Source organism: Canis aureus, chromosome 3 (genome assembly GCF_053574225.1).
Source record: "Canis aureus isolate CA01 chromosome 3, VMU_Caureus_v.1.0, whole genome shotgun sequence".
Taxonomy (NCBI): domain Eukaryota; kingdom Metazoa; phylum Chordata; class Mammalia; order Carnivora; family Canidae; genus Canis; species Canis aureus.
The window spans coordinates 79230371-79371366 of record NC_135613.1 but is presented as its reverse complement, the minus strand read 5'-3'; the positions used below and the strand labels follow the sequence as shown (position 1 = coordinate 79371366).

General features: G+C 37.9%; 6 protein-coding genes and 2 long non-coding RNA genes across 9 annotated transcripts; 6 read left to right on the top strand and 2 right to left on the bottom strand.

The window, feature by feature from the left end:
• Positions 1-11331: 11331 nt before the first annotated feature.
• On the top strand, positions 11332-14189 carry LOC144305954 (olfactory receptor 8B12-like). The gene is made up of 2 exons (XM_077885130.1): positions 11332-11725; positions 12038-14189. The coding sequence occupies exon 2, from the start codon at positions 12054-12056 to the stop codon at positions 12987-12989; it is 936 nt and encodes a 311-aa protein (XP_077741256.1). The 5' UTR covers positions 11332-11725; positions 12038-12053; the 3' UTR covers positions 12990-14189.
• Positions 14190-38862: 24673 nt separating this feature from the next.
• On the top strand, positions 38863-49170 carry LOC144305945 (olfactory receptor 8B12-like). The gene is made up of 2 exons (XM_077885117.1): positions 38863-39033; positions 46497-49170. Exon 2 carries the CDS (start codon positions 46513-46515, stop codon positions 47446-47448), a length of 936 nt encoding a protein of 311 aa, XP_077741243.1. The 5' UTR covers positions 38863-39033; positions 46497-46512; the 3' UTR covers positions 47449-49170.
• A 20196-nt stretch (positions 49171-69366) lies between these two features.
• LOC144305935 (uncharacterized) lies at positions 69367-74691 on the bottom strand. The gene is made up of 3 exons (XR_013372963.1): positions 74640-74691; positions 70641-70777; positions 69367-70042 (listed from the first exon to the last, which is right to left on the bottom strand). It is a non-coding gene; the product is annotated as an uncharacterized LOC144305935 (long non-coding RNA).
• LOC144305940 (uncharacterized) lies at positions 69825-124682 on the top strand. The gene is made up of 3 exons (XR_013372971.1): positions 69825-70000; positions 117004-118067; positions 124489-124682. It is a non-coding gene; the product is annotated as an uncharacterized LOC144305940 (long non-coding RNA).
• On the top strand, positions 74936-75883 carry LOC144305933 (olfactory receptor 8B8). Its single transcript, XM_077885095.1, has one exon. The coding sequence runs from the start codon at positions 74936-74938 to the stop codon at positions 75881-75883; it is 948 nt and encodes a 315-aa protein (XP_077741221.1).
• On the top strand, positions 89329-92179 carry OR8B4 (olfactory receptor family 8 subfamily B member 4). 2 transcript variants are annotated; one of them, XM_077885075.1, is made up of 2 exons: positions 89329-89348; positions 91261-92179. In XM_077885075.1, the coding sequence occupies exons 1-2, from the start codon at positions 89329-89331 to the stop codon at positions 92177-92179; spliced, it is 939 nt and encodes a 312-aa protein (XP_077741201.1). The 2 variants fall into 2 exon arrangements, with proteins under 2 accessions (XP_077741201.1, XP_077741206.1); XM_077885080.1 differs by lacking the exon at positions 89329-89348 and having other exon boundaries at positions 91250-92179.
• On the bottom strand, positions 115873-116818 carry LOC144305917 (olfactory receptor 8C8-like). The gene has a single exon (XM_077885065.1). It carries the CDS (start codon positions 116813-116815, stop codon positions 115883-115885), a length of 933 nt encoding a protein of 310 aa, XP_077741191.1. The 5' UTR covers positions 116816-116818; the 3' UTR covers positions 115873-115882.
• An 11946-nt stretch (positions 124683-136628) lies between the features above and the next one.
• Positions 136629-137913, top strand: LOC144304710 (olfactory receptor 8B3). Its single transcript, XM_077883260.1, has one exon. It carries the CDS (start codon positions 136629-136631, stop codon positions 137652-137654), a length of 1026 nt encoding a protein of 341 aa, XP_077739386.1. The 3' UTR covers positions 137655-137913.
• The last annotated feature ends 3083 nt before the right edge of the window (positions 137914-140996 follow it).

Genomic DNA, 140996 nt, shown 5'->3' with positions numbered 1-140996 from the left:
ATCATGGACAATAAAACAAACCACCATCGCTCAAAAAAGTTGAAATTATATAGAGTACGTACCCTTACCATAACAAATAGAAACTATGAATGATTTATGGAAAGATATCTGAAAAATCTTCAAATCCTCAAAAATTAACACCCTACTTCTAAATAACACACAGGCCAAAGAAGAAGTCACACATTAAGTCACATTTGAACTTAGTGAATATGAAGGTACATTAATAAAAACTTTTGGAATGCTGCTAAAGCAATGCTAATAGAGAAAGCTGACATTAAATGATTACTTTAGAACAGAAGGAAATTCTAAAATTAGTAATCTATGCTTCCACCTTAATAAACAAACAAACAAACAAACAAACAAAAAGAATAAGAATGAAGAAAATAATATAGATAAGCATGGAATTCAATGAGATGGGAAACATAAATAGTAGAAAGAAATCAATGAAACTCAAGCTGGTCTTTGACAATATTAATAAAGTGACAAATATCTAGCCATAAATATATAAGAGAGAGAGACGGAATCGCACAGCATAAAAAGGAGCAGAAATGAGATGAAGATACTATTATTGGATATCTTAGTGAAAATACTAGAACCCAGGATAGAGGGGGACCTGACACAGGAGAGCAGCAAAGAGACTGTAGGTTGACAGTCATGCCTCAGATTGTAGAGTGAGTCCAGAATGGAGGAGTGAGTCAGAGGATGGAGGCCTTCAGGAGAGAAATGAAGTTAGTAGCTCATCCCAAAAATTTGGATATTTGGAAAATAATATTAAGAAGTATTTGACAGATATTACAGAGCATCTGAAAATATAAAGGAGAGAGACTTAGTATTGGCCAATTGTTACAATTCCAGGAAAAATTACAAATGGTACAAATAAGGAAATAATCAAAAGTACAATATTTGGTTCTGCAGGGATGGTTCATTCTGCATTATCAGAGATCTAATACTGTTGACATTAAGTATGGAGAATAAAAAATTGTATTATAACCATTTTGGAAGAATAAGGAAAGGAACTGGGTTGGGGAGTGTTAGATAATCAGCATCTAAGTAGACATTATGCATTCAACAAATATTTATCAGTAACTGTTATGAGTTAGGTGTTATTATAGACTATGAGTACTGTCTAAAAAATAGTGAAATCCTCAAAGAGCATTGTAAACATATAATGGAGAAACACAGAGGTGGATGCCAGAGGAAACAGATAAAAGATTAGAAAGCTGCTCCTCTGGGCAGCAGAGCTGGGCTCAGGGGTGCTTGAAGCAATAACTGTTAGTTTTAATAGCATTTAAGTCTTAAACCATATGCATGCATTATTTTTAAAGATAAAAATTGACTAAATTATTCTGTTCTCTTATATATTGTTTTACTGGTGGCCTTAATACAGGTCATATTTTATGTAAAGAAGCATGATTGTGTTAAAACAGTATATTTGACAGTGTGGTAGTTAAAAGTGTAGACTCAAGAAGTCAGATAGGGCTGGGTTAAATTCCAACTCTGACTTTGGCCATGTGATCTTAAGCAAGTTATGTAACCGTTGTACTTCGAAGCATTCTTGTCTGTGGACTGGGACTAATAATAATATGCACCTCATAGTGCCAGTACCTGGCCAATAATAAGTGATATATCTCTTATTATTCATTAAAGCATCAGAGTAGTATCAAACCATAACCCTATTGCCTTCAGAGATGAGGTACACAAACAACAGATATGCTCTCTAGGCATGACCCAAGATATATGAGGCATGACCCAAAATATATAGGGTATGATATTTATGGATATCTTATCTCTGAGGTGTGTTTCTCAGCTGAAAAAATTTATAACGTTGCTAATTTAACTTCCTCCTCAAATAGTTACCGACATTTTTGTTATCCTTTATTGTGTACACATTTGTTTCAGAGATTAGTCTCATACTCCCAAAGTCCCTAGGAGAGGAGGGAATGTACTTAGAACAGGAATTAGTATCCTCAGTTTAGTAATAGAGAACTGAAGTGCTGAGATTTTAAGGTTTCCTTAAAGGTCAATAGAGCGTACTAGTTGTGACTTGAAATTAAAAACTAATTCTACTGTCCCTAAATCTTGCTTTTCCCTCTCCTCTGGATGGTAGCCTTGTAAGTCTGCACACCTACGGCTCTACGCAATAGTGTGGCTGCATAATATTGAGGTTTACTCTATTCCTTTGTGCGAGGAGAACATAGGAAAAGAAAAGAGATTATATTATCTATTCTCCAGGACAGGGATTGGCAAACTCAGCCCAATCCAGCCCACTGCCTGAATTTGGGATAAAATTTCACTGGAACAAAGCCACATCCATTCCTTTATGCATTCCTGTTAGAATGGCGGAGCAGTGTAGTGGCAACAGAGATCCTATGGACTGTGCAACCTAAAATATATACTATCTGGTCCTTTCTGGAAATGTGTGCCAATCCCTGCTCTAGGAAACTGATGCTCAAGATGTTACACAATTTATCTGAGGTTATACAGCTAGTAAAAAAAAGAATAACTCGCCTAGAATCCAGGATTTGGGACCATCAGTCTGCTGTCCTCCGCCATACCTTGGTCTCTTCTGGTGGCATCTCCCTTTACCTTTATATTTAAGTAAATTTAATTTAATACATTAAGGCCAAGGAGGGATATTATTGCCATATTACCAGAATCTCTTTTCAAATTACAAAATATATTTGCATTGTAGGAAAGTCAACATACAGGCAGGCAAGAATAAAATAATCATATTCTAACTACCAAGAATCTAAAATTGTAATGTCTATTTTACCAGACCTTTTTTTATGTATATATGCATTTACATATATAGGTATAAATATACATGCTTTTTTTTCAACTCAAAGTGAGCATACTATACATTTTTTAAAGATCTAATTTACTTTATTAAATAAATCATGAATCAAGCAGCATCCCATCTAGCAAGTAGAGTGTATGTTGTGATTATAAGCTGCTTTCTTATATAACATTAAAAGACTCTGGCTCGCTTGATCAGCAACAGCAATAATATTGTCCTGCTTGTTGTGATACTGGAGACAACAAGGACGTCTGCATTATCATAAAGTTTATACCTTAAATTACTGGCAGTGAGATATTTAATTCTTAGTCATTAATAACAGAAGAATTTTGAGCTGTGTTTTAATTCTTTAAAAAGGAGATAAATTTCATCTAGATAGGGATAACGGATTTAAAAGCTATCTTACTTATCCCCTTCCATCAAATCTGAGTCTCCTAAAATGATAAGAAACAGGAAATCCGTTTTAAATATATCAATACCAGGAATCAAAATTGGTTGTAAAACAGAATACTGTTACTAAACAGTGTTCTTGCCTCTTGATGTGAGCACCTTTCCTATTATATAGAAAATTGTGGGCAACAGAAATCTAAGTTTTATTCCTGTTATCTTCTAGCTAACTTATACAGGATCCACAAATTTCTTGATGCTAAAAATTTTACCAGTAAATTTATTAGGTCACCAGAAGCTCAGACTTGCTGCTGCTGACAGCACTCAGAATTACACAGACAACCATATTTCCTTTTCAAGTGGGGAAAAACACTTTGAGAAGGGGAATAAGTGATTGGAAATAGTATATATAAAATGTTTGCATTAGAAATGCAAATTTATGGAAGATATTTTGTTCTCATCCTACATAATTGCTTTAAAACTGTAATTGGATACCTGGTTTGAGGAAAACTAGAACACTGTTATCTGGAAATCATAGGTGGTACTTTGTTTTCAGCAACTAAGAAATATCAGAAAACAGAAAGTCACCGGAATTACATTTATTTCCAGTCAAAGGGGTCAACACAGTCATAAAAATGGGTCACTGAGATGAGGAGTGTTGGGTATGTTTAAATATAGGCAGAACCTCTCCTGGGATAGAACTAGTGGAGAGACTTGGTCCTCATTGGACACAATTAGTCTTTGGGTTTACACTTTGTACCATGAGTGACATCTCCCTCGTGTGTTAATTTTTCTTTTGTTGAAAGAGTTTCCCTGTAGCCTGGGAAGGTTGGTGCCTACTGCCAGCACCGGAACATTTTTAGCTTCATCAGCATCATTATTGTTACTGTGACCACATCATTCATTACCAGCAATATTATTGTCACCTTCACCAACATCATCGCTTTTGTCATCTCTCACCACCAACTTAGTCAGCAATCATCATTAGTTTTTTTGTGTGCAATGAACTATATTTACAATTTTATCATAAAGACTCGACTTTACATCTTTCTGTATCAAACATTTCTCCAAAACCAAATTCACTGAATTTTCTGAAAAAGAAACCTGTTTAATTTTAGTTAACTGCTTTTTAAAAAAAAATTGAAACAGAATAAGCTTCATTTAAAAAATAATTAGCCTTGTTTATATTGATTATATTTTATTTTAACAGATTTATTGACATATGATTGACAATTGTATATATTTATGTTGTATAATATTTTTAGGTTACTCATATGAGTTGATGTATGTTTATATTGTGAAATGATCACCACAATCAAGCTGATTCAAATATCCACCACCTCACGTAGTTGCTATGTTTTTTTTAGTGGGGAGAACAGTTAAGATCTACTTTCTCAGCAGATTTCAAGTGTCTAGATAACTATAGTCACCATGCCATACATTAGATCCCCAGAACTTATTCATCTTATAATTGACTCTTTGATGAATATCTCCCTGTTTCCCTCACTCCTCAGCCCCTAGCAACTACTAATCTTAGATCTACAAGTAAATAAATATTAAATGCTACTGATGCCTGTTTAATATTTCAATTATCTAGAGCTTGTTGTCTAGTAGATTCCTTAGGAAACACTCATGGCAACACGATTCCCTTAGTTTTTAGCAGTTAATAGCAGTGTATCCATAGCGTTTAAATTTGAAGTCAGATTGGATATATATATATATATATATCTGATCACATTACATTTTTTTTGAGTATCTGAAATCTATTCTCCATTAATGTGAAAACAGATGATGACAGTATGATATTTTTTCCCTTATGAGTTAATTTGGTCTTCTTGTCTGTGTGCCCAAAAGCCCCAAAGTATCATTTATTAAGATAGAGAATATAGGAAGAAAAGGTTTTTGAGAAAAGGTAGTAATATATTTTTTTAATGTGTTGAATTTTATTTTTTTTATTTTTATTTTTTAATGTGTTGAATTTTAGGTGTTTGTTGGGTGTTCAGATGTGAATAGAAATACAAATTTGGAAGTCATCAGCAGAGAGTAATTTCAGGCATGGGTGTGGACAAGGTCTTTTGGAAAGCATAAATAGAAAGGCAAGAGAAGAAGACTGAGGATGTAACTCTGCAGAATAGCAGTATTTCTCTCTTGAAGGAAACTGAGAAGTGGCCAGAAGTTGAAGCAAAATTAAGAAGGTGATGTGTTTCAAAAGGGAAGTGTGCCCCTTTTGCCCCCAGTTCCTGGCACAGAACTTCTGAAACCCTTGTAATTTCCTCAGTGATAGGAGTGTCCTTTGTTCTAATGAGGTGGCTCTGGTGAGCTCCCGAGTAGCTTCTGAATGGGGGCTGGTCATCAGAAAGACTAAGCCATGACTAGAAGCTTAGAATTTTCAGCTCTGTCCCCCACTCTCTTGAGAAGAGAAAAGGGCTGAAAATGGAGCCAATAATCAAAGATGCTGACATGATCAAACCTCCATAAAACCCCCAAAGTACAGAGTTTAGAGAGTTTCTGAGCTGGTGAACACAAGGCAGTGTAAGAGTGGCATGCTTGAGAAGGGCATGGAAGCTCTGGGGCCCCTCCCACACACCTTGCCCTGCATTTCTTCCATCTGAATGCTCATCTGTATCCTTTGATAAACTGGTAAATACAATTCCCCAAGTTCTGTGAGCCACTCTGGCAAATTAAGGAAACCCAAGGCGAGGGTCTTTGGATCCTTTGATCTATAGTCAGTTGCTCAGAAGCACAGGTGGTAACCTGGGCTTGGGACTGGCATCTGAAGTAATTGTGTGTGTGTGTGTGTGTGTGTGTGTGTGTGTGTGTGAGTGTGAGTGTTGGGGGTCTGAGGTAATCTTGTGGGACTGAGTCTCTAACCTATAGGACTGGACGTTATCCAGATGGATAGTGTCAGAACTGAGTTAAATTGTAGGATGCCCAGCTGGTGTCATGGAGACTTGCTTGCTGTTGTGGGGAAACTCCCCACACATTTAGTGATCTGAAGGGTCAGAAGTGAATTCTGTGTGAGTAGTAAAGGACATTCACAGGAAAAAAACATACAGTAGGGAAGAACTGGTTTTTTCCCTGTATGGGAAGAAAAAAACCTCTGAGTTTGTCCATTACGGAAAGGAAAATGAATATTTCAAGAAGTTAGCTGTCACTATTAGGTAAAATAGTACTGAAAAGTATTCATTAAATTTAATAGCATTTGGTTTCATCTATTCCTTTTATAGAGGAGAAATTTCCAGGCAAAGGCAATTTAGTGCCTTGTCCAAGAGCATATGACCAGAGCCAGATCTTTAGACTTCCAAGCCTATAGTTCTTCCAGGACACCACCCTGCCTCTTGAATTAAGCTAGCTAACAAAATGAAGCTCCTGAGAGAAAGCTTTGTAAAATATTGGAGCATATCACTGAGCAAGTATATGGCTTTCCTTTCCAGATAAGTCTTTAGAAATTGAAGCTTCTTTAATGCTGCAACTAAAATTATAGAGGAGTCCATGCATTTTACTCTTTACATTGCTTGATTTCTTTGTACATGTAAGACATTTAACTTAATAGATATTAGTAAATTAAGAAGTTGCTATTAGCTTAGAACAACCTCTCTGTTTCTATCCATCAAATTACTTTTCTCCTTTCCATAAAATCACAGTTGAAGGTTATTTTGAGTTTGTCCTGATTAATTCTGCCTATATTATACTTTCTAGCACATCGATTTCTTTTGTATCCTTTACACTTCTTGTAAATGATAGGTTTTACAGTATTTGTATATTAATTAATACAACTTTACTAATTAGCACAAGGTTTCCTGAATTTAAGCCCCTTAAGGAAAAAATATCTTGGTTCTGGAGAATTTTAAGTTGCTTCATAACTCTCTATGTAGTCTTTGCAGTAACTTTTTTTTTTTTTAGATTTTATTTATTTATTCATGAGAGACACAGAGAGAGGCAGAGACACAGGCAGAGGGAGAAGCAGGTTCCTTGCAAGGAGCCCAATGCAGGACTTGATCCCTGGATCCCGGGATCACAACCGGAGCCAAAGGCAGATGCTCAACCGCTGAGCCACCCAGGTGCCCCTGTCTTTGCAGTAACTTCTGCCACTTAGTAGATTTTCCTTTGCCAGCACCTAACAGAAAAGGGGGAAGTTTCTTCTACAAAATGCCTTGACTTTGACAGGCAAAAATCTTCTGGCATTTCTGTGTTGACAGCATTATCAACATATTAAAGGCTTCACACTTAAGTTTTAGTAAACCTAATTTTGTGTGGTTTATACCACATTTTTTGATAGAGATAAAAATGTCTGCTTATCAGAAACCTCTGGTAAATTATTTCAGACAGTAAAAAACTATCCCTGAAATTATGGGTTTGCCTTATGGATTTTCCTTACACTATACTGACATGCAAGCCCATTACATTCAACAGGTTTTTGAAGAGCATGTATAATGTATTCATCACTCTGCTAGGTAGCGGATATGTTAGTGTATCCAAAAGCTTTAGGATTAAGGATTCTCCTTGAAGAAGCTTTTAATCTACTTGGGGTTTCTGGAATATAATCTTGAAATAATGAATAGCTGTATTAGACAACCAAAGTGAGAATAACATGGAAAAATAGTGAATAGGCTTTCATAAGAATGCCTTAGCTCAATTGTTTTTCAGTTCTCTTTTCCCTTTCACCTTTGGTAACACTATTTATCCCTTACTCTTAAAATTTTTCTCACCTTGATCTCTGTGACATTTTATAAATTCAACTAATGTTTACTAAATGAATATTCATAGCAATATAACATATTCAGTCCTCACAAATGTCTGCAAGTTTGGTATTATTATCCTGTGTATGTATGTATTCATTCATTCATTCATCATTTATTTATTTAAGCCTGTGTTTTAGATTGGGACACTAAGTATTAATTAGGTTAAATTATTTACTTAGGTTCACCTAGGAAATAAGGAATATAGTTAGGGTTTAATTCTAGGTTTGTTGAAAAAAAAATTCTAGGTTTGTTTTTTCCAGTTCTTGCTTTTTTTTTTTTTTAAGGTTTATTCATTTATTTGAGAGAGATAGTGTGAGAGAGAGAGTGGGATAGAGGGGCAGAGGGAGAGAATCTTCCAGCAGACTCCTCCATGAGCGTGGAGCCCAACTTGTGGCTCAGTCTCATGACTCTGAAATCCCGACTTGAGCAGAAACCGAGAGTCAGAAGCTCAACTGACTGAGCCACCCAGCCCCCTAGTTCTTGCTCTTAATTGCTACACTTGCCTTTTTTTTTTCACATTTCTATTGGTTAATTTCTTTCTCCCCTTATCTATTGGCATTTCTTAAAGGTTCAAACCTTACCCCTAACTATTCAGTCTTTAAACCTCACTCCTGGAAGTCAGCCCATGCTCCTTTAAACTTTTTAAGTTAATTTTCCTGTCTTTGGTTTCTTTCTATTCCGGCCCATTCTGAAACTACTTTCATCCAAGGATATAGCTATAAATTTTATTTATTTAATCAATCTTTAGAAATAATATACATAAAATAAATCATTTAAATAAATTGCTTTTTGAGTCTTTATGACAGAAAGTACATCATTTACTCTTTAAAGTAACACTTTGAGTTGTAGTTCTTTTTCCTCATTTTAAGATTAAAAATTAGAAACCTACAGAAAAGTCAAATTTCCAAAGATCACACAGCAACTAAGACACAGAACTAGGATTTATGCTGAGGTCCACCAGATTTTGAAGCTTATGCTGTGAATACTTCTCATTCAAAAGGATATGTTTCAAAGTGAAAGGGAAAGCTATTAATAAGTTTTGGAGGGACTATCCTAGGAAAACTAGCCTTAGAATAACTATGAATTCTACTCTCTTCTTCTTCACCATTGGTTACACTCAGATAAATAATGGAGAGGTTGAGAGAACATCTACTTTTGGAGAAAGGAACACGTGTTTATGTACTTGATGAGCTCAGAGATGACTACAGGCCAGTCTCTTGAAATATCCAGGAAAAAAAATCCTGTTGGGTACAGAGGAAAGGAACTTCATAGAGAATGGAGAAAGAAAGACATAAATTTGAGAGCCATTTATATGGAGGGATTGTGGAAGCCGTGAAACAAATGAGCTCATCATGAATTTAAGGAAATAGAAACAGTGTGGAAGGTTGAGAACTGACTCCTGGGGAATGTGCGATATGAAGGAACAGGGATAGGAGAAAGAGCCTATATGGGTGATGCCGCTATTAGATTGTAAGCTTCTTTCTGGCAAGGAACCATGTTTTTTGTTTTTTTGTGTGTGTGTTATTTTTGGTTTGTTTATTCATTTTTTTTTGTTTTTTTGTATCCTTGAACCTTACATGTTACATTGCCAAATACATTCATTAAAATCATTTGGGGGTAATTGGGTGATGGGCATTAAGGAAGGCACTTGATGTAATGGGCACTAGGTGTTATGTGCAACTGATGAATCACTAATTTCTACCCCTGAAACTAATAATACACTATAGGTTAACTAAACTGAATTTAAATAAAGAACTAGGGGGGACCTGGGTTGAGCATCTACCTTTGGCTCAGGTCATAATCCGGGGGTTCTGGGATTGAGTCTTGCATCAGGCTCCTGGCAGGGAGGCTGCTTCTCCCTCTGCCTGTGTCTCTGCCTCTGTCTCTCACGAATAAATAAATAAAAATTTGAAAAAATAAATAATTAAAATAAAATCCTGGAACATTGAAAAATATAAATTTAACAGTAACTATGGTGCAGAAACATATTACTGAAAGATGAATTTAATACTATCTACTTTCTCGGGGGCTAATCAAAGCTATTTCACATGAAGGCCAGGGCCAGTCAGATGTCAAGTCTTCTCTCTAGCTAGTTTTGTGTTTCTTATTGAAGCTGGAAATCCTATGATATGTAGGGATTTATTTGGGACTGTACTTGTGTAACTTTGATGGACTACTAGAAATCTGAGAGTCAATGCACATGCATGAGACATATATACTAAGGCGTTTTACTGTACGTAAAATCTTCAGATGCTCTGTGATGCTGTATTTATAATGTATAGTTTAAGTTAGAAACAAAAATAAGAAGAAATCCATTTTAGAGATTCCAGCTTGGGAAAGGCAACAGTACTGCACAAGTGGAAAAGACGAAACAGCTTTTTTGTTCTCTGCTGTATTGGAGCAAATCATCAGGTAACATGACTTTAGAGAAGCTCTGTTTAAGATACATTTGGAAATGAGGTTGCCATGGCAACTGTCTCTGAAGTAACAAAATCCCCCTAGAGCTTTCAGAGAACCCTCAACTTCTCTGTACTTGGTTCTCAAGGAGAGCTTAATTTCATTCATTTTAATGAATTGTTTTCCTCCGTTTGTAACATTTGTTCAGTGGGATTGAGAACAAGGATTGGGATTATTGGAGTTATTCTGGGACATGTGAATTCTAAGTGTAAATCAAAAGATGAGGCATTGTCATTGCTGAGTCTTAGCTGGGGCTGAACGAGTCCTTATGAATATGTGTGCACATGCAAACACACACAGATGTGTGTCCAGTGGTTTTAGTAGAACTTTTCTGGAGGAAAATGGACTTCTCTGCCTTTGTGTTTTGACATCATAACTTCTGTAAGAGGACTTTTGTCATTAACCAGGACAAAAACCTATTTAACCCACTGGCACACTGGAGCTCAAATTTCCCCAAATCAGGATTTCTTTTTTTGGTACAAAATCTGTCTCCCTTAATATTAAGGGCCCCTGGTAAGAGGCCCTTGAGTGCAAGTAGCCACGCAAAACTTTATTAGTCTCTATATGAATGAGATCACTTCTTGAAAACTATTTTGACAATGTGTGCAGCAGTGGTAGTAGCCAGGAGTGGTGTCTGGAGGCAAAATCAAAGGTTGTTAGTAATATACATTAAATGCCTTGTGTTTGCAAGCTCAACAAGCTTCCTGTCTAATATATAAGGCTGTTGTGAGGAATAAACAAGGTACTACTTTTTTGTGCATGGCTTTGGATTCTTCATATGAGGGTACTGGATCAATACAGTGTTTGATACACAGTAAGGGCTCAATGACAAGGCAGGAATTACTATTTTTCCCATGGTACTTTGCTATAATCAATAGCTTAAAAAGATGTAATCACTATGAAAAATGTAACCACAGGTCATTAAAAGCGACATCAAACATTCTCAAATGCATAAACAAACATTTCTTCTTCCTTAGGGAAGAGAGTCTCTGGAGCAGTGATCCTGAGGGAGTCCCTACAACTACGTCACGGAGATCTCTAATCCCAGAATAAAACTCTTTCGTCTCCTGTTATCCATGGGCATTAGGAAAGGATGCTGTCTCATGCCTGGAATTTGGACAAGAGACTTGGGACAAAGCCGCACTCAGAGATCAAGTTCTTGAGCTCAGCAAAACAATTAGAGGTTTTGATCCTCCAAGCAGAGGATCTGAGAGTAGAAGTAGCAGCAGAGGGTCTGAGCTCTGAGTTGTCACTTTCTGTTCACTGGGGCCATCTGAGTGTCCATGAAAGAGTTAGATGAGAGCCAATGGAGAAGAGCACTGTGACTGCAAGCAGAAGCAGGGTTAGTGTCTGTCTGACCTGGTCTGTCCTGTAGCAGAGGGGGTAAAAGCTCAAGCCCAGGAGCAAGATCACCCAAGTTCACCTTCTATTGTCACTCAGCAGCATCGGGACTTGTGCAAGTCCCTCAGGTTCAGTGTCCTCCTCTGTGACCTGGGGATAATCATAATGCCACATGGCACTTAGGACAGTGTCCATCCCATAGTTAGTACTCCGTGAACCTTCCCATCTGTGTCTTCTCCACGTCCGCCCCCCTGCACTTGCATGGCGTGTAGCCTCTTTCTGTCTCAGTGACTTGTTTCTTTCTCCCTTACAGACCCTCCTAGAGGACAATGGCTGCAGATAACGCCTCCTCTGTGACAGAGTTTATCCTGGCAGGCTTAACAGATGAGCCGGAACTCCAGATGCCCCTCTTCTTCCTGTTCCTAGGTTTTTATGTGGTCACCGTGGTGGGGAACCTGGGCCTCATAACCCTGATTGGGCTGAATTCTCACCTTCATATTCCCATGTACTTCTTCCTCCTCAACTTGTCCTTCATAGATTTTAGTTTCTCTACTGCCATCATCCCCAAAATGCTAATGAGTTTTGTCTCCAAGAAAAACATCGTTTCCTATGTGGGGTGTATGACTCAGCTCTTTTTCTTTTGTTTTTTTGTCTTTTCTGAATCCTATATCTTGTCAGCAATGGCATATGACCGCTATGTCGCCATCTGTAAACCACTGCTGTACATGGTCACCATGTCTCCTCAGGTGTGTTTACTCCTTTTGTTGGGTGTTTATGGGATGGGGGTGTTTGGGGCTGTGGCCCATACAGGAAATATATTATTTCTGACCTTTTGTGCTGACAACCTTGTCAATCACTATATGTGTGATATCATTCCCCTCCTTGAGCTCTCCTGCAACAGCTCTTACATAAATTTGCTGGTGGTCTTCATTGTTGTGACCATTGGCATTGGGGTGCCTATTGCTGCCATTTTCATCTCTTATGGTTTCATTATTTCCAACATTTTCCATATTAGCTCCACTGAAGGAAGGTCCAAAGCCTTTAGTACCTGCAGCTCTCACATAATTGCTGTTTCTCTCTTCTTTGGATCAGGAGCTTTTATGTACCTCAAACCACCTTCTATTTTACCCCTTGACCAGGGGAAAATGTCTTCCTTGTTCTACACCATTCTTGTGCCAATGTTCAACCCATTAATCTATAGTCTAAGGAATAAGGATGTCAAATTTGCCCTGAGGAAAACCTTGGGCAGAATAACCTTCTCTTGAAAAAAATATTAGACATTGAGATAAGAGATCCAAGGATTTTTGTATGTGTTTTTATAATTATTACTTATTGTTATTATTACTTTTCAATGAGGAATCTAAGCTCCAGTGTTTTCTTTTTATGCTATATGGCAGAGGAAATTTTAACTTTCTTAAATGGATTTGTTCTCCCTTACTCAAATCCTCCAATTCTTCCTTCTTTATTTTATGAAAAATAATTGCTACAATTACAGAATATTCAACATTGAATGGGGGCTTAGGGATCATTTGATCTAGTGCCCTTATTTTTTTTTAAAGATTTTATTTATTTATTCATGAGAGACACAGAGAGATACAGAGACATAGGCAGAGGGAGAAGCAGGTTCCCTGCCAGGAGCCCGATGTGGGACTCCATCTAAGGACCCCAGGATCACAACTTGAGCCAAAGGCAGATGCTCAAACATTGAGCCATCCAGGTGCCGTGATTTAGTGCTTTTATATCATACATCACACTTTGCAGAGTCAGAAGCATTTGTATGTTGCCCAAGGACATAAAACTACCCGGTGCCAGAGCTTAGACTGAAATCCTAGCTTGAATCCCAATCCAGTTTGTTTTCCCCTATGCCATGTTTTCTTGCCTCATCTCTTTCTTGAAACATTTCATTTCACATGTTGGTTGACCTAGCACATTTAAATTATGAATATATTCACAGTAATTTCATGCTACTTTTCACAGGTTAATTTTAATATATCACATTTTGCAAGAGAGTAGGAGGTGAAAAATTTTGTTGAGTTGGTCTTGGCAAAATGACAAGATCAGTGTTTGATGAATTTTGTAGTATGTAAGTGAAAATTATGTTAGATTTCAGAGAGGCAAGTTTAATGTCCACTGACTTGGTGGGTGGAGCCCTATGGACATAGGTGAATTCGAACTTCCAGAGGAGGGAAACTTAATTTTATGGGGTGTGGTAGAGGTGTCATATATTTTTTCAAGACTAACACAGAAAGAATTTGGAGTCTTATTTCAAGAGTTACCTTGCATATGGTCTATAATAATTGGGAGCTGCACTATCCAATATGGCAGTCACTAGCTGTGTATGGCATTGAGCATTGAGACTGAGAGTATGCAATATAATTGTAAAATACTATGTCTTTGAAGGATTAATAGGAAAAATAATGTAAAATATCTCATTGATAATTTTTCACATTGACTACACGTAGAAATGACATTTCGGATATATTACATTAAATAAAATGTATTATTAAAATAATTTATCTGTTTTGTTTTTTTAATGTGTCTACTAGAAGGTTGAGAATTACATATGTGGCTTGCATTATATTTTTATTAAATGACACTGGTGTGGAGGATGTAACAGAGCAACAAGTAGTTGCTTATTAGGAGAGGAAAAGTGCTACTGAATTTTCAGGCATTGCAGATAGCAATAATGGGGGACATGGGGAAGGGATGGTGATCTCAGGATAAGTTCATAAATTATTATGTAATGGGAAATATAACATTATATAAAAATCATTTTGGATATATACTTAGATGTGGATTTGCTGGATAGTAGAGTATGCATATGTGTAGCTTTTATAAATACTGTCAAAGTGTTTTCAAAAATATTTGAGTCAGTTTGCACAGCTATCAACAACGTTCAAGAGTTCCATTTGCTCCACATCCTTGTTGACACTTAGTAGTTAGTTGTATTTTATACATTCTGGTGTATGTAAGCAAAATGTCTTTTGTTTTCATTTTTATTTTACTGATGTTGAGCATCCTTTAATGAATGTTTGGATATCTTCTTCCGTGAAGTAATTATTCAAGTCTTTGACCACTTGAAAAAATAGGGTTGTTAGCTGATTTCCTATTGATTTGAAGGAATTAAAAATTCTTTTTTTTGGAAGGAATTAAAAATTCTACATGTTAAGTACATATATGTGTAAGTGTACATATACGTATATATTATGTATATGTATGTGTAGTATATATCAGTAGCATATACATATATAATGCATACACACATCTTTATCTTAAGCTCTCTCCATATATATATCTTCTCCCAAACTATGTCTTGCTTATTATTAATGATAATCTCTTGATATCAGATTTTCTTAATTTTGATGAAGTTTGATTCATCAGTTTTGCCTTTTATGGTTAGTGCTATGTCCTGTTAAAGAGCTCTTTTACTGTTCTTCTTGAGGTCAGAAGAAGAAAAATGTGAAAGGGTATGAGTGAGAAAGAAAACATAACAAAACCATGGCAGCTTGGGCTCTGTCAACATTTTGGGTCTCCTGATCTTCTGGATGCACCTCTTCCTCCATTTGGTTGATGCTTTGTAGGGACAGAGCACTTGAAGCCTGAAGATGCCAGGATTATAAGTATTTTCAATTCAACAGATATATATATATATTTTCATGTTTTATTTTTTTGTATATTTTTTATTGGAGTTTGATTTGCCAACATATAGCATAACACACAGTGCTCATCCCGTCAAGTGCCCCCCTCAGTGCCCGTCACCCAGTCACCCCATCCCCCCACCCACCTCTCCTTCCACTACCCCTTGTTTGTTTCCCAGAGTTAGAAGTCTCTCATGTTTTGTCACCCTCTCTGATTTTTCCCACTCACTTTCTCTCCTTTCCCTTATGATCCCTTTAACTATTTTTCATATTCCCCATATGAGTGAAACTATATAATGATTGTCCTTCTCCAATTGACTTACTTCACTCAGCATAATACCCTCCAGTTCTATCCACGTCGAAGCAAATGGTGGGTATTCGTCGTTTCTAATGGCTGAGGAATATTCCATTGTATACATAGACCACATCTTTTTTATCCATTCATCTTTTGATGGACACCGAGGCTCCTTCTCCAGTTTGGCTATTGTGGACATTGCTGCTGTGAACATTGGGGTGCAGGTGTCTTGGCTTTTCACTGCATCTGTATCTTTGGGGTAAATCCCCAGCAGTGCAATTGCTGGGTCATAGGGCAGCTCTATTTTTAACTCTTTGAGGAACCTCCACACAGTTTTCCAGAGTGGCTGCACCAGTTCACATTCCCACCAACAGTGCAAGAGGGTTCCCCTTTCTCCACATCCTCTCCAACATTTCTTGTTTCTTGTGTTGTTAATTTTCCCCATTCTCACTGGTATGAGGTGGGATCTCATTGTGGTCTTGATTTGTATTTCCCTGATGGCAAGTGATGCGGAACATTTTCTCATGTGCTTGTTGGCCATGTCTATGTCTTCTTTGGTAAAATTTCTGTTCATGTCTTCTGCCCATTTCATGATTGGATTGTTTGTTTCTTTGCTGTGGAGTTTAATAAGTTCTTTATAGATCTTGGATACTAGCCCTTTATCTGATGTGTCATTTGCAAATATCTTCTCCCATTCTGTAGGTTGTCTTTTAGTTTTGTTGACTGTTTCTTTTGCTGTGCAGAAGCTTTTTATCTTGATTAAGTCCCAAAGTTCATTTTTGCTTTTGTTTCCCTTCCCTTCATAGATGTATCTTGCAAGAAGTTGCTGTGGCCAAGTTCAAAATGGGTGTTGCCTATGTTCTTCTCCAGGATTTGATGGATTCTTGTCTCACATTTAGATCTTTCATCCATTTTGAGTTTATCTTTGTGTATGGTGTAAAAGAATGGTCTAGTTTCATTCTTATGCATGTATTTTCATGTTTTAAAAAGTTTAAGAAGATATAATTGGCATATAATTAGTTACAATGCTTAAAGTGTTAATTTTGATAAAGTTTGACACGTATATATTCATGAAGCCACTACCACAATCTTGTCCCTCCTTCCTGTCTTCTTCCATTCCCTTACTGCTTTTGAGGCAGCCACTAATTTGCTTTTTGACACTCTTGTTTTCATTCTCAAGATTTTTATATAAATGCAATGGTACAGTATGTACTCATTTTTTGTCTAGTATCTATTACTCAGTATAAGTGTTTTGAGATTCTTTTTTTGTATATTTTTCAATTGGAGTTCGATTTGCCAACATATAGCATGACACCCAGTGCTCATCCTGTCAAGTGCCCCCCCGTGCCCGTCACCCAGTCACCCCATCCCCCCACCCACCTCCCCTTCCACTACCCCTTGTTTGTTTCCCAGAGTTAGGAGTCTCTCATGTTCTATCACCCTCTCTGATTTTTCCCACTCATTTTCTCTCCTTTCCCTTTCACTATTTTTCATATTTCCCATATGGGTGAAACCATATGATGATTGTCCTTCTCCAATTGACTTACTTCACTCAGCCTAATACCCTTCTACAAACCCTTCTACAGTTTGGCTATTGTGGACATTGCTGCTATAAACATCAGGGTGCAGGTGTCTTGGCTTTTCGCTGCATCAGTATCTTTGGGGTAAATCCCCAGCAGTGCAATTGCTGGGTCATAGGGTAGCTCTATTTTTAACTCTTTGAGGAACCTCCACACAGTTTTGAGGTTCTTCCATATTGTTACATTTATGATAATTAATTACTATTTATTGTTGAGTAGTATTCTGTCATATGGATATATTACCATATGTTTGTCCATTCACCTGTTGATGGGCCTTTGATTGTCAGTTTAGGGCTACTGCAAGAAAATATATTATATACATGCATGTAGAAGTCATTGTATGGACATATCCTTTCATTTCTCTTGGGTAATACATAGAAGTGGAATGGTGAAGTCACATGATAGATGTATGTTCAACTTTTTAAGAAATTTTTCCAAAGTGGTTGAACCATTTTACACTCTCACCAGTAATATTTGAGATTTTCAGTTCTCCACATCCTCACTAACACTTGGCATGGCCCATTTTTTAACTGAAGACATTTAAATAGATGTATAGTGGTATCTCATTCTGGTTTTAATCTGCATTTCCCTAATAACTAATGATGCTGAGTATCTTTTCATGTGATCATTTGTCATCCATATATCTTTTTTTGTGAAATATTTATCCAACTTATTTGCCTATTTTCAAGTAGGTCAGCCACATGTGGAAGAATGAAACTGGACCACTTTCTTACACCATACACAAAAATAAATTCAAAATGGATGAAAGATCTAAATGTGAGATAGGAATCCATCAAAATCCTAGAGAAGAACACAGGCAGCAACTTCTTTGACTGTGGCTGCAGCAACCTCTTGCTAGACACATCTCCAGAGGCAAGGGAAGCAAAAGCATAAATGAACCATTGGGACTTCATCAGGATATAAAGCTTTTGCACAGCAAAGAAAACAATCAACAAAACTAAAAGGCAACCTACAGAATGAGAGAAGATATTTGCAAATAACATATCAGTTAAGGGACTAGTATCCAAGATATAAAGAACTTACCAAACCCAGCACCCAAAAAACCAGTCAAGAAATGGGAAGAAGACATGAACAGAGATTTCTCCAAAGAAGACATACAAATGGCCAACAGGCACATGAAAAAATGCTCAACATCACTTGGCATTAGGGAAATAGAAATCAAAACCACAATGAGATATCACCTCACACTGGTCAGAATGGCTAAAATTAACAAGTCAGGAAACAACAGATGTTGGTAAGGATGTGGAGAAAGGGGAACCCTCTTGCATGGTTGATGAGAATGCAAGCTGGTGCAGCCACTCAGGAAAACAGTATGGAGGTTCCTTAAAAAGTTAAAAATAGAACTACCCTATGACCTGGCAGTTGCCCTACTAGGTATTTTTTCAAAAGATACAAACATAGTGATTCAAAGGAGCACATACACCCCAATGGTTTTGGCAGCTATGCCCACAATAGCCATATGTCAAGAGCCCAGATGTCCATCAACAGCTGAATGGATAAAGAAGATGTGGTATCTGTATAGAATGGAATATTACTCAGCCATCAGAAAGGATGAATACTTTCCATTTACATCAACATGGGTGGAACTAGAGGGTATTATATTGAGTGAAATAAGTCAGAGAATGACAAATAATATTTCACTCACTTGTGGAGTTTAAGAAACAAAACAGATGAACAAAGGGGAAGGAAAGAAAAACAAAGTAAGATAAAAACAGAGAGAGAGGCAACATAAGAGATCCTTAATCTTAGGAAACAAACTGAGGGTTGCTGGAGGGGAAGTGGGTGAGGGAATGGGGTATTTGGGTGATGTGCATTAAGGAGGGCATTTCATGTAATGAGTATTGGGCGTTATATGCAACTGATGAATCACTAAATTCCACCCCTGAAACAAGTAATGAACTGTATTTTAACTAAATTGAATTTAAATTAAAATTTTTTTTAAAAAATAGGTTATTTCTTATTCATGAGATCTCAAGGGTCTTTATATATTCTGAATTCACATCCTGTACTGAATATGAGCTTCTCAAATAGTTCATAGCTTATCTTTTCATTGTATTAACAGAAGATCTTAATTTTCAGAAGTCCAGCTCATCACTTTTTTTCTTTTATGAACTATAGCTTTGTTGTTGTATCCAAGAACTTGTTTAAAAAAAGATCACAAGGATTTTCTCTTATATTTTGGAAGTTTTATAGGTTTTTACATTTGGGTGTATAATCCATATTGAATTTATTTTGTATACAGTTGAGGTATGGATCAAAGTGGCTATTTGGTGTGTGTGTGTGTTGGCACATAGATGTCCAGTGATTGTTTTTTTTAACCTTGGTTAAAAATCAATTGTTTCTGTTCTTTATATTCTCTTCCTTTTGTTTACTTGTCTATTTTGATGCCAACACTACAGAGTTTTGATTACTGTAACTTTTTAAAAAAGATTATTTATTTATTCATGAGAGACACACAGAGGCAGAGATATAGGCAAAGGGAGAAGCAGGCTCCCTGTGGGGAATCCTATGTGGGACTCGATCCCAAGACCCTGGGATCACACCCTGAGCCAAAGGTAGGCACTCAACCACTGAGTCACCCAGGTGTCCCAGGTTCTTTGAGTTTCTATATGAATTTTAAGATTATTTTATAAATTCCTACAAAGTAATCTGCTGAGATTTTGATTGGGTTTATATTGAATATGTGAATCTTTTTGGGAGAATTAACATTTATTTTCCCCGCAGCAATAAATGGGAGTGCTTAGTTTATTTTGTCTCTCCTACAGAATATATTCTCAAAAATCTCAATTTTTCCAACCTAGAAACAGTTTTAAAGTATAATAATGATGAGCATTTCTGTAATAATGGTAAACACTAGTGATATTTTTGGCTGCTGGTATTATATCGCACCTTTTCCTCAATTTTATGCTGCATTTTGATCTTCTCAATTTTAAGAGGATTACACATTAGGCATATTAGCTTTTCATTTGAGGTATAAGTCGCACACATTTTTTCTCATTTTGTGATTTGGCTTTTGACTTTCCTTATGATATAAAATTTAAAAATTAATTTCTATTGTTTCTGGTATTTTAGTCTTAGAAATGTTGTCTGTTCTCTAAGGTTATAAAGAAATTCAGTGTTTTTTTTCAAAATGTTTGTATGATTTCATTTTTTTACACTTGGATGTCTGATCTTTTTACAAATTGTACCAGTATATGGTGTGAGGAATGGGTCCAAATTTATCTTTTTCCATATGGCTATCCAGTTGTTCTATCACCATTTATAAAAAAAAGTCCATCTTTTCCCTGCTGATTTGAGTTGCTGCCTTTATTACACACTAAGTTTCATAGCCACTTGAGCTATTTCTGTGTTTTCTGTTCTGTTCTATTTGTCTGCCAGTCTATTCATAAGCCAATACCACACTGCTTTAATTATAGGAGCTTCATAATGTTTTCATATCTTGAAGATAACTTCCCACATATTGTTATTCTTTTTTTAGGGTTTTCCTGGCTATTCATTTTTAACCATAATGTTTATAACTAATCTACCTAGCTTCCAAAAAAAAAAAAAAAAAAAAAAACAACCAAAAATAAATCTCACGGCATGTCTGGTGATTACATTTTAAACTTCTTATAAGCAAACTTAGGGAGAATTGACATCTTTGAATCTTGAGACTTCCATCATGAAGTATGGCATATCTTCTTAGTTTAGTATCTTTTGGGAGTGTTTCATAATTTGCCTCTTCTCCTTTTTGCATATTTCTTATTAGATTTATGGTTGGGAATTTTATCATATTTTATTTTTGCTACTGTAATGAGGGTTCTATCTTTCATATATCGTCTTATTATTATTCGCATATATGAATTCTACTGAATTCTATGTTAATTTTACATTTTGTAATATAATTCTTATTTTTTAGAGGCATTTTCTCATGGATTCTTTCAGGTTTTGAAAAATGCAATGAAATCTCTATAAATAAAGATAATTTTACCTGTTTTCTTCTGATTATTATGCCTCTTATCCTTTTCCCATTTATAACTGCATTTTCTAATACCTTTAATACAATGTTAAGTAATAGTGAAGACTGTAGGCATTTCAACTTTACTTCTATTCTAATTAGTAATGCCTCTAGAATTTTCTAATTAAATTGCTGGTGTTTTACACATTTACTTTACATATTTAATCATCTTGAAGAAGCATTCATCATGAGACACATTTAGGGGCTCTCAGAAGAGCATGCAACTCTTGATCTCAAGGTTGTTGAGTTCAAACTCCACATTGGGTATAAAGCTTACTTTATAAAAAGAAAGTATCAATCATTCCTTGATTCAAATAAGTATTTTAAGATATTTTATTTATTTATTTTAGGGAGAGAAAGAGAGAATGAGCAGAAGGAGGAGCAGGGGGGAGGAAGAATGAGGGGAAAAGGATCTTTTTTTTTATAAATTTATTTTTTATTGGTGTTCAATTTGCCAGCATATAGAATAACACCCAGTGCTCATCCCATCAAGTGCCCCCCTCAGTCCCTGTCACCCAGTTACCTCATCCCCCCGCCCACCTCCCTTTCTACCACCCCTAGTTCGTTTCCCAGAGTTAGGAGTCTCTCATGTTCTGTCTCCCTTTCTGATATTAGGGGAAAAGAATCTTAAGCAGACTCCATGCTGAGTGTGGAGCCTGATGCAGGGCTGGATCTCAGACTCTAAGATCATGACCCGAGCCAAACTAAGAGTCTGAGGCTCAACTGACAAGCCATCCAAACACCCATATTCAAATAAGTATTTTAAAAAGCATGAATGGATATTGAATTTTGTCATCCTTTTTTCATCTTTGGGATTTCATTTCCTCAAAATTTCATCTTAGATCTTTAATCTCTCTACCTCTACAAACTATTCTACTTCTTTTTATTTTAGTTTTTTTTTTTTTTTTTTTTTTTTTAAGTAAGCTCCATGCCTAGCGTGGCCCAATGTGGGGCTTGAACTCATAATCCTGAGATCAAGACCTGAGCTGAGGTCAAGAGTATGACACTTAGGGGCATCTGGGTGGCTCAGTGGTTGAGCGTCTGCTTTTGGCTCAGGTCATAATCCTGGGGGCCTGGAATTGAGTCCCGCATCAGGCTCCCCACAGGGAGGAGGAAGGAGGAGGAAGGAGCGGGAGCCTGCTCCTCCCTCTGCCTATGTCTCTGCCTCTCTCTGTGTCTCTCATGAATAAATAAATAAAATCTTAAAAAAAAAAAAAAGTCTGACACTTAATGGATTGAGCCACTCAGGCATCCCCAGACTCCTGCTTCTAAGCATAGCCAAGTCTGCTTAAAATTTATTTAAAAATTTCCTTTGATCTTCCTGTTCTCTTCCCTCTTTTCTGTCCACAATTAGGAAGAGTAACCAGTGCTTTTTCTCAACATTCACAGTCTCAATGCTAATTTTTGGTATGTTGTATATGTAATTTCTTGCCCATGTCTCTTTCTCTCTTTTTAAAAAAATATTTTATTTTTTTATTCATGAGAGACAGAGAGAGGTAGAGACATCTGTAGGGAGCCAGATGCCAGACTCAATCTCAGAGCCCAGGGATTTATTTGAAAATAAATAAATTTTCTGAGCTGAAGGCAAAGGCTCAACCACTGAGCCACCTAGGCATCCCTCATGTGTCTCTTTGTACCCCAGTGTCAGAGTGTTCTGTTCAGATACATTTGTATTGCAAAATCTGACTTTTCCATGTCAATGAGGACTTGATGTATGATTTTCAGGGCATCCTTGAACCTAGGTTCAGCTGCTGTTTATGTGCCTTGATTATTGTCCTGAAATTTAAGCATGAGACTACCAGGAAGAAGGAGTCACTCTGTCTGACTTGAATTTGAAAGTGTTATGTCCACTCCAATTTTTCAATGGGTAGAAAGTTTTAGTTATGCAAGATGAATAACTTAGAGATCTATTTAGAGATCTATTGTACAACATAGCATCTCTAGTTAACTATACTGTATTGTACATTTACAGACTTGTAATGAGGATAGATCTCATGTTAAGAGACCTTACCACACACACATATACACACACATACACGTGCACACACACACACTGAACAACTAACAGACAGAAACAAGGAGCATAACATAATAAACCCTACTGTATTCCATGCCATTTTTATGAGAAAATATACAACATTTTTTAAGAAAGTAAATTGTAGAAAAAATTGCACCATCATTTAATTAACACCATGTTTTAGAGGAAACTTTTTACAGCAACGGGTATAATTGAGTTTCTATATTCTTTTTCAAATGCACAAATTATGGAATAATTATTGAATAAAAGTATGAATCATTCATATAGTGAACTTCTGCCTTAGCCAAAATAATAGAGAACATGTACTCTGATTCTTGGCCTCCAAAAGTGAAGTATCTTTAGAAAAATGTCACCATGGTTATGTGTTATTCTTCCCTGCTGTTTCTGCATGGCACATTACTGCTTCCATAAAACCAACAGTAATACAGAATTTACTTCTTTTTCTTCATGTACAGGTTTAAAGCCCTTTTTGGGAAGCTCTCATTTTATTTGATAACACAGAGTCTTTGGGAGCTGCAGATTTCCAGATGATTTTACTGCAAAAGGTAACGTGATGAGGGCTTTGGCATTCTGAGCGTGTTAGGACCTTAACTAGTTGCCAAGTCCATAGACTGTGTTTCATAAATGTAGAAAGAGATAGGAAGAGATAGGTATTCCTACAGCACTCATCTTCCCTGTGTTAAGACTAGTCATTCTGCTGTTAAATAGCAGTAAAAATTCTCATTTCTGAATCATGGAGTCTGTGTGGCTTAGAAAGAGGTTCTTCTCTCCTACCTTCAGAGATAACTTCTCTGAAAAGCACAGTTGTGAGAAATGTCTCAACAGTGACTACTTTTTTGTTTTGCAAATGGACAAGAGCTCCATCCTACATTCTTCCTATTCTTAGAGTGTGGTCATTGTAATGGGACTGAATTCTCTCCTCAACATCCTCATGAGCTTGTCTTTTTAGACCTCTCCTACTCCTTTGTCATTTCACTTAAAATTATAACTAACTTTATTTATTTACTTATTCTAAAGACTTTATTTACTAATTAATGAGAGACACACAGAGAGAGGCAGAGACACAGGCAGAGGGAGAAGCAGGCTCCTTGCAGGGAGTCCGATGAGGGGCTTGGTCTCCAGACCTGAGATCTGGGATCATGCCCTGAGCAAAGGCAGATGCTCAACCGCTGAGCCACCTGGGTGCCCCATAATGAACTTTATACTAGAGAACATCACCACTATTTTGAAATGCAAGATTCCACTCTTCTCTTTTGCTTTTTCTGTTGTTTAGTGACTGCTACTCTGTTGTTAGTTACTATTTTAATACTTGTGGCCTGGGGTCACTATGGGATTTCTGTCCCTCTCATCAGCCCTCTGCTGGTACTTGGTTTGTATTGAGATAGATATTGGTGGTGTCATAGTGCATCCAATGGTAGTAGTTAGTCTTTCTGTGACCACACCATCAAATTGCATGTGCTACGGACCTCATCAAACTCTTTTATCATCATCTGTTTTATAATCTTTTTTTTTTACATTTTTATTTATTTGTGATAGTCACAGAGAGAGAGAGAGAGAGGCAGAGACACAGGCAGAGGGAGAAGCAGGCTCCATGCACTGGGAGCCCGACGTGGGATTCGATCCCGGGTCTCCAGGATCGCGCCCTGGGCCAAAGGCAGGCGCCAAACCGCTGCGCCATCCAGGGATCCCATCATCATCTGTTTTATAAGTTGGTAGAATTTATAGTCATAAGCATTACGATTGGCCATCTTCATCTCTTACATACTTATCCTTTCTATCATCCTCCATTTCCTGTCTCCTGAGGCAGATACAAAAGCTATTTCTTTTTTCTTGGATCAAGGTAATGCTTGTACCTCAGTCTACTTCCTGGGACCAGAAGCTGTAGCAATGATTCTCAAATTTAAGCATGCATCTGAATCACTTGGAGGTTGTTGTTGAAATGCAGATTCCAGGCCCCACCACAGAATTTCTGATTCAGGAGGTCTTGGGTAGGACTCAAGAAATTTCTTTCCTAACATGTTCTCAGGTGATGCTGCTACTGTTGCTCTAGGAACCAACCATTGAGAACCACTGGTCTACTATCTTCTACGTAGCCATGCTGAACTATCTACTCAGTTCCTGGTTTTCTGACATGAAAACTCTGAGACTTTTGAGTTAGAGACATACTGATTTGTCTGATATGTGGATCTTATTTTCAATTTTTTTCATAATATACTTTGAATTCTAAACATGTTCCTTCTAAAAAGTAATGATTTAAAATTTTTCCTCAAATGTTTTTCTTTCTCCCTTTTTCCTTTTTGTGCAGTCTTCTCCCATACTCTCCATTTGGTTTTCTTCTCCATCTTGGGTTGGGTTTCTCATAAGACCCTGAGATGAAGTTGCATGTAGAAGTGATTTGTTAAAAAACATTACCAGCTAAACCCAGTTAAGAATGCAGAAGTGAGACGGAGGAAGACTGAGAAACTGTGCGACATCAAGCAAACTCTGATAATGAGCAACCCTGCCTCAAGCCCACAAGGAGTATTTGAAGACACTGTGTGATATGTCTCAGAATCGATCTGAGCAGGGCCAGGCATCTGGAGTTTTTGTAGCCTGACACATATCAGTCATGGGCTCAGGGGTACTCCAAGGATGCAACTGGGCTCTCCTGTGCAAGGGAATCAGGCTCTGTCATACTGAGTGTTGCTCTCAGGCAAATAAAAGCAGGTGCTAGCTGTTGGGAGTTTGTGATGGCATACTTGAAGCTGGCATGCATCAAAATGAGAACAGGATCTGAGAGGAGGTGGGTGAAACACTAACAAGTATTTGGTACACCTCCCAACTGGCAGAAGTATTTCTATGTTATTGGTGTGACATTAAGGAGGGAAAAGTTGCATCTGAATTGGCCATTTGTCATTTCTCTCCTGAGCTTTCTTCCTTTGGGAAATATTTTCTGCTCTTGATACATGATTATGAACAAAATCCATAACAGAGTATATCTGTCTTTATCTTTATACTCTCCGTTAGGGAAATTTTGGTTTTGTTCATTGTGAATAAATTATTCCCTCTCATAATGGAAGGGAAGAAGTCTGTTTTGCTGTTAGTGGCATCCTAACTTCTTCTGACCATTTTCTTCCCAGATATTTAGAGCTGGAGCCACCAATTCCGTCCCACTTATCCCAGTATTATTCTTTTTTTTAATTTTTTATTTATTTATGATAGTCTTACAGAGAGAGAGAGAGAGAGAGAGAGGCAGAGACACAGACAGAGGGAGAAGCAAGCTCCATGCACCAGGAGCCCGACGTGGGATTCGATCCCGGGTCTCCAGGATCGCTCCCTGGGCCAAAGGCAGGCGCCAAACCGCTGCGCCACCCAGGGATCCCTTCCCAGTATTATTCTGACACAAAACTGGCAGTTCTTCAACAATCCTCAACCTCCTGGAGGGTACTGGCAACTCTTTGGGGCTCCCAACTGACACCAAATGAAGAGGGTATTGGGAGCTTCTTGCTCTCCTGTCGTGTGTCCCTGAAGATGCTTTGGAAGCAGAGATTCCAACATTCTATTATTTCTGACCACTTAGGCCTCAACTGTAGGGCTGCATAGCTGCCTCTGCTGGATATTTTCATTGTACTCTTTGTGTGTCCATTCTCTATGCTTGTCCATTCTGCTCTCTCCCTAGGGGTCTGATTGATATAGACTGCGCTAGCTGACTTTCTTGCTCTCTCTTATTAGCAAGCAGTGTGGAAAAGAAGAGTGAGGACTTGGTATTTATTCCTCTGGCCTCCTTTCTGTGGGAGTGCTGTGGGATGTATCCATTCGCCAAGAGTCACGGCGAAGTCTAGTGGCCCTTCCTACACAGCCCACTCTCTTTGTCACCAATTCAGGCCTAGAAATGGTAGTAGGGCCTCATTTATAGTCCTGGAATACTGCATAGTCTTTTCTGATTTTCCTAAATCCTATGCATATTTTGGAAATAGTTCCTGTTGTCTCTACCTAACCAAATTGAGTTTGTTCTTCCCTTGACGTCTTATGCACCCAGAGGGTTTAGCTGGTGGGCTATAGGACCAGTTTCTAAAACCTCACCTGGTCATCTCTGATCCACTCCACCCACCCACAGAACAGAATCACAAATGAAAGCCAAAGCAGTTACACATCTCTCTGTCCCTCCTTCACACAAGTAATGGCAAGTTGAGTGTCCTGTCTCTTCTCTGAACTCAGGAATGTTATTGCACATAGGAAGTGCTGATGAATTGTTCTGTAGCAGTGTCTACCCTTTCTCTTCTTGAAGTTACATAGCTCCCATTTTGTTTATTTGCTGAAAGTTTGCATAGAATAAACTGGGTCCAGGGAAACAGCTGGGCTGAAGGGTAACCAGTATTTGAGAAGTTGTAGTCTTCACATTTTGCAGTTGCTTTTTTTGAGATGATTTGAAAAATAAATATTTCAACAGTGAAACAGTTCTGAGCTATATTTATGGAACTTGGGAAGCAAGAATTTAACATATAACTATGCGCATATGTAAGATATGTAATTATATGTTTATTCACAAGAGAAAACCTGGTTTGAGCAATTGATTCCTCCCTTCTGTAAATGGCCAGTTTTCTTCGGCCAAAAAAGAGGTATCTCTAAAATGAGTACCTAGCTTTCCTTGCCCTAGAAGAGTAAAGAATGGGAAGAACCCTTTTTCTTTTATCCATATTCCTGCTCTTCTCTTCCATAGGAAGAGGAGTGGACTTATTACAGCTGAACCGAGGAGACTGAACTGGAATCACTGGTTAGTCCCTGTAGGTCTCCTTTTTTTTTTTTTTTTTAATTATTTACTTATTTTATTTATTTATTTATTTATTTATTTATTTATTGGAGTTCAGTTTGCCAGCATAACACCCAGTGCTCATCCCGTCAAGTGCCCCCCTCAGTGCCCATCACCCAGTCACCCCAACCCCTTGCTCATCTCTCCTTCCACTACCCCTTGTTCATTTCCCAGAGTTAGGAGTCTCTCATGTGCTGTCACTCTCACTGATATTTTCACTCATTTTCTCTCCTTTCCCCTTTATTCCCTTTCACTATTTTTTATATTCCCCAAATGAATGAGACCATATAATGTTTGTCCTTCTCCTACTGACTTACTTCACTCAGCATAATATCCTCCAGTTCCATCCATGTCAAAGCAAATGGTGGGTATTTGTCATTTCTAATGGCTGAGTAATATTCCATTGTATACATAGACCACATCTTCTTTACCCATTCATCTTTTGATGGGCACCGATGCTCCTTCCACAGTGTGACTATTGTGGATATTGCTGCTTTAAACATAGGGGTGCAGGTGTCCCAGTTTTTCACTGCATCTGTATCTTTGGGGTAAATCCCCAGCAGTGCAATTGCTGGGTCATAAGGTAACTCTATTTTTAACTCTTTGAGGAACCTCCACACAGTTTTCCAGAGTGGCTGCACCAGCTCACATTCCCACCAACAGTGCAAGAGAGTTCCCCTTTCTCCACATCCTCTCCAACAGTTGTTGTTTCCTGCCGTGTTAATTTTCCCCATTCTCACTGGTGTGAGGTGGTATCTCATTGTGGTTTTGATTTGTATTTCCCTGATGGCAAGTGATGCAGAGTATTTTCTCATGTGCTTGTTGGCCATGTCTATGTCTTCTTTGGTAAAATTTCTGTTCATGTCTTCTGCCCATTTCATGATTGGCTTGTTTGTTTCTTTGCTGTTGAGTTTAAGAAGTTCTTTATAGAGTTTGGATACTAGTCCTTTATCTGATATGTCATTTGCAAATATCTTCTCCCATTCTGTAGGTTGTCTTTTAGGCCTCCTTTTTATAGGACTGGCCTGTCCTCTCGAGCAGTACTTGTCTCCTCTTCCATGTGTTTCATCCCCCTTAGTAGGGAAGGCTTGAGAGGTATATTTTCTCTGTGCCTGGGTTCATCAGACCTTTTGGGGAAGGAAGTGAGGAAAGGAGAGAATTCCATTGTGACTGTGGAGTTAAGTTTTATCTTCCAGTTAGCTATCAGTATTAAAGCTGATCTTTTGATCTTTTGTGAGGTTGCTGTGTTTCACATCTCAATTAATTCTCTACTGAAAGAGCACAGAGTAAGATGCGAGATTATCATCCTTAACAATGCAACAATCTCCTTTCCATACACTCAGTGATGTAGTCCATATCATCACTTGTGTTTGCCCAAATATGCAGGACTTTACTGGACTTCTAGGTTTTTGTTTTTCTGAATTGGTCTTCCTACAATGCCCTCCTCCACTCTATGCTATTAACCTACTTATTATTCATGACTCATTGCAATATATTTCTAGTATGTCATAAAGCTGATAACACATTTTCCTAGTAACAATGCAATAGTTACTAGGAAACTAGGAAATATTTTCCTAGTAACAATACAATAGTAATATATAATGGAGCATGACTTCCAAATGGAAATTCAAAGTAAAATAAATTAAAGATATGGCTATTAATCTGTTATAAAAGCAAAAAGGAACCATATACTAAAAATATAATTACTATACATCAAAAACTAATTCTCTAATTTTATAAAATGGGCAATGAACTACTTTCTGAACTGATTAACTAAGGAAACTTAACAGGTGGTTAAGTGCAATAATGGAAAAATGGATATCTTTGAATGGACTAAAAATGAACCTCATAATATTAACCGTTTAAAACATAAGTGTATGTTAGATGTGTATTAACTAACAATAATGTCATTAGCTTTAGAACTATAAAAATAATTTGGAGATGCACTGACAGCCTTTATTATTCTATAAATTTGCCTAGAAAATCTGAAGTAATAATATAATCAACAGACATCTCTGTAGTATGTAAGCCATTATATATTTCTTCTATTTTCATTAGAACAGCATAACCTAGTATATTCTTTTAAGAAATAACTACTGTCATAAGATGAAATGGGGAAATAGTTGTATATTAATACAAAGAAATAATACACACAAAACCCCCAAAGTATTACTCCACAAAACAACATAAATGAATCCATTTCCTGACATAATGATGAGCAAAATAAACCAGAAAACAAAACATGCAAGGTTTAAGAACAGGCAAGAGCTCCTGTTCTTCAAGAAAGAAGTCAGAATATGGTAACTTCTTGGGTATAGAGTGTTGTTGACTGGAGAACAGCATGAGGGAAATTTCTAGGATGTCAGAAATGTTCTGTATCTTTTTCTGAGTAGTGATTACAGATTGTGTTGAACTGAAGGTTTCTGCACTTTATGTATGTTATACATAGTATAAGATAAAGAAAAGCATGTGTGTTAGAAACAGACTCTTAATTATAAAGAACAAACTGATGGTTACCAGAATGGAAGTAGGCGGGGGGATGGGTAAAATAGGTGATTGAGGTTAAGGAGCGCACTTGTGATGAGCATTGGGTGTTGTATGGAAGTATTGACACTACATTGTATATCTGAACTAATATGACACTGTATGTTAACTAACTGGAATTTGAATAAAAGCGGATTTTTAGGGCAGCCCGGGTGGCTCAGCAGTTTAACGCTGCCTTCAGCCCAGGGTGTGATCCTGGAGACCCGGGATTGAGTCCCACATCAGGCTTCCTGCATGGAGCCTGCTTCTCCCTCTGTGTCTCTGCCTCTCTCTCTCTCTCTCTCTCTGTGTCTCTCATGAATAAATAAATAAAATCTTTAAAAAAAACCCCCAAACCCCGGATTTTTAAAAAAGTAATTCTGGGTATAATGGACTTTGACCTTACTAGATGACACCCCTGAATAATAATAATAATAAAAAATAATAATAATAATATCTAGATACAATTAAGGAAAAGCAAAACAACTACCTGAAGCTGTTGTAAAGTGAAGAGAAGCTGACCTGGTAGGGAATAAACACTCAGTTGGAGGAGGGAAGATAGGGAACAATACCCTGATACAGTTTGGGGAATTATGGAAACAAATGAATCAGAGGAGTCCTCAAAGTAGATTCCCCTGACCCTAAAACATGCATGTACAGAATAGACTCAAAGCTCAGACAAAGCCAAAATACGTGAAATGGTATTAGAGATACTGCCCAAGAAGCAGAGTATGTATTTCAAGTCCAGACAAAAAAATACCTGATAAAAGAAGGGAAATAAAATGCATCAGGGGAAAAAATAACTGAAAAATAACAGAATCTAGAATCTCCACTTAACATTCATAATGTCCAGGATACAAACCAAAATTACCTGACATAGAATTAAGAAAACTGAAAACTTTCTCAAGTAAAAATCAATTGTATCAGATCCACAAGATGAACAAGATATTGTAGCTAACAGATAAGAATTTTAAAGCAGTTCCTATCTCTGTCCTCAATAAGGTAAAACAGATTACGTTTTCAATAAATGATAATCTTAGATGAGGAATGATAAATCTCAACTTATAAAGTGAAACACTGAATACTAACACTATGTAGAACATATAAGTTCTACAATGGAAAAATACAATTTCCCAATGACAAAATGGATGTACTTGACAACTAAATGGACATCACAGAAGACAAAGTAAACTTGAAGACTGACCAAGAGAAATTACTGAAGGTAAAACACAGAGAAAAATGCTGAGTAATATGAACAAAGTCTCAGAGGCTTATTAGAATTTACCAAATGGTAAAACATGTTTGTTTGTAATATTTAAAAGAGAAAAAAGAAATAATGAGACACAAAAAATATCTGAAGAAATAATCCTTTAAATTTCCCTAATTTGATAAAAGACAGACATTTTTAGGTCTAAGATGCTAAGTGAATACCAAACAGAAGTAATATAAAGAAGCTCATATAAAGGCAAATCATAGTAAAACTATTTAAGTCAAAGATGAAGAATCATAAAAATCAGCAAAAGGAAACCAAAGTATTGCATATAGAGTACATTGGCTAATTTCTCATCAGAAAGCCCAAAGAGAGTATAGCAACAACTTTAAAGTGCTAAGAACAACAACAACAAACACACTGTCAACCCAGAATTCTATATTTAGCAAAAACACTCAAGAATGAAAGTGAAATAAGGACATTTTTAGATAAGAGGAAAATAGAAAAGCTGCAATGTAAGAAATGATGAAAGAAATTCTTCAAGCTGAAGGAAAATATCAGTTGAAAACTTGGATCCTTAAACAAAAAGAAGAAAAGAATAAAAATAAGAACACCCCAAATGGAAAATATCTGAAAAATAACTGGTTATATACCCAAAAGAACTGAAAATAGGATCTTAAACAGTCACACTCCTGCGTTCACTTCAGTGTTATTCACAATAATCAAGAGGTAGAAGTATGGAAGTGTCCATCAACAGTATATCCATCAGTTGAATGGATAAAGAACATGGGCTATAGCCATTAAGCAGAACATTATTCAGCCTTAAAAAAGAAGAAAATGCTGTCACATGGATGAACGCTGAGGATATTAGGCAAAGTGAAATAAGCCAGTCACAAAAGACAAATGTTGCATGATTCCACTTACATGAGGTATTCAAAGTAGCTAAACTCTTAGAAACATAATGTAGAAGAGTGGTTGCCAGAGGGTCTGGGGGAAAAGGGAAAGGGGAGTTATTTTCCTTTTTTTGGGGGGGGGAGTTATTTTCCAAAGGATATAGAGTTTTGCAGTATGAAGAAAGTTCTAGAGATCTATTGCACAAAAATGTGCACAGTTAACACTATACTGTACACTTAATGGTTAAGATAGCAAATTTTATATGTTTTTTGACCACAATAAAAAAGATTATTTTTATTTATATGACTTTTTCTCGACTTTAGAAATCACATACTGTTTAAATAAAACTATAACATTTCATTGTGGGATTTATAATATATGTAGATGCACTTTGTATGTTTATCAAATTGTAAAAATATATATTTTAAATAAAATTTTATACATTATATATTTGTATATAAATATATAGTTATGTAATATACACTTACAACATTATATATTAAAATGATGCACATTATATATAAAATCAAGTGTTTTGTGTAAAACCAAATTGTAGGGGATCCCTGGGTGGCTCAACAGTTTAGCACCTGCCTTTGGCCCAGGGCATGATCCTGGAGTCTCCGATCGATTCCTTCATCGGGCTCCCGGCATGGAGCCTGCTTCTCCCTCTCCTGTGTCTCTGCCTCTGTCTCTCTTTATGTCTATCATGAACAAATAAAAATCTTTAAAAAGAATAAATAAAACCAAATTGTAAAAAATATTCAAATAAAATTCAGGGAAAGAGAAACAGGTGCAAAAAACACAGGAGGAAGCAGAAAACAAATTAAAATGAGGGGACCAGACTCAAACATATCAATAATTACATTAAACTTTAATTAAACTTTCCAATTAATAAGAAGTGATTGCTTTTTGTATTGTAAACAAATAAATAAAACAATAAGACCTAGCTATATGCTATCGACAAGTGACACATTTTTTTAAAGATTTTTTTTTAGGGGTCCCTGGGTGGCGCAGTGGTTTGGCGCCTGCCTTTGGCCCAGGGCGTGATCCTGGAGACCCAGGATCGAATCCCACGTCAGGCTTCCTGCATGGAGCCTGCTTCTCCCTCTGCCTGTGTCTCTGCCTCTCTCTCTCTCTCTCTGTCTTTCATGAATAAATAAATAAAATCTTTAAAAAGATTGAGAGAGAGAGGCAGAGACACAGGCAGAGGGAGAAGCAGGCTCCATGTAGGGACCCCGATGTGGGACTCGATCCAGGGTCTCCAGGATCAGGCCTTGGGCTAAAGGCAGGTGCTAAACCACTGAGCCACTGGGGCTGCCCAACAAGGGACACTTTTTATAAAGACACAGAAAGGCAAAAGTAAATGAATGAAAAAACAAATGCCATAAAGAGGAAGCAGAAAATGCTGGATTAGTTATATTAATTTTAGATAAAATAGATTTTTAAAAGATAATGACAAAAGGAACAGTGCATTAGGGAATCATGGTATATATATCATGATTCCCTAATGCTATATATATATACATATATATATGTATATATATAATGCAATATATATATATATATATCTCCCCAAAACAGAATTTCAAAATCTATGAAACAAAATTTGACAGAATTAAAGGGAAAAAATATATATAATTCTACTATCATAATTAGCATCTCTCACAGAAATTGACAGAAAAACTAAACATAAATGATTTTATCCACAATCTGCCGAGTACTTACCAACCATGCATAACTGACAATTTGTACACCCAACAATGGCAGAAGACATCATTTTTTAAAAATTCATTTATTATGTTTGCAATAATAGTCTACACAGCATTAAACAAATTTCAGTAGATTTTTTAAAGTTGAAAATCATGCTGCCAATCTACTCCATGGTATTGCTGTGTCTACATCCATTTTGTTTGACCAAACAGCCTGTAGACACCTTAAATTGACACTATCCCCTCATGCAAGTATATGCCTTAAACAGAGGTCTACAGAGTCACCAAGCAAATGTAAGTTCCTGTTATGACTTTCCCAACAGCCCTTGTGAGGAATCAGCTGCCCAGCCTCCCCAGGGCCTTCTCCTAATGTGCCTTAAAATAAGACCCCCTATGGAGCTTTCCAAAATCCCATTCTTTTAGTTTAAACTGAGCAATCTGGCTTGTCTGGGATCCCCAAAGCAATGTACCACGGATCCTAATAAAGGTATGCATGGGTCATAATGCTCTGTCTGTAATCTGCCTTGACCTTCCCATGTGGCCCTGCAAGGATCTGTGAGTAATAAACTTTATTTCAACTTCTCCTGTGATCTGTTATTGAACCTCATAATCTGGCATTCTGTGTTCCACTTAACAAAAGTTAATTTAACAAAGTCAACAATACAGAATATGTTCTTTGACCACAATGGAATTAGATTAGAAATTCGCAGCATAAGATAATAAAGAAACTCCTTAAACCACAATGAGATATCACTTCACATGAATCACAATGGCTAAAATTAACAGGTCAGAAAACAACAAATGTTTGGTGCAGATGCTGAGAAAGGGGAACTTGCTCCCACTGTTGGTGGGCATGCAAGGTGGTACAGCCAGCCACTGTGGAAAACAATGTGGAAGTTCCTCAAGAAGTTAAAATAGAGGCAGCCATGGTGGCTTAGTGGTTTAGCGCCGCCTTCAGCCTAGGATGTGATCCTGGAGACCCAGGATTGAGTCTCACGTCAGGCTCCCTGCGTGGAGCCTGCTTCTCCCTCTGCTTTTGTCCCCCTCTCTCTCTCTCTCTGTGTCTCTCATGACTATAAATAAATAAAAATTTAAAAAAGTTAAAATAGAACTACCCTGTGACCCAGCAATTGTACTACTAGGTATTGCCCCAAAGATACAAACATAATGATCTGAAGGGGCACATGCACCCCAATGTTTATAGCAGCAATGTCCACAATAGCCAAACTATGTAAAGAGCTGAGACATCCATCGACAGATGAATGATAAAGAAGATGTGATACATATATACATATATAATGGAATATTATTCAGCCACCAGAAAGGAGGAATACTTACCATTTACATTAATGTGGATGTAACTGGAGGGTTCCATTCTCCTTATACTGAGGTTCCATCCTTATAGTGAGTGAAATAAGCCAGAGACAATTATCATATAGTTTCACTTATATGTGGAATATAAGAAATATTTCAGAGGATCATAGGGGATGGGAGGGGAAACTGAATGGGAAGTCATCAGAGAGGGAGACAAACCACGAGAGTCTCTTTACTTTAGGAAACAAACAGAGGGTTGCTGGAGGGGAGGTAGGTAGGGATATGGTGTAATTGAGTGATGGGCATCAATGAGGGCATGTGATATGATGAACACTGGGTGTTGTATGCAACTGATGAATTATTGAGCTTTACATTTGAAACTAATGATGTGCTATATGTTGGATAATTTAAACAAAAAACAAAAAAATTTAAAAAGGAAACCTCTTAAATTTTAGAAATCAAACAATGTATTTCTACATAATAATTAGATATAAAAGGATACATCATGAGCACAGTTGGGAAATTTTTAGAGTTGAATCATGAAAATACATATATCAAAATTTAGAAGCAGTTAAGTAGTGAATAGAGGGAACTCTATAGCTTAAATGTCAACATAAGAAAAGAAAATAGTAAGTAAATCTAAATTTCTGCTACCTTGAAAAATTAAAAAAAGGAGTCCAAATTAAACCTAAAAGTGGAAAGAAGGAAATGAAAAAGATAAGAACAGAAGTCAATGAAACAGAAACCAGAAAACCAGTGGAGAAAAATAAATATAACCAAAAGCTGTCCTTTGAAGTGATCAATAATAAAATTGGTAAATATCTAGCCATACTAATCAAGAAAAATCATAGAAAAAAAGAAAAATAATAGTGAAGACACACGTTACCGAATAGGGAATGAAAGTGGAGATATCAATGAGATTCTACACACACTAAAGAATCATAAACATAAAGGGTTATCATATTGTGCCATTAAATTAGACAAAGTAGAGGAAGAAATTTGTCTTGAGAAAGACAAAATTACCAAGACTGACCAAATGAAGAAACAGAAAATATGAGTAGCTTAGTAACTATTAAAGAAATTGAATTTTAATAGAAATTTTTCCCACAATGAAACTTGAAGCCAAGCTTGTTCATAAGTTAATTTTATCAAACACTTAAATAGAAATAATTCTCCAATTGTACACAAGGGCTTTCAGAGGAGAGAGGAGGGACTACTTCCCAAATCTCTTAGGAGGCCTTTATTACCTAACCTGACAAAGATATCACAAGGAAACACAGATCAGTATTCCTTGTAAACAAAGATTTAAAAACCCTTAATAAAATAAAACATTAACAATTTGAATCCAACATGTGTAAAAGCATAATATATCATGATAAAGTTTATTCTTGGATTGTATATTTGATTTTACATCTTGACAGCAAAAATGTAATTCATCATATTAATAGGAAAAAGGAGAAAAACCATATAACATTTTTAAAAGGCAGCGAAAAAGCATTCAAAAAATTCAATACCCTTTCATGATATAAAATTTCAGCAATGGGCCATTCTCACTGGATTCAGGCATCTCTGAAAAATATATGGCTGACATCATATTTAGTATGAAAGACTCAATTTCTTCTAAGTTCAGAAATAAGATAAACATATCTAAACTCTTCATTTCTTTTTTGCATTGTACTAAGTTCTAACTTGTACAATAAGGCAAGAAACAAATAATTAATGAACATATCAGAAATGAAATAAATCTATTCTTATCTGTGGGTGACATAATCATGTATGTATAAAACATTAAAGAATTGACAAAACAAACAAACAAACAAACAAAAAAAAAGAATTGACAAAAAAGCAATAGAACTAGTGAATGAGTTTCATAAAGTCTCAAGATTTAAGATCCATATACAAAAATCAACTATATTTCTATAAATTAGTAATAAATAATTAGAAAATGAAATTGTAAAAATTCCAATTATTAGTATTAAAAATACTAAGGAATACATTTAACAAAAGACCTCCACAAATAAAACATTGCAAAGGAAAAATAAAGAAGAATGAATGGATAGTTATACAATGTACATGGACTAGAAAACTCAATGATGGCAATCCTCACCAAATTAATCTGCAGGTTTGATGCAATCTCAATTAAAATCCTAACAGCCTTTTTTTAAAAGAAAGAAATTGATAAGTTTATTTCAAAATTTATATGAAAAGATCTAGTATAATGAAAAAGATTTTGAAGAAGAAGAACAAAGTTGGATTGAAACTACTTGACTTTAGGACTTATTATACAGTTATAATAATTAAGTAGTAGACATAAAGATCAATGGAAAAGGATAGAATCTAAAATGGACCCATATATATATAGTCGTTTGATTTTGACAAAGGTATAAGGGTAATTCAATGAAGAGACACTGTTTTCAACAAACAGATGGTGCTGGCATAACTAGACATCAATATGGGGGAAAAAATGAACCTCAGCCTTTATATTATCATTTGCATAAATGAACTTAAAACGGATCATTGTCTTAAATGTAAAAGCTAAAGCTTTTAAATTTTTAGAAGAAAATATAGGAGAAATTCTTTCTCATAGCAAGTTAGGCAAAAATTTCCTGAATGTAAAAAAAAAAAAAAAGAGTAAGAAAAACATTATAAAATGGAGTTCATTAAGATCATTATGGTCACCCTTACCTGACCTCTTAAGAAGCTAGAGTCCCTTCTTGTGAAACTGATCATTTCAAGAGGAAAGAATGAGACCTAAAGAATAGAAGTTACTTAACAATACAGCCCACATCAACCACTAGAGTGAAATCCCCTTTGCGGATCTGTCTGGTCAAAGTACACTCATATTCTATCAGTTTAGGACACTTCTAGTTTCAAGAAGAGGGTCAAGGATCACTGGGCAGTAAAATAACATTGCAACATTAAAACAGATTTATATGAGTTAGAGAAAGTCATGATGCAATTGCTGTACCACATGATTCTGTTTTTTGTGGGTCCTTCTAATTAATATATATACTAAGAAAAAGCTTGTTTCTATATTTTTTATTGAAAACTTATGGAAATGATAATAGTTTAAGCTGATCTTTCTCACATTTTTGGGGTCCTTTCCTGGTTGGTCTCCAAAGTACAGCTCCAGACAACAGCTTTTCAAAATGCGGACTACAATTCAGAAGTGGACCATGGCAGCAACTCACTGGCATGGAAACTCTTTGGTAAATGTCATGGACATCAACAACAGTGGGAAATACAAAGTTTTGGACTTGACCATCAGATCCCGGGAATGTACTGGACACAATCTCTTGAGGTAGGACCCCTGTGGAAGCAGTGGGGAACCTGTGAGCATGTGCTCTGCAGTTGTGTGTGCAAGTGATAATGATATTGTTGTGTGGGCATGCATAGCTGTCCCAATGGAGTCCCAGGATAAGCAGAGTGAGGACACAATGGATTCAGACAGCTGGCTCTGAGCCGGGAGTGTTTGCAGTTCCAGCCTTTGGAGTATCTGTGCTAGGAGCAAGAGATGATTTTGTAAATAACATGCCAGGGTACTGGCAATTACAGGGATGCTTGCCTTTGACTGTGGATGTGACTCAAATGGTGATCATGTCAAGCTGCTTTCCCTAAGTAGGTGGAACCCTGTGGCTTTACACTGTCCTTATATTAATGAGGAGTGTGTGTAGAGGCGGGAGGGACTAAGGAGGGAGAGAGAGAGGCTTTCATTTAATCAGTATTGAATTCAGTTTCAGTTTATTTAAATGTATCGAATATCTTCATTTTGTTGTTTGGGCGGGATTGGAGGCTCAAGACTTGACTAGGATTGTTACAGCACAGTCTTTATCTCCATGATAGATCCAATTCTCATTCCTGATTTATTCCTCTAAAATTCTCTGCATTTGTTGTTAAATTTTGCTCTCCACCACGTCTTTTTCTGAAATGCTTCAATTACATTACAATTACTTTTGAAACTCCCAGAATCCTCTAGAAAAGTTGGAAAGTGCATGAAATGGTAAAGCAGTGGAAAGATCATAAACTTTGAAATCAGAAGGTAAAAGACTTCCATCAGTGCACTGATATGCTAATTTCCTACTATGTGCAGGTCATATATATATATATATATATATATATATATATATTCCAATTTTATTTTCTGAAGTGTGTGAAAATGATACAAGGTTTGTGAGGATTAATGAAGACATAATGTGTGTGAAGGGGTTTTGTAAACTATAGAATGCAGTATAAATGACAGTTCTTGCTTTAAGTGTAGGCCTAGTCAGTTTGAAGAATGGAGAAGGAGCCACTAGAAGAATATGAAGTAGATATAAAAGACTTCATAGTTCATAATTACATTGACATGGAATTGTAGAATAGGCAAAAATATAGTGATAGCAGATGAAATGATTGTCTGGGCCTAGAAAATGGGGTGAGGAGTTTGTCTTCAAAGAGGCAGGAGAGAGCTTTTTTGGAGTGATAGAAACATTATATATCTTCATTGTGTTATTGTTTACACAACTGTATATATTTACTAAAATTCATTGAACTTTAGGCTTAAAATGGGTGAACTTTATTATGTAGACCAATAATAAAATATTAAAATAGGTGTGGCAGATATTAAAGTTGATGAATTGTCTCAAAGTTTGAAAAATGCTAAAGGAAAAAAGAGGAGGATAACTCCAATATCTGAATAATAATAATTCTAGAAAGAAATAACAAAAAAAATTGTGTGGGAAGACAATTATCAATAAAGAGTATGAGAAAAATTTCCAGAACTAGAAGATTTGTATTGCTAGATCAAAGGAACACTCTGAAAGAAAATAAACATACCATGAATATTATTGTGGATTTGAGAACATTGTGGATGAAGGTCGTAAGAGTTTTGAGAGAGAGAGAAAGAAAGAAAGAGAGAGAGACGTGGCGGCAGGATGGGGTGGGATAGGGAGGTGGACAAGATAGAGATAGAGAGAGAATCACATAATATATAAAAGAACAGAAATGAGAATGCTACTGGACTTGTCACAGACACTGATGCTGGGATCTAGGAAAGAGGGGATCTAACACAAGAGAGCAGCATAGGGAATTCCAGGCTGATGGCCATACACTGGGTCTAAAAGGCAATCATTCCAGTACATATAGAGGGTGCAAACCTCCAGGGAAAAAAGGAAATTGACAGATAGTCCCATATGTTTGAACATTTGGAAATTAATATTGATGGGTATTTGATAGATACTATGCAGCATGTGAAAATATGAAGGAGAGATACATGGCATTGGGACGTTATCAATTCCAGGAAAAATTTCAGATAGTACAAATAGGAAACATAATTAAAATATAGTATTTGGCTGATTATTTATATAGTGATGGTTATTTGCATAGTTCTCATAATGTGGACATTAAGTATTGAGAATGAAAAATTATAATGTAACTGAATGGACATGAGCACGAACTGGGGTGGGAGAGTGTTAGAGAAGAATCCACATATATTTTAAGTGAAAATAATAAATTCCACAAATATTTATTGATAACTATTATAAAGCTAGGCCCCATTATTTACTGATCCATGAATAAATGTCTAAAATAGAGGATCCCTTCACTATGAAAGGGTTTGAATCTTTGTCAATTATATTCTTTGCATCTGGGACTTGCTGTCCATATCCACTTACAGTTACAATGGCGCAAAAACACCAGAGAGCATCCAAATGGAATATCTGGGTTCTACACATGGTCCTTTATGCCCCCATGAGTGAAGGCAGCCCTACTTCTCTTGCTGATTAGGATCAATTATTTTTGCCAGGATGGTGAATCCACTTGTCTGCTGGTTGCAGGCATGAGGAGTCCTCAGTGCCCTGGAGGCAGCCATAACTTAGAGTTTTTTGGGGACCCTTGTGTCCTCTGGCATTTTGTCATCTAGACTAAAATCTAACTCCTGATGCTCCCCATTCTTTAGTTATTCCTGCCTTCTTACTCATGGTTCCATAGAAACCAAAATTTTAGTCAAATTTGATTTGTGGTTCTTTCTTTCCTTCTCTCTCAAACCACAGAGATATTAAATCCCGATCTTATCTCTTGACACTATTTTTACTTTAAAAAGTTTAACTGATGTTCCTGTTTTTATTCTCTCCCTGTTTTAGATAATCCTGAATAGTAGGGCAGTCTAAAATATCTTTTTCATGCCAGGGTGTAGATTTGAATGATGATGATGATAGCAACAACATAATAATTATTATGCCTTTTATGTTTCAGTAATGGAAATGGCACCATTTATGATTATTATCCCCATTTTAAAATAAATAATTTGAAGCTTAGGAGAGGCTAAACTAAGTTTCCAAGGCTACACAGCTAGTAGGTAGCTAGGAATTGTAGAGGTTGGTTTGATTCTGTATAGAATATCTCATTTAACTAGAATATATTTCATAGTGAAAGAATCTGCTTCTACTAAATTTTCTGGGAAAACATATGTAAATTAGGACCAATCCAAATGAACTAGGACTTATGATACCCCATTAATATCACCCTCTACTTCCTCTCCAATAAAGGAATGGGAAGGCTAGGCAGATGTCTGTTTTGGGGCCAAAAAAGATGTGCTAAATTTTATATTTGTTGAGTTCAGGGTGACAACAGGATGGCATTTTAATAAAGAATTTGTATACATAAGACAGGGAATTCACAGCAATGTGAAAACTAAATGTGAGAGCTAACCATACCGACGACGTTGTTGAAGTCATGAATGAGCTCACCAAACATTTAAGAAAGAAGAGGTCCAGAGACTTGAGAAGTGAACCCTAGAAAATTTGAAACATGAGGGCAATAAGGTGATAGAATAGGAGATGCCTCTACTAAACTATAAATTTCTTTACAGCAAGAACCATTTCTTTTGAATCCCTGTACATAGTATTTAATATGCCAAACACACAGAGTAAGAACTAATTCAACATTAAGTATAATATAGATCATATGACTTCTTTTTTAGGGGGAGGGAGGAGCATAAGGAGAAGGAGAAAGAGAATCTTAAGCAGGCTCCATGCCCAATGCAGAGCGCAATGCGGAACTTGATCACACAAACCCTGAGATCATGACCCAAGTCAAAAAAGAGTCAGATGCTTAACTGACAGAGCTACCCAGGTGCCCCTATATCATAGGACTTCTGAGAGATGAATTTAATTTTATGAGCATCTTGAGAGCCTAACTGAAGACACATTAAATGAAGACATTTCAGCTACCATCTTTTCTCTCTGGGCAGGCTCTCTAACTTTTTTGGTTGGAATTGTGGCTTATTCTTGTAGTTCTCTTGTGTGGAGTGAAGGGTACTGACCTCACACTACTCTGGTGCTGCCTGAAGGTTTACCAGACATATGAGGGCTAATGCATGTGCATGAGGTATATATACAAAGACACTGTATTATACATATTTTCCACATTAGTATGTTATAATCCATGTCTCACATATATTTTAGTGATAGCAATAAATAGAACAAGAAATCCATTATACAGAGATTCAAATTTTGGGAAGATAGTTCTGCAACAAAAGTAACTTAATCAAGAATATTTATTTCTGGGGTGCCTGGGTGACCCAGTTAAGCAACTGACTGATTTCAGTTCAGGTCATTATCCCTCGGTCCTGGGATCCAGCCCCTGTTGGGCTCCCTGCTGAGCAGGGAGCCTGCTTCTCCCTTTCCTGCTCCCCCTGCTTGTGCTCTCTCTGTCAAATAAATAAAATCTTAAAAAAAAGAATATTTATTTCTATGTTTCTTTCTGCTTGTATTAGAACAAGTCACTAGTAGAAATGACTTTGTAGCAGCCCCAGTTCACTTGAAATAAAATCTAGATGCATTTGAAATGAAATTCCCATGGAAACCACCTTTGAGGTGACAAAAATCTCAGAAGTTTTCCCGGTGTTGCATCATGCATTCAAGAACCCTCTAAGATTTCTAGAGGAAAGTGAACATTTAATTAACCCCTAAGGTCTTCATTGCCTTTAGGTCTAAGGAGAGTTTAACTGTAGTGCTTATTTTAATTTTTTGATAATAGATTGCTTTTTCTGTTTCTTGAATGTGTAGTGGGATTGAGAAAAGGGATTGGGATTCATTAGAGTTGCTCTAGGCCACGGAAATTTCTCACGTAAACACACAGCTGAGGGACCATTATTATTGAGTCTTAGCTGAGGGGAAGCAAGTCCTCACTGATGCGTGTTCTCACATAAACACACAGAGGGTGTGTATAGTGGTTTTAGTTGGCTCTGCCTGAGGAAGATGGACTTCTCTGCCTTTGTGTTTTGATTTCTTAACTTCTCCGAGAGGACTTCATCCCTTAACTATGAGCAAAAACGGAACTCATCTGCTAACACTTGAATTTATCCAAAAGAGACATTTTTGGATGGAAAATTTGCTATACTTATATATAAAGCCCCTGGAAAAATTGCTGCACAAAGTTTTATTAGTCTTTATATCAGTCTTAGTTAATAATTTATATTGCATGACTTGTGATTGTCTAAAACCTCAGCAAGATCTCTTGGCCCTCTATCTTGTTACTACCATCAGAATTTCCTCCCTCAGATCAAGTAATCTGGGTTAACATATTGCATTTACAGTGCAGTATAAAAATGTGATGCTGTAGAAAGGTGCTGGATTGAGTCATGAATGTCCAGTGTTTTATTAGAGTAACTAATCGTACCAAGCAAACACTTTTTAGGTCTCTTTCAAAGTCAAAGTTATCACTTGAATGTCAGATTATTCTATTTTAAAACTGAATTCTGTAAACTTTGCCTTTGCTATCCCTATTCCTTGTATTCCTTTTCTTCATATAACTTTTCAAGTTACATATTTTACCTTTTTCTCTTTCTTCTTTCTTTCTTTCTTTCTTTCTTTCTTTCTTTCTTTCTTTCTTTCTTCTTTCTTTCTTTCTTTCTTTCTTTCTTCTTTCTTTCTTTTCTTTCTTCTTTCTTTTTTTCTTTCTTTCTTTCTTTCTTCTTTCTTTCTTTCTTTCTTTCTTTCTTTCTTTCTTTCTTTCATGTATTTTGTCTTTTCTCACTTGATTAAAAGCCCCACGAGGGCAGGAACCACTTTGTGTTTTTTCACCAAGACTTAGAAAAGTTTTAGGAATGGGATAGATATTCAATTGATAGGCGATAAAAGAAGGCCATCCTTGTTCAAAGTCTTTCATCAACTCCCCATAATCTGACATATTGATTGAAGACTCTGTTCTCTGCCTTTAGGTATTGATAGAAGTTGTTCTTAGTTATCTGACAAATAATTTGTTTTTAATAGTCAAGCTTAAAATGAAGGGTTAAGTAGTGGAGAAAATTCAGAGAAAGTTTATTTTTAAGCGTGGAGAAGGATCAAATAATTCTTGGGAGGATCCCTGGGTGGCTCAGTGGTTTGGCACCTGCCTTCGGCCCAGGGAGTCCCAGGATCGAATCCCACGTCGGGCTCCTTGAGTGGAGCCTGCTTCTCCCTCTCCTGTGTCTCTGCCTGTGTGTCTCTCATGAAAAAATAAGTAAAAATCTTAAAAAAATAATTCTTGGTATATATTGGATGTGACTGAGAAATAATGAATATCCTTCTCTAAAGTCTGATTCCCTTAATTTTACCTTTCTTGGTTTTAGCACTTCCTACATTCCCTTAAAGTTATATAAGTACTTGTTTTTATCTATAAAGACTCTCATGAGATCCTAGTAAGTAAAAATGGCTGCTTCAGAGATTTCATTGTCACTTAGAAGAAGGTAGCGTGCTTAGTGATTAAAACTAAGAAGTTAAAATTGGACGGAGTAGAGTTTGACTCAAGATTCTGGAACCTACTAGCATGTGTGCTCCTTACTTTAAAGGAGAGATTGATAGATCTAATCTATAGGGCTGTTGTGAGAAATAAAAAGGTATTAATTTTTTGTGCATTGCTTTAGAAACTTGGTTTTAGTACAAGGATGCTGGATCTATACTGTGTTTGGTACATAGTAAGCACTCAATACAAGGAGCAAGTACTATTTTTCCCATGAGGCTTTGTTTTGAATTGTGCTTACAAAGATGTAACCAGAATGAAAGGTTAGGTCATTGAAAGCCACATCAAGCATTATCAAATGCATAAACAAACATTTCTTCTTCCTTAGGGAAGTGAGTCTCTGGAGCAGTGATCCTGAGGGAGTCCCTACAACTACGTCACGGAGATCTCTAATCCCAGAATAAAACTCTTTCATCTCCTGTTATCCATGGGCATTAGGAAAGGATGCTGTCTCATGCCTGGAATTTGGACAAGAGACTTGGGACAAAGCCACACTCAGAGATCAAGTTCTTGAGCTCAGCAAAACAATTAGAGGTTTTGATCCTCCAAGCAGAGGATCTGAGAGTAGAAGTAGCAGCAGAGGGTCTGAGCTCTGAGTTGTCACTTTCTGTTCACTGGGGCCATCTGAGTGTCCATGAAAGAGTTAGATGAGAGCCAATGGAGAAGAGCTCTGTGACTGCAAGCAGAAGCAGGGTTAGTGTCTGTCTGACCTGGTCTGTCCTATAGCAGAGGGGGTAAAAGCTCAAGCCCAGGAGCAAGATCACCCAAGTTCACCTTCTATTGTCACTCAGCAGCATCGGGACTTGTGCAAGTCCCTCAGGTTCAGTGTCTTCCTCTGTGAACTGGGGATAATCATAATGCCACATGGCACTTAGGACAGTGTCCATCCCATAGTTAGTACTCAGTGAACCTTCCCATCTGTGTCTTCTCCACGTCCGCCCCCCTGCACTTGCATGGCGTGTAGCCTCTTTCTGTCTCAGTGATTTGTTTCTTTTTCCTTTACAGACCCTCCTAGAGGACAATGGCTGCAGATAACGCCTCCTCTGTGACAGAGTTTATCCTGGCAGGCTTAACAGATGAGCCGGAACTCCAGATGCCCCTCTTCTTCCTGTTCCTAGGTTTTTATGTGGTCACCGTGGTGGGGAACCTGGGCCTCATAACCCTGATTGGGCTGAATTCTCACCTTCATATTCCCATGTACTTCTTCCTCCTCAACTTGTCTTTCATTGATTTTAGTTATTCCACTACTCTCACTCCTAAAATGTTAATGGGTTTTGTCTCAAAGAGAAACATCATTTCCTATGCGGGGTGTGTGACTCAGTTTTTTTTCTTCTGTTTCTTTGTCTTTTCTGAATCCTATATCTTGTCAGCGATGGCATATGACCGCTATGTCGCCATCTGTAAACCACTGCTGTACACGGTCACCATGTCTCCTCAGGTGTGTTTACTCCTCATGTTGGGTGTTTATGGGATGGGGGTGTTTGGGGCTGTGACCCATATGGGAAACATCATGTTTATAACCTTTTGTGCTGACAACCTTGTCAATCACTATATGTGTGATATCATTCCCCTCCTTGAGCTCTCCTGCAACAGCTCTTACATAAATTTGCTGGTGGTCTTCATTGTTGTGACCATTGGCATTGGGGTGCCTATTGTGACCATTTTCATCTCTTATGGTTTCATTCTTTCTAGTATTCTCCACATTAGTTCAACTGAGGGCAGATCCAAAGCCTTCAGTACCTGCAGTTCCCATATAATTGTGGTATCTCTTTTCTTTGGATCAGGAGCTTTTATGTATCTCAAACCACCTTCTATTTTACCCCTTGACCAGGGGAAAGTGTCTTCCATATTCTATACTGCTGTGGTACCCATGTTCAACCCGCTGATTTATAGTCTGAGGAATAAGGATGTCAAAATTGCCCTGAAGAAAACATTAGGCAGAAAACTCTTCTCTTGAAATGATTGTGAAAGGAGATCCAAAGCTGTATTTATCAGAGTATTTCTTTTCTTTTTTTTTTTTTTCAGTGAAGGAAACAAACACCAGTATTTTTTCTTATATACCTAGAGGAAAAATTTTAACTTGTTCTTAAGCATAAGTGTTCCCTCTGCTCTTTATTCTACCCTAAATATTCTAATCATTTTTGTTTTATGAAAATAGTTTCACAGTCATAGAGAGTTAGTCTTGAATAGGCCTAAGATATACTTTAACCTAGTCCTTCATGTTATGCATTACACACTGGAGACTCAGAAATACTTTGTAGGTTGTCCATGGGCACATATTTACCTCGTGCCAGAGCTGGGGCTCAAATCTAGGCCCTTGAAAACACTTTGCTCTTATTTCCTTTAGCCATGCTATTGTGATGTACCTTATTTCCTGACAGATTTCATTTGAAAGCTTTTATTTTTATTTTTGCATTTAAAGAAATCTTATTTATTTATAGTGATATGCAACTTTTTAAGAGTTAATCTTTGGAATGCTATTTTTGCAACAATGATAGTGGTGAAAAATGTGGTAATTTGATCTTGCAAAATGCTAAGGTTTAAGGTTTTTTGGTGGAGACTGAATTTCCCTATAGAATCAAGTGTGGTATCTGTTGAAGTGGTATGCAGTGCTGTAAGGATGCAGGCTTAGTTATTAGATCTTCTAATGGAGAGATATACAGATTTAAGGGAGTTAAAAATGTTGGATAAAAGCTTCACTCATTATTTACAGATTAAAAAGGTAGAATTTGGAGGCTTACTTCAAGTGTCTGAATGATATAACTGAGTAATAGTTTTGGATAGATGTGAGTCGTTAGAGCAGCATCAACCAACTAGTCATCAAGAAGGTAGTTGCCATTGTATTTTAAGACATTGCAAATAGTTGTGATATTTTAATGGTAGGGTGCAGGGTAAGGCAAAGAGATGTTGGAGTCAGGACAGGTCATATATTCACAGTATTAGTTAAATGGAAGCACAGCTTATGTAAAGAATCAGAACAATTTTGGGGCCTGAATACATTATTAGTGGTAACAGCTCTTTTAGAAGCAATGGAACGTGAACTGTTTGCAAGATACCTTGACTTATTAACTTTTCTAAGGATAGTTCTCTTCTATTAGAAAAAAATAAAGTTAGGATAAATGTTTAGTTTTATCCTTTATGATGGTTCTGTTCAATGAGGATGTAATAAAAGAAATGCAAGTGTAGAGACGACTGTGCTTTAGATAATATTATAGAGGGAAATATCATTGAGTTACTTATGAGTTGAGGGTTTCAAAAGGTTGATGGAAAAGCAGTACAATGCTGGTAATTAAAAAAAAACCTCACCTCCCTTTAAGTTGAAGTATAAGTTATGTACAGCAAAGTACACAAATCTGAGGTGTCAATGAATTTTTTCACATATGTAAGGCTATGTAACCATCACCTAGACCAAGAAATAGATTTGCATCATTTCAGAATATTACTCCTTGACCCTTCCAGGAAATATTACTCCCAATTCTCTTTCTGGAAATAGCTACTATTTTTAGTTTTATCAGATTCATTTTGTTCATTCTTGAACTTCATGTAAATATTACATTTACTTTTTTTATGTCTGGCTTCTTTCTCTCAATACAAAGTGTAGTGTGAGTTTCGCTAGTAACATTATATGTATAAATATTTGTTCTTGGTTATTGCTGTTTAATATTCCACTGTATAAATATAGAACAATTTATATATCAACTATTGCCTTAATGGATATTTGGCTTGTTTTCAGTTTCTGAATATTATTGTTAATAAAGATACTCTGAACATTTTTGAGCGTATAGTTTCTTTGAAATATATTTATTTATGTTGGGTCTATATCTAGATGTGGATATATGGGTTATAGAATAGATATACTTCTAGGCTTCTCAAATACTATCAGACAATCTTCCAAATATTTTATTTTTATTTATTTATTTATTTATTTTTAAAGATTTTATTTATTTATTCATGATAGTCACAGAGAGAGAGAGAGAGAGAGAGGCAGAGACACAGGCAGAGGGAGAAGCAGGCTCCATGCACCGGGAGCCCGACGTGGGATCTGATCCCGGGTCTCCAGGATCGCGCCCTGGGCCAAAGGCAGGCGCCAAACCGCTGCGCCACCCAGGGATCCCTCTTCCAAATATTTTAAACTGATTTGCATTGCCAACAGTTTCCAGTTTAAGGATGCTCCTCATCCTTCTGAACTATCATTGTTTTCAATTCTTTTCATTTTAATTGCTCTTTTGGATATGTAGTGCAATATCACTTTAGTCTTTTTCTTATACTTCCCTCATAAGTAATGATGTTGATTTATAAGTGGTATATATTTGGATATCATCCTTTGTGAAGTGTCTGTTCAAGTGTTTTGCCTACCCAAAAATAGTACCTTAGGTCTTTTTCTTATTAATTTGAGTTTTAGAAAAGTATATTCCGGATATTAATCCTTTTTCAGACATATACATTGCAGTTATTTTTGCTCAGTCTGTGGCTTGCCTTTTCAGATGGCCATTCCTAATGATGTCTTTTTGGTAACAGATGTTTTAATTTTAATGAAACTCCCATCTATCAACTTTTTCCTTTACTGTTAGCGCTGTGTCCTATTTAATCTTTACCTATTACAAAGTTATAAATATATTCTCATGTTTTCTTTTGAAAGCTTTACTGTTTTTCCTTTCATGTTTATATTTTTGATCAATTTAAATTAGTTATCATGTATGGTGTGAGGTAGTTAGTTTATTTTTTTCATGAATATATTCAATTGCTTTAGAATCATTTAAAGAAAAGCCATATCTTCTCTTTAAATTGTATTAGCTGTATTTATATAGATCTATTTGAAGACCATGTGACAATATTCTTATGTGAGTAGTTTGAGAGAAGTAGGCTTGGAGCCAAAGTTCTGTATTCTGCTAGCACAACATTGAAGAAAAGTGGTAAGAACAAAGATTCTTGTCTTGTTTTGAAGTGGATATTATGTTTATTCTAGGAATTTGATATCTTTTATGCTGTTTTTTAAAAGATTTTATTTATTTATTCATGAGAGACACAGAGAGAGGCAGAGATTTAGGCAGAGGGAAAGGAGGCTCCCCCGAGGGGAACCCAATGCAGGACTCCATCCTAGGACCCTGCAATCATGCCCTGAGCCGAAGACAGATGCTCAACCACTAAGCCACCCAGGTGTCCCTTTTAGCCTGTTTTAAATGAGTTTTTAAAATTTAATTTTTGTTTATTACTATTATATAGAAATACATTTTCTTTTTATATAGAGATGACACTTATACTACATGGGTTTGAACTGTGTGGGTCCATTTATATGTAGATTTTATAGTACTGTAAATGTATTTTTCTTAAGAACACTTTCTTTTCTCTAGCTTACTTTATTGTAAGAATACAAAACAAGCATATAAGACATAGACAAAATATGAATTAATTGATTTTTTATGTTATCAGTATGGCTTTTAGCCAATAGTAGGCTCTTTGTATTTAAGTTTTGGGGGAGTCAAAGTTATATATGGATTTTCAATCATGTGGAAGTTGATGCCTTAACCCCTGTGTTGTTCAAGGGTCAACAGCATCAATTTTGTAACCAGCTACTTTGCTAATTTCCATTATTAAATATTTCACATATTGGTTTAATTAACAAAAGAGGAAATAGGAAATCTTTTTAAAAAATTTCTATATTTATAATCATGTCATCTGCAAATAAAGACAGGTTTGATTCCTCCTTAATTATCCTTCATTTTCTTCTATGCTCTAAAACCTCCAATACAATGATGAGTAGAGGTGAAAATAGTGTACATCCTGTCTTGTTTCTGATCTTATGGTAAAAGCATTCAGGCTTTTACTACTGAATATGGTGTTTGCTGTAGCTTTATTTTATTTTATTTTTTATAGAGAGCATGATCAGATTAAGAGTGGGTGATTACTTCCAGTTAGAAAGTAATGTTTTTTTTCTAGAAAATACATATGGATAGCAAAAAAAATTCAATAGTATAAAAAAGTATACAGTAATAATAAGCCTTCCCTTTGTTTCAATTCTCCCCCAGATGTAACTAGTCCCAGAAATAGAAATAATCACAGATAGGCATACATTTATTTCTATGTATTTACTTATCTATATATCTAGGGACTCCCCTTTTTGTCATTTTAAAATTCTGTAAAAGGGCACTTAAAGATGTATCGTGAATAGATATGGAAGATAAAGAGGAGTGAGCAGAGGACATTGCTGGGCAAGAAGAAGAGAAATCAAGATATGTGAAAAGATGTGTAAGTAGAAAAGAAGAGGAAACATAGAAAACCCATGGCAGCTTCAGCTCTGGCAACATTTTGGTTTCTCCCAATCTTCTGTTCCCCATATATCCTGTTCCCATGACTGCCTAAGACTTTGCTTATTGCTATGAAGGGCAGCATCATCAAATGTTTAAGGTGCCAGAATGCCAAGCATTTTCAATTTGACAAACATTCAGATGTTTATTTATCTGTTTATTTATCTATTAAAGAAAAAGAGTTGGTGTTAGCTCCAAGAGGTGAGAGCTTGGTAGTTGTCACACTCATTCTTACATTAAGAAAAAGACTAAGCAAACTGAAAACCAACAGCTCTTCTTAGATCTAAAGGAAAACTGACATCACAGAGTGAACTCTCTCTCTGAAAACTGGAGAAAGAAGTGAAAATACAGAATCACAGCATATTTGGAGCTGAAGCTGCTGGACCCTATATACATATATGGGTAGTAATACTTCACTAATAATTGATGAACTGCTGGAGGCTGAGTATGGACTGGCTTGAAACATTAAAACTCTTAAGGACTCAGTCTTTTTTTTTTTTTTTTTTTAGGACTCAGTCTTAAAGTCTCCACACTTTTGTGAATTTTACCTCTGGGAGCACCATCAGGTTCTCATGGTGAAGGTTGGAGAAAGCAAGGGAAATACCCAACTCCTGGTCCTACTATCCCATCTCATCTTCCTGACCCAACAAATCTTTACAATAATAGGCACAGAGTGGAAAGAATGACAAAGCTCAGACTCTAATTAAGAGTGTCCAGGGAGGGATCCCTGGGTGGCGCAGCGGTTTAGCGCCTGCCTTTGGCCCAGGGCGCGATCCTGGAGACCCGGGATCGAATCCCACGTCAGGCTCCCGGTGCATGGAGCCTGCTTCTCCCTCTGCCTATGTCTCTGCCTCTCTCTCTCTCTCTCTGTGTGACTATCATAAATAAAAAAAAAAAAAAAAAAAAAAAAGAGTGTCCAGGGACATCCAAAGACAGCAGAGGAAACAAAAATGCCACTAGAGGAAATTGAAGCCTCAGACACCTATAGCTACAGCAAGTAGTAAATACAGCATAACTCCTAGCCAGATAAACATAAAACCTCACACTAAAGTCCTATGTACCCCAGATCCTATTACTTAAGACATCATGTTTCGTTTTCACCAAAAAATAACAAAGCACACTGAAAGGCAACATGAAAGTCTGAAAAGACAATGCAAACCACAGTATCAGACCCAGATATAGCAGAGATGTTGGAATTCTCCAGTCAGGAATTTAAAACAATTACAATTCTGTGCTAAGAATTTTAATGGAAATAGTGGACAGTAAGCACAAATAGTGGGCAATGTAAGCAGAGAGAGGGAAACTGTATGAAAAAAATCAAAAGGAAATTATAGAAATCAAAACACTGTGACAAAAATGAAAATGCCTTTGATGGGCTCACCAGCAGACTAAGCACAGCAGAAGAAAGAATCAGTGATCCTGAAGACTCATATTGACAAAATTTCCCTAAACTGAAATGAAGAGAGAAAAAAAAAAACAAAAAATATGGAGCGGAATGCCCAAGGATCATAGGACAATTATAAAAGGTGTAATATAAACATAATAATACCAGAAAAAAAGAGAGAAAGAAACAGAAGAAAAATCTGAAATAATAGCAGTTGAGCAGGATAAATACCCAAAAAAATCAACAGCTAGCCATATCCCATTCAAACAGTAGAAAACTAGATTTAAAAAAATCTCTAAAGAAGCCAGGGGACAAATACCTACTTAACCAACAAAAAACCATGGAAAAGAATTACAACAGACTTCAGAAACCAGAAACTTGAATTTAAATAAAATCTTGAAAGAAAAAAAGTATAGTTGATATTAAGAGAGGAGAAAAAACCTGGAATCATATAAATGCTCAGTTAAAACTGGAGAAGGTAGAGAATGGAAGATTAAAAAAGAAACAAAGAACAAGTGCAACAAATAGAAAATAGATTCAAATATTATAGATATTAGTTCAACTATATCAGTAATCACTTTAAATATAAACAGTCTAAGCATGCCAATTAAAAGACAGAGAGAGTGGATTAAAAAAGTAAAACTTAGTGATGTGGGATCTACAAAGCAATCCATTTAAAATATAATGTAAATGATTATTATAAATAATATAAAATATGAACAATATATTATAAATATATACTATCTATAAAAATACTTATATTTGTATAATACACTTACATATTATGCTTATTTATTATATACTTATATATTACAGTTTATAAATACTATAAAGCATAAATAACATGTACCATGCTAACAGTAAGCAAAGGAAAGCTAGAATATCTATATTAATTTCAGACAACAGATTTTAGTAAAAGGAAACTTATCAGGGAAAAAGAATTATATAATGATAAAAGGGTCAAACCCCAAGCAGACATAACAATTTTTAAGTTCACACGCCAGAAAAGAGAGCATCAAAATACACAAAGTAAAAACTGACAGAACTGAAAAGGGAAATGGATGAATCCATTATTATTGCTGAAGACTTTAGCAGACTGAAAATCAGTAAGGACACAGTCAAACTGAACAACATTATCAATCAAATTATCTAATTGGCATCAAGTCATGAAAAGACAAGGGAGACTCTTTAATACATATAGCTTAGTGGAAGAAGCCCTTCTGAACAGGCTATACACTGAGTGATTCCAACCAAAAATCATTCTGGAAAAGGAAAAACTATATAAACAGTAAAAAAAAAAAAAAATCAGTGGCTCAGTTCCATGACTAGATGGAACACAGGTATTTTTAGGGCAGTAAAAGTACTTTGATGACACTGTAACAGTGGGTATATAACATTTTGCATTTATCAAGTCCCGTAGAACAGAAAGAGCAATAACTAACATAAAGTCCAGTTTAATAATAGTGTATCTGTATTGGTTCATATATTATAATGAATGTATCTCACTAAGGCAAGATATTAATAATAGAGGAACCCCTGAGTGTGGAAGAAGGGATATATGGGATCTCTCTGTATCATCTGTTCAATTTTCTGTCTGCCTAAATCTGTTCTAAAAAATAAAGTCTATCGATTAAAAAAAATAAGAGTTCTGATCATTTTCTTTTCTGAGTCTTAAATTCCTTTCTTTACACTTTCTTACTGTCCAAATTCCCTAAATAAGTTTGTATTACAAACTTATTAAGAGAACATTTGAAGAGAACATACAGCATGTATGTATGACAGTAAGAAAGTGTGAAGAAAAGAATTTACCCCTAAGATTACTGAGTAAAGGTCAGGAAAGTATGATTTCATTTTGAGGCATTTTCTTTTAGTAGGATTATACTCTATACTTTGTGTTTCAAAATGTTTTTGTTTTTTATTGTGCTATGAGTTTTTTCCCCTTGTTTCTCCTTATTCTTTAGATTATAGTTTTTCTCTATATTATTTCATCATATGGATTATCATTTTTTGTAAAATTTTGTCCCTGTCCTTTTGTTTGTTTCTCTCTCTCTCTTTGCTTCCAGTTTTAAAAATTCCATTTAGTTAACATACAGTATAATATTATTTTCTGGACCAGAATTTAGTGACTCATGTCCTCTTGTTTCAGATCCTTCAATGCTTTATCAGAACAAATAATACTATAACTTCAGTGTAAAAATCTTGGGCTGAATTTATGTCAATTTCCTCAGGATAGATTCTCCACAAGGATGGTATCAAATGGCATGATGTTTTGGATTTGTCATTTATTTTTCAGTGAATTTATTACAATTTGCACTCCCAATAGTAGATAAATACCTTTATGAAATGTCTACTCTTTGTGAGACATGCTGTACTAGAAAGGGTTTAGCTCGGAAGAAGTAATCACCTTGATTATTTCTCTTTGCATGCCTCTCTAAAGGAATGGTAGTGAAAGGCCATTGCACATCTTTTTTCCCTGCTTTTGCCTCTGGATACATAAATTGTTTTCAGTAAGTCTTGGTCTCATCAATTTTACCAGTTTGAGCACCCTTGAATTTGGACGAAAAGAGAAATATGGGGCTTTGTGAAGCAGGTAAGACATTTTGCTGTTTAGAGATGTGTAACTTAAATACTCATTTCTTTGTTTTAGGTTAGGTGCTTCCACTATGTTCCTTCATAGCACCCTTCACTTAACCTGTTAGAACATGTACCAACTGCCTATTTATGTGTGGCTCACCCTCACACAAGAATATAAATTCGAAAAAAAAAAGAATATAAATTCGGCGAGGTCAGGATCTTTGCTTTTTTTTTTTTTTTTTTAATGATTTTATTTATTTATTCATGAGAGACCGAGAGAGAGAGAGAGAGAGAGAGAGAGAGAGAGGCAGAGACACAGGCAGAGGGAAAAGCAGGCTCCATGCAGGGAGCCTGATGTGGGACTTGATCCCGGGACTCCAGGATCATGCCCTGGGCTGAAGGCAGGTGCTAAACCTCTGAGCCACCCAGGCGTCCCAAGGTCAGGGTCTTTAGTGTTTGTCTGGTTATCTAAAAACTGCTTGAGAGTTATGCCAGGAGAGTAACTGGCATACACTTGATGCTTAATAACTACTTAGTGCAGGAAAGAATGAAGAGTCCAGGAGCTTGAGAAGATTATTTTTTAAAGGGCCATATCTGACTTCCAGGCCTATGATTTTAGACACATTTGAAGAGAACATACAGCATGTCAAAACAGAAGTGAATGGTGCATTTTCCCCCACTGTGATTGTTATCTGTTCCTACTGCTTCATCCCAGGTACAGGCTTCCCTCAGCCTCCTCCATCTCCTCCATCTACCTACCGTGACTCAGGCCCAAGTAGGACATCCTGTGTACACCATCAGGAACTGGCCTTGTTAGAGTGGCATTTGAAAAAAACAGAGATTCTACTTCAATGTTTTTGTCAACTCTCACCACCATAATCTTTGAGTTTGTCTCACACGCCGCCATGGAGTTGACTTCATTAATGGTAAGGGACCTGGAGTATTTGTGCCTTCACGCGATCAGTCATTCGCTCTAGGTTGCCTTCAAAGGAGTGCGCATTCTCAGGTACTTCTGTGTCTCCTGTGAAGACAAACCAGTCTTCAGCATTCTGAGGCAAGCTCTTAGGCAAAGAGAAGCAGGGACAGGTGACAGTTGTTGGAATTTTATGAAAATTTACTTCAAGCTGGAGTGCATAAAAATTTGACAAAGAGACCTGAGGGAGAATCATGAAGTACTGTCAATGTATGGCTTCCCAACGGATAGAGAGGTTTTTATGTCACTGGTGTGATGTTAGTGAGAAACAACAACAACAACAACAAAACACATTACATCTGAAATCTCTATTTCCTCTTTGTGGAGCATTTCCTCTTTCTGGTATACTTAGCTTATGTTTCTAGGTTCTATAGGTTGGGTCAAGTTTTGTTTTGCTCATTGGAATCAATTACTCCCTTGGCAGTGAAAGGCAGCTTGGTTGCTATTTTGGTTTGCTGTTCATGGTAGGTACCCTGGTTTCTGCTAGCTTTGCTTTTCCCCAGACATTCAGAGCTGGAAACACTTGATTCCTTCTCATTTACCTTGGCTCTATTCCAATTCTGACAAAAACTAACAGTTTTCAATGGACCTCATCCTTCTGGAGAATGGAGATGTCTTCTTGCTGCTCCCAGTCTGTCTGACTGATACACCAGATATTTTGGTAGCTTACATTTTTATCATTTTATTCTCTCTATGCATTTGGGCCTCATTTGTAGGGTTGTACTCGTCACTATCCTGAGTACACTGGAAGGGGACAAATGAATCTCCGCAGAGCATAATTCTTTGTGGGAAGCAAGAGGAGGCTCTGTTATCCCATTACCAAGATGGTGGTAGAAGAGTTTTATGAGCAGAAACGGAGGTGTGAGAGACCCAACCACGGCCTGCCTGTTCTCTTCCTCCCCATTTCTTCATCCCACTGTCCATCTGGCTAACTTCCACTATGGCCAGCCAGGGTTCTTAGGTGCAAGAACTGTATCTGATTCTGGCTAACCTCACAGAGTTCTTTCCAAGAACCAGATAGAGTTAGGAGAAGGCAGGCGGCTGGAAACTCGGCCAGGCCACACTGCAGAAACTGTCTGGTTGGAACGTTGACAGAAACTATTAAGATCTCGTCCTCAGGCAACTGAGCACTGACAGTGACACCCCCTAATATCACCACCTTCCAGAGCAGGAAGCTGTCAAGTGTCTTCTCTATCTTTGGCATTATGAACTCTAAGTTGCTTCAGGAGTGTAGACCTGAGCAGGAGTGTCCAAGTGCCTAAAGTTGGGTGACATTGCTGTTGGCGTGTGTTAAGAGTAGGTGTCCTGGTTTCTCCCGTAGTGTGGAGATTCAACTAAGACTCATGTAAGAGAAGACTGACTCGTCAAATAGGACAGATAGTGACATACTTTATTCTTCAAGCTTCTGCCCGAATTTCACTTTCTTCTTGAAGAAATTCAGTCTGATTTATCCTATTAAAAGCCTTCATTTTTGGGAAACTTTTGGTTTGGGGCTTTCAGGGCACACATGTAAGGTGGATTCCAGTCCCAAACACATCTAAATGTGGGCTTGCAGTTAGGAATTCCCAGAGAACCTATCTGCTTCCTCCAGAGCCAATGCTAAGAAGAGACTGTATGCGGGGCCACTTTTTTCTACTTCACTCACTGGGAATGGAGCCTGCCTGGGCTCAGGCTTTGTCTCCAGTCCCTCATATACAATGACTCTGTCTTGGCAGCTTCCCCAGAACAAATGTAGGTTCCAGCCTTCACCTGCCTCATGTGATTCCTGCCTTCTTGTCTCTTCTTCCCACCCAGGAACCTCTTTACTTTCCTGGCAGCTCAGTCATGCACCAAAATTATGCATTTTTCTTTAACCCAGCATTTTAATGCATGCTCAACTAGAAGGAGTTTTTCTGAATTTCAAACTGCTATATGGCCCCAAATGCCTGCCTCTTTACATAATTTTAAATTTTATAAATGAATGAATAAATGAGTGATAGTAAATGAATGAATGAAAGTTTTATTTTATACTGTAGTGACTTGGCTATTGCTTTACATTTGCTGAATCTCATAAGAGAGTGAAAAAAACATGGAGTAGAAGAGCCTTTGTGCTAAAAGGGAATAGTATTGTTTTAACAGTAAACTTCACTTATTTATTTATTTTTTAGGATTTTATTTATTTATTCATGAGAGACACACAGAGAAAGGCAGGGACATAGGCAGAGGGAGAAGCAGGCTTCCTGCAGGGAGCCTGATGTGGGACTCGATCCCAGGATCCTGGGATCATGATCTGAGCCAAAGACTCAATCACTGAGACACTCAGGCACCCCAACAGTAAACTTTAGAACATTCTACACCGAAGCTGGAAAGAGATCCTCTGGGTAGAGAATAGTTATTAGACCATGTGACACAGGTTCCTTCCTGAGGACTCCTCTTCCCCTCACCCTTGTGCCTTCTATTTTTTTTTTTTTTTTTTACCCTTGTGCCTTCTAATTGATGTCAACATCAGGCAGGGGCCATCCAACAGCATGCAGGCCTCAGAAGGATGCTGCTCCCCATTTGTAACCACAAATTTCTAATCAGAGTTATAGTATAAAGCTTTGGTTATATTGCAGCCCAGTGCATTGGTAAGAACATAATCTTTTGAGGTAAGGTAGGCATGAGTTTAAAGTTCTTCTCTTTGGCTAACCATGTGAACTTGAGCTAGTTATTTCACTTTGTTAAACCCAGCTTAGTAACCTGTAAGAGGAAATAACGCATCATATGGCTGCCATTAAGAATAATGTACATAGTTTTTAGAAAGTACTTTGCATAATGCCAGAAACTTCCTCTTTTCCCTAAAGGAAATATGAGGTTTCATATTCAACTTACAACTTATCAAAATTTTCTTTTGAAAATCTATATGATGTGTAAGGACAAAAAAAATGAACCCATTTTCTGACTTAAACAATAGGGCAGGTGGGTCCTGCTACCCCACTTAACAGATGAGGTAAATGAGGCTTAGAGAGTTTAAGTAATTTGCTGCTTATAGCTAATTTGCCAGAAAAATTGTTGAGACATCATTATATGTTCTTTTTCTTCCCCACTCACAGGTACAATTTGCAATTTTTCTGCCCTTTCTAGCCTGGCAGAAATTTTAAGGTTTACTGTCTGAAGAATTTGAACCACAGGGACCCCTGGATTCCAGACACCAGGCACAGCTATGGGCAAGGGACTGAACTGAAAAGACAGGGATTAGGCAACATTCTTGGAGTTAATCACCAAACTCTCTGAATGTTGGCAGCATCATTAGTAAGGCCACTTTCCTTCCACCTCTTAAATTAGATCAGGATCTCCTTTCTGGGGAAACTGTCCAGCATATGAGGAAAGATCTATAGATAATGATGTTGGGGGTTCCTACATAGATCACTGAAGAGTGAAGTCTAAGAGTGTGGCCTAAGCCTGCCGAGTGTCCTCTCAACTTAGGGCACTCAGTTTCAAGAGAATAGCCAAAGATCACTGAGCATTTGCAGAAGGATTATGACATGAATAAAAGGAACTCAGATGAAACAGAGAATGTCATGCTACAGTTGTCTTACATGGTAGAAGGTATCTAGAGGCAGATAGACAGGAAGGAATCTAATGAAGGAAAATGGAACGCATCTTCTTGTATTGGCCAGTCCCATCATGCTTGTAGTGAGCTGGGTGATTTCCACATGGGTTCACCACAAAGTCATCCTGCTGGTTATGACGTTAATGGAAAAGAAACTTATAGGAAGCATGGGACTGGAGGGCTTTCTCAAGGCAGCCGTCTGCTGGAATGGAGATTGGGAGCTGAGACAGAGTCTATCAGCAAGTCTTGGGGGCTACTTCTTGCCTCCTTCCAAATTTTTGATTTGGCAAGCACTCTGCCCCAGTTTTGTGGTTGAGCCTTTTTGTGTCATGGTAGAAAAAAGGAACTGCACTCATTCCAGATATATGCACTGACTCAGGTTTCTTGTCTTGGAGTTCTCTTTCCAAACAGCTGTTGGATCCAGACAGGCCAGCAGTGGCCTGTGTCTGCTAACGTGCATGCTGGCACTAGCACTCATGCAGTTTCATGTTGATGTCTACTTCCTCGGGTAGGTGACATGTTTTATAGGATTTACTATTTCAAGTTAAGTTTAAATATTTGATTTGTTTATTCATTTGAGAGAGAGAGAGAGAGGAGGAGGAGGAGCAGAGGGAGAGGGACAAGCAGACTCCATGCTGAGCATGAAGCCCGATGCAAGGCTCAATCCCATGACCCTGAGATCATGACCTGAGCTGAAATCAAGAATCAAACACTCAGTCTACTGAGCCACCCAAGCATGTCTCAAGTTGAGTTTAGATGTAGGGGAGTGGTATAGGTTGGAAGTTTTGGAGGAAAGAAGTGAATACAGTGGAAAGCATTTGGCATTGATTTTCCCATCATCACTCCCTAGAAAGAGAAATAGAGAAACTGGTGCTTTTCCCCACTTAATGGTAAATAAACAAGTAATGTGGGGTTGAAGCTCTCTTGGTGGACAGTTTAGTAAGCAAATAGCATCACAAAAAATATGGGGCCAGGTCTCACCTCCCAGCAGTTCCATATTCTTTTTAACAGGGATTGTGAAGTTATTGAATAAATTGAGAGCTCCAAACAACACATGGTTTGGATGGGCTCACAATGAGATGGAAAGAAAAGTAGAGAAGCAATAGAAGCAACATTTACCCAGCACATTTTATGTATCAGGCAGTGTTAGGCACTAACAGTATCATATCTATAGCTTTGGAGGTGCGAAATGAAACGGCTCAGAAACAGTAATTCTCTTGCTGAAGAACTTCTTCTGAGGTTCTAATCTTGGAAACGATTATCATGCCCCCCCCCCCATGAGACTTACATGATTTAAAACTTTATTTTTCAAGTTAATAAAAATTGATCTGAAGATAAAAAAGCTTGTTCTAGATTTTTGATTGAAAAATTATGGAAATGTTTATAGTTTAAACTGAACTCTCTTACTTTTCTTTTGCCCCCTGCTTTTTCAGTCTCCAAACTGTAATTTTCAGACAAGTGCTTTTCAAATTGGGCTACAATTTAGAAGTGGCCCATGACAACAACACTGTGGTCCAAAACTCTTGGGAAAATGTCAGGGCCATCAGGAATGGAGGGAAGCCCACAGCTCAGAACATGATCATCAGATACCAGGAATGTACCAGGTTTGGGTAGGACCCCTGAGGAAGCAGTGGGGAACCTGTGAGCATGTGCTCTGCAGTTGTGTGTGCAAGTGATATGATATTGTTGAGTGAGGGCATGCATAGCTGTCCAGATGGAATCCCAGGATAGGCAGAGTGAGAACACAATGGGTTCAGGCAGCTGGCTCTGAGCACAAAGTGTGTGCAGTTCCAGTCTTGGGAGTATCTGTGCTAGGAACAGGAGATGATTCTGTAAATAACATGGGAGGCCATGGGCCAGAACACTGGTAATTATAGGGAGACTTGACCTTGAATATGTCCTTGCTGGTAGAGGATGCAGAGATTGGGATTTTACCTGGGAGTGGTGCCAGTTTGCTGTCTCTAAGTAGGTGGAGTCCTGTGGTTTTATGCTGCTCTCTCATTAATGAGGTGTGTGGGGAGAGAGAGTGCTGTGGGGCCAGGCCACCCATTTAATTGGTGTGGAATTTGGTTTGATTTAAAAAAAAAAATGCATCAAAGGCCTGCATTTTGTTGTTTGGGGTGGGAACAGAGATCCAAAACTCAGCTAGGATTGCTTCCACTTATAGTATACTTTGTCCCAGAGATGTTTGGCTCTGGGCCCTAGATTTATTTCCCCAAACTGCTTTGCATTTGGTACACGTTTTATCTCTTTGACTTTGATCTTTTTCCAAAACGTTTCACTCTCATTGTTACAGTTTTCTTTTGGACTCGGAGTCCTGGAAAAGTTAGGGCAGAACTAAGAAAAGAAAAGAAAAAAAGAAAAGAAAAGAAAAGAAAAAAGAAAAGAAAAGAAAAGAAAAGAAAAGAAAATACTAGATCACGAACTTTGAAATTCGAAGGCAAAAAATCCCCACTGGGGTTATATATAAAGGTTATCTGTGCCCTAGTTTTCTTTTCTGTAAAAGTAAGAACATAGTCCATTCTCCCAGAATTGAAAGGATTGATTAAGACATGGCGAAAAGCGAGTTTCAAACTCTACAGTGAGGTACAAGTGTCTGCTCTTGCTTTTTTTTTTTTTTTTTTTAAGATTTATTTATTTATTTATGAGACACAGAGAGAGAGGCAGACACAGGCAGAGGGAGAAGCAGGCTCCATGCAGGGAGCCCCATGTGGGAATCGATCCCGGGCCTCCAGGATCACACCCCAGGCTGAAGGTGGTGCTAAACCGCTGAGCCACCGGGGCTCCCCTTGGATTTATTTACTTATTTATTTAAAAAAAATATTTTATTTATTTTTTCATGAGCGACAGAGAGAGAGAGAGGCAGAGACACAGGCTGAGGGAGAAGCAGGTTCCATGCAGGGAGCCTGATATGGGACTCGATCCCGGGTCTCCAGGATCACTCCCCAGGCTGAAGGGGCGCTAAACCGCTGAGCCACCAGGGCTGCCCTTGGATTTATTTTTAATTATTCCCTGGGCTTAAAGGTTTTTGGTCCACCATGGCAGGGGCTTCTGTGAGTTTAGGGAGAAATTATTAACAACTGAAATAGGGAGCAAAAATTGGGGTGAAACAAGCATTGTTTGCTAACACCTAAGCCCCATTTTAGTTGAATCTGAAGTTATCAGCTTTAATGGAGTAAGGGGATAATAGGAAAATTTCCTTGTTTTATATACCACATCTATAATAACTGCAGCGTGGCCAGGCTGTTCTCAAAAACTTTTCAAAAGGGTTGCTCTATATGCTCTATCATATCCTATTCACTTTGTTGAGGGAGGCCTCCCCACCCTATGATTATGGGGTTGACTGAACACACAACACTCAGTGATGGACAGACAGGTTAACAGAAGTTTACTAGTCACATACACTCACAACCCAGGAATGGAAGACATGGCAGGTCATGCAGGTCCATGAGGGGTTACACTCAAGAACAGCGTGACCAACCAGGGGCCGTGACAGGCGGGCTTTCTAGTACTGAGAGGACTAAGTACCCATTTGTTCCAATGGGAGAACTTCCTTGGCTTTCTTTGAATAGTTTATTCAGTGGCTTATTCATTGACTTCTTTGAATAGTTTCTGAAGCTGATGGGATGCTGAAACTCTAGGACACTCAGGGATTGGCAGGGATCATCCCTTGGACCCCATAATAAGGAGGATTGTGTAGGTGGGAGACCTCATCAGTGGGACCAGAGTCAGGAGGAGAATTCATGGTCATGCCACTCGAGGCTGTTCTGGTTTCCCTCAGATGTTGAGGTAACACATAATGTTGGGCCTTATTTTTAGGTCTTGTCCCACACACACACATTTACAAAAAATCACACATGTTTGCATTTATGCACTAATGCAAAGCTATGCATATATATGTGGGTATATTATATATGAAATTAAGTGATCAAGAAGAGAAAGATGTAGCTCTCTGATCATCCATGCTGAATAGCTAGTTTTGCTTTGCATAGGGTAACGAACTAATGAGTGAGAGGCTTTTTAATTTGACGGGGTTTAGGGGAAGGCCTCCCCAAAATATGCCACTTTGGCATACTGATTGTTTTAAATTCAAGTTATTTAAGAAATAGCCAGGGCAGGGCACTTGGGTGTGGCTCAGTGGTTGGGCGTCTGTCTTCTGCTCAGGTCATGATCTTGGGGTGCTGGGATTGAGTCCTGCATCAGGCTCCCTAAGTCCTGCTTCTCCCTCTGTCTCTGCCTCTCTTTCTCTCTCTGTCTCATGAATAAATAAATAAAATCCTAAAAAAAGAGAAATATCCAGGGCAACATGGACAATCTGACCCTCCTTTGTCCCCTTGAAAGCAGGAAATAAATCTCCCATGTGAACAGTACCTTCCCCATACCAGGAGGTAGAGACATCCTCATTATCAGAGACACAGAATTCAGTGCCAAAGAAGTCTATGTAAACAAATCTTGTTGTTTTTTATTAATTAACTACCTCAGCCCAAATTCTGTTTAGAATTTCTTACTAATTGAAACTTCCATACATAAGTTTTCTTTGTCCTTTGAATTTCTCATAGCTTTGTGTTACTTTGTCTAAAATATATAAAAAAGCTGCATGGCTTGGTCATTTCTTTGCGTCTCAATTTTATTATTGGCCTCTGTGCATACAAAATTAAATTTTCTCCTGTTAATCTGTCTCATGTCCATTTAATTCTTTGACCAGCCGGAAGACCTTGAGGAATAGAGGATAATTTTTCCTTCCCCAAAAAGCACAGCTGAGAAATTTCAGCTTAATAATCAATTTACTTCTGATTTGGGGCTAGGTGGAGACGTCATACAAGAATAAGAAGGTTGTGCTAATTTGGGTTGTTAATTTTGTATTTTGCCTTCATTAAAGAACCTAGGAGATAGAGAACGTTTTAGAAAGAGGATAAATAAATTTCACATGGCTGAGTTTTAGATGTCTATTCAAGACATTTAAGTGGAGAAGCCTGATAGTCTATTGACAGTACAGGATGCAAGTATAAACTAGACAAATATATTTGGCAGCTATCAATTGTATAGAATGGGTTAATCTTAGCCAGTATGAGTGACTGACTGCCTGATTATCTTCCAGAGCTCCCTAGGGCAGTGTCCTCACTGTTAGCTAATCCTATGGAATGTATTTCCTGAAGATATATGGTGTTTTATAACTATGGGTCACATCCTGTTTGGGGCAGTATATGACAGCTTGCCAACATTGTCTAGTAATAACAAGCAGATTATAATAATTCAGTAACAACCTCCACCACCACCACCACCACAATAATAATTGCATCTGGTTTCAGCAGAACCTGAGGGTTTTCAACAGAGGTTGATGATACCTACAAGGCCTCTTGCTCTAAGAGTAGCAGACTTTGTACTTCTAGGTACCAAGAAATTTCCCATATAGTTAGTGATGGTTCAAGACCTGAAAACAAAGTTGTGTAACCCAGTGGTGGGAGAGCAAGGAAGCCTGCGCCAGAAATACCTGGACCCCTTTGATTGGCTACTGCATTCTCCTTTACTTGAGATAATGCTGTTACTAGAGGAAAAGGGTTTGAATCTCGTGAGTTCTTTTAGCAGTTGAATACTAAGGCAATTAAAGTTAATTAACATATTAATGGATGGTATTGAAACCTGAGGAATGAGTGGAATTACAGTTTGAGGAGAAAAGAAAGATGAGGTTGGAAATTCAAGGTACTTCAACATTTAATGCTAGGCAGGGAAAGGCATCTGGTGTACTATAGGTAATATCACAAGGTAAATAAATGTTGCTCCTTGATTAAAACTAGTCTTTAGAGAAGTTCACTAGAGAAACCTTTGAAAAGTGCAAGAAAACGTTACAGTGGTTTTGTGGCTTTCCTGCTCAGACAAGTTAAAAAACAGAGAGTCTTTAGCATCCTACAATTAGGATTTCTGAGACATCTCTGTCCAACAAGTTAAGTCTGTTGCTTCTTACAGGATTGGTGAATCTTCATTTTTAGGATTTATTTTTTTAAATCAATTGAGACATCTCCACTAATGCCAAGAATAACCTCCCTTCCATCAAACTGCCTTTAAATAGGCTGTGTTATCTCCTTGTATTTGCCCCCTCTGGGGAGAACATGATATTGGAACATGGCATGCCCTTAACACACCTTGAAATCATATATTTTACATTGCTAGTGTTAGTGTAATTTGCTTTTTATAGCACATATATTGCTGAGTTAAATGTCACTTAAAAATGGATTCCTATTTTAAGAGCAACAAACTGTGGGCTATGATGAAACTAAGCTCTGGGCAGCTCTGGACTTGGGAAGGCTCAGAAGCTCTTTCTGTCACTGAGTAACTTTTCTTTGCCAGTCCTCAAAATATTGGAAGCTTTCCTCTATTCTGTAAATATCTTGATCCTGGAAGTCACACCCAATAGGCACACGTCACCTAGCATGACTGTCAGTGTCAACATTAGTATATTTAATATGTCAAAAATATTTACAGTGAAACCAGTTATATAGAACCTACATTATTTATTTTTTCACAAAAGAGTTTACATAACTATTGATAGGACACTTCTAACAAATTCCTTCAGTATTTGGAAAATAAATGTATCCCTGAATTGATCAGTTTTTCACATCTGGGCTTTTATTGAACCATATTTATATTTCTTTATACTGAACTTAGTAAATATTAAGGAACATTATGTGTGTTCATCACTGTGTTCAATACTGGGTGTGTAAATTAGACAGTATTTCAACATATGATTGTGCTTGTAATATAGTTGGGGCTCCGGAAATTCACTCCTGAAGCAGTGGATAAAAGGCAGAATTTAATCAAGTGGATAAAAAAAGAAATAGAAGAATAAGGGTCTGTGAAACTTCATTAATTCAAAATTATAATTGACTCCTGAACAATGCAGGAGTTATGGGCACTAACTCCCATGAAGTAAAAAATCTGTGTGTGACTTTTGACTCCCCCAAAACTCAACTACTCAGAGCCTACTGCTAACCAGAAGCCTTTCCCAATAATATAAACAGTTGACTAACACATATCTTGTATGTTAGTTATATGTACTATATACTGTATTCTTACAATAAAGTAAGCTAGAGAAAATAAAGTGTTATTAAGAAAATCAGAATGAAAAGAAAGTACATTTATAGTTCAGTACTGTATATATTGAAAAAAATCTGTGGGGCCTGCACAGTTCAAATCCATGTTGGTTAAGGGTCAACTGTACTTATTAAACATTATGACAGTTGATCCTTAGAACAATCCTATATGTTAGGTATTAATATCTAAGCTTATAGATGGGGTTGCCAACACACAAATACCAAATACCATAAGCGTACTTGGCCAGTGAGTGATGTGATCAGAACCCAGATTATCTGGCTACAAAGCTTGCTCAGAACCATCACATTTGTCTTCACTGACACATTTACTAATGACTTTCTCCTAGCTTGTGTTGAAAGGTTCCATCCTTTACCCTTGACTTGTGGTTTCTGGGATCTTCTACTTACATGATTTCCCAATACAAGTCTCCATGATCTTCCAAGCTCCCCTCTCATAGGAACAGCTCCTTACTGATCATCCCTCCTAGACATACTTCTAGCATAATACACGCAGGTTTAAATTCAAGCTCTTTATTTTCCCTCTTTATTTCCCTTTTTCTGTGTTCTGGAATTGAAATCTTAGTCACCTTTGATACTGGAACTTTCATCTCTATTCTTCCCCTCATGATCATTAATTTAGCAAATCCTGCTAATTCCTCCACTGCTACAAAGGTCTGAAGGCTCAGAGAGACCAGGCTGCCTAACTAGGACATAAGCATGTCTGATTCCTTTGACTCAAGGAAACGTTTCTGTGTGCAGCAGGATAATAATAATACCTATTCACAGGATTTTTGTAAAAACTAACTGAATTAATTGTGTAAAGCACTTTGCATAGTTCCTGAGACATAGTAAGCACTTAAAAAATGTAAAATATTAGTACTAGCATTAATATTCTTGAATCCATGGGATGATATTTTTAAGCATGCCAAGTCTGTACTTTCTGAAGATTATACATTTCCTATAAATGACATAATGTATGTAAAACCCGCTAGCTTGGTGCATAGTGTTCAATATGTGTTAATTATTGCCCCCCCATATAGACCTCCGAGGTCTAGATTCTAGGATTCTATGTTAAATATGTTTATTATTTATGTAGATATTTGTATGTTAAGGAGGCAAAGATGCTTAATAAAATAAATTGAGATTAAATATATGCAGAACCATCACTTGCCATCAGGGAAATACAAATCAAAACCACAATGAGATACCACCTCACACCAGTGAGAATGGGGAAAATTAACAACACAAGAAACAAGAAATGTTGGAGAGGATGTGGAGAAAGGGGAACCCTCTTGCACTGTTGGTGGGAATGTGAACTGGTGCAGCCACTCTGGAAAACTGTGTGGAGGTTCCTCAAAGAGTTAAAAATAGAGCTGCCCTACGACCCAGTAATTGCACTGCTGGGGATTTACCCCAAAGATACAGGTGTAATGACACCTGCACCCCGATGTTTCTAGCAGCAATGTCCACAATAGCCAAACTGTGGAAGGAGCCTCGGTGTCCATCGAAAGATGAATGGATAAAGAAGATGTGGTTTATGTATACAATGGAATATTCCTCAGCCATTAGAAACGACAAATACCCACCATTTGCTTCGACGTGGACGGAACTGGAGGGTATTATGCTGAGTGAAATAAGTCAATCAGAGAAGGACAAACTTATATGGTCTCATTCATTTGGGGAATATAAATAATAGTGAAAGGGAATAGAGGGGAAGGGAGAAGAAATGGGTAGGAAATATCAGAAAGGGAGACAGAACATGAGAGACTCCTAACTCTGGGAAACGAACTAGGGGTGGTGGAAGGGGAGGAGGGCGGGGGATGGGGGTGACTGGGTGGCGGGCACTGAGGGGGGCACTTGATGGGATGAGCACTGGTTGTCATTCTGTATGTTGGCAAATTGAATACCAATAAAAAATAAATTTATTATAAAAAATAAAATAATAAAAAAATAAATATATGCAGAACCATATAACTCTTGATATTTGCTTTCTCAGAAGTTAACTGTGGCTATTTCCAATAAAGCTCTTTCTGTTGCCATCTCTTCTCTTCAATGAGGTTCTGTATGTATCTCTTCTTCTGGAAGTGCCATTTGTGCTTGGACTCCTCTGGTATGTGGTGATGGTCAATGCACTTGGGACAAGCCTTCTGGTACAAGAAGTCTAAGGGTTAATGCATGAGAGACATTGTATTGCATTTACAGGTACCACGCATGGAATGACACAAATAGATTATAATGACAAAAAAAGGTGGAAAAAAATAGAAATAAATAAATAAAGAAGCACTATATAGAGATTCAAGTTTTGGAAAGAGGGCAACTTTGCAACAAAAGAATACAGTTAAGAATAGTTCTTCCTACACTGCTTCCTGCTTGGGCTTCATCTGCTCTTCAAGGAACATGACTTTAGTGAAGCCCCAGTTGAGAAGATTTTGAAATGTAGTTCCCATGGCAACAGGCTCTGAGGTGACATAAATCCAAAGGAACTTTTCTTGGTTCTCTGTCATCCAAACAAGAATCCTCTAAGGCTCCTAAAGAAAAGTCAACTTTTAATGAAGCTTGGGTCTTCTTTGCTGTCTGTGCTCATGGAGTCCTTTTCCTGTGGGTCTTATTTCAGGTTTGTAGTAATGATTTATTTTCTTTAATTGTGAGTTGATAACTGTAGGAATGAGAGGAGAGATTGGGATTTATTGTAATCACCACCACAGCAGTGGCAAATTTCTAAGTGTAAGATTTGTGCTTGAGGCCTTAAGAGATTAAATATATATCCCTCGTGTGAAGTATAGGCAAGCAGTGGGAATGCACAAATGTCATCCAACACTCACACACAAAAGACATACGCTACACAGGACTGATATAGGAGTTGTAACTAGCTTGCCAAGTGGAGGACAGACAGCTGCCAAAGTGATTCTGATTATACACCCACCACATGATGACTCCAGCTGCCCCATCCCTACTAAAATGTACAATCAATTGAGTGCTGTTTCAAATTTCATAGAGATCTATTATTTGGTTATAGAATTTGTCTTCATGAAAAAAAAAAATAAGTCCTGGAAGAGGGTGTAGAATGTGGATGACCCCCAACGAGTTCTTAATAGACTGTGTTGATCAATCTGCGACATCTTTCCTGAGAACTGCTTTTGAAAATCAAAGGTAGAGCAAACATTAGGACTGTGATGTTTGGGGAAGAGGAATGTTTACCAAAACTAGAAATGGGTACAGAAAGAGAAGTTTGGGGGCTGTGAAGGAAACCTTACCTGACTTTATAATTTGGCCTTTGTGATGTGATTATTTGAAAAATAGGGTGTCCGTGGTGGGACAGGAAATAGGAACTGCTGCAATACTCAAGGATCCTGATGCTGTCCATGGATTAAGTTATGCTGGAGAGTTGGGCCTTAGATAAAGTTTTGAAGAAAAAAGATTATTTCTGAATTTCTCTTATCTCTATCAATCAGCTCTCTTCTTCCTCCCTATATTAGCTTCTCTCTTGCCCTTTTTAGGCTCCTCTACTCTTAGAAGCTTTTTTCCCCTTCATTTGCTCCTAAAATGATATATATTTTATGTATATTTCATGTATATTTCCCATAACATTTATTGAGGCTCCTCCATGTGTCAGCCTCTTTGCTAGGCTCTTGCATTTTATGATTTAATTTAATCCTCATAAAACCTTATAGATTATTATCATTATGCTCATTTTACAGATGAGGAAGGTTGGGCATCTGAGATTAATAACAGTTTTGTGAGCTGCTGCAAGCCAGGTTTGGTATTTAATTTTCAAAATAAACATGAATAAACCTAGTTCCAAACCATCAAAGCTCATGGACGTAAACGGGAGATCACAGAGACAGCAAAACATCGTGAGGAGAGTGGCTCAAGGTACTATAGGACTTTCTGGTTAATTTGCACAAGGGTATGAGCTGGTAATGATCTGAGATCCTATTTTGTCTGGCATTTTGGCATTTTACTAGGACATACTCAAGACATAAATTCTCTGAAATATGGAATTTCTAGTACTTGATAAATTTAGTGACTCATATATTTAGTTTCCTGACCTGGAATCAAATAGGTTTGGGTGAGGCTGCTTCCTCCCAGGTGGAGTAAGGAACATTTTGGTCAGACTTGCTCCAGATACTATCTTAGGAGCACCTTAGCTGGGGTTTCCATAAAAAGCTGTGCTGGGGACAAGGACTGTGTACACATAGCTTATTTTTGGAAGTGATCTCATGGAAGAGGAAGAGTGAAGCAGGGAAGGATGGGAAGCTAATCCAAGGTGGGCTGCCAAGGTGTTTACTTTAATGGGAAATTCACAATGAATCCCTTTGAGGCCCCTTTAAGAATCAAGAATGAAGTACCAGAGACACAGAAGAGCAGAGCATTTATCTATTGACCCCCAAGGAGTATTACCTCCTTCATACTTCTAGGTTTGCACATGCACCAGAGCGGGTGGGTGCATTCCAACAGACAGTCTGGGTGTGAGGCAGAGACTGGGATCTTAGAGCAGAAAGCAGGTAAAAGTGGTGCAACTGGTGGATTGTGCTCTCTGACTGCAGCTACATGCAGCCAGCTGCCACAGCAACAGCAGAAGCCAAAAAGATGGGCTGAAATGAGGCAGAGACAGTGTCCAACACAGAGATCTTGGTGATGGGATATGTAAAAATGTTCAGAGTGGAGGGGAGATGACACCTTGGCTATAAAAGGCAGGGATTTGTAATGTGCTAAAAAGTTCTAGAAAGGCCTTTTGCTCCATTTACCTCTTTCTCATTCTGAAAGTTTATCCTTTGTCCCTTATCTTGTTGTCTGCTGGAGTTAAAGCAACTTGCCTGAATTATAAGATAGAACGTTGCCTGGAGGGACTATTGAATCAAGTCATTAACACCCAATAACCCGCAAGACTGGTAGGTCTTCCTCAGCACATCTGATCATGTCATTCCTCTGGTCATGCCATTCCTCTGTTCAAAATGTTCCATGGATTTATACATTTCTTGTCATGGCATTTAAGTTTCTCCCCAATACAACCCTCGGGTGCTATTCTAAGTTTGATGTCAAATTATGTCCTTTACTTGTACTCTGCATTGTACTCAACCAAATCAAAGACCAGGTAGGCTTCTTCTGGATAAGCTGGAAACCTCCTCCAACTGGAGAAGTTAGAGATTCATGTTTTATTCGGACTCTACCACCAACCAGCTATGTGATTGATTTGGCCTCAGTTTTTCTGTCTGGAACATGTAGGGTAGGAGGGTTAGATCAGTGAATTCTGAACCTGGCTAAATATCCCAATCACGAGGAATAGATTTAGAAGAAAAAAACTGATTATAAAGTCTTATGTCTGAAAATTCTGATTTATTATGTTTAGATTGGAATAACAGAATACGTACTTTTAAAATGCATAGATAACTCTAACTCAATGTGAATCTCAGGACTAGATTACTTTTAATATTGCCTCAAATCTATGAGGCCCCAAATTTGTGAATTAGCTGTCACTGAGCTCAAGCAAGACTGAGAGATTGGGGCACAGTGGGATAACTTTTGTCATGAGGGAGGGTTAGAAAAGGAACAAAGGAAGCAAAATGGGGAAACAAATGTTCGTGGGTCTGGTGGGAAGAGGGGTCAAGCTACAAGGCCATGACAGTCAATATGAGGGCACTGGGAGCCTCCTAAAAGAGATCTGACAGGATGGAGGACAGGTGCCTCCTGTCAAGGATCCCAACAATTTAGCAATTTTGGAAAAGAATGCTCTTAATTGACAGGGATTTTTTTTTTTTTTTTTTTTTTTTTTTACTGCCAAACTCAAGTTCCAAGAGATCACAGAGAAGGTCTGTTTCTCCTTGGACTAGATATTATGCAATTTCTGTGATGAACTGAAATTTAAGTGGTGTATGGAATGCCCTTCTCTGAACTTGAATAGCATTTTATTTTTAACTTTTCTGGATCTTAGCACATTTTTTTTCAGCATATTAAGTTCAGTGTGTTCTAGCTTAATTTTTCCAGGAGATTGTCAGACCCCTGAGGGCAAGGACTCTGCTTATATATTTCATTATCTCCCACAGGGAGAGGCTAAACACAATCATTAAGAACACCAGATTTGAAGCAAGATGGATCTAGATTTCATATGGCCTTCGTAATTTAACATCTGGTGAATTATTGCATCTCTAAAATGGGAGTGATAGGGATCCCTGGGTGGTGCAGCGGTTTAGGGCCTGCCTTTGGCCTAGGGTGCGATCCTAGAGACCCAGGATCGAATCCCACGTTGGGCTCCCAGTGCATGGAGCCTGCTTCTCCCTCTGCCTATGTCTCTCTCTCTCTTTCTCTGTGACTATCATAAATAAATAAAATTTAAAAAAGAAAAAAGAAAAAAAAGAAAATGGGAGTGATAAAACCTAGTTCATAGGATTTGGGAAGAGAATTAAAAAGAAATATTACATGTGAAATGATATTGGATTCTGGCCTGCTGGAGTCAGTACACAAGTGCTAGGACAGAAAGAATGCTTGGTACATATCGTAAGCCCTCAATAAATGGTTAAGTTATTATTTTTTGTACAATACTTTGCATTTTATTGAGTAGATATTAATTGGGCAACTAAATAATGTTTCTAAAAGCCCATTCATATATTATCAAGGGTATAAGCCAATATTACTTTTTTAACAGTTAGTTTCTAGGGCTGTGATCCTGGGGGATCCTTTGGCTTTCTACTTCTAATCAGGTCCCCAGATCCCCAAATCCAGAATAAAACCCCTTAGTCTCCCATCACCAGCTGGCAATGATTATAGGCTAAGATGCTGTCTCCCTTCTACAAACTGGAAAATAGCGTTGGGGTAAAGCCTCCATCAGACATCATCTTCTTAAGCTCAGAGCAAATTCTAAGGCAGTCCAGATTCTGATCCTTTAAACAGAACGGGAGTTAAAATGGTCTGTGCTTAGTTCCTTTTTCTGTGTTAGCACCATAGTCATTTATCTGTCTGAACAATCATGGATAAGATTTGGACTGAAGGGTACATTGTGGAGGCTCTAGGCTGAAGGAGGGTGAGTGACTGAATCTGGACAGAACTTAAGTCCCCAGCCTCACATAAGAAAGGCTTTGGGAAGGACCACCTCCCTTTTCTGCTTTGTCCTTGGTGACCACAGGGTGGAAACTCCAGGCACAGGTGGGCTGCCTTCAACCTCTGAGAGGACTCTCCCCAGATACTGGCCCCAGATTTTGCGACCTTGAGCAGAAGCTGGAGTTGGAAGGACACAATAAATGGACCAAAGTAAAGACCTGGGAGACTCCTCAGCTCATCTTTGAGACCCTCTTCCCAGCAGCATCTGTCCTCACCATGGAGAAAGGTCCATTCTCCAGAGGGTGCTTTAGTGGCAGAGTCCTTAGGGGGCCTTGAGATCAGACCTACAGGCATCCTGAGAGGCCTTTCTGCTGAAGTTCAAAATCTCTGTGTGGATTCAGTTCTTACAAATAGGAGGTGACTAGGAGGAGAGGGAGTGTCTCTGTTTCTTTTTCTCTCTCTCTTTCTCTCTCTCCCCCCCCTCAAATTGACTCTTTCCCCTTGTTCTCACAGAATGCCTTTAGTAAGAATGGCAGCTGAGAATTCCTCTGTGACAGAGTTTATCCTCTCAGGCTTAACCAACCAGCCAGGACTCCAGATTCCTCTCTTCTTCCTGTTTCTAGGTTTCTATGTGGTCACGGTGGTAGGGAACCTGGGCCTGATAACCCTGATTGGGCTGAATTCTCACCTGCACACCCCCATGTACTTTTTCCTCTTCAACTTGTCCTTCATAGATTTCTGCTATTCTACTGTTATCACTCCCAAGATGCTGATGAATTTTGTCTTGAGGAAGAACGTCATCTCCTACGCAGGGTGTATGACTCAGCTCTTCTTCTTTCTCTTCTTTGTTGTATCTGAGTCCTTCATCCTGTCAGCAATGGCATATGACCGCTACGCCGCCATCTGTAACCCACTGGTATACACTGCCACCATGTCTCCTCAGGTCTGCTTCCTCCTTCTGTTGGGTGTCTATGTGATGGGGTTTGCTGGAGCCATGGCCCACACAGTGTGCATGGTAAGACTGACCTTCTGTGCCAACAATCTGGTTGACCACTACATGTGCGACATCCTTCCCCTTCTTGAGCGTTCTTGCACCAGCACCTATGTCAATGAGCTGGTAGTTTTTGTTGTTGTGGGCATTGATATTGGTGTGCCCACAGTTACCATCTTCATTTCTTATGCCCTCATCCTCTCCAGCATTCTCCGTATTCATTCTACCAAGGGCAGGTCCAAAGCCTTCAGCACCTGCAGCTCCCACATAATTGCTGTTTCCCTCTTCTTTGGATCAGGGGCATTTATGTACCTCAAACCATCCTCTCTTTTACCTATGAATCAGGGGAAAGTGTCCTCTTTGTTCTACACCATCGTTGTGCCCATGCTCAACCCACTAATCTACAGCTTGAGGAATAAGGATGTCAAAATTGCTCTGAAGAAAACACTGAGCAAGAAACCATTCTCTTGAGAAAGGAGTAATACTTAGGAAAGGGCCTTTCTTCCTTCCTTATATGATTCAGGTTCCACTGGTTACATGGAGGAAATTTTAACTTCCTCCTTTCCACTTTATGCATCCTTTATTTATTTTTTTTTAAATTTTTATTTATTTATAATAGTCACACAGAGAGAGAGAGAGGCAGAGACATAGGCAGAGGGAGAAGCAGGCTCCATGCACCGGGAGCCCGATGTGGGATTCGATCCCGGGTCTCCAGGATCGCGCCCTGGGCCAAAGGCAGGCGCTAAACCGCTGCGCCACCCAGGGATCCCCTATGCATCCTTTAATTTAAGAAGATTCTTTAATCTAGGGTACTCATATTTAGTGGACCTTAAAGTTCCTTTAATTCAGTTCCCTCATATTTCTGAGAATAGATACAAGTTTATATACCTTCTCCAAGGTCACTCAGTTACCCAGCAGCAGGACTGTGACTAGGATATAGGCTTTTGATTTCTAATACTAGTTGTTTTCCACTATGGCTCACTTTCTTCCTCCATCAACACTGGAAGATTTCATTTCAAATGTGAACTGATCTAGGATGTTAAGATCTGGTTCTATCTACAGAAATTTCATGCAACTTTTCAAGGGCTAATTTTAAATACCACATTTTTGCAAAGAAGGTAGGAGGTATAAAACTTTGTTGAGATGGTCTTGGCTAAATGACCAAATTCTTGAAGAATTTTACACAGTACTTGGGGGAAGTATGCTGGGACCCAGACAGCAGGAAGCATGGTTACTCCTAAGACAGTGGTGTGGAGCTTCAGGGACTTGGACTTTAGGGGATTTGGTCATGCTGGCTGGACAACCGTATAGAAAATATCAAGGTCATGAAGTACAGGATTTGGGAATTTTTTGCACACAATAATTTCCTTGTTTCAAATTGTGCTTTTGAAACCTGGGTGGAGAAGTCTGAAGCTCACGGTGGTCAGCTAAAAATCAGGAGAATATTTCAGAACCATGGAAACTTTGTGTTACAAGCCAGTAATTAGGTTAGCACCACATAGCAGCCAGTCAACAGAGGAAACGACCACGGACTGTTATGGTACTGTATGTGATAGAGATGAGTGAGGTGTTCTCTGTGTGCCTCTCTAGATCAACTTTCTATTCCTTTGTACCTTACTTCAAGTCCTGGGAGGCATTTCCTAATGGATCTTGTCAATGGGCTCCCTGACCCTCTGGTTTCTGGCTGGGTTAAGCCAATGGCAGCATCAGCAGAAGAAATCAGAGGACAAGTGGAACATGATATTGTGATATTTATTTCCCTGACTTCCAGTGGGCTATAGTAACTGCCCATTTCTAAGCCATTGTCAGTAACTGCTCCTTCGTCTCTTTATGCAAAAGGATGGTAATGCTGCTGCTGCTGGCTTCTACCATCCTTCTCTGGTTTCTCGTAACCACCCTTTTGCCTACACCTATGCAAATAGTGCCCTTGTTACATTTTTCCGGGAGTCATCTTTTTTCTGCTGGGACTCTGACACATCCTTCCAGTATAGGGTGCAAGGATTATACAGTTTAGGTTTGTAAATCCACAGCCTAATGGTACTGTGTAAAGGGAGGCAGAGTTACTTCTTGGTTTAAAAGAAAATTATAAGTGGTAAATATGTCTTTGAGAAACAACAATATATGAAAGACTCTGAAAATACTTTCGATTTATGAGATTCTCTTCAGGAAAATTCTCTTCTATTTGTAAAAATGAAGTCTGGATGCGTATATAGTTACATCCTTTGGGAAGGTACAGATCAGTAAGGGTGAATTCAAAAGAATAAAAATGGAACCAGGGAACTGTGTTTAGATGGCACAGAACACAGGACCAGCGTAGAATTGGGATGACTGGGACAAGGGAGGGAAGAACAGCATAGAGACTCAGAAAAAGCAGAGTAGGGAATTGAGAGGTAGAGTCAGATTTGAGCCTAGTTTTTACTCAGCAGCTATGTGACCTCATGCAAGTTACCTGATGTCTCTTTCTCTTTGAAGTCATTTCCACAGGATTATTAAGAGAATTATTTCTTTCTGAATTTGTGTATTCTTTCTACATCCCATTTACAATATGTATTTATTCATACATTGACTGGGCAGTACATGTTCATGGTATTTATAATTATTACCAAAAAATACTCAGTGAAAGGAAGTCTCTCTTTACTCAATTTTCTGGTCCTTCTGTACCCTCTCCAGGGTCGGTCAATGTTGCTTATTGGTTGTATGTTTTAAGACAGTCTTTCTATGCATGCTGCTTGTGTTAGCCAAGATGCAACAGGGAGTTACTCAGATCAGAGGGCTGAAAACTATCAATAGAAGGGAGGAGGAGAAGGGAAAAAAGCAGGGATGGAATATGTTTTGTTGCTGGAACCAGCAGTTCCTGCCAAGGAAATGCCAGGTTAGGTGTTTCCCCTGATAGCTCTTTGTATAGGCCAGTCTGAGCTGATTTGGAGCTGAGGACCTGTGCAGAAGCCCTACCCCCCCTCCCCAAGTTGTCCTGAAGTTACCTTTAACTAATTTTAATAAGATTTTCTCTTATGGGTAGAGTTTTCCACTGTATTTTGAACATTCAGTGTATGCACTAGCATGCTGACATACCAGATATATGCAGTTGAACTAAAATACCTAGGTAAGAGAATATGTATTAAGTTCCTTACTGTATGTGCAAGACCCTGTCCCTGCTCCTAATATGCTAAATAAAAGCTTCCTGTACTAACCCCACAGGCAGATCGTGTTTCTATCTTCTTATTTGTAACAAGTAATAAAAAGTGCTTTGCTTTTGGGGCACCTGGGTGGCTCAGTAGTTGAGGGTCTGCCTTTGGCTCAGGCCTTGATCCTGGGTCCTGGGATTGAGTCCCACATGGGGCTCCCTGCAGGGAACCTGCTTCTCCCTCTGCATTTCTTTTTGTCTCTCTCTCTCTGTGTCTCTCACGAAGAAATAAATAAAATCTCTAAACAAAAAAAAGTGCTTTGCTTTCAACACTTCCTTGAGTTGTGTTCAATTCAGTGTACCCCAATGGCAAACCTCTTGAGTTTGGTTACACCTGCACATACATACACACAACCTTGTCCTTGTTTTCAAAGTCTATGAGCAGCTGCTTTAACATGTTATCTACCAATGAAAACTAATATGCAGGGGAGGGAATAAAGGGTTGTTATTGGATAAATAAGTGAATAAAAAAGCAGGAAAGACGTATATGAAGGATTGTGGATAACCAAAAAGAGGCAGAGAGAAAAGCACACTGTGAAAACAAGGGAGTGTCAGCTCTGGTTATATAAGTGTGTTTCCCAAGACACAGTTCACAGAATTTGTTTTTGCTGGTCTCTTGTTTCCAACTTGATTTTTATGATCACATAAAATTCTTGTATATGCATGCATTATATCTCATTAACAATTTTTTACTACTGTATATTACTTTTGTTTTTCCAAATTATAAACAATGGTTAGCAGACTTATTCAATAACTCTTTGAGTTTTCCTCTAATTAGGATATGTTTTTAGACACAGAATTACGGAGTGACATAAGATTGTTGAATATTATTCCAAAATTCCTTCTTTAAAGTTCATCTCAATTTATACTCTCACAAGCAGTATAAACATACTCAGATGGTCTACTCTTGGCCAGATCCTGTACCAGTAAGGGTGTCACTCATTAAAAACTGATTACCTTTAATTTTGACAGTGGTGGTGTTTGTATTACTGTCTTCTCCTTTTACAGCTTTTATTCCTTTCTACTTCATGAACTACCACTTGTGGTATCTGAATGGATAAAGAAAAGTGGGAGCAAAACTGAGAATGTTTTTTTCTGTCTTCTTTTTCTTTATTATATATTCCCTGTAGAGGAGGGAAAATTATTTTCCTTCTAAGTTTTTGACTGAAACTCCCCTGTGATGAGAGACTGATTAGCAGGAGAAAAACAAAGAGAAGTTTAATAACATGTATACATCCTGTGTATATAGGAGATACTCAGGAAAAACAACCCAAGCCACCAACTTAAATACCATCTCCAGCTAAAGGCAAAAAAAGATGTTGCGGGGGAGGGTTGTCACTTACAGAAAAGGTTATCAGGCAAAGCCCAGTAAATGATGGTATGGTTGTTACGCAGATTTAAGTTGCTACCTTCTCCATTGATAACAGTTTGTAGAGATTTAGTCATCTCCCTCTTCTTGGTAGAGAGGGGGAGAAACTCTTAAAAATGGAGATTTCTCTTATAAATTTCCCTCACAAAGGGAGCAACTTCTATCCAGCTGTCAGAGCTTCTTCTGTCTTTGTTTTCTTAAAAAGAATCAGATCAAGATCATTCTTAGGCCAAAAAGACATTTTGAGGTGGCAAATTCTGCTTTACCTCATCCCTTTATTTCTTAAATGGCTTTTTCTTGGCTTCATCATAACTCTGGTAATCTTTTTGGTCCAAGGAAGGAAAGATAGTCTAGAACTTTCCCTTTGTGATAATTTATTATGAAGTATCCTTCTGGATTATCTTTCTCCCACATCTCTGTCTCTTTCAGTGTCCCTACCCTGTATTCTCAGAGCACACTGCACTTCACCTGTTAAGTGTTGGTCCAAATGCAGGGCCACTGCTCATTTGCTTTTCTATATACATCCTCACAACAAATCAGACTGTAAGTTCTGTGTGAGCAGGGTCCTTGTTGTCCATTTTGATATATCCTCCACATCTAGTGGCTGTAGCTGAGCCAGACTCTAGGATTTGTAAACCCAACTTTCCACTCCTTTTTATAGTCAAGCATAGTGCTGTATAAAATGGTTAACTTTTTCTGGCAAATTCTAAATCACTCTCTGATTGAACATTGGCTCTGAAAGCAGTTTTATAAAATACCAACAATCGTGCATTCCCTCTGTACTGTCCATTTTCGCTCATATCTGAGAAACAACAAATTAAAAGAACAACTTGTATGATGAAAAAAAAAAAAAAAGAATCATTCATGTACGAAGCTCCCATTTCCCCCAGAATAACAGACTAAGCCTGAAAGATTGTGTTCAAAAGATAAACTAGAAAAAAGTCACCAAGACCATAATCCAATTCTTCCTTGTTGATTTTGCAGGGCACAGTACTGCTTTCCTTTTTCTTTACTGTCACAAATTAATATATTCTATATCCTGTCAAAATTGCTTCTGGGGACATTTGATAATACAGTTTTTGGAACTTTGCAAGTTCCTTGTAGTTTTATTGGGGAAAATTACTACTTTTCCCTTTGTTTTTTTTTTAATAATTTTAAAAAAATTTTTTATTTATTATAGTCACACACATAGAGAGAGAGGCAGAGACACAGGCAGAGGGAGAAGCCGGCCCCATGCACCGGGAGCCCGACGTGGGATTCGATCCAGGGTCTCCAGGATCTCGCCCTGGGTCAAAGGCAGGTGCCAAATCGCTGCGCCACCCAGGGATGCCTACTTTTCCCTTTGTAATTAAAGTTAGGGAGAGATATTTTAGAACTATGAAATGTCTTGTTCCTTTTCAATTTTTCACATACCAGTTTTAGCATCCATTGATAATTCTTGCCTCAATCAGTATTACTCTGATGGTTGAAAAGTGGAGATTTTCTAACTCCATCAAGCTTTCATTATTGTTAGTTGGTACTTTGTCAGAAAAAAATCTTTCCTTCTGTCTTATTTACTTATCCATTCACTCATTCATCTGTTTATTCATTCATATGATTGTAGGCTCATGCATTTCAATTTTATCCAATGGGTTATGATTCATTATTGTCATTGCTTAAGTCGTTGCTAAGTTTGTTCCTGATTTATCCAGTGGGAGCCTCTTCAAACTAGTTCCTATATTCTTTTAATATATCTCTATTAGATTTTGAGCCTTTGTTGCTTTATAGCAAAGCAGTATGTTTCAGGCTTATTTTGTAACTTTCCTGCCCCAGCATTGGTTCTATTTAGAGATAAATTGTGTTTAAACCAAAATATGAATGGTAGGTGAAATGAGCTGTATATAATGTAATTCTGCAAGTAAGTATCTAATGAGAGAATATTCATGTTTATAAAATATTCTTTTATATGTTTTTTTCCCTTGAGGATGCCTGTCTGTGTACAGGTGATAGACCTGGTCTCTGTGAATGGGCCAACACTCTGTGTCTCAAAGTCCATTAGCCCTGAGTGTCATAGGTGGTCTTCTTCTCACTATCTTTTACCAACTCATGTGATAATATCATCAGGTTCCCATCAGTGATCAGTGAGACCACACAGAAGGAATAAGTAGGCCTGGATTGAGAGGGGAAACAAGTCCTGAGACTCTTGTCCACACAATTGGGTTTTGATGCCACTCAGTCTAGCTTCCTTAAACATAGGACTCCTTGTCCCATTTGCTTCCTTCCTTCATATTGTACCTTGCTTGCAGTGACTACCCTTCTCCTTTCATTCTAAATTTCCAGAATTACAGCTGAGAATGAAGGTGGACAAGACTTTCACACTCAAGAAACTCATGTTCTTCAAACTCCAATAATGTCATTTTGGAAACTTTAGGTCCTTTGGACTTTACGTACAAGTTCTCATTTAATCTTCTCTACAAGTTAAAGAATTTGCTTAGATTGTACAATAGCAAGTGGTGGAGTAAACAATTAAATTTAGACTGCCTGATTCTAGAGCCCATATTCTCAACATTTGCTGCCTTCCAGAGGTTCAATCTGTATGTGTAAGAAATAGCACATATATTCATCATGTGTAATGTCCAAGTTCCTGCTGCCTTTGAGCTAAGAAAATTCATACATTCACTCTCATTTAGAAAAATTTGCTCAAAATATATGTCAAGAGAAAGATCCTAAAGATTTTTCTACTTATTTATTGCATTGAACTAATAGGGTCAGTAATATAAGTATGTGTGGGACCTGCTGAACTGTAATATGAGTGAGAGGGGCACTAACCAACTGAGCCACCCAGGTGCCGCTACAGTGTTTTGTTTTAAATTTATTTTTTAAAAATAATAATTCTTAAATTTGCAAAAGTAATGCTCAAGTACTATAGGAATACTATAGGAATATTGAAAGTAGAGAAAAGCAAAAGATAAAAAAAATCCATGATTCTAAAAAAAAAACCATGATTCTATGACCTAGAGAAAACTACTTTTAGTATTTTAATGTATACTCTTTCAGAATATTTTTCTCTATGTGCAGTTGTGATGGCTTAGACCATTTTGCAAACACTATATATATCTATACACCTGTGTGTATACACATACACACACATATGTATATATATATATGCATATATATATATATACAACAGAGACAGATGTGATCATATTAAGTACAATTTTGTAACTTTATTTTTCATTCTGTAACACATGGTAAACAGCCTTCCATGTGATTAAATTTTTATCAAAATCATTATTTTCAATGATATTCATTGTATTTAAAGCTAAAAGGTCTATGGAATGATACAAAATATTTCTGTTTGCTGCACAGAAAGACATTGCTTCCTTCTTTCCAAAGAGTTTTTTAACAGTGATATGTTCATCTGATGATCCTATATTTCTTTTCTAAATTCTAAGAGTAGCTCTGTCTTTGATTTATTCTTAGTGTCAATTCTGCATATTCCTCCCACTACCTTAGTTCAGTTTTTCTGGTCTCTATCCTTCTCTTTCATCTTTTATCAGAAGTCAAAGGCAAGTCTAGACATTCTAGCCTTGTTTATGCTTTAAACTTCTCTTTCCCTAGTGAAGAAATGTTTACATCCCAGGCAGGTAAATAAAGAAGCAACCATTTCTCTTCCCCTTTATCTTTCCTGCTCTAACTCAAAGGAAGAGGATAGTTTACAGGACTGATGAGAAATTGGGTGAATGAGCTTATGTGGCTCAGTGTGTCCTAGTCCCCTTCTTATGGCCTCTCGCCCCATTTCTGGTTAGGACAGGCACATTCTCAGTGCTCCCATTCATCTGTAATCCTTCTTCGTTATAAGAGAATACCAATTGTTGTGCAGCTTGGTTTAGACCTATATTCACTAATTTAGTCTGTGAAGTGCCATAGGAAATTACAAGGTCTTACTTGTACATCCAAGCTGGGTCTCTCAGTCAACTCTATCAGCATCAAAACTGATATAAATATGTGTGGGACCTGCTGAACTACTGTACTATGAGTGAGAAATTAGACTAATTTCTAATTTCTCAATTGATTCTGGAATCAGAAATGGATGAGAGATATTATTTATTATCATCATTAACCTTTCCCAACTATCTCCCACCCCTCCCTGCCATGTATACAGCAATTCAAGTCTCAATATCATTTGCCATTCCCCAAATTTGCAGTGCTTTTTTCCTCTGATGGCCTTTTAAATTATTTTTTGTGATTCCCTTTGCTCAGAATGTTCTCCTAATTTTCTCTGCTGGTAACCTTCTACTTATATTTAAGCCTAATACCAATGCATTTCTAAAACCATATCATAAAACAGATTGTATATTTCCATAGTAACAATGTAATAATTGGAGAATGTTTTTGAATAAAGAACTAGCATAAAATAACCTGCTAAAAATCAAATATATACTTTTTGGAATACTTTATAATGACTTTTTCGGGGAAAATTATTTCCCGAGTTTTAAAAAGTGTACAAAAAGCTATTCTATGTATTGATTTCATATGAAACATCAAAGGCAATAAAGTGAATATAGAGTCCATGAAAAACAGAAATCTATCATAACACTGCCCAATTTAAACAAACACTAGCTATTTAATCATTAATAAAAATAATTATTGTGCCATAAGCTTCCTTTGATGTTAAATATCATCCCTTTTATTATTATTATCATTATTTTTTGCTATGACCCATATTGCATAAAAAATTTGGACAGATAATTCATTGAATACCTTTCTGTTTAGCCAGCAAAGTTATTCATTCAGTAAACAGTGTAATGAAGTTTATTAGAAAAGATGAGTCACTGAAGAATTGAAAGTTTTCAAAACTGTGTAGGAATATGAAGAATTATCTGTGGAATTGGAAATGTTTGTTCATTTATCCTCCAAATCATATCCAAACATTTCCATGAAAGGGGAATATCATTCAAAATAGAGCAAAACTTTGAAGGAGAGTTTGTTATATCCCTCTAAGAAGGTAATTTTGATAGATGTGTCTGCCTTCATCCTAGGAATAAGAGAAATTTGTCTCATGGCCTAAATGATTTTCTGTCTCTACTCTCTTGTCTACAGCTTCCTGAATGTCCAGTTCCTATCATACTAGCCAGGATTATTGACTGCAAACAGCAGAAATTGATTTGGGTTAACTTTGGCAAAAGATGGAATTAATTGGGGTTTATTAACAAACCCATAGAGCAGGCCAGAGAATTAGCGTTTGGAATCCAGCAGGATCTAGGGGAAATCAGGTGGTGGAATCACAGCCAAGTTATACCACAGAACCATCTGGTTAGGCTGCATTGGTTCCTTGTATTGGTACCACCAATACCCAATACTCATTATCACTGGTAATTTTTCTGTCTTTGTCTTTGCCAAAATGAAATATAAATTGTTCCTGTTTCTTTGTGTCACTTGCCCCAGACTTAGAGTCCTGCATAGAAACATCTGACTGACTGAGTTCAGTCTTACTTTCTTTGGGGAAGCTTCACAGAAGGCTGAGTCTGGTTCCAATCAAGGCTCACATAAAGGCAGATTCCTAAACATGGAAGGAGGACTAATGTTGCAGTCAATACTTCTAGTTAGTTATGTATAAGTATCTGTTTATTCTAGGTACTAGGTATATAACTAGATTATATATATTTGAAAGGGCAGGGATTTTGTATCTCTTTTGATTGTTGCTATATTCTTAGAGCAAAACACAGGCTCTAGAATGTGGTAAATGCTCTCTATATGCCTATTGGACCTTCTCTCTTTCTACATTTCTTAAGTTATGTCTCTAATTCATAGTCTTTCCCTGTGGCTGATGCTGACTTTGGTTAATACCTTTAGATCTATCCTCCTCCATTTTACCTATTAACTCTTCACTTGTGTCTAATAGGCTATCACATTCATAGACTTCCTCATTTCAACTATCATGTTTTCATTTCTAAAAGTGCTAGTTGATTGTTTAAAAAAATCTGTCCTGTCAAGTTTTGATGGAGCCTTCATTACACTTTGCTCTTTTTTTCTGAACATATTAAATAAACTATTTTGTATTCTGTCCCTGATAAGCCTGATAATTTTGCAGGCCTGGTCCTGTAGCTTGTGGTTTATCATTAATGATTATTTTCATTTCTGGTGGCTTATTTTGTGTTTGTTTAGGGCTTTTCATTAAAAGTTCATGATCCCCAGTTAGTTATCTGGGGAAATTCTTTGATATCTGGAGCTAATCTATATTTTCCAGAGAGGAAATATATATATATATTTGGTTACATTTGTAATATGACTTTTTTTTAACCTGGAATGAAGAGGTTGTTAGAAGTTCTCAGGAGATATTTTATCTCTTTCTCTTCCCTAGAGCCAAGGCCATATCAGACACATATCTTGCCTTCTTCCTGTGTGGGTTTTTTTTATTTCTCTAATTTAGCCATGGAAAATGTTTCTTTGGGGATCCAGGATTACAAGTTAGTAATGATTCCAAACTCTCAGGCTGCTAAGGTTTAGTCATGAATGGACCTATCCCAGGATTTATCCTTTATGTCCTGCATAGGCAACTGAATTAAAACCCAACTCTGGGCCGTTGGGAATCTGCTAGTTCCCCCAAGGCAAATTCCAGGTCCAGTGCTTGTGTACCCCTCTGAATTATTACTTTATCTTTTGTCTTTTGCTCTCATGGGAATTCATTGAGTCTCTGCCACCTCAAACATTAGCAGATAGATGATTTTTGTATTTTACCCAGAATTCTTAGTTTTGTTCTATTCAGAATTCTTAGTTTTGTTCTTTCAGGAGAGATTTTTCTGAGTATAAAGTTTTCAAGAGTACTGGAAATAGCTGGGCTTAATAATACATATTGGATGATGAATAAGTTAATAAGTTGATTTCTACTCTAATGAACAGAGATAATTAATTCTCAGTCTTTCATTGCTGGGCCATTGCTGCACATCTGATAAATTGTTGTTTAAAGGGGGAAATATAGAAGATATGAAATTATGTGTACTAGAAAAATTATGTGTACTAAAAGGAAATGCCTATTTTCTACATAAAAGTAAGCCTAAAAACATCTAAATATGGAACCATAGGAGATATTCTGAGTAATAAGGGGGAACTGGACTAAGTAATTCAAATTTGTACTGAAAAGTCCCTGGGCCATTTCCCTTGAGTATTTTTCCTTGATGTCTACCAACTAGCATACAGGTCCTAGAGGGCTTCTGCATCTTCTTAATATTGGGTAAATGACCATAAACTTGCTGGCCTGTGGCATATCTGGAGACAAGGCCAGAGGGTTCCAATATGATTGTCCTGAAGTCTAGAGGATGATAAAAGAGAAATAAGAGTGGAAGGGGTCAGGAGAGGGAGAGAGAAAGAGAGAAAAAAGAAAGAGTGAGAGAGAGGTAAAGAGAGAAAAAGAAAGAGTGGGAGAGAGGTAAAAGCTGTACCCTTGTAGGGCTGAACTTTAGAAGTCAGATAACATCACTTCTGCTATTCTCTTTTGGTTGGAGAAATCCCAAGTCCTTGCTTAGATGCAAGGGTAGGGAATATAGATCCTATCTCTTTATTTAAGGAGTGTCAGTCCTATTGTACCAAGAACATGTAGGATACAGATGTGTGTATATGTGTGTATATGGGTATGTGCTGCTATGGTCATCTTTGGAAAAAACAAAACAATCTTCTATACATATGCACATTGTACAGTTATAAATATTACATTAGAAAACATCCAACATAATGGCATAATACCAGGCACTCTGTAGTTGTTTCATATCCATAAATTCTTTTGCCCTTTGATTTCCTCCCTTTAAATAAGAAATAAAGGGAGTTTTCAGAGATACAAAATGGCTGAAAAATAAAAATGATTTTTTTTTTTTAAAATTCAAAAGAGACACACAGAGAGAGGCAGAGACATAGGAAGAGGGAGAAGCAGGCTCCCTGTGGGGAGTCTGAGGCAGGACTCGATCCCAAGACTCCAGTATCATGACCCGAGCCTAAGGCAGATGCTTAACCACTGAGCTACCCAGGTGCCCTTGTTTTTGTCTTTTTTGTACATGCTATGATACTGAATTGTTAGATCAGTAAATTCTCATTTTACAAATTAGGGAATTAATGGCTCAAAGATGCTTTGTAATTTTAGTGTTGAAGTAGTTTGTCAGGATGATTTATTAAAATATTAATTTATTTTTGTTCTCGACTTACGTTAACACTTAAGTATAACACAAGGATATAGCTTGATGGGGGTGCCTGGGTGGCTCAGTTAAGTGTCTGCCATCGTCTCAGGTCCTGATCCCAGGGTCCTGCGATGGAGACCAGCATCCTGCTCCCTGCTCAGTAGGGAGTCTGCTTCTCCCTCCCACTTGTGGTCTTTCTTGCTTTCTCACACTATCTCTTTCTCAAATAAATAAATAAAATCTTTTTATAAAGGGAAATAGCTTGATGAATTTTTACAAACTGAACACATCCATGTTATCAGTACCCCTATCAGAAATAGAATATTGTCAACAACCTTGAAGTATATCCTTTTCCAGTCACTAGACTCTGCAAGACCAAGCATAAATAATGGTTATCTTTCTTTTTTAAAGACTATTTATTTATTTATTTATTTATTTATTTATTTATTCATGAGAGACAGAGAGAGAGAGAGGCAGAGACACAGGCAGAGGAAGAAGCAGACTCTATAAAGGGAGCCAATGTGGGACTCCATCCTGGGACTCCAGGATCACGCTTTTGGCCCAAGGCAGGAGCTAAACTGCTGAGCCACCCAGGGATCCCAAATAACAGCTATCTGACTTATAACACCACAGATTAGTTTCCTTATTTTTGAAATTCATATGAATGGAATCATAAAGTGTGTACTCTTTATGCTTGGCTTCTTTTGCTTCATAATAAGTTTGTGACCTTTATCTATGCTATTAACTTTCATGGCTGGGAAGCCTGGGTGGCTCAGCGGTTTAGCATCACCTTAAGTGGCATGATCCTGGAGACCTGGGATCAAATCCTACATCAGGCTCCCTGCATGGAGCCTGCTTCTCCCTCTGCCTGTGTCTCTGCCTCTCTCTCTCTCTCTGTGTCTCTCATGAATAAATAAATAAAATCTTTATTAACTTTCATGGCTATTCGGAATTCTTTTTTATTAATATCAATTTATTATCCAGCATATAGCTGATTGAAATATGGGTTACTTTCAGTTCTTGGTTATTATGAATAATGGTGCTATGAAACTTGACATGTCATTAGATAACATGTGTATTTATTTTTATTGGGTATGCACCTAGGAGTAGAATCGACTGTTCAATATATATGTGTATGTCCAAATTTGTTAAATATTACTAATCAATCTATTGTTCCATAAACAATGATACTCAACAATGTTGTATCACTCATATTATGATCACAATGATTATAATGTAAAACTGTACCAATGCTTAATCCTTGTACCTACATAATTCTTCTCCCTCTATTCCCCTTCTACCTATTTTAGGAAGGTAGCTAGGGTTTGTATTTCTTTGCTTTAGGGTTTTTGGAAACCCTAAAACAGCTTGCAGCAAGGGCTCTTCCCATTTTTGAACATAAATCTACTGAAGATATAGTATTGGTTGGTCAGGAGGAATAAGTTCAGTTAAGGAGAACTTTGAGGGCAAGGAGGGTAAAAGATACTCCCTTAGAATGAGGATGGAGGTCAGTGGGTCTAGGAGGCAGTGGGGGCCAGAGGACCTGAATAGCTGCTTATGCTCTTTTTAGTAGGGTGACCATATAATTTCTTAGCCAAATCCAAACACTTTTAAGAGTGAGACAGTGTGCTATTAATAATTACAGGGATAATAGATGTAAATCAGAACTATTCCAGGAAAACTGGGATTATTTTAGGCAGTCTCAGTTAACTTACAAATGCAGTTGCTGACATGCCTTTGAATGTTTCTTAGAATATTCATGTAGCAGATCATATGGAGAGCAGCTTTGTCATCTGGAGAATGACAGGATTAAAACATTTAGGTACATCTCCTGTTACATCTTGGCCTGCACGTATCTATGGAGTAACTTTATGCAGGTGTATGTGTGCTTCCTTGCATATGTGTTGTTATATTTTAATCTCCATATATAGCAAAGGCCTGTCTGTGGCCCTTAATAGATCTGAGGGTAGGTGGTGCTTGTGGTGGTGATAGTGTGGTGTTTCCACTGTTCTGAGCAGCTCAGGCTGTTTGAAACATTTTGTCTGAGGTGCTCTCTGTAGCATCTACAACTCTGATTTAAATTGTTGTCTATTACCAAATTCCCTTTGAATATTTGGAAATGGTGGCTAAAATAAGTTTGAGGTTATTTTCCTTTAAAGTCAAGCTTAAGTGCTAAGAGTTAATGGAGAGGAAAAATAAACCTCTCTCACTCAGTAGTGAATGGCGTGAAATCCCTGGAGTAACAGGGAAGTTTGAGTAGAATACCTGAGTCCCAAGATGCTAGGGAAGCAGCATAATCCAGGCTGTAAACAAAGACAGTGCAATTCCTTCCTCACAGAAACAAGTCTCTGAGAAATTCCCAGGGGAAATTGTGTCTAAGCAGGCCCCTGAGATCAAGTAGCATAAACTTCTCTGTGATATGCCAGCTGGGGTTCTGGTAAAAATGAAAGTTGCTATTTTATATTTTCTCCTGAAGTTGGTGTAGACCATCTGGGAAAATCCACAAACAGAAATCTTATTCTATTCCCAGAGTACCTTGGTGATTGGGGTCTGTAAAAGGTCTAATTCTCAGCACTGGGGGACTCAGAGGAGTTAACACTTGAGGCTGCTTGTTTTATGCAGGAACACCATTTTCTCCTTTGAGCTAATGGGAAAAAAGATTGCATAAGGCCCAGCACTGAGTGGGACCAGGGAGAAGGAAGGTGAATGTTTGAATCTCATCATTCCTGATGATTTTCTTTTAAACCCAGACATCTAGAGTATATCGATCCCTTCCCTGCTTTCAACACTTATTTTAATGTAAGATGGAGCGAAGGGGTTTAGAGGAAGAAGGTAGTATGTGTAGAGACAGTAGGGGGCACTCTTGGCTTTCCTTTTATGGTAGGAGAGGGAGGCAGAGAATGGGTGGAGACAATGGGGGACAGGAGAGCTCCTGCCAGGGGAGCTGAGATATAGTCATGGGCATATTGTCAACAACCTGGCTGAGGGAGGAGGCATAGATGAGTAAAGAAAGTAAAAAGGTAGGACATCCATATATGGGCTCATCTTCTAGAGCCTTCTTCCATCAGTGATGCTTGTGACTATCATCAATCTATGTATTTTATCACTTGTTTCCACAGACAGCTCCCTGGGAGAGAATGACTCTGAGAAACAGCTCCTCAGCAACTGAGTTTATCCTAGTGGGATTATCAGAACAGCCAGAGCTCCAGCTACTCCTCTTCCTCTTGTTCTTAGGGATATATGTGTTTACTGTGGTGGGCAACATGGGCTTGATCACCTTAATTGGGCTGAATTCTAGCCTTCATACTCCAATGTACTTTTTCCTCTTCAACTTGTCTTTTATAGATCTCTGTTATGCCAGTGTGTTTACCCCTAAAATGCTGAATGGTTTTGTGTCAGAAAATATCATCTCTTATGTGGGATGCATGACTCAGCTATTCTTCTTCTGTTTCTTTATCAATTCTGAATGCTATGTGTTGGTATCAATGGCCTATGATCGCTATGTGGCTATCTGCAACCCTCTGCTGTACACGGTCAACATGTCCCCACAGGTTTGTTCTCTGCTGATGTTTGGTTCATACGTGATAGGGTTTGCGGGAGCTATGGCCCACACTGGAAGCATATTGAGACTGACGTTCTGTAATTCCAACATCATCCACCATTATCTGTGTGAAGTTCTTCCTCTCTTGCAGCTCTCTTGCACCAGCACCCATGTCAATGAGTTGGTGTTTTTTATTATTGTGGGAGTGGTCATCACAATATCCAGCATCAGCATCTTCATCTCTTATGCATTGATTCTCTCTAATATCCTCCGTATTCCTTCTGCTGAGGGCAGGTCCAAAGCCTTTAGCACATGTGGCTCCCACATTATTGCTGTTGCTTTGTTTTTTGGGTCAGGGGCATTCACCTATTTAACAACCTCTTTTCCTGGATCTATGGACCAGGGTAAATTTGCCTCAGTCTTTTATACCAATGTGGTTCCCATGCTTAACCCTTTTATCTACAGTTTGAGAAATAAGGATGTGAAACTTGCCCTGGGTAAAACCCTGAGAAGAGTGCTTCTCTGATGGTTCTGTTTGTATCACTTAATTACTGGTAAGCTCACACTCAAGTATCTTTTTACTTACAAGTACAGAACCTTCCATCTTTTCTTTTCAAGTAGGGTCTTTTCTCCACTTTACAAAATTGGAAGTTTCTTGCTTATACTCTTCTTGAAGATTATACTACTTTGTACCATGTAAATTGGTTCATTGCTTGCAATTTAGCATCTATTAATTGTCTACTATTTACTAGACTCTATACTACATCCAAGAGATGAATAAGATGAAGCTCTAGGCCTTTCATCCTTTTCTTGGTAGGATAAATGGGTTTGTCCAAGCAATATTTCTTCTTTTTATTTGAAAGATTTATTTATTTACTTGAGAGAGAGGGGGGGGGGAGCATGTGGGTGCGGAGAGAGGCAGAGGGAGATGGAGAGAGAAAATCTCAAGCAGAGTCCCCACTGTGCATGGACCCTGATGTAGGGCTCCATCTCATGACTCTGGAATAGTGACCTGCGTCAAAATCAAGAGTTGGATGCCCAATTGACTGAGTCACCAAGGTGCCCCTGTCCAAGCAACATCTCTGGTTGCAAGATGGAGCAAGTAATGGTATGAGGGTCCAGGAGAGTGAATTTGTTTTCTTCAGTTATGGGAGCAGCTTTACCAAAACCAAATGTAGATACCTTGGTGCCATAGGTAAGATAGTCTCCCAGCTTCTTGAGAGGTTGCTTGTCTAGGGATGTCATAAATCATCTCATATACATACATATACACACAAGAGAAGGCCTTGCACAAGAGTTCTTTACATGGTTTGAAATGTAAGGATAAAGCAAAACTAAAGTCTTTCATTTCCAAGTTTCAGAACTCTTAGGGCTCGGAATGGTAACCATGGCGTAGGTGGTTTTGTAATTGGGCCAATTTCTTGGGCTCTGTATGCTAAGGCTGAAAGCAAGAACAAAGGAGAAATTCCATGGATTTCTGTGATTATGTTAATTGCTATCTCTATCTTGCCCTGGAAATACTGTGTACATTATGGGGTGTTTAGGAAAATTCTTTTATTCTTTAAAGTAGATTTAGAGTTTATTGTCTCTAAGAATATGTGTGTGTGTGTGTTTATGTGTATATATGTGTATGTGTTATAGTTAAATATTAGAGAATCAGGAAGAAAGAGGAGTCATATTACATTTTCTACTTGCAGGGAAATTTGGAAGTGATCCAAATCTTGAGCGCCAAAGTCCACTCTGTACTCTTCAGCTGAAGAATCTGCTATTCTATATCAAATAGTTCATTTTTCAAGGAATATAACCTCATAAACTGTCCTTAGTGTAAGCAGGAAGGTGAATCTTAGGCCAGACCAACCCTTGTGCAGAGATGGGAGGGTGGAGACACAGTATGGCCAGAAGAATGGGGCTGAGTAGAGGCTAGAACTTGGGGTGTCCTTGAGAAAACTCCCTGTGAAGAGTATTTGGTACTTTTCTTTTGGATATGGTGAGAGTCATATAAAGTACTGAGTTGATGTACTTTGCTTTGCTTATATTCTCTAACTCTTCCATAAAATTAGATTGTTGTACAATGTGAATTGGTATGAGAAACTAGGTAGCAAAGAGCAATTACAACTGCTGATTGTCTGGGCCTAGCTGATTTCTACTCTCCAGAGGATTGTCTGTGTCTAGGTATGTGGGGATCTTGGGGACATTAGGAAAGAGTCAAGAATAAGTAAAGATAAGAGCAAGTATACTATGGCACAGACAAAGAAAAAATTACCATTGGTATAAATGAGTAGGAATAAGGAATAAGTCAGAACTATAAGGATATGAATGAAAAGGAATAATTATGAAATAAATGCATTACGTCTCCCAAATATCCTTCCTTGCATTCATTACATATTCGCATTGGGGTGAGTAGGGGTGATAGCATAAATTTGACTAACTGAGACACTGGCTTGGATCTTTTGGAAAGCAGTCCCTTTGAAGATGTGAAATGACAAAACTCAGAGGTACTTTTGCTGATTCTTACAATAGCTAGACAAGAGATATTTATTGCTCCCACAGGAAAGACAATATTTTGCAAATTCCAAAAACCTTCACTCCTCTTACAAGGATAAGTCATCCTTTGGTCCTTTTAGGTTGGTGTTGAGGAATTGTTGGTTCTCAGTGGTCAACAAACAGGAACACATTTAGGAGCTTCTGTTTTATAGTAACTGAGAGACCAAATTTGATACTCTGTGTCAGATATCCTCAAGTAAATCCCTCTACCACAATACCAAAATGCTGTCACCCGATCATACCATGACATTTTGATTTTCAGCAAAGGAAGTTTTCCCCTTTAAGAACCATTATTAAAGCTGGGATTCCTGTGGGTCCAGTCCTTGGTTCACTTCTATTCTTGACTTTTCCTGAGGCATCTCTTCAGCCTCTTTGGCTTCAACAACCTTTACTTTATTGTGACTCTTAAATCCATAACTCTGGTCTTGATCTATGATTATGATCTATAATCAATTCTAAATTAGAAATATAAAGATGTTATTCATGTTGATGTCCAAATACAATTTTGTAATGATTATATGGTAAAATAGTTTTGGAGTATAAAAAAGAATAATCTGTTCTTGTTCACATTGTCCTACAGTATAAACAGGTGGGGAAGCACAGAGATAAGTGATAGACACCAAATAGCAGGAGAGAGAGTCAAGGAGAACTGAATAGAGCTTGAGAGACACAGCCTAGGTGTTTCTCTATATTCTGTGGAGCAGATGGGAGGATATCTGTCACTATGGCTCATTCTTGGCCCTCAGCCCATGTATTAGATAGAAAAACACATTACCTTCTCGTCCCTCACACTTCCACAAATGAAATCAATCATTTACTAATTGCTTCAGCTGCTAATAACATGAATCTGACTGCAGTGACTTAAACTCATGAGGATTTATTTTTCTTTAATATAAAAGGCATCTAGAAGTAGGCAGTCCAAGGCTATACGGCAGTGTGAGTCAGCAAAGACTCAGATCCTCTCTCTTTCCTCTTTCCTGTCTCAGTAGTGACTTCATTCTTGCAGATGCTTCATGGGTTCCATATGGCTGCTAGAGCTCCATGTCCACATTCTAAGCATCAAGAAGACACAAGGACAAAGAAAGGCAGATGATGCTTTACCTATTGAATGAGTGACCTCCTCTGACATCTTTTTAGCCAGCCCTACCTACAAGGGAGACTAGGCAACTTAGCATTTAACTTCAGGACATTGCCATCCTGGGAAGAAAGAATTAGGATTTTGTTACTCATTAAGAAAGAAGAAATGGCTATTGAGTAGGCAATTAGCAATCTCTATCAAAGAATAGGTTTGGTTCCACTTGCCAGGAGGAAACAGTTAAGAACTGAGCACTTTCCACTCCTATTTTTGCTTTCTTACTTACTGTATTATACTAGAGGAAGATAGATTAATCTGACAGATAAGATGGGAAAAGAGACAAGTTAGTGATGATGGAACTGTACCCATGTCTCTCCCTTACTGACCTGTTGGTACTGAATTAAGGCAAAGTCTTGACAGGGACAAGCGAGATTTGTTCTATTTCATTTCCAACTCCTCCTCCTATCCCTTATTGGGTGAAGTTAGAATCCAGGTTCTGGGAGGGGGCTCTGAGTCCTGGCATATTTTCCTAATCAGCTTTGCTATTAATAAAGCCTGTAATGATATTTTGATCCTCTACTGGCTCCTTGTACTTTCTCACTAGTTAGATCTCACTGGGGAGGAAGAATGAGTGATTACTACTGCTAAATCTCCCACATGATGGTTATCTTTGAACTTTTAGCATAAGGGACTTCTGGGAACCAAAGCTCTCATTTTTTTTTTTTTTATGCTTTTAGATCTTCTCCCCTTGATCTGTGGATTACTGGAAACTTTAGAGGAGGAACAAAATTCCCTCTTTCTATCTTAGATTCCTTCACTGAGGCCCTAAAAATAGAAGGACAAAAGACAGACTAAAAAGAGAAAACATAAGTGTGCATGTTAACACGTGTATCTTGCATACAGGAGTACTCAGTGATGAGTAACTCCAAGGGTCAGAATCATGAAATGGGCAAAAGACATGAAGAGAAATCTCACAGAGGAAGACATAGACATGGCCAACATGCACATGAGAAAATGCTCTGCATCACTTGCCATCAGGGAAATACAAATCAAAACCACAATGAGATACCACCTCACACCAATGAGAATGGGGAAAATTAACAAGGCAGGAAACCACAAATGTTGGAGAGGATGCGGAGAAAAGGGAACCCTCTTACACTGTTGGTGGGAATGTGAACTGGTGCAGCCACTCTGGAAAACTGTGTGGAGGTTCCTCAAAGAGTTAAAAATAGACCTGCCCTACGATCCAGCAATTGCACTGTTGGAGATTTACCCCAAAGATACAGATGCAATGAAACGCCGGGACACCTGCACCCCGATGTTTCTAGCAGCAATGTCCACAATAGCCAAACTGTGGAAGGAGCCTTGGTGTCCATCGAAAGATGATGGATAAAGAAGATGTAGTTTATGTACACAATGGAGTATTCCTCAGCCATTAGAAATGACAAATACCCACCATTTGCTTCAACATGGATGGAACTGGAGGGTATTATGCTGAGTGAAATAAGTCAATTGGAGAAGGACAAACATTATACGTTCTCATTCATTTGGGGAATATAAATAATAGTGAAAGGGAATAGAAGGGAAGGGAGAAGTAATGTGTGGGAAATATCAGAAAGGGAGACAGAACATAAAGACTCCTAATTCTGGGAAACGAACTAGGGGTGGTGGAAGGGGAGGAGGGCGGGGGGTGGGGGTGAATGGGTGACGGGCACTGAGGGGAGCACTTGATGGGATGAGCACTGGTTGTGATTCTGTATGTTGGTAAATTGAACACCAATAAAAAATAAATTTATTATAAAAAAAAGAAAAAAGAAAAACTCCAAGGGTAAGTTAGAACTTGGGCTTAAGTAATATCTTAACAAAAGAATAATAAATTTGTAGGAAAATGGAAAGACAGAAGAAAAGGACTTTGAGCCTCGGGGCGGGGGTGATGTGTGTGGCAACTGTGGAAAGGTAAAAATATGGGGGGAAACTAATGGATGGTAAGGGCTAATTAGTAGGGTTTATTATGTAATTCTGCTGGTGAGGTCTCTGGGCTGAGAAGTATCTAGAATTGTCTCCAGTGATTAACTTCTGTCTTCCTCATAAGGAGAGAAGGGGACACACCTTTACAAATTTATATCTTGCTTTTGGGTAAATAGGGGGAAGGAAGAGAGTTTTTCTTGTATCTACTTTTTCTTAAAATTGTCTTCAGCTCAAAATAATCCTTATGCCAAGAGTGGCATGTTTTGGAGTAGCATATTCTGCTACCCTTCAAAACAATACCAAGAACAAAGTTCCTAAGAATATACAAAATATAACCCAAATAGAGCCATGGACTGAGGTGCTCACTGAAAGTTAATAGGGTATTTTGACAAGAAAAATTAGGCTAAAGAATCCATAATATCACAGAGAAGCAAGAAGACTTGCTTATCTTATAAAATTTGCCCAGCCATTTACGGGTTCAACAGATAGTCACTAAATTCTCACTAAGCTACAGGTAAAAAGTTCAAGATTTCACTTTATGGGATCATTAGGACCTGAAGCTATCTTATGTTTCCATTAACATGTACAACCGGGTGCCTTAATTGATAAACAGAAGTGATATTAACTGATACAGCTTTCTGAAATTGAGAATACTAAATTAGAACATTTGTCTAATTAGAACAATTTGACATCTCCTTGGAGGTAAGACAAGAGTATCTACAAGCTGACAAACAAAATGAAAAAAGTATATTTAACAGTGTAAACACTATGAAATGATATATTATTGACTAAAACTGGATGGTAGAGAAGAATGAGAGGGGAACTAATAGAGTAAGAGTTTTATATAAAGTTGTAATTATAAAAGCATGCATCAGTATCAGAATTTCACACAATAAAGAAGAAGGAAAGCAAACCATATAGTAAATGGCTCAAATAATATAAATATAAAATATGAAGCCATGACATATTATGATAGAATTAAAGCAAATACATACTATAGAGATAAATATAAATGTCTTAACATCTCTATTAATAGAAAAATACTTGGGCTGAATCAATAAGCAAAATACAAGAAATACAACTCCATGCTGAATACAAGAAACACATACAAACCAAGTGATTCAAAAAAGGTTGAAAATAAAATGGTGGTCAAGTGAATGAAATGATGTCCTAAGTGAATGCTAGCAAATAAACAAATAAACAATATGGATATCAGCTAGAATGGAAATCAGGCCAAAACTGCTAAGTAGGAATTCTTTCTAATGTTGTAGAGTACAATTAACAATGTATTTGTAATAGTTGTGACTTTCCATGCACCAAATAGTAAAACATGAGGAGCTGTAAAAAGAAAAATTATACTGGTGGAAGAAAACTTTAAATTACCTTTCTCAGTCTATGACAAAACAAGTTTACAGAAATACAGGAGAAAAGATAGAAAATTCTATGTCTAAATAAAATAATCAGTTACATAAATCTAATTTACATGTCATTTCCATGATATAGACAAATTTAATATATGTATATATGTTTGTGTGTTGTATGTGCAGTTATGTATCCTAGAAATTAGAAATACAACTTATTGTGAAGAGGAAAAGACAGCCACATAAATTAAATGGATATTAGGTCACAAAAGCAAACCTCAATACATTTCCTATATTGGTACAGATAATGTTTTCTGATCATTGTGCAATGAAACTAAAACTTAATTACCTGACTATTACGAAGTCCCTTGAGGGCGAACAGAAATACACAAAATTGCAAACTGTTTAAGGGTGCCTGCATGGCTCAGATGGTTAAACCTATGATCCTGGTTTCAGCTCAGATCATGACCTTTCACTTGTGGGATCAAGCCCCATGTCCGGCTCTGTGCTCATTGCGGAGTCTGCTTCAGATTCTCTCTCCCTGTCCCTCTCCCTCTCATTCTCTTTCTCTCTCAAATAAAGAAATAAAATCTTTCAAAAAATTGCAAACTATCTAGAAGAGGAATATGAAAATGCAACATTTTATAATTTATGGGATATATGTACAGCTAAAGCAGAAAAATAACTCACAACCTTAAATACTGTATCAATAAACAAAACAATGAAAATATATGTATTAAGCACTTAATATGTCAGGAAAATAAGCATAATAAATTAAATAAGAATAGAGGGTAGAGATTAATAAAGTTAAAATTAAAAATTATTGAACTGGAAAACACAATAGCAGAATGAATACTGAAACTCCTTAGTGCATTCTTTGCAAAACTGATACAATAATCAACTCCTATCTATTCTGATTAAGAAAAAAAGGGAGGGCAAACAAACACAAAAATTAAGAAAGAAAGGGTAAATAGAAATAGAGGAAATAAAAAAACTGCAAAATAAACTACTTTGTTCCAGCTCTATTGAAATGAATTAAGAAGCCTGAATGAAATAGACAATTTTTGAGGAAAATACAATTTAATAAAACAAATGCTGAAACATCTAGAAAATACAGTCTAATTCCACAGGACAAATAGAGAAAGTTGTCAAAGAGTTACAAAAATTCCCAGACCCAAATGGTTTCACAGAAGAATTTGTCCTAAGAACAAATAGTTCTTATACTATTTAAACTGATCCAAAGCCTAGAAAAAGAAGAAAGACTCCAAAATTATTTTTATGAGATGAGCATAACATTGATGCCAAAATCTGGCAGGATTGCATACAAAATAGGAAGCTACAGACCAACCTTATTATGAAAGTCAATAAAAAAAATCCTAAATAAAATTTTAGATATTTCAGTAGCAGAAAAAAAAACAGTGACTCATCATTAACTCATTTATCTAAGGAGGATTTAGTTCATGGCTGCATGGATGGTTCAACATTAGGAAATCTAACATAATTTATTTATTAACAGAGTGTGGAGAAAAATCATTTGATCATCTCCACAATGGATATTTGTTAAAATTTATCATATAATCTTGATTAAACTCACCTTATAAAATAGGACTTGATAGAGCCAATACTAAGTTTGGATTTCTTTCTTTCTCTCTCAAGCTAGAACTAAAGCCTTGTTGGTTCTATTTCATTTACTTCTATTTCTAGCAATGTATGAAGCTCATCAAACTGCCTGCCCTCTTTGGACAAAATTCACAGAGACATTACATTTGTGAAATTTCTTTCCTGGCCCTTAGTATCATGCTGTATTAGGGAAATGTAACATTTTTGCCATCTTGTTAATTTTTATTTATTTATTTAAATATTTTTATTTATTTATTTGATGGAGAGAGAGCACAAGCAGGGGGAGGGGCAGAGAGAGAGGGAAAAGCAAGCCCGCCCCCCCCCGCCCCCCAGCAGGGAGCCCAATCAATGCAGGGCTCTATCCCAGGACCTGAGTTGAAGGCCGATGCTTGACAGACTGAGCCACCAAGGCACTTCTTGTTCATTTTTATTTATGTTCTTTTTATTTTCTAGCTATCCAAGTTTTGGACAAAAATTCTGGGCCTCCTAATTGTAAGAGCAAAAAATACAGCATATTTTCCCTAGCTGAGGACCAAAGGGCTGTCTGTAACATTAAATTTCCTTGTTTTCTTAACTGTGCAAATATAGCTCCCTAGCACATATAAAGATCTTTTATTCCTCTTTGGAAAAGGAAAGAGATATGGCAGAGAAACTTCCTAGGAGTGAACTGAACACCTTTCCATGAGACTCCCATTTGTCTTCAGCCTCTTAGAAGGTAGAAATAGTGAGTATTCTCTTGACTATCATCTTTTTTCTTTCTTTTTTTAAAAAAATTTTTATTTATTTATGATAGTCACACACAGAGAGAGAAAGAGAGAGAGAGAAAGGCAGAGACATAGGCAGAGGGGGAAGCAGGCTCCATGCACCAGGAGCCCGACGTGGGATTCGATCCCAGGTCTCCAGGATCGTGCCCTGGGCCAAAGGCAGGTGCTAAACCCCTGCGCCACCCAGGGATCCCTTGACTATCATCTTTTACAGAGGAATAATGTATTTCAGAGTTAAAGAATCTGCCGAAACTTACCAGAATGTGGCAGATCCTATTTTTTTAAATTGAAGTTTAACAGACGTATAACATTATTTTCAGATATACAACATGATTCAAGATTTGTATATATTGTGAAATGACCACCACAATGTCTCATTAACATCTGTCACCATATATAGTTAGAAATTTTCTTCTCATAATGAGAACTTTTTATTTAAAGATTTCACTTATTTATTTGAGAGATAGATATATACAGAGAGAGCACACACAGAGGGAGAGAGAGGGGGAAGCAGACTCCCTGCTGAGCAGAGAGCCTGACTTGGGGGCTCAGTTCCAGGATCCTGGGATCATGACCTGAACCAAAGGCAGATGTCTTAACCAACTGAGCCACCCAGGCACCCTTCTTATAATGAAAACTTTTAGGATGAACTCTTTCAGTAACTTTCAAATATGCAATACAATATTATTACTATTTTTTAAGATTTTATTTATTTATTTATGAGAGACAGACAGAGAGAGAGAGAGAGAGAGAGAGGGAGAAGCAGAGAGAGACACAGTCAGAGGGAGAAACAGCCTCCATTCCATGCAGGGACCCGACGTGGGACTCCAGGATCATGCCCTGGGCTGAAGGCAGTGCTAAACTGCTGAGCCACCCGGGCTGCCCTGCAATACAATATTATTAATTATAATCATGATGTTGTACATTACATCTTCATGGCTTATTTATTTTGTAAATGGAAGTTTGTACCTTTTGGCTCCCTTTACCCATTTCACCCACCTCCCACCCTTGCCTCTGGCAACCACTAATATGTTGTATCTATGAGTTTGTTTTCATTTTTGCTATATACAGACATATAAGTATGGTCATACACTATTTGTCTCTGTCTAACTTATTTAACATAATGCCCTCAGGATCTATCCATGTTGTCAGAAATGGCAAGATATCATTCTTCCTTTTGGCTGAATAATATTCCATTTTATAAATATTTTACATGTTATATATACATATATATACATATAATTTGTTTTTGTGTGTATATACATACACTACATCATCTGTTGATGGACACTTTAGATTGCTTCCATATCTTGGCTATTGTAAATAATGCTGCAATGAACATTGGGGTGCATATATATATTTTAAGTAAGTGTTTTTGTTTTCTTTTTTTTTTGTGTGTGTGTGTTTGTTTTCTTTGGATGAATAACCATAAGTGAAATTGCTGGATCATATGATAGTTCTATTTTTAATTTTTTGAGGAACCTCAATACTGTTTTCTACAGTGACTGCATCAATTTACATTCCCACCAACAGCACACAAGTGTTCTGTCTTCTCCATATCCTTGCCAGCACTTGTTAGCTCATCTTTTTGATAGTAGCCGTTCTAACAGGCGTGAGGTGATGTTTCACCATGGTTTTGATTTGTATTTCCCTCATGATTAGTGATGTTGAGTATTTTTCATGTATCTGTTGGCTTTCTATATGTCTTCTTTGGAAAACGTCTATCAGAACCTCTGCCCTCTTGTCAGTCTGATAGTTTTTTGTTGTTGTTGTTGTTACTGAGTTGTAGGAGTTCTTTTATATATTTTAGATATTGACCCTTTATCAGATATATAATTTGCTAATATTTTCTGCCATTCAGCAGGCCTTCCTTTCATTTTGTTGACCATTTACTTTGCTGTGCAGAAGCTTTTAAGTTTGATGTAACCCCACTTGTTCATTTTTGCTTTTGTTGCCCTTGCTTTTAAAGTTGACTTCCAAAACTCATCACCAAGACTGATGTCAAGGAGCTTACTGCCTATGTTTTCTTCTAGGGGTTTATGGTTTCAAGCCAATCATATATTTTTGAGTTAATTTTTATATATGAGGTAAGACATGGTCTAGTTGAATTCTTTTGCATGTTGCTGTCCAGTTTCCCCCAACATCATTTGTTGAAGATAGTGTCCTTTCTCCATTGCATATTATTGGCTTCTTCGTTGTAAATTAGTTGAACATATATGCGTGGGCTTATCTGGGCTCTCTATTCTGTTCCACTGATCTCTGTGTCTGCTTTTATTTTATTTTTAATTTATGTTTATTTTTTTTAAAGATTTTATTTATTTATTCATGAGGGATGTGCAGAGAGAGGCAGAGACACAGGCAGAGGGAGAAGCAGGCTCCATGCAGGGAGCCCAATGGGGGAATCCATCCCAGGACTGCAGGATCACGCCCTGAGCCAAAGGCTGATGCTCAGCCTGCCTGCTGAGCCACCCAGGCATCCATGTGTCTGCTTTTAATCTAATACCGTACTGTTTTGATTAATATAGCTTTGTAATATCATTTAAATTCACAGAGCACGAGGCCTCTGGCTTATTTATCTTTCTCAAGATTGCTTTGGCTATTTGGGATCTTTTGTGGTGACATACAACTTTTATAATAGTTTGTCCTCGTTCTGTGAAAAATACCATTTGAATTTCAGCAGGGAATGCATTAAACCTTTAGATAGATTTGGGAGTGAAGTGAATATTTTAACTATATTAATTCTTCTAATCCATAAGCATGGAATATCTATTTACTTGTGTCTTCTTCAATTTCTTTCGTCATTGCCTCATAGTTTTCAGTGTACAGGTCTTTAACCTCCTCGATGAGTTTATTTCTAGGTCTTTTATTCTTTAATTCCATTGTAAATGGCATTGATTTCTTAATTTCTCTTTCTGATAGTTTGTTATTAGTGAATAGAAAGGTGCTCGCTTCGGCAGCATATATACTAAAAAAAGGGAATAGAAAGGCAATGAATTCTGTATATTATGTATCCTACACATTTGAAGAATTCATTTATTGATTTTTATAGTTTTTTTGTGGAGGGTTTTCCATATATAGTATTTTAAAAAATTTTTTATTTATTCTTTTTAGAGGGACTGAGAGAGAAAGAAAGAGCATGTGTGAGTGGGGGGTGAGGGGCCGAGGGAGAGGAAGAGAGAGAATCATAAGCAGGCTCCATGCAGTGCAAAGCTAAAGTCAGGGCTTGATCTCATGACCCTGAGTTCATGATCTGAGCTAAAATCAAGAATTGAACATTTAACTGACTGAGCGACCAAGGCACCCCCATATAGTATTATGTCACCTGCAAATAGTGACAGTTTCACTTCTTCCGTTCCAATCTGAATGCCTTTCATTTCTTTTTCTTGCCTGATTGATCTGGCTAGGACTTCCAATTCTATGTTGAATAAAACTGGTGAGTGTGGGCATCCTTTTCCTCTTCCGGATCTTAGAGGAAGAGCTTCCAGCTTTTCACCATTGAGTATGGTGTTAGTTGCGGGTTTGTCATATATGTTCCTTATTATGTTGAGATACATTCCCTCTATACCTACTGAAAGTTTTAATCATAAATGCATGTTGTATTTTGTCAAATGCTTTTCTGCATCCAAGGAGATAATCATGGTTTTTGGCAGATCCTATTTTTAAACCCCACTTTATTTGGCTCTAACTCCACTGCTTTTTTGGTACTAATATGCATTGCTTTCTAGGAAGGAATGGAAAGAAATAGGAATATGAAATATAGAAATAAGAGAGGAGAAGAGAAAGTGACAATCTGGAGAAATGACTGCAAATTAACATGGAAGACAGGGTAGATACAGCAGTGGTATCCTATCCTATAAGTGAGATATAGTCTGCATTGGTTTAGATTCCAAAATGGTCACTTGCATATACCCTTTAAAAGTTTGTGTCCAGAACCAGATGAAAAAAGCAGCTACAATGGAATATTTAACTTTGGTTTGTTTTCAACAACTCTCACAAGATTGGGGTACAGACTAACCTCATTCTAGGAATATGTCAGAATCTTCAGGGACATTATGTTTGGTTAAAAAAAGATTTATTGTCATATAATTGTATATTGAGAGTAAAACAAGTACAAATGATTTTGTAATGCAACGTAGTGATATAAAATATTCTGGTGTGACTACACAAAAGATAGAATTTATCTTCTTGACACCATTTATTTCAGAGAAGAGCAAATGAGGGTATTCCTTCAAGGTGTATCCTTACGATCTGTAAAATTTAAACTTTCATCAAGTGGTTTTAAGATAATTTAAATGCTGTTTTAGAGGAATGAATTTAGATCATATATTGGTAAGCATTTAAAACTAGAGAATAACACTAATTTTTATATCTATAGCACTTTCTAAAAACATCAGTTATATAACTGTTAATTCATCAAATCTTTCATTTACTCAACGACTATTTTTTTGTACTCCTATTTATAGTCTATGTATTGGGGATGAGCAATAAACAAAATAACAACAAAAAGTACTTGGAGGTAACACTCTACTAGAATATTTTGTTTATATTTGTGTGTATTATTTATAGTGTGACTGCTATGTCTTATCCATTCTTTCCTCATCACACAATATAGTAAGTGCCCAGTTAAGTTTTGCAAATTAAATATACTCAACCTGTTTAAATTTTTCTCTAAAGAACGTCTTTTTAAGAAGTTTATGTGTTTTAATAATGAGTTGATATTTTTACACAGGGAGTTATGTAAAATCCATGACTATATGTTTAGGGGCCTAAAAATATGTAAAATATAAATTTTAGGCAAAATTCTTTTTTATCTTGTTTAAACAACATCACTGAGTCACCAGCACAACCTGGTGGCTGTTTGGCTGAACTGCCTGGTTTAATGTTTACAATTTCTCTTGTGAGTTGTCTCCATTCTTGTATTGATGTGGCTTTTCTTTCTTTTTTTTTATTTACTTATTTTTATATTTAAAAATGACATAAGAATTTTATAACTACCGTTATTCAAATTACACAACTTTTTGTTAAACAAATGTAGGTATTTCAAAATACCACATGTACTGGTCCTCTCGTAACAATGTGGCTGGAAGATTTGTCCCTCCTTAAAGTTAATTAATTTTTAGAGGTTAAGAAAAATGTCATGCACTGTTTAATTATAATCCTATTCCCCACAGGAACTTAACATTTTGTGAATTAAAAGCAATTTTTGTTTTACTTACTGGTAACATTTAAAAAAGTTTGTGGGCTTTCTAGGTGATTGAGGCCCATTTAACAGTTTGGGGAAAATATTTTTGTCAGATCCATGATACCTATAATCTGACATGCTGGAGGTGGTCATTCCCTCAAGTGATCACAGCTAGAACTGTCTGGGGAGAAGCTGAATGATTACCAGAAGTGTCTTCAAAGCTATTTCATAGATGGGGTGGTTGCACTAGAATACCTCTAATTCTAAGATTTAAAAACCATTAATGGTACATTAAAATACATAATTTTCAACTGCTTGCACTTACCCTAACTAATGTAGGAATTCAACTCTTATGAAATTTGCTCAAGAATTTCTGGGAGTCTTCAGAAGGATCTTGCTGTGCTCAGGAACCACATCTCCCTGGCAGCACACTACTCTCTCCTGCCACCACCTTCTCCCCTAATCAGAGGATATATTGCTCTTTTTGTTCTTCTCTGAGGAAAAGAACAGCTCCTTGGACTCCTGAGTTTCTGTCACATTTGTCTGTTGCCCCTCGCGCCAGAGCTCAGAGAACAGTCCATGGGAGTAAGACACATTCCCTGAGGCTCTGTTACCAGCTCCTGACACAGAATTCTACTTCCTTCATCCCTCATTTCCCACTTCCCACACACATCTGCTGCTCTGGATGGTGGCCACTTCCATTGCCTTTTTTCTTTTTCACATATCAATGTAAGAAACATTTAAATGAGCATCTATGATGTACTGGGGATACAGCACTGAACTCTACAGATATGGTCCAGGTTCTCTTGGAGCACCCATCCCAACAAATAAATATGGACACAAAATAGGCCAACTCACCATTAATTAGTGAAGCCTACCACTTCATTAAACATTATGAATTTCCATTAGGCTTATCTGGAATCCTGTTTTTTTTTTAAGATTTTATTTATTTATCCATGAGGGACAGAGAGAGAGAGAGGCAGAGAGAGGCAGAGACACAGGCAGAGGGAGAAGCAGGCTCCATGCAGAGAGCCCGATGTGGGACTCGATCCTGGGTCTCCAGGATCAGGCCCTGGGCTGAAGGTGGCACTAAACCGCCGAGCCACCCGGGCTGCCCTGGAATCCTGTTTAAGAAGTATTGACTTTTGGGACCCCAGGGTGGCTCAGTGGTTGAGCATCTACCTTTGCCTCAGGTCATGATCCTAGGGTCCTGGGATCAAGTCCTGCATTGGGCTCCTTGCAGGGAGCCTGCTTCTCCCTCTGCCTGTGTCTCGGCCTCTCTCTGTGTGTCTGTCATGAATAAATACATAAAATCCTAAAAAAGTATTGATTTCACTACCTAGAATAAATAACACAATCTTTACTGAGTTCCTAAATGTTTAGTGAACTCAGAAACTGAACATTTTGCAGCCTTGGCCTTCCTTTTTTCCTTTATGCCCAAGATTGTACGAAGCTTTGGTTGCTATAAAGCTGGTATAAGTTTCAATCAAATGAATGCTTCCTGGAAAGGAACAATGTGGATGCTTTTGGGAATGGAGAGAATTGGAGAAATGCTTAGGTGCAGAATAAGTAAAAATGGTATCTGAATACAGAAATTGTATTAAGGGGGTTGGGAAGAAGGGTGGATTTTGGCTGTGTTGGGCATGAATGGCCCATACATCCAAAGAGAATGGACACAAAGAGATTAGGGATATTTGATCAATTTTTTTTTGGTTCTAAATATTGAACCTAAGTTGCTTGAGTGTAACTTTATTTTTATCCATCTAAATTGATGTGGGACAAAATAAGCCTTTAACACATTTATTTCTACTGGACCCATTTGAATCTTGGGAATCTCTGTTACATTGGGTGGCTCTATTGGTGGGGGGAATTCATTCAGATAGGAACATAACAGACATAGGATGCTCCATAAAAAAAGGTATTAAGGATACATCAACACTTAAGAGAGCTGTTCTAGTATGTAGAACATTAATAGCACTGAAAATGCTCATCTCAAATTAAATTCAAGATAATAATAGAATCAACCTAAACAGGTGATATCTTAAGATTTCAGTTTTAAGAAGAATATAATTTTGGGACGCCTGGGTGGCTCAGCAGTTGAGCGTCTCTGCTTTTGGCTCAGAGCATGATCCTGAGATCCTGGATGAGTTCCGCCCTGGGCTCCCTATGGGGAGCCTGCTTCTCCCTCTACCTATGTCTCTGCCTCTCTCTCTCTTTCTCTCTCTCTGTCTTTCATGAATAAATAAATAAATCTTTAAAAAAAGTATATAATTTAAAAAATTCCTTTAAATGTTTTTATGTTTCAGAGATAAAAGCCTATATTCTTTAACTTTTTTAAAAAATTAAGCTTTCAATTTCTATTGTAGAAATTAGTTATAAAAATTTTAAAAACAATGCAGAGAAATCCCTTGTATCTTTTATTCAGTGTCCCCCAAAGGTAACATTTTAAGACTAGTATAATATCACAACCAGGATATTGATAGTGACATAATCCATTGGTTTTGTTCAGATTTTCCCAGTTTCACTTTTACTCGTGTGTGTGTGTGTTTAGTTCTATACAGTTTCATCACGTGTGTAGGCTAGTGCATTCACTTACCACAGTCAAGATACAGAACCACTAATCTGCTCTCTATCACTAAAATTCTTTCATTTTATATAAATGGAATAATACAGTCCATAAAATTTTTTGAGATTGGCTTTTCACTCAGTAAAATATCCTTGAAGTTAATCTAGGTTGCTGCATGTATCTATAGTTCATTCCTTTTTTGCTGATGCATAGTATCCCATGATATGGACAGATAAACACAGTTTAATTGTTCACCTATTGGAAGACACCTGGGTTGTTTCCAATTTTGGGCTATTACAAATAGGGCTGCTATGAACATTTGTGTACAGTTTTTGTCTGAGAATAAATCTTCCTTGCTCTGAGATATATGCTCAAGAGTTTAACTGCGGAGTAACTGCAAACGGTAACAAACTTTTTCTAGAGTGATTGTAACATTTCATATTCCCACCAGCAATTTATGAGTGATTCAGTTTTTCTTATTTTTAAAAAAATATTTTATTTATTTATTCATGAGAGACAAAGAGAGAGAGAGAGAGAGAGAGAGAGAGGCAGAGACACAGGCAGAGGGAGAAGCAGACTCCATGCAGGGAGCCTGATGTGGGACTTGATCAGGGTCTGGGCTCCAGGACCCCGGGTCTTTAGGATCAGGGCCTGGGCTGAAGGCAGCATTAAACTGCTGAGCTACCCGGGCTGTTCAGTTTTTCTATATCATTGCCAGCATTTGGTGGTGTCGCTATTTTTTATTTTAGCCGTTCTGAGAGATTTGTAGTGTTGTTTCATTGTGGTTTTAATTGTGTTTCCCTAATGACATAGAATACCTTTTCATGTGATTATTTGTCACCTGCAGGCCCTTTTTAGTAAAATGTTTAAGTCTTTTTCTAACTTTTTTTTTTTTAACTGTTGAGTCCTGAGAGTTGTTTATATATTCTTGATACTACTTCTCTGTCAGATAAATGCTTGCAAATATTTTCCCCTCTGTGGCTTCTTTTTTTAGCCTCTTAATATGGTCTTTGACAGAAATAAAACATTTAATTTTGGTGAGGTTAAATTTACAAGTTTTTCCTTTTATGGATCATCTCTTTGGTGTTAAGTCTCAAACATCTATGTCTAGCCCTAGATTCTGAAAATTTTCTCAAAACCTGTGTTCTTTCAACCAACTATACAAGCTTAACATTTAAAAAAAAGATTTTATTTATTCATGAGAGACACAGAGAGAGGCAGAGACACAGGCAGAGGGAGAAGCAGGCTCCCCGCAGGGAGCCCAATGGGAGACTTCATCCCCGGACTCTGCGATCACATGCTGAGCTGAAGGCAGATGCTCAACTGCTGAGCCACTCAGGCATCCCACAAGCTTAACATTATTAGATTTTTGTCTTGACCTCCAACTTTGTCTATCCTACTTAGGAGAGAAAGTTTTAGAAACTGGGGCTAGAAGATCAAAATTTTCTTCCAGGAAGATATTCTTGGTGACCTTAGCTAAGAGTTTTACTCTACTTCTTCAATGGTTGTGAGGAGACTCTAGGAGGCAGGGTAAATCCCACCACAAACTCCATAGTGCAAGCATTCATTATCACTGCTTTCATAGTGAAATCATTCATCTGGTGGTTTTCTTTGCTGGAAGAAGAAGAATCTTTGCAGGATTAATTGTAATCCTGATGATACTTAGCAAAGATCTGGTAAATAAATTTTCTCTCCATTAAAAAGGAACAGTATTAAAACTACAATGAGATATCACCTCACACCAGTCAGAATGGCTAAAATTAACAACACAGGAAACAACAGATGCTGGCAAGTATGCAGAGAAAAGGGAACCCTCCTTGGGTATTTATCCAAAGGATACAAAAATAGTGATATGAAGAGGCACATGCATCCCAACATTTATAGCAGCATTATCAACAATAACCAAATTATGTAAACAGCCCAAATGTCTACCAACTGATAAATGGATAAAGAAGAGGTAGTATATATAGTCAAGGGAGTATTAGTCACAGAAAAGAATAAAATCTTGCCATTTGCAACAATGTGGATGGAGCTAGAGAGTATTATGCTAAGTGAAAAAAGTCAGAGAAAGACAAATACCATATGTTTTTACTCATATGTGGAATTTAAGAAACAAAACAGATAAACAGAGGGGGAAAAGAGAGGCAAACCAGGAAATAGATTCTTAACTATAGGAAACAAACAGTGTTGCTGGAGGGGAGGTGGGTGTGGGTTGGGCTAAATGGGCAATAGGGATTAAGGAAAGCACTTGTGATGAGCACTGTGCCTTCAAAAGGTGTTGTGCAAAAGTGATGAGTCACTAAATTCTATACCCGAAAATGATATTACAGTTAATTAATTGGAATTTAAATAAAAAATTGGAGAAAGAAAGAAAAGGAACAGTATCAGTCACAGATGAAAAAGGGTCATTTTCCTCTGAGTGAATCCAAATGCACAGCTGCACACATTACTCCTTTTCTTTACATATTGTTCTGTTTGATGTTTTATCACAAAACTCAGGGAAATAGGACATTTTCTTACCAGGTCACAGCCACCATTCTATATCACAGTACGAGTGAGTTCCATGAATATAGGGAACTCAGTTTTGTTCTCTGTTTTATCCCAAGTGCAGCAAATACTATGATGGGTGTTCAGAAAAATCTGTGGAATGACTGAATGAACGAATCAAAAGGATAAACACGAACTATTTCTTTAGGCAACTTAGGAAAGTCTTCACTACAATAGAGATCTGAGTAGTGAATTCACTTAACTCTATTTCTGAATAATAGAGTGAGGGAGAGCACAGGAGTTTCTCAGGCTGGTTACCTTAGAGAGGAAGGAGTCTGTCTATGTTTTCCCAGTTATATACAGTCTCAAGTCCTGAGGTTTGTGTTCTACTGGTTTATCCATATTTGTTTCTGAGCTGAAAATAACTGAGATGGACAATATGGATACCTATGTCCATCCCTCGGGGGCATTAGCCTGAAGTCCTCAGCTCAGTATTTTGTGGGCATATGCATCCTCTTCGACCTGCTACAATGTCCCCCAAACTCCTCTACTGGTGTCCAGCCTTAGTCATGGATATCTGATTGCATTCCAGCCTCTGCTAGGACTGACTAAATCCTCACTCTGAATCCTAGGCCACACCGTAGACATCTCCCAGAATTCATTGCTATTAATGTTTTGCTGTATTTCTTTACAATCGTAATTTGTAATTGCCATATTCTCTTCACTGCATGCTTGTGCTTCTCCCGGAATGCATCATGCTCTGTCCCCTTTGGTCCTTTCCTCAAACTGTTCTTCTAGAATACACTCCCCCTGCCATGCTTCCACCTGACTTCTCATCAGACAATACAAACTTCTCCCTTTGTTTAATTAACTGATTTCCTTCCTGTGTTTTCTTTCTGACTTCTCATCAGACAATGCACATTTCTCCCTTTGTTTAATTAACTGATTTCCTTCCTGTGTTTTCTTTTTAACATTACTTTCTCTGTTAAGCCTCACAATCTCTTAAACCAATCTTATATTCCTGGGCACCATTGTACCTATTATCCTCACTGACTTGGCAGACTCTACTCTAGACTTTTAGCTCTTACAAGACAATAGACAAATTATTCATCACTGTATCAAGATTTCAAGAGTGTTCCGTATATGTAGGCAGCGGTTTCTAGCCTTGGATATACATAGGAGAGGAGTATAGGCCTGAGAGACAATGAACATTATCTGACACATGCTATCTTATGGATTAATTCCCTTTTGTTCTACTTTTAATCTTAAAGAAATGTTGTAGGTTCCAGAGTCCATAGTGAGTGAAATTAATATTATGTTGAATTTAGCCAGGCACCTAAGTGCTATTATATGATCACCAAATATCTTGAAAATTTGTTTTGAATATAGCTTAAACTAGACAATCTGGGTACACTAAGTTCTTTTGATCCCATCTTCCCCATAGTTTTTAATAGAAGCAGAATTTGTAACTTATCTCTAATAGCTTTTGGTGGTAAAAAGTCAAATTTGTAGCAAATGATGTTCATGTTGTATGAAAGAGAACTCATTATTGGCAAAGCCGATAATGACAGTGCTTTCCTGTTGTGGTATCTGATACCCAGCATTCTAATAGCCTAAGATTTAGGGCAAGGCAACTGCCAATCCTAATGAGGAAACTGAAATGCAATCAGTTTTTACCAGGGTTCAAGCCAAGCCTGAGGATTATGCAAAATAGCAGAGATGTCTGTGCTGTTTCTGCGGCTACCCTGAGACAAAATTTTATTTACCATGATGAATTTTCATGTTATAAAAATTCCACAGCCACTTTGCATACACAGCTAATTTATTTACTTGATTTTATTATCTTCTACTGACAAAGGCATAGGTTGCATTTTGGAGATAGGTTTTTAATTGCACATATATAATAAATAGTACAATACAACTCTATTTCATTTTAGTTTCTGAAGTAAAATTGTATGTTTTTCCTCATTTATATTGTAACCTAACCAAACAGTTCCTTTTTTTGTTTCAAAGGAAATCCAAGTTCTTCAGGAGAAACAGGTATTTTGTAAATGGGGAGCGCTGGTTACCTAGAACATTAGCCAATTTGAAAGACACATGTATTATAACAGAAAGAATTGCATTTCTGTCTGTTGTATCCAATTAGACTCTTTTTTCAGTCTTGAAGAGTTATAGCCATGCGTTTAAAGAAAGCTAATTTTCATGGGAGAAAATTACTGTTTTTATTAACATAGTTTTTAATTTGGCTTAGAGAAAAATTCGTATCTAATAATTTCACAAACTTATTTCATAAATATTTATTTTTCCAGATTCTACGCTAACTATGCATAGGAGAAAAAAGAAAGACTAAGTGGTCAAATTCTATTTGATTAGACAGAGATGTCAACAAAATAAGGACAGTCTGATATATATACGTACATCTGTATATAATATAGATTTTTTTTTATCTCCAATGCTTTTATAACAGAAGTCAGATTAAATTGATTTTTTCTAAATATTTTATTTATTTACTCATGAGAGACACATAGAGAGAAGCAGAGATATAGACAGGGAGAGGCAGGCTCCTCGCAGGGAGCCCAATGTAAGACTCTATCCTTGGACCTGGGATCATGTGCTGGGCTGAAGGCAGATGCTCAACCACTGAGTCACCCAGGAGTCCCCAGATTAATTTGATTTAAATTAATTATGTTCATTTCTCTCAGTTCCCAACTGGTATTAACATATGCCATACTTTTAAGCTAATGCTTGCGATCCCTTTGACTAAGCATAAATATCTCACAGATACTACTGAGGCTTTGTTGAGCTTACCACAGTCCCTGATACAGCATGTAAGGGAGTGTCTTTCTTTGGCCCCACTGAGAATCACTGAGGAAAGTAAATTAGTGTTGTATCTCTGTAATCACACAAAACAAGAAATTTGGTAGAATACAATTTTCGATATTTTGTATTATGAAAAGACTACATTTTTTCTTTTTCCAAATGTAAAATAAAATTAGTTGTCTCCTTTTGAAAACATTCACAGAGATTCAGTCATGCCTCATCAGTATTATACTACATAATTATAAAAATTCATATCAAACATTTCTAGAAGCATAAATTAAAGCCTTTATGGACCATTCTTCCACTTACAGGGACTTCAGGCTAAAGGTGTCATTTGTACCCTCACTTCCAGTAAATTCTAAAATAATTCTCCAGATTTTTTATTTCCCTTCTCTTATATTTCCTATTTTTTCCCCTTTCCACCCTGAGAAGCAACATGGTAACATGGAAAGAATACAGGATTTGTTGTTAGATGAATCAGGTACATATCTGGGCTTTTTGCTCTGAGCTAATTGTGTGATCTTGAGCTGAATTTCTGAATCTTGGATTCTCTGTCTCTAAAACAGGGTATTCAGAAGTGCATTATGATAACATTTGAAAAGACACAACTCCCATTAAGAACCCCACAAATGTTCATTCTGTCTCCTCCAAAGTGAACATTACAAATGGAAAGCATGAAGCCCTCCATGACAAGGGTCTTCTCATTCTTGTTTGTATGTCTTGAACAGAACAAGAAAGGCTATCAACCTTTGCAAAGGGGGAATGCTTTCTGTGCATGTGGACAGAGAAGCCTCATGTTAAACCTGACACTTTATTTTGTGGCCAACAACAATCACTAAAGCTGTGAAATTTGTTTGGTTCCTTATATGTCTCAAAATATTTTTTGAGAATTATGAAAACATTGGGAGAAAAAAGGTGATCAGAAGACAGGACAGTAGCAATCTTTTTTCTAGTATATCGGACAATTTGCTCAATACTACGAAACCTAGCCATGATTCTCAAGAAATGCCTGTGATTTTCACCATGGGTGGTTTTGAAAGCGGGCAGGTTGGTGAACCCCACTCATTCTTTGCCATCCGCAGAAATAAAAATTTTTAGAAAGCAAAGGCTCAATCTTCCTCATTTGTGGGTTAGGAAATCTCGGTATAGAAACAAAGACTAAAAGGACTCTGAAATTCTGGAAAATTTATAACTTATACAGTAAAAATTCCCCAAAAGCTGAAAACCAGAAGGGCCATATGTGATTGTTTTTAGGGAAAACAAAGAGGGATGACCTCATCAGACAGCTTTCTAGTGTAATGTTTGTTTATGTATGAAAAGTCCATGGAAAGAGGCAAAATGGGAGGTGGTCTAAAAAGAAGTAGGAATTAGGCTGCGTATCTGGAGCACGCTGTTAAGAATAAAGCTCAGTTCAGTATTGGACTGAGAATAACCACGAGATTCAATAATGATTGCAGGTTTAATTGACATGTTTACAGAGAAGTAAGTACTTATTTTTTTTTTTTTTGAGAAGTAAGTACTTAAAGCAAAAATCTCATTCTGAAGAAAATTATGGGGACATGCACACACACACACAGCATACACACATTCCCTAACAACCCAGCAACACTCATTGTGCTTAATTTGCAATTCTTTTTTTTTTTTTAAATCTTTATTTTTATTTATTTTTAATTTTTATTTATTTATGATAGTCACAGAGAGAGAGAGAGAGGCAGAGACATAGGCAGAGGGAGAAGCAGGCTCCATGCACCGGGAGCCTGATGTGGGATTCGATCCTGGGTCTCCAGGATCGCGCCCTGGGCCAAAGGCAGGCGCCAAACCGCTGCGCCACCCAGGGATCCCTTAATTTGCAATTCTTTTCAGAGTTTTTTTCAGAGCACATTTGACATCCTTGTTCCTTAGACTATAGATAAAAGGGTTCAACATGGGTACTATATTTGTGTAAAATACTGAGAAGAATTTCCCCTGGCCCATAGAACCAGAAGGAGAGGTCTTGAGATGTGTGAACAGCCCAGATCCATAGAATAGACCAACAGTTACTATGTGGGAGCCACAGGTGCTGAAGGTTTTGGACCAACCCAGAGCTGATGAGATGTGGAGGACACTGGACAGGATCAAAACATAAGAAATGAAAATAATGGAGCTGGATATTATGACAACTGTGATCACAATAATGGAATCCACCAGCTCACTGGCATAGGTGCTGCTGCAGGAGAGCTGGTAGAGGGGGAAGATGTCACACATGTAATGGTTGATGATGTTGGAATCACAGAAGGACAATCTGACCATGTCCCCTGTGTGGACCATGGCACCAGCAAACCCCATCACATAAGAACCAAACATCAGCAGAGAACAGACCTGAGGGGACATGGTGACCGTGTACACCAGGAGCTGACAGATGGCCACATAGCGATCATAGGCCATGGCTGTCAACACATAGCACTCAGAATGGGCAAAGAAACAGAAAAAAACCAGCTGAGTCATGCATTCTGTAAAGGAGATGATATTCTTCTCTGACACAAAGTTCATCAGCATTTTAGGTGTAATGACCAAAGACTGGCAGAGATCTATGAAGGATAAGTTGAAGGTGAAAAAGTATATGGGAGTGTGCAAGTGAGAATTCAGGCAAATTAGATTAATGAAGCTCAAATTTCCTACCACAGTGACCACATAGTTCAGTAAAAAGAGGAAGAAAAGGGGTAACTGGAGCTGAGATTGATCTGTAAATCCTACCAGGATGAATTCAGTCACTGAAGACTCATTTTCCATAGCCATATTCTGCAGGGGTGTGATCTGTGAGGAAATGAGAGAAGTGTCATATCAGGAAGGGACTCAGATGCTTTGCTTCTCGAGTAAGGCCTTGTTCTGTGGGGGCTGTGGGGACAGCATCCTGAAAGAAGAGCCAGGGCAGACTCTCCATCTTTAACTTTCTTTTCTTGTTTATCCTTTTCTTCTGTTTTCAGATCTCAACTGTAACTCCTCACCTCCCCTGGACTAACACAATCCGGGATGAAGTCTTTTAGAATGGATACCAAAAGTGATGATCGCATGTGAGAGATAAGGAAGCAGTATTTTGAAGAGATGAATAGGCTGGTCAAGGTCATGCAGGTAGAGAATAGAGGAGCCAACAGTTGTACTTGGGACCACTTCCTATGAAAATACCTGAAGCTCCAAGACAGCAAAGTCACTGTGATACCCACAATATCCACTACTCAATCCACTCTCTCCCTCTTATCTTTTAGAAAATTAGTACCTGGTTTAGTGAAAGTGCTAATAGGTAAAAAGGCTCAAAGAGATTATGTAACTTGTCCAAGATCACACATATAATAACTGGAGGAATTTGAATTCCACTATTGTTGTGAACTTCTCCTATTCATTCCCTTTATCCAATCTTTTTTTAAAAATATTTGTTATTTATTCATGAGAGACACAGAATGAGAGAGAGAGAGAGAGAGAGAGGCAGAGGGAGAAGCAGACCCCACACAGGGAGCCCGACGTGGGACTCGATCCCAGGACTTCAGAATCATGCCCCGGGGCTGAAGGCAGGCGCTCAACCCCTGAGCCACCCAGGGATCCCCCCCTTTATCCAATCTTACCTCAAAATCACAATGAACTGTTTAAGGATGACAAATGACTTCCCCACACTTCACCACTGCTGTAGCCATGGGAATGAAAACATCAGAACAGAAGGACTCAGCTGCCCAACTTCCGTCCGCCTGGAGACCTCACTACTGCCAGACTTCTAAGCGTTCTTTTCCTTTCACTTCCCTTCAGACAAAGGCTCTGAAAATGGAGAAGCCAATATTCCTTCTGTTTGTGGATTTGCATAAAATATCTTCAGGGCAAAGCAAATGTATCAACTCGTATCTCCAAACCATCAGCAGGCTAATATTGTGGATTTATCTTATTCTCTCTGGATCTCAGCAACTTATTCAGAAGCTTGGAAAATAAGGCTCATTTAGCATCAAAGTTTGATCAGGGTCCTGAGGGAAGAAATTACTGAGCCTGTGTTTACAATCCTTTGACAGTAAGTTAATATAGGTTCCTTTGGGACTCAATGTTCTCCAAGCATCAGTTCATATTAAAAACTTTGGATCCTCTGTGCAGGGTGGGAGTAACCTCCTTTATGTTCCCAGTTATCCTAGAGCTCATGCTCAATTATAAAAGAGGAGTGAGTGTTCAGGGGCAGAGCCATTGCCATTCCCAACACTTTTTTTTTCATTGTTCTGTGATTGGTATAGAATTATGTCATAACTTTATATTATCCATCTTTTGGTGTCTTTTGTACCTATAGAGAAATATTAAAAGAATGAGCTGTGTGTGTGGGTGTCTGGGTGGCTCAGTTGGTTGAGCATGTAACTCTTGGTTTCAGCTCAAGTCATGATCTCAGGGTTGTGAAATTGAGCCCCATGTCGGGCTCCATGCTCAGTACAGAGTCTGCTTGAGAGATTATCTCTCCTTCTTCCTACCCCCACTCTTCCCTCAGCTTGTTCTCTCTCTCTCTCAAATAAATAAATAACATATATATATATATATATATATTTTTATTTTTATTTTTATTTTTTTAAAGAATGAGCTCTGGAGTCAGTCAAGCTTGAATTTAAATTCCTCCACTTACTATGTGTGTGATCTTGGTCTAATTAATCATTCTGAGCTTATTTTACCTCATCTACATTGTAAGTTTAGTAAAAGTTTCTAGTTATATTGCTTTGAGGATTAAATGCCTCATAATCTCTAGCACATTTAGCACACTGCTTGGCATATGGTTAAGTGTTAAGTAAGTATTAGTTTTCCTTCTTCTTTATCCTCATCTCTATCTATACATGGACCTCTTGCCCAAGTTCCCAATTCTGTACCCAAGTGTTTACTAGACATCTCCACTAAATTGAATTCAGCAAATTCAGCATTTCCTTGTGGTCCCATAACCGTTTCTCTTCTTGTTATCCTTTTCTAAGTTAACGGCACTATCCTTAACCTAGTTAGGTAATCTAGAAATGGGTTGTCATTCTGGACTCCTCCTTCCCGCTACATTGGCATCTGATCTTCAAAGTTTACATATTTCCATTTCCTTAAAATCCCTGGTTTCTAACTTCCTCTTCACTGGACTGCCTTTGAGCCTCAAAGTCTGGAACACTCTAAGGTTCCTTAACCTGGGGTCCTACCATCACCCATTATATTAGCATTTTCTTGTGTCGTAAATTACCATAAACTTAGTGACTTAAAAGAACACCCATTTTATTAGTCATAGTTCTGTAGGTTAGAAGTTTGGTACAGAATGTGATGCTGGTTTCTCTGCCCAGGTTGAAATCAGGTGTAGGCAGGACTACAGGACTACATTCCCTTCTGGAGGCTCTGGGGAAGAATGTTTCCAAGCTCATTCAGGCTATTGGCAGAATTCAGCTCCCTGAGGTCTCTATCCCCTTGCTGGCTCTATGCTAGGGGTCACTCTCAGCTTCTAGACACTGCCTGCATCCCTTCTGTAGCCCCCTTGTCTTCAGTTGAGCAATAAACAACATGTGAATCCTTTTTGTGCTTTAACTCTTTGACTTCCCTTTCTGCCACTAGCTTGAGAAAAAACTCTCTGCCTTTAAAACGTTTGCGTTATTAGGTTAGGCCTACCCTAATAATCGCCCTATTTTAAGGTCAGCTGTACATATAGCACAGCACTAGAGTGCTATCTCATTATATTTACAGGTTCCCCTCACACTCAAAGGAGAGAGGATCATAGAAGGGAAAAAATCATTGGGGAGTCATGTTTTAGAATTCTACCGACCACAACCATCTTCTTTGGAAATCTATTCACACATTTTATATAGAATTACGTGTAGAGAATGCAATGTTCCCTTGCTTAAAACCCTTCCACTTCTTTCCCAACACAAGTGAAACCTCTCATCCTGTCATTGAAAGCTCTTTAGAGTTTCCTTCCTAATTGCATCCATAGCTTTATCTCCCATGTCTCCACTTCTTGAATTGTACTCTCCAGTAATACTGAGGAGTTTGATGTTCCTTTCTTACATTTTGATGATTTTTTGGCTTCTATTGTTTCATCTGCCTGAAGTGCCTTCTCCCTTCTTCCTCACTTGTATACAACTTACTCATTCTCTAAGACTCAGTCCTGTCCTCATTTCTGATAAAACATCTCTTCTGATCTCTTCCCCTGTCCCTACTCTCAGCAGAAGTGCTTTCTCTGTATGCTGCTGAGGCATCTCGTGCATGCTCCCACTTATACACAACAAGCTTACCCATGTATCTTCATTACACGTAGACTGTACCCTCCTAGAGGGTGAGGATTCAATCCCACTCATTTTCATCCAAGCTACTATGAAAAGACTTTTTCCTTCCTTCTCCCTCTCTTCCTCCCATCTTTAATTCCATATTTATTTTATTTTATTTTATTTTTTATTTTTATTTTTTTAATTCCATATTTCTAAATAACACGCAGTTGCTTCTCAACTTGTTAGTATTAGGCTTTGTCAACTGACTTTAAGTTTGGGAAATGAGATTTAGTCAGTTTTCACTTTCCATCATCACAAATACACTTCTCAGTGTTTTCATTTTCCCAATAGTAATTTTTTTAGTTAGATCAATATTCAGTATTTACATGACTTATAAGGATGTACATGCTCCGCATATCTTTTTTAAAAAAGATTTTATTTATTTATTTGAGAGAGAGAGGGAGCATGCACACAATTGGGGGGAGGGGCAAAGAGAGAAGGAGGAGCAGGCTCCCTGCTCAGTTCAATTCCAGGACCTCAAGATCATGACCAGCAGATGCTCAATGGACTGAGCCACCCAGAAGCCCCTATGCTCTGCATGTCTAAGTAGTAAAATATGCTGATTACCTTTCCGTCACAAACCTCTTTTATTGGTTCAATTTTCTATGTACTTATAATTAACCTCAACACTTTCCCTCAGTTGTTTAAATCATCTTCCAATACTTTAAAAAACTTTAAGCATTCGAAATCAAATATACATAATTAAAATACAGTAAGTTTCCATCTTACTCATGGGAAACCCAAGATATGGTTTCTAAATCATAGCCAGCTTCCTAAAAACAATAAACTTGGACCTAAGATCCTTCCTTCTTATAGCTTCAACACATACTCTTTTACACTGAGTTGGCCAAAGAGGAAACATTATGAGAGATTCTCAAAGTGAAGTTTTGTGGGTTTGGAACTGGCACACATAACTTTTGCTCATATTCCATTCCTTAGAACTTAGTCACCAGGTTGTACTTAACTGAAATTCCCTTTCAGACTACATTTCCCAGGGAAATGTCTTGTGACCAAGAAGAAGATAAAAAGAGTTTTTGGATAGCGGGCCTATCCATATCTTGCATGTCTTAACCCCATCCTGATGTCTGAAAGTATCTTTGTTTCATACTCTTATTTAAATGATCACACTCAATATGTGAACTTCCAACTATTTCTCTTCTTTTTAGTGTAGTATGACCATATTCACTTGCCCTTCTTCCACAGAACCTCCATTCTATACTTTCTACAGAACAACCCCCAGTCTTCTGTTTCAGGAGAAACATTCACTAGGGGATTTTTTTTTTTTTTAAAGACTTACATGGAGCTCTCCTCTTTTTATCTTTTCTTTCACCTCTATGTTCAGAAGTGATTTGTGCCACCAAATTACTGAGTATACAAGAGATGATGAAATGTGTCATATCTGCTTCTACCACATAGCTTAGAATTGAGCTTCCTGGGGACTACTGAGTCAATTACTGACCATTTTTCTGCTTTCTAGTGTTCCAAATTTCTTCCCACTCTTCTTCCCCCTATTGTTTTCTTTGTCCCAGTGGGTTAACATAACATAATTGTGCTCCTGACTTCTAATGCCTTTATTTTTTTTCTAAAACAAAAATACGTTTATTTATTTATTTTTTAAATTTAAATTCAATTTGCCAACATATAGGATAACACCCAGTGCTCATCAAATCACGTGAGCTCCTTAATGCCCATCACCCAATTACCCCATCCCCCCACTGACCTCCCCTCCAACAACCCTCAGTTTGTTTCCCAGACTTAAAAGTCTCTCATGGTTTGTCTTCCTCTCTATTTTTTTCCCAGTTTCCCCTCCTTCCCTTATGGTCCCTTTCACTATTTCTTATTTTCCACATATGAGTGAAACAATATGATGACTGTCCTTCCAATGCCTTTATAATCATTCTAATGAGCTTTCAGAAAGTAAGAGTAGTTAAATACATGGGCTCAATCTGCTATGTCTAATCAGAAGTCCTATTGCTGAATTTTTAGGGTGAATTTTTATGGGAGCATAAAAATAATAATTTCACTGGCAAAAAGCGCCTTGTCCCTGCTTAGAGAAGGATACTGTCCCTAAGGTTTAAAATCCTTCACAAACAAATTATCTGATTATTTTAGAAGTTTTACTGATTCATTTTATTCAAGAAACATCTCTTAGAGGACTTAAGTTGCAAGGCACTCTGAACACAAAAAATAAAAAGACACAGATGATGCCCCTTGGTTTTCTCAGTTTGATTAGAGAAACAACAAAAGAAACCAACTATTGTACAATTTATAGATAACTGGTGCTAGTCACAATACTCAATTCTTATTATTAACTTGTCCTTTACAATCTTCACAACTATCTGAGGCAGGCATCTCTGTTTCACATATAAAGAAACCAAAGGTAGGGTTAAATGCCAAAGGTAGGGTTTGCCAAAGTCACAGCAACTAATGGTGGAGCCACAGTCCAAACACAGATCTTTCTTTTTTTTTCTTCTCTCAAGGTACCCAGAGGTGTCACTTCAAACTGCATATCCTTCTCATTCCCTTCCTGTATATCTTGCTCTGATCTATCAAGGCAAAATTTTTTTTCCTCATAGTTAGTGTGCATCTACTTTTTCTGACTGTGTTGTAGATTCAATTAGATCCATCACAACTGTGTTCCTCTCTCTTTCTGTTTTTTTCCCCACTTGCCCTTGCTTGTTGCAAAAGCTTGAAGCAGAGCAGGACTCAGAGATTGCTCCTTAGGACTTGGAGTTTCTTCTTTTCATATTAAAGTTATTTTGAAGCTTGAGCATTTTCTGTCTTTGGATTATACTGTGATTATATTGTTTTTATTGAGTTTTATTTGTTCTTCTTATTGTTTTGTGTTACTTTTACCTGAGGTATGGCAGGTGCACATCTAAGCAGGTGCCATTTTCTTTGGCTTCTAAACCCAAACAAAAATTATTCTTATCTTACAGATGTGGATATCAAGGCTGAAAGAGGTTATGTAAATTGTTTAAAATCTCACAGGAAGTGCAGAGGCCCTCTGGAGTCACTCCTTTCACCCCTTTGCTACAACAAACCACAACCTCAGACTAGTGGAGGCACTGGCTTTCTCTGCTTTCTTCACACTAATGTCATGCCCACAACTTTGCTACATGATGTGGGTACTGATGTTACCTACTGTTCAGGATTGAGTGAGCATTCTTTGTCAGTGGCAGTGGAGCTTCTAGCCCTTGTGGTGTGGTCCACCCTTGCAGAACCCCTGCATCTACAAAGCTGGGAGTAGGGGATGTTGATGGAAGGAGCTCTAAGCAAAACATCACAGAATCCCATTGTCTTACATAAAGTTCAACACTTCTTGAAGCATCACCAGTTCTCAGGTTTGGTTGGTTTTCAGAGTGTCGGAATTGTCATTTTGCCAATTCTGTCCAACTTTATATTTGCTGATCTTCTCACTCGGCTGTAGCTGGACGTTCCACTGAGGTTCTTTTCAGTTTGAACTACCCATCTTTTTCAAAAAATGTAAATTGTGTGACTAATAATTTTTGGTGGAAAAATCCAAAATTGTAGCAAATGAGTTGATATGATATGAAACTTGTTTCTTAAGTCCTGACTTATTACTGAGAAAGTCAATAGTGATATTGCTTGCCAAAGAGGAAGCTAGATTCTTGTCTTTTGGGAAGTACAAAGATTACACAAATTTCAGTAATTGTTAATTTAAACACCCTACTATCTTACATTTTAAAGTTTAGTCATATTTATAATTTATCATTTAACCCATTTAACAGATGCATGTTTTGTCAGGTAGCTGTATTTTGGCTTACACATGTGGGAAAATATATCGTATAAGGATTTATGTAGAGAAAGAATAGAAATGGACTCTGATACAGTGCTGTCAATAACATTTCAATTAAACTGGGAAAAAAGTGATTCTATCTTCTTTAAACAGAAAAACGTTAATAGAAAGGACATTAGGAATTAAAAGATTTGGTTTGAGGTTGTAAAACCAAATTTGGAGAAGAGGTAAAACCAAGCCAACTGCAGGGGTCAAGGGCAGGAAGTATTTCAGAGGAATAGTCTGGCCACATTATTGGCCTTGATGCTGCAGAAGTTCCACTCTATTCACACTAGTGACTCAGCCCTTGGATACAGCTGCAGCCACATGAATGGTTCCCAGTTGTCTCACTGTGTTTGTGTAATTTGTTCCAGGTCAAAATTTTAGATAAGAGTTATGGGATTGACTGAGGGTAAGTCAGTGTGCCTGTCCTCTGTTTGCTACCGAGGCTTTTCCTCCCTCTTGGATTCTATAGTGGAAGTTTGGGCACTACTACATCCCACCAAGATGATGCAAGATGAGGATTCTATCTAAGGCATGAAGTGGGACTCTCTTCCATCTTCCCAGGAGACAGGTATGTGTGCAAACATGCTTTCCTATTTATAGAAAAGAAGAAATTATGTTTTCAAATCTATAGAGAGGTTTACATAAAATTAAATACTACATTTTTTGTGGTAATGAGCAATTTGTGCTTTTGTAGATAAGTTTTTATTTAAAAATAATTGTAGGGGCACTTGGGTGGCTCAGTGGTTGAGCATCTGCGTTTGGCTCAGGTCATGATCCTGGGTCCTGGGATTGAGTCCCACATTGGGTTCCCTGCAGGAAGCCTGCTTCTTTCTCTGTCTATGACTCTGCCTCTCCCTGTGTGTCTCTCATGAATAAATAGATAAACTCTTAAAAAAATAATTGTAGATTTATAGAAAAGTTATAAAGACAGTGCAGAGAATACCTGTGTATATTCTTCATGCAAATTCTCCCTAGTATAAATTTTATACATATCTGTGGTACATTTCATAAGACTGAGAAATTAACTTCAGTACAACACTGCTAATGAAAATACTGATTTTGTTTTGGACTTTACCAGTTTCTCCACTAATGCCATATTTCTGTCTTGGATCCAACTTAGGAAGCCATGTTGCATTTAGATGATACATCTCCTTAGTCTTCTCTGATCTGTGACAGTTTCTTAGTCTTTGTCTTTTTAAAATGACTATAGCAATTTTAAAGACTGTAGGTAAAATATGTTGTAGAATGCCCCCATTTGGTTTTGTATAATATTTCCTCATGCTCAGACTGGAGAATTATGTCGAGTGAAGAGTCTTTACTACTGCATCATAACAAAGTCTATATGATATCAACATGACTTACCACTAACAATGCTAACTCTGATTAACTGGTGAAGGTAATGTCTGTCAGTTTTCTCCATTGTAAATTTACTGTTTTTCCTTTCCACTGTAAATTTACTATTTTCCCCAATTACTATATTTCGTACTCAATTCTTTGGAAGCAAGTCACTATGTTTAGGAGAGAGGAATTAAGCTCTACTTCCTGGAGGGGAATTATCTAGATATGTATTTTTGAAAGTCATACAGACTCATTAATATTTACTTTATCCTTTGGTTTATAATCCAATACTATCATTATTTATTTTGTTTTCCAAATAATTCTAGCTTTGGCCCTTAAGAGCTCCCAGGTTGAATCCTATAAATTTTTGATTATGACTCCATCTTCTTTTTAAAGATCTTTTTTTTTTTTACTCTCTGACATTATGAGATGCTTCAGAATCATTTTGTAATTTCCTTGTTCCAGCTCTAAAGTGAATCACTTCTCCAAAGAGCCCTAGTTCTTATTATCACAGAATGTTATTTAGAAATAAGACCTGGGTGCTTGGATGTGTTCATTGCTACTAGGGTATCACTACTTCCAGGCCCTCTTGAAGCTACCTCAGCCATCCGGCCAGCCTAGTAGTCTTTAAGCTTTAGCAAGCACCTTCAGCCCCTGTGTTTAACTAACCTTTATTTGTTTATCTATAGATCATGCATTCTTTTTTTAAAAAAATATTTATCCATGAGAGACATACAGAGAGAGGCAGAGACACAGGCAGAAAGAGAAGCAGGCTCCCCACAGATAGCCTGATGAGGGACTTGATCCCAGGCCCCCCAGGGATCACAACCTGAGCCAAAGGCAGTTGCTCAACCACTGAGCCACCCAGGTGCCCTAGATCATGCATTCTTTCCTAGAAAGAACAGAGTGCCTCTGTAGGTAAGGAACCAGAAACCCGACCCCCTTGCACAATCCCCATAACCAAGGGCATGTAATGGAGAAATGTTAGGGACCACTGGCACTCCTTTTATTAATTTTCCCAAACTCTTTGAAAAACCCCTGGGCCAGGCAGAAACCTTGGAGTTGGCCTTTGAACAAGAGTCTGTCTTCATTCCAAGTGGCTGGCCTCCTGAATAAGGCTCATATTCCTTTAGAATCAAAACTCTTTTTAAAGAAAATTTTTATTTATTTGAGAGAGAAAGAGAGTACAAGCAGGGGGGGAGGAGCAAAGGGAGAGGGAGAAGCAGGCTCTCCACTGAGCAGAAAGCCCCGGGGGGCTGGATCCTAGGACCAGGAGGTGAGGACCTGAGCTGAAGGCCCATGCTTAATCCACTTAACCACCCAGGTGGCCCTTCAATCAAAACTCTTGAGTATTGTTTTTTTGAGTGACAGGCAGCACACTTGGGTTTAGGTAACACTTTCAGTGAAAAGAGGTGGGAAAAATGTATATATATTCAAAGTTTTCTATGTATCTTCATATCTAGTTATTCCTGTATCTTACTATATAATAGAAACCCGAATTAATGACGCTAGTCTAGCAACACAGGGTTCATTATAGTCTTCCTCTTTTGCGTATGTGTAACTTATTTCTCTGGCAATGAGAAACATGGCTCCATCATCTACCATTTTTAACCTCTTTGATTATATATTGTAAGTTTATGGTAAAAAGCAATGTATATAACATTGTATGTTTGCTGCTCAATTTGTTTTTCACAGGAGTATGTTTGCAGCTCTGAAACTCGGTTACATGCATACTGGGATTGATTGAATGAAAATAAATCGTAAATAATAGAAATTTTGTCATACTGCAACGTCTCTCCCGGGCCGATCTGCTTATGATGAAGAAGACTGTGGTCACTTGATGGGATGAGCATTGGGTGTTATGCTATATGTTGGTATATCGAACTCCAATAAAAAATATACAAGAAGAAGAAGAAGAAGGAGAAGAAGAAGAAGAAGAAGAAGAAGAAGAAGAAGAAGAAGAAGAAAGAAAGAAAGAAAAAGAAGAAGAAAAGAAGAAAGAAGAAAGAAGAAGAAGGAAGAAGAAAGAAGAAGAAAAAGAAGAAAGAAGAAGAAGGAATAAGAAGGAAGAAGAAAAGAAGAAAGAAGAAAGAAGAAGGAAGAAGAAGAAGAAAGAAGGAATAAGAAGGAAGAAGGAAGAAGAAAGAAGAAGGAATAAGAAGGAAAAAGGAAGAAGGAAGAAGGAAGAAGAAAGAAGAAGAAGAAGAAGAAGAAGAAGAAGAAGAAGAAGAAGAAGAAGAAAAAGGAAGAAGAAAGAAGAAGAAAAAGGAAGAAGAAAAAGGAAGAAGAAAAAGGAAGAAGAAAGAAGAAGGGAGAAGGAAGAAGGAAGAAGGAAGAAAAAGAAAGAAGAAGAAGGAAGAAAAAGGAAGAAGAAAAGAAGAAGAAGAAAAGAAGAAGAAGGAGAAGAAGAAGAAAGAAAGAAAGAAAGAAAGAAAGAAAGAAAGAAAGAAAGAAAGAAAGAGGAGGAGGAGGAGGAGAAGGAGAAGAAAAGAAGAAGAAGAAGAAGAAGAAGAAGAAGAAGAAGAAGAAGAAGAAGAAGAAGAAAGAAGAAAGAAGAAAGAAGAGGGAGAGGGAGAGGGAGAGGGAGAGGGAGAGGGAGAAGGAGAAGGAGAAGGAGAAGGAGAAGGAGAAGGAGAAGGAGAAGGAGAAGGAGAAGAAAGAAGAAGAAAGAAGAAGACGACGACGACGGTGCAGAAGTCGTTGGTGACCTGGGCCCGGCGACTGGCCCCCCCGCTGCTCCGGGAGGTGGAGCTACAGGCCGGGGCCACCCCGCACCCCGGGCCCAGCCTCCTCTCTGCGCCTGCTCCCGCGCCTCCTCCGCTTGGCGCCAAAGGGCCCTTCCCCCAAGCCCCCCTGCATTGGAGGGGCGGGTGCTCCGGGGCCCCCGAGCCCGAGCCCAGCGGCAGCCTGTCCCTTACCTTCTCCGGGGAGTCTCGCAGTGGGGGAGGCGGCTGCTGGCGCCTGCGGGTCCTCGGCCGGTGCTGCAACCCCAAGGAGGCGCGGCGCGCAGAGGACGGGGCCGCGACCCGCAGGACCGCAGCTGGGAGCCCCGGCGGCTGCCCAGGGCACGGCGGCCGCAGGAGACAGGCGTCCCGTGGGACCTGCGGCCTCCGCCAAGGCCAAGACCTCGCACTGCGGCGCCCTGAGGCCACGCAGCGCTGCGCCAGGCCGCCCACCCGGGGCGTGCAGCCCCCGACGGGGACAGGCGCGGGGCCATCTCGGGTGCCCGGAGAGGCCGCAGCCCCTTGGGGTCGCCGGGGTAAAGGAGCCGTTCCGGGGTCCCGGCAGGGAAGGCGCCCCGGGCGGCGAGGCGGGGAAGGTCACGGGATCCCGGCTACGTCGGGGGGCGAGCAAGCAGTTCAGGCTTCTGGCCCAGCAGTTCCGGGGGGGGGGGGGGTGGTGGTGGTGGTGCCCGCATCCCTGCTCCCGACCGTCAGCCAGAGCCCCGGGGCCTGGGGCCGCAGTCTGGGGCCCAGCTGACCGCTCCGGGGATGCCTTTGCGCCCTTGGGCTCCAGGTCCTCAGGGCCCCACGCCTTGCTCCGGTCAACTCCCGTCCTCTCTCAGCGCCTCTGGGCCTTCAGCCACCTCTTTGTGCATCTGCCTCCACCCCCTTAGGTCCCCATTCACTTCAGGGAACCCTCTCTTGGTGCCTTAGTCCTCCATCTTTCAGGGGGGCCCATCTTTTTGTGCCTCCGCCCTGCATTCTCTCAGGACCTCGTGTTTGGGGCTTCTGCATTCTCAGGGTTCCCCTCTCTTCACAGCCTCCTCCTTTGCTTCTTCACTCTGCTGCCTCTGTACTATTCTCTTGGCAGCACCATTCTCTAACTCAGGACCTCACACCTTCTCACGGCCTTTTCTCTCCCATCCTCACTCCAATTGGTGAGGTCTCGCTTTTTGCCCTGCTTGGGTTCTCATTTTTCTTTGCCCCCCCCCCCCCCCGCCAGCTTTTATTGGTGGCCTGTCCTTTTGTGGTGGGGAAGCAAGAGCTGGTTGCAGGTAGTTTTTGAGGGAGAGATGGAGCCAGACCCAAATGATGCCTCTCTTAAGAATTGCAGTAGGGTTAGTGCAGGCCAGGGGGCAGGGCACAGAGGATCCCTGAGAGGCTGCCCTGCCGATGCCAGCTGAGACAGATCTGGTTCTCTCCTCTAGCCAAAGTTCCAGCTAGCACCTGGTGGGCAGTAGGAGCATTAGGCTTTGCAGCACAGTAAAACTCAGTCTGGATGGATGATGTTACCCCAGCTTCATGAAGGATCCCTGGCATCCTCTGACAGGCGCATGTTCACAGGCCCATCCCTAGCTATACCCAGAAAGGGGTTGGAGGAGAACTGCTTGTTCTTTCTTTTCTTTTCTTTCTTTCTTTCTTTCTTTCTTTCTTTCTTTCTTTCTTTCTTTCTTTCTTTCTTTCTTTCTTTCTTTCTTTTTCTTTCTTTCTTTTTTCTTTCTTTCTTTCTTTCTTTCTTTTTCTTTCTTTCTTCTTTCTCTTTCTTTCTTTCTTTCTTCTTTCTCTTTCTTTCTTTCTTTCTTTCTTTCTTTCTTTCTTTCTTTCTTTCTTCTTTCTCTTTCTTTCTTTCTTTCTTTCTTTCTTTCTCTCTCTCTCTCTCTTTCTTTCTTTCTTTCTTTCTTTCTTTCTTTCTTCTTTCTTTCTTTCTTTCTTTCTTTCTTTCTTTCTTTCTTTCTTTCAAGATTTTATTTATTTATTCATGAGAGACACAGAGAAAAGGCAGAGGCATAGGCAGAGGGAGAAGCAGGCTCCAGGCAGAGAGCCCGATGTGGGACTCGATCCCGGAACTCCGAGATAATGCCCTGAGCCAAAGGCAGACACTCAACCGCTCAGCCACCCAGGTGTCCCAAGAACTGCTTGTTCTTGAATAGGCAAGGGCAGGGGACAGAGTATGGTGGTGCCTGAGCCCCAGCCCACTGCTCCACGGGGTCCTGGCACACCATGAGGTAGGAGCAGTCCTTGCCCGCAGGTACCCAGCAGACCACGTTTTTGGAGCAAAAAATTCTAAGATTGGATGCATTTGAAGAAGGTAAGAGGAATAGTTTCACTTTACCTATGTCCTGCCTTCCCTAAGGCGTAGCTCAGTGCCAAAAGAGGTGTTCTTATAACCTGTGACTGTGATTCCTCTCACTGCACAAAGTGAGAGCATGAGAGTGAATGCCTGGTTTCTTCAGCTCTGAGACACACTACCAAAGAGATCCACTTTTCATCCCATTCAGCTTGCTGAGGTATATTGTGTGGCTGAAGGTGGGAGTGTCTGGGAAGGTAGCAGGTAGGGCTGTTGGAGGGCATCAAAGGGATGTGAATCCTACTAATTGTGCCATAGACTCCATCAGGAAGCTTGCTAATGAGCCACTGGAGGTGCCCTCAAGTAGTCATGGGTACCTGCCCACTCTGTGCACCTTACCCACACATACCCCCATCCTGTGGATGGTTTTCCACATGTGCTTCCAGTGAGAGAAAGCCTTTGTAGATGGCTAGTGAGCACATGCAGAAAGATGGCCTGATTCTACAGGCTGGGGAAAGATCACACACTCGAGCATTCAGTCGTACCCTAGGGAGAACAAAAAGGAGGTTCTCAGCAACTAACCTAGCTTTGTAGGATTGAGGGAAGGCATACAAGTCTAATAATTCTGTCATAAGATGAAATAAGACATTTGGAGCAGTAATAACCATAGAAAAGGTCTGAGAAAGCCTCAGAATCACTACCAGGGGTAACAGAAGGTAATTTTCTCATAAAGCAAGTCAGGAAGACTGGAGGAGGTGGCTGTTTTTTCAAATATGAAGATAGCAGCAGTCTTCAAGGAATATGAAAAATCATGTAACCCGGCACACCAAAGGAACACAATAATTTTTTAGAAAGAGATCCCAAAGAAATGGAGATCTGTGATTTGTCTTATAAAGAATTCAGAGTAGCTGTTCTAAGGAAGCATGGCAAGCTACAAGAAAACATGTAAAGGCAATTTAATCAAATCATGAAAACAATACACAGACAAAATGAGAAGTTTAACATTAAAACAACGAAAGCAGGAATTCTGGAGCTGAAGAATACAATGAATGAAATGACAAATGCAGGAAAGAGTATCAGTATCAGACTAGCTGGAGCAAAAGAATGAGTCTGTGAAGTAATAGACAGGACTTTTAAAATTATGCAGTGAGAATACAGGAAAATAATGAAGAGGGATAAAGAAAGCCCACAGGACCTTTGGGATACCATTAAGAGAAACACTGTAGACATTTTTGGAATTCCAGAAAAAGAAGGATGGAGAAAGGGGCAAGAGAGCTTGGTTATAGGGATAATGGCTGAGAAGTTCCTAAATCTGGGGAGAGATTTGGACTTCTAACTTCATAAAGTTAATAGGTCACTCCAATATTTCCAAAGTGATTTTCCTTAAGACATATCATAATTAAGCTGTTTAAAATAAAAGATAATTGAGAGAATTTTCAAAACAGCCAGATAAAAATAACCCTTACATACCAGGCAACTGCCATAAGGCTATTAGCAAATTTCTTTGGAGAAACTTTGCATCCTAGGATGTTATATTTAAAATACTGAAAGAAAAAACTGTCAACCAAGAATACTTTACTTAGTAAAGTTGTTTCTCAGCAATAAAGGTGAGATAAAGACTTTCCCAACAAACAAAAGCTGAGGTAATTCATTGCCACTACACCTTCTTTATAAGAGATGCTGAAAGGAGTTCTCTGAGCTGAAGCAAAAAGACACTAACTAGTAACATGAAAAAATTAGAAAATAAACAGCACACTGGTAAATATAAATATATTTAGTCAAATTCAAAATACTCTAGTACTACAATATGATGAACTACTTAACTGAAGGTTAAAGGACACAAGGATTAAAAATAACTATAGCTAAAGAATTTGGTAAAGGATATATGACATAAAAAGGTAAACTGTGACATCAAAAACAATATGAGAAGAAAAGAATTTTTACATGTGATTGAAGTTATTATCTTAAAATAGACCATAATGTCTACAAGATATTTTATGTAAGTCTCGTAGTAACCACAAAACAGAAGCCTACAGTAGATGCAAAAGGATAAAGAAAAAAGAATTGAAAGCATACCATTATAGAAAGTCATCAAGTCACAAAGAAGGAAAGCAAATGAGGAAGAGAGGAACCAGGGAACTACAAAACAGCCAGAAAATAATTAAGAAGGCATTAATAAGTCCCTGCCTGTCAATAATTACTTAAAATGTAAATGGTTTAAATTTTCCCATCCAAAGGCATAGAGTGGCTGAATGGGTAAACAAACAAAAAACAAGACCCAACTTGCCTACAAGAAACTTACTTCAGCTTTTAGGACACATAGACAAAGAAGATGATGATATCATGATGATGATATTCAGAGAAGACATTATTACTGATGCTGCAGTAACACAAAGGATCATAAGAGACTATGATGAACAATTATATGCAAATTAGTTAACCTAGAAGAAATGGATATGGTTTTAGAAACACACAACCGGGCAGCCCGGGTGGCTCAGCAGTTTAGTGCTGCCTTCAGCCCAGGGCATGATCCTGGGGACCCGGAATCGAGTCCCACATCAAGCTCCCTGTGTGGAGCCTGCTTCTCCCTCTGCTTGTGTCTCTGCACCTCTCTCTCTCATGAATAAATAAATAAAATCTTAAAAAAAAAAACCCACACAGCCCACAGGACTGATTCATGAAGAAATAGGAAATCTGAACAGACCAATAACAAATAAAGACATTAAATAAATAATCAAAAACCTTCTAAGAAGGAAAAGCCCAGGACCTGATGGTTTCACGGGTGACTTTTACCAAACATTTAAAGAAGAATTAATGCCAAATCTTAGATTCTTCCAAAAATTGTAGGGAGAGAACACTCTCAAATTCATTGTATAAGGCCAGAATTACCCTCACACCAATACCAGGCAAGGACACTATAATAAAACTACAGGCTGCTATCTTTGATGAATATTGATGTAAAAAATCCAAGCAAAATTCTAGTAAACTATATTCAGTAGCACGTTAAGAGGATTGTACACCTTTATCGAGTGGGATTTATCCATGGGTTGCAAGAATGGTTCAACTTATACCAGTCAATATAAGGAACACCCCAGATTAATAGAATAAAATCATATGATCATTCTCAATAGATGCAGAAAGAGCATTTGACAACTTTAAACATCCTTTCATTATTAAAACAGGACAGGAGATGGATTGCAAAAGAGTAGAAAGAACTTTTGAGTATGATGGAAATGCTTTAGGTCTTGATTATGGTGGCAGTTACATGATTGCATTATTTTTTGAAAGTCATTGAACTGTACTTGTGAAGTGGATGCATTTTGTTGCATTCAGGTTATAATTCAATAAAATTGATTTAAAAAAAGAACATTGCAAGAACCAGTCTCAACTGTGATCTTCTTGTCTCTGCCCCTGAAACATTTTCCATCAATAAAACAGATTTAGTTTTGTATTCAACAACTGCCTCATTATTTTTAAATTACCATAGAAGGTTGAAAGAATATGGGTTGTAAAAAATTCAGTGTGACTCAATAATATAAGAAATGGAGCATTGATGCATGCAACAATTGGGATGGACTTAACGACATCATGCTTAGTGAACAAAACCAGTTTCAGAGGTTATACATGGTGCAATCTTATTTGTTGAGGCTTTCAAATAACTCCACTCTAGAGGTAGAGAAAAGGTTAGTGGTTGCCAGAAGACACAGAAAAAGGGGGGGAGGGGATGAGTGTGACTGTAAAGAGGTAGAATAAGGGAGTTCCTGTATGGTGGTGGTACAGTCCTCTTTCATGATTGTGGTCATGATCACATAATCATGATCTTGTTCACATACTACAGACAACATGGTCAGATCACATAGATCTACACACATAACACAAACACACAGTATATGTAGAATTGCTAAATACTAGAAAAATTGTAGTCCTGTATTCTGTGAATGTTATTTTACTAAGGTCAATTTCTTGTTTTGCTATTATGCTACAGTTATTAAAGATGTTACTGTGGTAGGAAGCTGGGTTGATTTCAAGGAACTGTATATATTATTTTGCAGTTTTCTGTGAATCTGTCATAATTTCAAAATAAAGAAAAATTAGGTGCCTTCTCACCAGAATGATTATAAATTAATATGTAACTGGGAATTCTAAAGCCATATTTTCTTGAAATAGAAGCTTCTTAACAGTATTTTTCTGATAGATTTGATATAATATATTAAGAGCAAAGACATATTGAGTCAGAACTACCCAAGGTAATTAAATTTCCATGAAATAATGGATCTTTTTATATTAAATGATTTTTATTAAATAATAATCTCTGAAATGAGTTAAAAAGTTCCTTTTGGGGATCCCTGGGTGGCTCAGCAGTTTGGCGCCTGCCTTTGGCCCAGGAGCCGATCCTGGAGACTTGGGATCGAATCCCACGTCGGGCTCCTGGTACATGGAGCCTGCTTCTCCCTCTGCCTGTGTCTCTGCCTCTCTCTCTCTCTCTCTCTCTCTCTCTCTGTGACTATCATAAATAAATAAAAATTAAAAAAAAAGAAGAAGCTAACCCTCTATAGAAAAAAAAAGTTCCTTTTGTTTGTGTCTATATAGTTTGCTCACACACTGAATATTTAAAAAGACTCAAATATTTTAAAAAGGCAAAATAAATATACTTTATTGAAATGTTCATAAATCTTTTTTAATTTAAATCCTTAAAACTAATATGTTACCTAGAAATATAATTAGAGAAATTTTCAATAACATTGAAAATAAGAAGGGACAGCATAGGATCCCTTCTTATATTCCCTAGGGAATGTAGAATCCCTGATGGGAAATTAACATTTACTGTCACAATTAGGGTATAAACAGAGACCCTAGTTTCTTCCCTGCAGAGCTTATCATGATGGGAAGGTCCTAAGGGAAACCTACGGGTACCTGGATTTCTAATCAGATTAAAAAATATATAAGCCTTAAGCAAATGCCTTGAGGTCTCTGACACAGACTCAGGTGTCAAGTGTGTAGTTGCTCTTAATATTTTCTTAGTAAATTTATAATGACAAGAATGACTCCTGGAACACTCAGACTGTGAATCTTTGAAATGACTCTCTTGCCTATTAAGGAAGAAGACTGTGACTAAATTTGCTCAGCTTTGATATCTCAAAAGCCAGTTCTTCCAGTGGAGGTGAGACCCACATAAAGGGTCAGCACAGTTCTTTCAATGGAAGGAGAGTGAGTTAATCAAGTTTCTATTTATCTCTCATACTCTCTGTTCCTGAAAATGAGGAAAAAAGTTATATTGAATTATAAGAAACTCAAAAGTATGGAGCTCTGACTATACCACTTGCATTATTCTGAGCGTATCTCCTCTGTGTTGGCTTCATCTTTGGTCTGGTAGTGACATAGTTATAGCACTACTAAGTGACACATGCAGAGTATAACAGCATCAAAGGAAGAGATTTATCTCTTTCTTAAGATAAGGTTTTTAATTGAAATAGGCTTGTAAAAGAGTTTATGTGTTATAAGCATGAAGCTTGATACATTTTTCACAAACTTAACAACTAATTTAATCAGTACTCAAATTATGTTTCTTTTCCAAGCCCTTCTACAAAACCAAGGAAAGCACATCCACCTTCCTTTATTCATTCTGTCCAGCGAGGGTGGAACAGAGAAGGAGAATGTATAGAAACAGCGGAGTATATGATGAATTATAAATCTTAGGCTATAAAGGTTCTTCTCAATACTTGTTATCAACTACTGACTTCATGGATTTTTGCAGTATGTTATCTGAAAACACTACAGACTGGTAGGGACTCTCTTCTAGGAAGCACAGTTGTGATATAGTCTCTGCCTAAGAGGAATCCTCTCTTTCATGATAGTCATCACAGGGGAACTGCGGTATCTGGTAGGATAATGGAAACATGAGCAGGAACTAGAAAGGGAAGGATCAGATGAGTGGGAGGGCATGATGGGGATACTCCCCGCTGCTGAAGCTCACCAGCAGGTATCCTTCATCCTAGCTACTTCATCCCTGTATCTTCTAGTAAAAACAGGAGCATTTGTTTGTCACATGCAGCTCATGCAACAAAAGACAGAGCGATTTTAATGTTGAGGGGCATGTGGTAGTCCATTCTGACCCTGTGAAGCAAAGGAGAACTTATTTGAATTCTGTGTCTTCCCATAAATGACAGCGTGTAAGGAGGGAGCTGGGTTTTCTATTAATGGGATTTTCTTCTGTTCTCACAGATTTCCAAAGAGGAGAATATTGGTTAGAAATGACTCCTTAGTGACTGAATTCCTTCTTGCTGGATTAACAGACCGCCCTGAGCTCCAGCAACCTCTCTTCTTCCTGTTTCTGATGATCTACATCGTCACCATGGTGGGCAACCTTGGCTTGATCATCCTCATCGGTCTCAATTCTCACCTCCACACCCCCATGTACTATTTCCTCTTCAATCTATCCTTCATTGATCTCTGTTACTCTTCTGTTTTTACCCCCAAGATGCTGATGAACTTTGTATCAAAGGACAATATCATCTCCTATGTTGGGTGCATGACTCAACTGTTCTTCTTTCTCTTTTTTGTCATCTCAGAATGCTACATGTTGACCTCAATGGCCTATGACCGCTATGTGGCCATCTGTAATCCATTGCTGTATAAGGTCACCATGTCCCATCAGGTCTGTTCCTTGCTAACTGTTGCTGCATATATGATGGGATTTGCCGGAGCCTCTGCCCACACGGGGTGCATGCTTAGACTAACGTTCTGCAATGTCAATATCATCAACCATTACCTGTGTGACATCCTTCCTCTCCTCCAACTCTCTTGCACCAGCACCTATGTCAATGAGGTAGTAGTTCTGATAGTCGTGGGAATTAATATCACAGTACCCAGTTTTACCATCCTGATTTCTTACGTCTTCATCCTCACTAGCATTCTTCATATCAAATCTGCTCAAGGAAGATCAAAAGCCTTCAGTACTTGTAGCTCTCACGTCATTGCTCTTTGTCTTTTTTTTGGATCAGCAGCATTCATGTATCTTAAATATTCTTCTCCTGGATCTATGGAGCAGGGAAAAATTTCTTCAGTGTTCTATACTAATGTGGGACCCATGCTCAATCCCCTGATCTACAGTTTGAGGAATAAGGATGTCAAAATTGCACTGCGGAAAGCTCTGATTAAAATATGGAAGAGAAACATTAGATTCTAGAAGCAGCAACAATATAAAGAAGTTCAGTTTTTGTTTAATAATTATTGGTATTTTTCAAGATGTGACTGTGTCCATAACTATGTTGCTTCTATAGGTTGTGTGTGGTTTAATAGATTTATCATTTTCCTGATAGCTGATCATGTCTTATTTTTCCTTTTGTATCTCCATCGCCTTGTGGAAGTTTACTAAATAACTAATATATTTTATAAATAGGAACTATGCACTGTTGTTTAAAATAATTTTTATACTACTTTTGTTTCTGGGCTACTCTTAACTTGGACAAATACGGTTAATTTTATCAGTTACATAAAATTAAAATTAAAGTGTCACTGATCTAGACACAGAAGTGACAAACAGTACATGAACTCTCATTTTTAACAATATTGTCGCTATTATAGGCAGCAGCTTTCAAAGAAACCCATTTCAAACTGTGTATACTTTAAAGTAAGATCAGGGGATCCCTGGGTGGCGCAGCGGTTTGGCGCCTGCCTTTGGCCCAGGGCGCGGTCCTGGAGACCCGGGATCAAATCCCACTTCGGGCTCCCGGTGCATGGAGCCTGCTTCTCCCTCTGCCTGTGTCTCTGCCTCTCTCTCTCTCTCACTGTGTGCCTATCATAAATAAATAAAAGTTTAAAAAAAAAAAAAAGTAAGATCAGGTCTCCCCAAGGTAATGCCAAGTGGTGCAACTACTCTGGAAAACAGTTTGACTATTTCTTATAAAAGCAAAAATAGCCTTCACATACAATCTAGGAGTCATGCCCCTAGATATTTCTTAATTGATTTGAAAATTCATATGCACATAAAAACCTTCATGTGAATGTTTACAGCAGCTTTATTTATGATTGCCAAAAAACAAGAGGCAAACAAGATGTTATAAAGGTGAATAGACAGGGGTACCTGGGTGGCTCAGTCGGTTAAGCATCTGACTTTTGGTTTCTGCTCGGGCAACAATCTCAGGGTCTTGGGAGCATGCCTGCGTCAGGCTCCATGCCCAGCACAGACTTTGCTTGGGATTCTCTCCCTCTCTGCCCCTCCCCTCCCCTTTCTCTCTCAAATAAAATAAATATTTAAAAAATATTTTAAAAAAGGTGAAGAGATAAACCTGGTCTACCGGTATAGGGGATTATTTTTCAATGATAAAAAGAAATGAGCTATCATGCCATGAAAAAATACGTAGGAGTGTTGAAGATATTTTTCCAAGTGAAAAAGTCAGTCTGAAAAGGCTACATACTGCATGTTTACAGCTGTATGATATTATGGGAAAGGCAAAACTATAGAGATAGTAAAAAGATCAGTAGTTGTCAGGTTTTTGGAAGGAGCAGGGAAAGATGAATAAAAGAAATATCAGGGATTTTTAGGACAGTGAAACTATTCTGTATGATACCATAATGATAGATAAGTGAGATCGTATATTTCTCAAAAACCCATAGAATATTATAAAGATTGGCAGAATTAATATTGTGAAAATGTCAATGTTACCCAGGGCAATATACACGTTTAATGCAATCCCTATCAAAATACCATGGATTTTCTTCAGAGAGTTAGAACAAATTATTTTAAGATCTGTGTGGAATCAGAAAAGACCCCGAATAGCCAGGGGAATTTTAAAAAAGAAAACCATATCTGGGGGCATCACAATGCCAGATTTCAGGTTGTACTACAAAGCTGTGGTCATCAAGACAGTGTGGTACTGGCACAAAAACAGACACATAGATCAATGGAACAGAATAGAGAACCCAGAAGTGGACCCTGAACTTTATGGTCAACTAATATTCGATAAAGGAGGAAAGACTATCCATTGGAAGAAAGACAGTCTCTTCAATAAATGGTGCTGGGAAAATTGGACATCCACATGCAGAAGAATGAAACTAGACCACTCTCTTTCACCATACACAAAGATAAACTCAAAATGGATGAAAGATCTAAATGTGAGACAAGATTCCATCAAAATCCTAGAGAAGAACACAGGCAACACCCTTTTTGAACTCGGCCACAGTAACTTCTTGCAAGATACATCCACGAAGGCAAAAGAAACAAAAGCAAAAATGAACTATTGGGACTTCATCAAGATAAGAAGCTTTTGCACAGCAAAGGATACAGTCAACAAAACTCAAAGACAACCTACAGAATGGGAGAAGATATTTGCAAATGACATATCAGATAAAGGGCTAGTTTCCAAGATCTATAAAGAACTTCTTAAACTCAACACCAAAGAAACAAACAATCCAATCATGAAATGGGCAAAAGACATGAAGAGAAATCTCACAGAGGAAGACATAGACATGGCCAACATGCATATGAGAAAATGCTCTGCATCACTTGCCATCAGGGAAATACAAATCAAAACCACAATGAGATACCACCTCACACCGGTGAGAATGGGCAAATTAACAAGGCAGGAAACAACAAATGTTGGAGGGGATGCGGAGAAAAGGGAACTCTCTTACACTGTTGGTGGGAATGTGAACTGGTGCAGCCACTCTGGAAAACTGTGTGGAGGTTCCTCAAAGAGTTAAAAATAGACCTGCCCTACGACCCAGCAATTGCACTATTGGGGATTTACCCCAAAGATACAGATGCAGTGAAACGCCGGGACACCTGCACCCCGATGTTTATAGCAGCAATGGCCACGATAGCCAAACTGTGGAAGGAGCCTCGGTGTCCATCGAAAGATGAATGGATAAAGAAGATGTGGTTTATGTATACAATGGAATATTACTCAGCTATTAGAAATGACAAATACCCACCATTTGCTTCAACGTGGATGGAACTGGAGGGTATTATGCTGAGTGAAGTAAGTCAGTCGGAGAAGGACAAACATTATATGTTCTCATTCATTTGGGGAATATAAATAATAGTGAAAGGGAATATAAGGGAAGGGAGAAGAAATGTGTGGGAAATATCAGAAAGGGAGACAGAACGTAAAGACTGCTAACTCCGGGAAACGAACTAGGGGTGGTAGAAGGGGAGGAGGGCGGGGGGTGGGAGTGAATGGGTGACAGGCACTGGGGGTTATTCTGTATGTTAGTAAATTGAACACCAATAAAAAATTAAAAAAATAAAAAAATAAATAAATAAAAAGTCATACCAAAAAAAAAAAAAAGAATATTATAAAGAATAAAGTTTAATGTATGAAAGTCTGGAAAATCATTTGTGGAGTCAGCACAATCCCAGGAAGGAACACAGATAATGAAAAGAGAATCTTAGTGTATTACTAACTTATGAAACAACCTCAGCAAGGAGGTTAAGGGAGACAGGTGCTAGAAATGAGTGAAGTTTGTAAGGATAAAAGCAAAGGAACTGCACATAAGCACTGTCCTCTAGTTGATGCATTTGGTTTCT

Excerpts from the sequence above, each read along its gene's own strand:
- LOC144304710 (XM_077883260.1), top strand. The coding sequence starts at position 136,629 with ATGACAGCGTGTAAGGAGGGAGCTGGGTTTTCTATTAATGGGATTTTC.
- LOC144305917 (XM_077885065.1), bottom strand. The coding sequence starts at position 116,815 with ATGGCTATGGAAAATGAGTCTTCAGTGACTGAATTCATCCTGGTAGGA.
- LOC144305954 (XM_077885130.1), top strand. The coding sequence starts at position 12,054 with ATGGCTGCAGATAACGCCTCCTCTGTGACAGAGTTTATCCTGGCAGGC.
- OR8B4 (XM_077885075.1), top strand. The coding sequence starts at position 89,329 with ATGATCACAATGATTATAAT. Across the intron at positions 89,349-91,260 it reads ATGATCACAATGATTATAAT|AAACAGCTCCTCAGCAACTG; the intron begins GTAAAACTGTAC and ends AATGACTCTGAG.
- LOC144305933 (XM_077885095.1), top strand. The coding sequence starts at position 74,936 with ATGCCTTTAGTAAGAATGGCAGCTGAGAATTCCTCTGTGACAGAGTTT.
- LOC144305945 (XM_077885117.1), top strand. The coding sequence starts at position 46,513 with ATGGCTGCAGATAACGCCTCCTCTGTGACAGAGTTTATCCTGGCAGGC.